This window comes from Ipomoea nil, unplaced genomic scaffold (assembly GCF_001879475.1).
Source record: "Ipomoea nil cultivar Tokyo-kokei standard unplaced genomic scaffold, Asagao_1.1 scaffold2403, whole genome shotgun sequence".
In the NCBI taxonomy this organism is placed as follows: Eukaryota; Viridiplantae; Streptophyta; class Magnoliopsida; order Solanales; family Convolvulaceae; genus Ipomoea; species Ipomoea nil.
The window spans coordinates 1,577,970-1,721,615 of NW_017618831.1; the positions used below are offsets into that span (position 1 = coordinate 1,577,970).

Below are 143,646 nucleotides of genomic sequence, written 5' to 3' on the forward strand. Positions count from 1 at the left end.
GCTGGCGCGGCGTTGCCGATCCGGGCCAGCATGGACGCAGAGTCCCTTTCTCGCCCGACCGAAGGGCTCGGGCTGCGCTGCTCACGGCGGCGCTTCAGGCTGCCCACCTCGGTCGCGCCCTGGTCGGCGACCTTCTCCTTGCCCCGGGCGACCTCTACCCGGGTGACCAAGACGTCAGGCTGCTCGACGATGAAGCCCTCGCCCGTCGTCACGGTCGAGGCGCTCAGGGGTCGGGCAGAGGGAATCTCCTTTTCCCCGGCCGCCTTCGTCTTTGTCTTCTTCTTCCCGCCGAGGGAGATCTTGGCGGGCGGGGGAAGGGCGGTGTCTTCATCACCGAATTCGGCCATAGCTGCAAAAAGGGAAACGGTCAGTTTGATCGAGATGTTAAGCTAGGTCGGGAGAATCAGCTCGAGCTAAACCTTTCTTCTTTCGTTTCGACGGCTTGGCGAGCGTCACGCCCATCGGCACGGGCAGATACTTCTCCCTTAGCTCGTACGTGGGGGGCGGGAGCTTGGCGGCTGCGAGACTCTCGGCTGTCCGGAAGATGGAATACTCGTGTATTTCACTCGAGATCCGAGTGACCGTCTCCTTGAGCGCCTGAGTCACGGCCGGCACCACTTGCTTTCTGAAGTGACTGCTCCAAGTGCGATCGACCGGGAGGATCCAGGGGTCGTATTTGATGGAGAAAATTCTGTTCTTCCACCCCTTGTTGTTCCCGGGCAGGCCTTTGATGGCGCACATATCTGCTCGGGATTGCAGCATCAGGAACCCGCCCCCGTAGCGGCCCGGGAGAACCTTGATCTGGTAGATGAAGTTGAACAACTCCATCGTGCACTCGGCCTCGTGCCGAGTGCTTATCTGCGGAAAGCAGGCGAGGATCCGGTGGGCGTTCGGGCAGATTTGAGCCGGAACGACCCGATAGTACGCTAGAAAGGCCGTCAAGAGGGCCGGGAAGGGAATGGCAATCGGGGCCATTAGGGAGTCGTAATGCATCCCGATCCACTTGCCCCGATGCCTGTCAATTACGTTCCCCAGCTGCCGGCTCGTGTCGAATTCTACCCGACCCCGGAGTACTTCAGCAATCCGAGCCGCTTCGCCTTTGGTCAGCAGGCTCATTTCTTGCTCGACACTCTCGCTGTTCAAGAATTCGAGCTCGACGGCTGGTGTGGCCGGCCCGGCCGGGTCTTCTTCGGTCTGCTCGGGGGTATTTTCCCGATCACCCCCTCGAGGAGCAGCTTCCGGGTAGTCCCCAACCACCCGGGTAGGCGTTTCCCTAACGCCCTCGGTCGGAGAACCCCGCCCGCTTGACGTGGTTCTCTCTTCCTCTTCTTCGCTGGAGCTCCCCGATCCGCTGGAGCTAGAGCTCGACGTCCCGGAGGAGCTTGATGCGTTGTTATGCTCGACGGCTCGCTCAGGGGCTGGCGTTGCTCGGGGGCTGGCTTCGGGAGTGCAGGACATAATGTCCACTTCCTCGTCGCTGATATGCTCGACCTCCTCATCATAATCCGCGATCGAGGCGTTTTGACTGTCAGAGTCCGTCATTTCGATCTACCTAACGGTCGGTCGGGGTTAGTAAAGGACTTGGGACGTCCGGGACAGTTAGTTTACCTAGCGTTCTACCTATAGTTGAAAGCCTAAAGTAAAGAAGAAGGATTAAGAGCTTACCGAGTGGAGGGAGATTGAAGCTTGAAGTTCGAAGTTTGCTTGCTCGACTGCCTTGCTAAGGTGCTCTGCTCGGGACTCTCCGAGGGTACCGATTGATGCGCAAGAGTTAGGAAAGTTCAAATGTGGGCCTCAAAGGCCTATTTATAGGAGAGCATTTAGGCGGGAAAATGAATCCACTTGCGTGACACGACTGGCGCTGAATCCGAGGCGACGGTTGCAGTCGCAGAGGCCGGCAGTGGCCGACACGTGGCGAGGAGGGGAATGACAGCTGGCCGGTCGGTCTAATGCCTGACGGTTGGGCTTCTTCATCCCGTCCCGTTTTTTCCCGACTGATCAAAAAGGCCCGGGCTGGGGGGCTTTTGGTAGGGAATATCCCGACCGACATAAGCTCCGCCACGACCGACTTGCCTTTGTCTTTCTCTTTTGATCCTTGCAGGTAGCAGGTCAGGCTTTTTTCATAGAGATCCCGGTCGGGAACGGCCGGAAGTTGCCCGAACGCTGGTGTCGACCACCGAGCGGTAGCCCTTCGACGAAAGAGCTGGCACAAGGACGCGAAAGGACGCGTGGCGGCTCTTCATGGCGACAGACAGGGCACCCGGGAGGATGACACGTGGTGGCTACGTGGAAGACATGCCGAGCAGCCGGAATCTTGTCCCCGGCACAGCGGCTATAAATGCCCACAGTAGCTACAGTGTAGAGGACTTTTGGACGATCGATAGGTTGTTGTTAGAGAATCCCGACCGCACTCAGTCGGTGCTCAGAGCAACCAAGTAGATTGTACTTAGGGCCTTTACCGTGATCAATAAAGATTTTACTTGCTTTAATTGGTCTCGTGTTATTTTATATTGCTTACATATAATTAGCAGTATCAAGCTTATTGCTCCAAAATATTAAAATTCAAAAAGTTACTCATAGTTTTTTATCAACTTTTTAAGAAAGTCACTTTTCATGTAATCAACTATCAACTAACATCTAATTTATCACACTTTTTTTACAAATAGCTAATAATATCAAGTAGTCTAATCCAATCAAATAACAACTAATAATTATCAGTTATTTACCAAAAATCTCATAGTTTACAAGATAACGGTGGTTTGGTAAAGCGTCGGTGCATATATGGTAGCGCGTTTTGGTTTGGATTTGGAACAACATAGATGACGGCAAAAGAGCTGTCAACATTTATTATGCCATCCAACTATACAATCTCTCTCTCTCTCTCTCTCTCTCTCTCTCTTTCTAATATAAATTATTCTCTATTGACTTCGATCAATTGCATACCATATTTTCCTGTTTTTTTTTTTAAGGTAGTAAATGTTGAGGATGCAACTTAACTAAATCAATCTATCTGCTAAACAGCTAGCTAGGCTTCTAGGCTACAAGTTACCTAACATAAATCCATCATTAAAAATTGTCCTACCTAAAAAAAGCACGACTATTTCAACTCATTAAGCTAAGAGCGCAGCAACAATAATGATAAGAATTTTACAAGTATTTATCAATCTATACAAAGTTATGAAAAAAGGAAAAAACTTTTAGTTGAGATGGCTATTAGCGAGGCGATCACGATAATCACCTCAATAGGCACGCGAATGTAATGCATGCATGCACTTAGCGGGCAAAGTTGGCGCACACAATGCACACCATCATTTCTTTTTTAAGTATTTCAAAACTTGAAGAAACATTCAAACTAACACTAAAATCCCTATCTTTAGAAAAAGAAAAAAAAAAAAAAACCAAAAACAAAAACAAAAACAAAAACAAAATGCCAATGGGAATGCTCTAGCATTGATTAGTTGAACTAGTAAAAGTTTTTTGTTATGGTCAAATAGTGTACTTCAAGTACTCCATTGTTAAGAAGCGTGAATTGTAATATCATATAGAATGAGCTATCTTTCTCTTTGATCAAGCTGAGGCATGTAGTTGAACTTGACCATGAAACAAGAATTGTAACTAATTTCGCCAACCTATTCGTCTGTAATTTACCTTAAAATATTACGGAGTACAAAATAATACCCAAAAAAAAAAAAACTTGCCAATTTGCCTATAGATTAAATATCTATAGATTTTATAGATTTGATTATAAAAATTAATTGATAAATTAAATTGTTACGGATTTTATTGATTTACTTACAATTTTTTCGTTAAGTAAATTTAATTTTCTAGTGAAATTCAAAACAAAAAATGAAAACCAATATAATTATATTCTAAATTAGTTATATTACATGCATTCCCTCTTACATAGCAAGAGAGACTAATATTTCTTCTTTTAAAAAAAATACTTAAGAATTTTTCATTTTGAATATGTACTGTGCCAGCAAGTGTTTGGGACAATCTCAAATTTTCATTGATCTATTTAATTTATATTTTAAAGAAGCATTAATTATATGTTCCAAAATATGGGTCTCACTTAATCATTTTAATGCGATTTATCTTTTATGTGCGGTTTATGAGTTACTTCGTATTACATAGGAGCAAATTTTACTCAGTATATACATTCGAATAGTTATTGGAATTTTTGTTGTCATTAAAAAGGAAAAGAAAAAAAAAATTAAACTAAATCTTGAACCGGTCATCGCTTTACAACTTAACGAACATATGTATCACATAATACTCCGTAATTTTTAGAATATAGTTATAGATTAAGATTCGATTTAAGCCAAGTTATTATTAAAATCTTCATATTAGTCTTCTAGTCTAGTCTAGTTAATAAGGATGAAACACGTGTTACATGGTGGTGTACTACCATAAATAAAAATTGAGATAATAAGGTAACCAACTGAGTTGGTCAGACAATTGACTTGGTAATATAATCATAAAATTTCAAGTTTAATTTCATGTGGAAGTTATCTATTGATTTGTTCAATTATATTTAAGCCCGTCAATTAAGATAGAAAAGGCGAGGTTTACTCATAATGAATATCCGAATATCGTCTATGAACTTTCCTATAAATAATTATAAAAAAAAATAGAGGCTTAATTAGAGTTAAGTAATGATATTGTTAATTGTTTTATTGTTCTAATTTTTTTCGTACACACAATGTAAAGTTCTACAATATAATACGTTATTATGTTGGCGGTGTATTATATGTTATATTATTGTGTTTACTCTATTTATTTATTATTCTATAATACATTTGACAAAACAAGAGATATAACTCGATCATTTACATAACTCTATAATTTCAAAAAAAAAATATATATATATCCTGGTCGTGAGTGCTCTTCATGTCCCATGCATAGGGTCTTATAAAGTTATATAGATAAGGTAAATTGTAAGATGTGCTTTAAAATTTTAATAATATGCATTTTACATCTAAATATCATAGCATATGTATTGATTATAACCATTTTATAATATATATAATGATTAATAAATTGTGATTAGTCTTGTGAGATGATGAATTGAAGTAGATACACAATATTCACCTAACCACATTTGTAGCATCATGTCAGCACCATACATATATATAATATATGTAGCAATTTATTTAATTTCCCTGTGTCCAACTTTAAAGGGAGAGATACATATATATACAGATGTGGCACTCTCTCAACCATGGCACATAACATTACTTCTTTCACATGCCAATCCAAACTATACTTCTTTATTCTCCATTATATTTACAGACCAAAAAACTGATTAAATTAAGGAAAAACGAGATTATGTGAGGAACCAACAACGTGAACATATATTATTATGGGATTGAGTTGTCCTGTGTGTGAACACATGGACATTTTTATGGTATCAGACGACACACCAACTACCACCACGTGGTTAAACCTGGTAACAACACGTGGAGTCTCATGATGTCAGAACCTGCCGCTTGTACGGTACAAGGTACCCATCATTGTACATGTATGTTCCATCGAGAAACTTCAATAATTATAAGCTGTAAGGTGAGAGTGATATTTGCTTAATTTACCTTCTTATGAACTTAATTTAAAATGAACATAATTATCAAAAATTACCAAAACTAATAACCCAATAGTGGAACCCACAAAATTTTATAATTTTCAATTGGTTATCAATTATTAGTTCTAAAAAAATTAATTGTTCGATGAATCAATTATTAACTTTAAAAATCATGTCAATTAGTAACATATAATATATAGGTTATTCAGAGGCTATCTAAATTATAAATTTGAATAATTGAAATGAAATATTTTAGATGAATTATGACATTCGATATTTTAGTAACCATGACCGATCGAAAATTAAACTCCAATTTTTTTAGTCATTTATGAAGATTAAAAAATCAATATCAATTATTTCAATCGATGTTCGCTCTTAGGTCTATGGATTCATATAATCTAACGAATTCGAGAATCTAAATTTTAAAATAAAATTATAAGCAGTAGATACATATAAACGCACACGTATATGTAATTATGTATATAATTGCAGAGATTAATTTTCTCAAAAAAAAAAAAAAAATGCAGAGATTAATTGGGAGTTAGGTTTGCATGGAGATCTGCAAAGTGACAGTTGTACATGACGATGCAACATACTTTTGAGATTTCTTTGGTTTCTGTCAGATCTTTGTGAAAGCCTATAAGTCTCAAATCTATGGAAACAAATAGACAAAATGTAGGCTAGGTTATTAGGAAAGAGTTTGACTTTAAAAATATAATGTATGACAAGTTAATGTTATTTATAACACATACCTATAAAAAGTTTTAGTAATTATTTACTTGTCTGACAAGTAAATGTATGTTATTTATAAAAACAATTCAATTAATTGTTTTTATAACAAAAATAAAAATTGTTAAGTACAAAATTGATTGTTTGTTATTGGCTGCGAGTGGCATTCTTTGTCTTGATAAGAATGGTAAAATTATTGTTGTGTGATTTCATTATGAAGTAGGATTATCATCCATTTAGTTTGACAACGAAGTTGGGAGTGATACTTTGTGGCTAATTTTGAGTTGAAATAAATGATGTAGGAGGTTGATTTGGAGACATATAAATCTATAAACGGAAAGGTTTTCACACACACATATTAAGCTCTAAATTATGTGATGTAAGTTAATTAGACTTATTAAGTAGTTTGATTGATATGAATGATTATAAGTTGTTGGTCAATTAAAATGCTTAATTTTGTCAAGCTATTAGGTGTCATGAGCAGATACTTTAAGACTTGTACCAATCGACCTGATTAAGGGACAAAGTGTTGATGACCATATTGATTTTTTAATACGAGATGGAGTTCAAACTCTCGATCTCTCTTAAGGAATTAGGGTGCATGGCTACTTACACCAACCAAATTGGTTAAAAATGCTTAATATAATGCTTGTATTGATGGAATATAACACATAAAGTAGATAGCACATTCAGTACCATATTGCACAGAATAATCTCAATACACCATCTAAATTTATGAATTTACTATGTGACAGAACGTCTAACCTTTTACCTGCAGTTCTACCATTCAAGAGACAACACGACTAAGTAGACGTCAACTACGACACGAGGTTAGGTTTCTTTTAATTCAGATTTTGTTAAATCAATGTTAGGCTATAATTATATCTAACAGAAACTAGATGACTACGGATTTTGGAGGTGCTTAGTTTGGCCTTCATGCGTTTAATCTTCTGATCTTTCTATTGCATGATTGTGTTAGGGTGATAAAGAGTTTTTTTGTATGACGAATTCACAGTCATTATTTGAACATGTGCACTATTTAAACTACAAATTGTGTAATAACATGCAAATCCTGTTATGTACAAGACTAGACTATGAGAATATAAACAATAATTAAAATTGTGAGCTTTCTTTCGAGACATAACATGAGCATTTTGTAGTTAGTGGTGGAACAGTGGATGAGATTTAGGTGGGCGGATCAGAGATATAATTGCGGCGGCGCGTAAGATAGATACATGGCCGGAAAACGCCGGATATACAAACAGGACACCGACAGCCTTGTATTCAAATGTCGTGAGCTAAAAATGTGCGTTTTGGGAAAGCTAATAATAGTATTTGAACATGCATAGTGCTACTCAAATAATTGTTAATATTATACTTTATACTTTATACAACATTTTCTAAGCTCCAACTCATAGCAAGTACATACAAGTGCAATGTCACACAAGTCAATGCATTTTTTCCCAAATTGACAAGTGTGCAATAAAAAATTACGATATTTATGTTTTTATCAATATCACTTAGACGAGATCTTGAGATTGACCAAAATATTTTCGAAGAATATAATTATAAGTGGCAAAAATTTGTTCGATGAAAGCAAGCCAAACACTAAACTGAGACATACAAATAACAATTAAAATTCGTTCTACTAATTTTAAGTGCTAAATAGCAATAAATTATTTTTTTTAAAAAAAAAAAAGCAATGATTAATTGGCCCAAAAGGGATAGACAGGTAGGTAATACTGCTCCCACAATTGGAGTTCGATCCTAAATAACAGAGATGTCATTACACTACATAGTAGTTGACAAATTTAGATATAAATTGATATTATAGTGAGCAAATATTGGATTTTTGTTATTATAGCTTTGACTTATATATATGGTAGGTGATATAAATGTTAACGTGTGTAATTTTTTTTAAAAAATATTTTGTATGCCAACTCAATAATGTTAGGCCATTCTCCCAAAATGCAAATGTTTGTTATTTTGTCGTGCAATCTCGTCCATTAAGAGAGGTCGTGAGTTCAAATCTCCTCTCGTACGGAAAAATCAATCTGGTCAACACTTTGCCTCTTAATTGGCCCTTAATTGGATCGACCCAGTGTGAATGATGATTAGTCTGAGTATGGTACAGGTTTAAATGCGCAAATTATGCCATGGAATCGTGTTCACCGAGAATGGTGAACACAAGGCAAAATGACGTCGTTTTTAGGAAAAAAAAAAAAAAATTCGCGGATGTGGAGTTAACAGCGCGCGTTTGATCAAATTATGAATTTTCTGTTATGAGATTATGAATTTTATGAAAATTCATAATCTCATAACAGAAAATTCATAATCGCATAACAGAAAATTCATAATCTCACAACTGAAAATTCATAATCTTATAACAGAAAATTCATAATCTTATAACAGAAAATTCATAATCTCATTGTTCCAAAGTGAATGTGTAGGCATGGTTCCAAAGTGAATGTGCAGGCATGGATTCATAATTTATGAATGTCCGTGATTTCGGACAGGAATATGTAGGCATGGTTCCAAAGTGAATGTGCAGGCATGAATTCATAATTTATGAATGTCCGAAATTATGAATGTAATGAAAATTCATAATCTCATAACAGAAAATTCATAATCGCATAACAGAAAATTCATAATCTCACAACTGAAAATTCATAATCTCATAACAGAAAATTCATAATCTTATAACAGAAAATTCATAATCTCATGGTTCCAAAGTGAATGTGCAGGCATGGATTCACAATTTATGAATGTCCGTGATTTCGGACGGGAATGTGTAGGCATGGTTCTAAAGTAAATGTGCAGGCATGAATTCATAATTTATGAATGTCCGAAATCTTTGTTCACCTCAAATTAAAGTGAAACCGCAAAATGTGAAAATAAAGAAGAAAAGTCACGCAATTAATTAAGGAAAAAAAATAACGGTGTACTAACACCGTTGGAACCGTGTTCACCATGAATGGTGAACACGGTTCCATGGCATAACGTCCCGGTTTAAATGTGCCCCTTAATTGGGCTAGTCCGGTGCAAATGAGAACTAGTCTGAGTATGATACGGGCTTAAAGGTGGTATCTTATACAGTCAAGGTTTGTTCATGACATCTCATGGTCTAATCAAAAAAAAATTAAAGATCTAAATATAAATGTTGAAAATTTTCTCTCCAATAATTTCATATATATTTTTTAAACTGAATCCTATAAGACGAAGATTACAGATTTTTTCCATAGTGACATGTCGAATTGAATTTCACTATGTGGACGATAGTATAGGTGCATTTTTAACATCAAGTCAATAAGATTGTAACAAAACTAAAGTTAAATTAATTTTTTATATAACTATATAATTAAATTAATAAAAATAGATATAAATCACCAGAAAATGACACATAACCTAAGTAGTGACGCATTTTATTTTATATAATAACCATGCATTTTAATATAAATATATTTATTTAATTCGAATTATCAATAACTAATTAATTACGTGTATTTCCATATTGATGACGATATCCAACAACAATTGCACGCCAGAATATTCTTGTTTTTTGACAATTAAGCTTAACCAGATGCACCTTATTGCCACCATAATTAGGTTGTTCTATCTACGGTTTCCCGCCGGCTAATTAACTTCTAAATATAATATTAAAATTAAAATATACCCACCGTATGTTTGTAGTTCGCAGGCTTTTATGTACACCACTTTCCGACACAAAACGTCAGTTTTTTAGGTTTAGAATTGAAAATCTGTGGCTTTGCTTTTTCTGAAAAATCGGTGTTTTTGTTTAAGGAATTGGGCACATAATGTTGGGGTGTGAAGTGTAAAGTGCGTTGAGACTGACTCGTTCACACTCTCCATAAGAATTTTGGTCGACAAATGTGGAAACTTTTTTCTTTGGAATAGCAAATTTCATTTTGTTCTTTGTTTTGGGTTTTTATCGAAATGAGAAAGAGACTGAAATAATCAGTCAATTATATATGGATCGTGATGAGATCAGTCAATTATACATGGATCATTATTGTAAATAGACAAAAAAAATTGTCATTTAACGTGAAAATATAAGTATATTCTTTCTTTTAACGCAAGATGAGTAAAGTTTTTTTTTTTGAAGGTAAATGATCAAAATATATTAAAGCCTTAAAAGCTTAGATCAAAGGTTCGTTACACCATACAGAGTGAGCCATCCACGCACCATCTGATTTCGCAAGGACGTAGGCTCGTAGTTTGGTTATTACACTTACGAACAAAGTGAACCACGGAGTCACTAATAGGATCTAAAAGCTGAATACAATCATAAATAACTAAGTTGGTAAAAGCTGAATCTAATGAGTATATTACTTCGTTTAACGCAAGATGAGTAAGTTAATTCATTATAATCAATGAATAAAAGAGTTCCATTACCACGTCTAATAGTACCAAATTTGGTGAAATTTTTTTTATGAGTATAGCTTGGTGCATTATGCATCGCCAATAAATATAATGAATTTTGCTACCACATTAAGAAGTAAAAATTGGATAATAAAATGAGAAAATAAAAATAACATTTTCAAAATTATTTGTATTTTGTTATCTTGAAATTGTTGGTCAATTCAAACACAATCTTTGAAAGAAGTAATAACCGAGTCCAAGCCTATCCGGGCAAGGCACCATTCAACACCATATTGGAAGAAGTAAAGCTTTCACTTTGAACAGGACCATTATACCCTTGCAATGCCCCCCCCCCACCCCCCACCCCCCCCCCCACCCTCCTCTTTCTCATTTACCTTTAAAAAAAAAAAAAAACATGCGAAAACCCCCACAAAATACAACCAATGGCGATGCTCTAAATAATTAATTATTTAAAAACTAGTAAAAATTAATTGATAATAGTATGCAATTAAAATATTTTGTTACCGTCAATTATTGAAATTACTGTATATAAATGTACATTGAGTAAACTTGCTCTTGTCGAACTCGTAATTTTATGATACGAAAAGTATACACCACTCACCCTAATTACACTTTTTCAAAGTGTCAAAATAACCATTTTAAATGATATTAAGGAGTACATTTATAACACCAACCAGTACTTTAGTCACTAAACTTACAAAACACTACTAATCTATGAATTAAAAATGCCTTTTAATTTGCCCCTTTATACTATAGGTATATATGCATGTATCTATATATAGACACCCCACAAAAAGGGGTTGGAATTTTGTTTAATTTGTAGAATGAAATAAAATATCTGTCTTTTTGGACACATATAAACATCCTTGTGTTGGCATTAACTCATCACTAATATTTTATGGGATTTTCCAGTCAACTGGTGGGTCACACTGAAAAATGCATGGAAGTTTCAAATAGCTTTAAGCTATCACTTTTCCATGAATATTCAAAGCATTACATAGAAGGAAACAAGAATTGATCACCAACCCTAATTTACCAACCTAAGCAAATACATCATCCGAACCAATCAACACTTTACATGACCTTATCTTCCTTATCTAGGTGTTATTAGAGATAATGTCTCTAGTAACCACATAATAGAATAATAATCAAAATTTTCTATGATACTTATTAATAATATAACCATATTGAACATTCCAGAATGTAGGCCAGTTGAGGCGCATATCATGATTTACCTCTTACACCAGTCTTCAGCACGAGCAGTGAATGATTCTTAAGTTCGGAGTTACATTCAAACTTATAGATGATAATATTTAGACTAGTACCTTATAATACTTAGTACATATATAACAAAAAATACAGATCTTGTGGGAGTTTGAACCCCACTGAAAATTTAGGGAGTCGTTGGAGGACTTTGACCGATTAGTTGTGGCAACGACCTTTGTGTGCAAAAATGTACAATAATGTGCGGGGAATCTAAAATTAATTTAGCAACTCGAAATTTACCATTTTCATGGGCTTTGGGTCAAGTTCATGAGGCTTCGGGATATAATTTGACGAAGTTAGAAAGTTTGAGTTATCAAAAAGTGCATATCTAGTACAGATATACTATTTAAAAATAAATTTAATTTACTAACAATTTAAGCTTACACTCTAAAATGCCTAAATCCTCTAATTAAACCGCATTATTTTTTTTAATTTTTTTTGGTAAGAATAACTTAATTCATTAGATCAACTAAAAGACAGTCCACAAGAAACTGGGGAGTATCATCGAACCACTCCCCGCTACCTGACAAAGAAACGACTCTCCTAGCAACTGTATGGGCAGTGCGATTCAATTCGCAGATCGTTCCACAAAACAGAAGTTAATATCATTTATTAATGATGCAACTTCTTTAGTCTTTACAATCACCAATAATAAAACCAGTAGATGAATTAAACGAGGCTAATAACAAAGCATTAATTGACACGAATATTAATAATACTTAATATAATCAAATATAATATATTTGATTATATTTGATACTATCAATATTCAATACCGATGTTGATTGACACCGCAAAAAAATAAGTAAATTATATATATTCAATATTGGTCAAAACATTAGAATTTTTAATAATGATAATGAAATATTGGGTTGCATACTAGTAAAAAGCTTGGAGGCTAAGCCAAGTTAGAGTTAGCCATGACAATTAAAGTGCAATAATTACATCAGCGGTGGCGATATCAAAGTTTAAGGTAGTCAAATGTCAATACTCACTACCTAGGGTTAATGTTTGTCTGCTTCAACACACTACATTTTGACTTCAACATAAAATACACTCAATTTGAATATTCTAAACACTACTCCTTTTTCCCTGTTTTTTCCAACACACACACACACATTTATAGAGTATATTTTTGTTCCAATTTAAAAGGAAAAATTGCAATTATTTTAAGATATATTTATGCCCAAATTTATTTTTATTTCATGTAATTAAAGCAACTTTATAACCTCTTTAGTATTTTATTAATATATATAGTTACGTTATTTGAATCAGTCGATTATGTTTCATTGTTAGTCAATATTAAGATCAAGTTGTCTTATTTAAAATAAGTTGCGGTCAAGATAAATAATATTATCTTAAGTCAATTGTATAATAATTTACTGATTTCATAATAAACAATTCATGACAAAGTGATTTTTTACTTTTGAGATCCTATTTGACACGAACATGATTATATATAGATTCAGTTCAATAGTCCGATGAGAACGTGTAGACTAATCTCATACGTCCACTTATGACGATTAAGAGCTAGAAATTAAGGACAATGTAAAAATATAGTGATATTTTTATAATTACAACAATGCATTTGAAAACGTGTGATAGTGCATATGCAGATAACTAATACTCGTAATATACATGAGTTCATCATAATAGATATTACTATTAAGCGTTTCAAAATATATAATTTTAATGTAATATCATATGATCTTGATTATATATAAATCTAGTTGCGTAACATTAAACTCATTTGGGTAATTTCATCCAAATTTAAAGGAAATGACAAAGAATGTAAAGTGTCACAAGAATTCCAATTTGTATATAATCGTCGCTAAAAGTCCAATCCACGTGCCACCCCACCCCCGCCCCCACCCACCCTGGCCTCCGCAGCCTCTCTGCCCTCGCACTAACATAACTTCTTCATCATTTGTGTATGTGTATATATAGGAGAGCATGTATCTCTCCACAAGACCACAACTCGTCGTAAAGGAAGCTAGGAAAGCAACGTGTATATTCGGGCTTCGGCTGTGAAAAGCGAGAAGAAGAACTCTCAGAAAAGGAAAAAAACCCAGAATAGGAAGTGAAAGAGAAAAGGCATATCAGATTGCTGTGGGATTTCTTTATCCAATCCCATTGTGTTTTTGTTGGTTCCCCCAAGCTTTTAGTGCGGAAAGGTAAAGCTTTTATCTTTGTTGCTATTTGGTCTCCTTTTTCATGTCTTGTTAGCTTTTCTTGCTCTCCTGGGCACACTTTGGTGATTAGTGAATTTGAATGAAATCATGAAATGATTTCTGGGTCTGTATTTTTTTTTTTTTTTCTGGAAATCTTGTTGTTTGTGGATAGTTCTCTGAGAAATGGGTTTCTGGGTGCTGAAAATGGGTGTTTTTGAATGGCTTTGATTTGATGGTTTGGGTTGTTTAGATTGGAGTTTTGGTGAGAACTCTGTCATATAGAGATTGTTTTGTTCACTGGAATAGTTATTTGATCCAATGGTTATTTCAGGATGTTGAAGCCTATTGTTTGTTTTCTACCATTGATTCTGCCTTGTATAGTGTATGCAATGCCCTGTTGTTCTTAGCTGTGAGACCTTCATCCAAAAGATTGTTTTTTTTTTTTTTTTTTTTTTTTTTTTTTTTTTTTTTTTTTTCCTTTTTTCTTGTTGGGTCTGACTGTTTTCTGGTAATTAGTTCATGGCCAAAGAATCAAGACATTGAGAATATTGGTTATTTGGTTTTAGGCTTTACCATATGATTGAATATTTGAATGTTCTTGACAGGGATATATGTTAGTGGTTCCTAGTTTGACACTTTCAATGGTTATGTTCAAGAAAAAGTCTAAAGCTTTGATCTTTGACAGGTTCCCAGGTATCAGAAACTGATTGAGATCTGTTCTGAAATCGTATGGGGTTATTGTTTTCGTGTCCATTCGCTGCTTACAATGACATAGAGAACGGCCTCCAATCTGTCATTGTGAAGTCCATAAACTTTGGAGGAGATGAGCAGAAGACCATATTGCGATCTGTTAGCTTTAAAGGCCAAAACCCGGAGCCAACGATATTGCAATCGGATGGTTCTGGCAAGATGTTGGTAGAGAAGACGGTTAGCTTTAAAGCTCGATTGGAAGATGAATGCAAGTCTGTGCCAATTGGCGTGGAGAAGAAGAACACTGAGATGGGGACTCCAAAATCGAACCCCAAGCACGAGGCTGCAATAAAGTTGCAGAAAGTGTATAAAAGTTTTCGAACGAGGAGAAAGCTAGCAGATTGTGCGGTGTTGATCGAGCAGAGCTGGTGGAAGCTATTGGACTTTGCAGAGCTGAAGCATAGCTCGATTTCGTTTTTTGATCTCGAGAAACATGAGTCTGCCATTTCTCGTTGGTCACGGGCAAGAACTCGAGCTGCCAAGGTATATTATAGCTTTATTTCGATGCTTTATTGCCTCGATTGTGATTGGTTTTACAATGTTTTGTAACGACCCTATTGCTTGTTTATACAGGTGGGTAAAGGCTTATCGAAGAATGGCAAAGCCCAGAAGCTCGCTTTACAACATTGGCTCGAAGCTGTAAGTCTTTTCTGCCTCTTAATTTCGTGCCTTCTTTCCTGTGTATAGTTGCTGACTTAAAGATTGTTTTTTTATGTGTTAAAACAGATTGACCCGAGACATCGTTATGGACACAACCTCCATTTCTATTATGTCCAGTGGTTGCATTCTCAGAGCAACGAGCCCTTCTTCTACTGGTAAATATCTCGATAGCATTACGATTTTCATTTCTTTGTGAGAAAAGAACATAAAAAACTGATTTTTTTCCCCCTTTTTCTCCACTGATGCAGGTTAGATATAGGCGAGGGGAAGGAAGTTAATCTCGTTGAGAAATGCCCGCGGTGGAAGCTTCAGCAACAGTGCATTAAGTACCTCGGGCCGGTATGTATCAGTTTCATTTTGGCTATAAGATGCATTTGTAGCTACGAAAAACGTTACTTATTGATAAGTTCTTTATTTAGATGGAGCGAAAGGCGTATGAAGTTGTAGTGGAAGACGGGAAGTTCTTCTACAAGCAAACGGGAGAGCTTCTTGACACGAGCGATTTAAAAGGCGCAAAGTGGATCTTTGTCCTTAGTACCTCGAGAACCATGTACGTAGGGAAGAAAAAGAAAGGCTCGTTTCAACACTCGAGCTTCTTGGCGGGTGGAGCTACACTGGCTGCTGGGAGGGTAGTCGTCGAAGATGGAACATTGAAGGTATTGTTATTATACAAATCAAGAATCAAGAATAGAGACCTCTTTTTTTTCAATTTGGACTATCATTTGTTTCGACTTATCTGACAAATATGTTTCTTTTGGTTAAATTCCAACAGGCTGTTTGGCCACATAGCGGGCATTATCGTCCCACGCCAGAAAATTTCCAGGACTTCATCTCGTTCCTCAAGGAAAACAATGTGGATCTCACTGATGTTAAGGTAGGAATCTAAATAGATTCGATTATATCCCTTTGTTGCTTCGATTCTAGCTGAATGGTTACTAATTTTCGCGTTTTTTATCAATTTAGCTCGACGGTACTGATGAGGAAGAATCTACTGGCATGAAGAGTCGAGTACACTCCAGAAACATCTCCTCCGGAGATGATCTTCCTGAAAACGTTTGTTTAGAAACCGAAGAGAATGATGTTGAGGACTCGAGTTTAGAGAAAATCGAGGCGAAAGAAAAGGAAAAAACTGCTGCAGTGGAGTTGCCTAAATCGAGTATTATGCCACCCGGTTTTAGTCACAAATTGACGAATCTTGAAATTCCCAGCAAAGACGAGTTCTTGGAGAAGCTAAAGAGCGAGAGTCTCACTAAGGCTAATTCGAACGCCTTCTTACTGGAATCGCCCTTGGATGGATACGAATCAACGGAAGAATTGTTTCCTTCCGAGCAAGACCACCACGGGGAGCAAAACGTCTTCTTTGAGGGAGAAAGCAAGGAAGAAACAATCCCGGAAGAGTCAATTCTGCAGAGGATTAACTCACACAAAGAAGCGAAATCGTATCAGCTAGGAAACCAACTCTCGTGCAAATGGAGCACTGGGGCAGGGCCGAGAATCGGTTGCGTGAGGGACTACCCGTCACAGCTGCAATCCCACGCTCTCGGGGAAGTTAGCTTGTCTCCTAGAAGCAAACACCGGTTAAGAAGGCTCGAATTCCCTTCGAGGGCATCTACTCCCACGAGCTTAAACCGAGAAATGCAGCTGCTGCCTTGTAGCCTATCGCCTCTCGGGACGAGGAATCGGTCTCAGAAATTCCAATGCCTCTCCAGAAGGCATTCCTCCCCGTTGCGTAAAGAGGCTCTAGTCGGTTCATGATCTATGAAACGCGTTTTTTTGATTAGTTCATTCTTTTTGTGTGAATAGAAAAAATGGCATTGAAATTCTGACATTCTTTTCTATAGGGGAATTCTTTGATTGTTTTTTCTATTCCTTCTGTACATAGCTTTTGTAACAGATGAAAGTTGTAAAATTTTGCTAGCTTTAGCTACCCATGAAATGGGGAAAGAAATGAAAATTTCCACATTTTTTAATTGAAATTATTTTTTTCCTTAGTTTCTGTTCTTGCAATGGTGTTGTGTACATGAAGTTTGGATCTGTTCTTCTGCAAAACTCTATTTGTTGTGTGTTTTCTCAAGTGTTGTTTGCAACCTAGTTTAAGATGACTTCTTAGGATTATTAGTTTATGATTTGGTCTTTTAACATTGGATTATTAATTACTACTCCACTAGCTTTTTCTTAATCTTTTTAAAGGGTAATGAAACCCGCAACTATTATCCAATAGTGTGCACTAGGTAAATCCACTTTCGTATAATAACTTACAAACTATACAAGAGAGGTAAATCACAATAAGAAGACCATGTACGACTGACTCAATCGAGAAAATAATAGCAAGAATCGAACTCGTGACAGATAAAATATTTTTATTAATCTACTTTTTATAATTTCAAATGTAATCATCTTCTGTACAAATAAAATAAAATATTTTTGGGATAACTCTAACCAAGTTGGTCGTGTTGTTGGCATAATAACCACAAGGTTCAAAGTTCGAATCCTAGTGGGAGCTGTCTATTGACCTTCTTGGTTTGAGCCGGCTAGCTATGCATAACTTAAAATGATTTACATCATTGTTGTCTTTTGCTAGCTTAGCTAGATGCGGGGTTTCCTTTGTCACCCAACATAAAATATGCTCCGAAAGGGGTGGTCGAGTAGGTAAACATGATTCATGTATCAGGAAGTCACTAGTTTGATACTTGTCAACACTCTCTCAATCGAACACGTCACATAAGGTCAAGTAGTTCCTTCTAGAGCAAGATTCTAAAAACGAGTAATGCACCCTGAATCGAAATGACCAGGTACAGAATTCTTACTCAAGTTCCTAATTTCATAACACAAGCACACAAAAAATCACAACAAAAGATACATACACATGTTATATACAGAGTATTTACTTATTTTTCAAATATGATTTAGGTAAATAATTTGTGTTTATATGCATGGAATTTCACAACACAAGACACGTAAATTCATAACATAAGATACAATTCATAATCTTAAATACAGAATTTCATAATACAAGACACAAATACTCACAAATAAGATACATACACATGCACCCGGGTCTACAGTGCACTGTCAACACTGTATAAGAATTGATCATATAATATCTCTATGAAATCATAGGAAAGTTGCCAATACAGATTGGATAAGCATAAACCATAAATTATACTGCAAAATTTACATATATGTTACAAATTCTTGGTTTCATGACTTTGACAGATCAAAAGTTTTGATGAATATTCATTATTCAATAAGATGAAACGAAGGTTCTTCCCATGTAGTATTTTCAGAAACCACCATCGATCTGTCAACATGTTTGAAACATGGTATGCACATGTGAAGCTGGATCAAGATTCACAACAACATATATACAGGTTAATAATAATTCCACAATGCTTTCTGTGGATGATTTCTGCTGTTTGAAGAAATCAGATGTTAAAAAGTCTGACATGAGGAAAAGTGGCGCGGCTACATGTTGGATTAAGGAATTGTACCATGTTGTATTTAACTTGTACTACTGGCTATCTACTTCAAACTTAATTAACGTTATAATAACAAATGTTTAATTAAAGCATGACAGTAAATTGTTTTAAACCTGAATTTAATAGTTTAAGACAGTTGGTAAACATGTTACTAAAGAAACACATAATATAATAAATTGTGTGCACTCATGCAGTTCTAACGTTCTCACTTAAAACATAATTCTCATATCATCCGTTATATATATATATATATATACATATATATATATATATATATATATATATATATATATATATATATATATATATATAATTGATCCAAACTCTTCTAAGTGGTTCCAATAATTCCTGTTTCATTGTAAGGGCAACAACATGTTCTGTTTCTTTGTTTTCACCATTTATTTATTGGATTCTGATTTGTTAAGTTTTTTCTATTTTGTTGCCTTGCTGGCCTGTAAAGTTCATGTTTTCTTGGAATTGCAAACCTATTAGCACCCATAATTGGTTGCATTTCTTGAATTTCTTTAACCTCAAATTGCATTATTATTTTTTTTTTAAAAATACCAATTAGAAAAAGATAAAGAAATTAAAACCCCATACTTTTGCAGAAAATTGGGCCCAAACAACTCCATTAATGTCAACCAACCAAAAAAAAAGGTGCAGTTTATCTGTCATGTATAGTTTGCAAATATAACATGTTGTTTATTATGTGTATACTCTTGAATAGTGATTGTGAATTTTCTTGTCATAAAAAATAAATAAATAAAAATGGATTCCATTAAGCAAAATAAAACAAAATGTGAAATCGTAGTTAACTAGTTTTAGGTTGCCAAAATGATTCACTATCCAATTTATGAAAAAAAAAAAAAAATTATCGATAATATCAAATACAATCACATATACTATTTCTTGTTGCACAGTTTACTATTGGAATCCAATCAATACTCGAATTAATAATATTTGAAATATTATATAATTGTACGTATCTAAGATTCTAAGTAGAAAGTTCATATTTTTAGTTTTTTTTTTTTTTAATTGCATCGTTAATGATTTGTGAGTGTCATTTACCCATTGGGTGAGTAAGATTCTTGTGGATACAACATTGGGCACATAAGATTGATTCATATAATTTTCAGTGAATCTTACAAAACATTAATGGCCTTGATCTGTCAAATATTGTAGATCCAATCTAATCAAAGAAGTGTATAAATATGACATTTGTACACTTATTAGGGTTGTGTTCCAGCTCAGTAGAGTTGCAATGTTCAAGAAATTGTCTTACTGTTCCTTTAAGAAAGAGCATAAAATCTTAAACTTTTGATATCTTATCTAGAAGTGGATATAATGATAGGTGAATCATCAATAAAGTATAGAATGCAGAATCTAGGAAGATTTTATTTCAATTTAAATTTTGATTAGTTTTACTATTGTTTTTGTTTGTTTGTGGTTTACGATAAAAATTTGCAATCACTATTTGATGGTATATATTCAGTAAATCATGTTTATGTGTAATAGTTTGTAAATGATACAGAAAGGTAAATTGCACTGGGACGATCTTGCATGACCAGCTCATCTGAGAGAGTATTAGAAAGCATTGTGTACGTGTTATTTATTTACTTTAATTTGAGTAAAAATGAAACACATTTATTAATCATGCAAAATAATGTCACTAATGTAGGAAGGCGGAATATCGTCCCAATCCGCTAAAACAACATAAGAACCGATAAGCGGTAGTGTGTGTTTGTTTTATATTTAGTTAAATTGTATTGTAATGTTTAACATGTTTAACAAAATATTGGATACAATTTCACCAAGTATGCATTAAGGTACGATATAAAATATCATAAAATCTTACACTTTAACTTTGGTAATATGTATATTCCAATAAATTGTAAATCTATAACTATTGTGGATATTGTCGACAGCTATTACTCGACCTAGAGCCATGTAACATGGCGCATTAACATTGCAATTTTTTTAACCGTCTGATTACCAATTGAACCAAATTACTAGATTTTACTAGACTAAAATCGTAAATAAAGCTAGGTATGAAATGCCTAGTCAAAATATGTGAAGTTGTAAAAAAGTTTTGCATAATAATGGGAGGAATATTAGAGTCTTGCTTCTCCTAAATTGTCAAAAATTCGTTAAAACTCATCCAGTCTGTCAAAGTAACAAACATATCAAATTATTTGAAGAAACTTAACCTTCTTACATGAAAATTTATCAGACAACATTATACACCACCTCAGAATTGGATGTTGTGAATATAGAATCTTTGAATGTAACAATTTCTTGTGCTGAATTTATTTTTTGACGTACCAATAATTTGGAGGACAACAAATGCAAAAAGGAAACAGCTGTTTGATTGTCATTCATCCACATCTTAATCCTATATTTTCTTTATGTTTAGGGGACTATGCATAACATCATCAACGACAACAACATTAAAATTTCAAAATTATTTGTTATGAACATAAAATAGTACTTGATCATGAATAAAAAAAAAATATGATGTTCCAGTGAAGGAAGAGCTGGCATTGATAGATCAATTAGTGTGCAACTTTTTGAATATAATCTGAATTGAAGTTCGCTCGTGTGCGGATTTGGCCACCAACTACTGGATTTTCTTGAAAGATCAGATTGGGCTTTCACAATCCAAATCCTATGAACTTAATCCAATTCAATTATTATTTTGAATGTGATGATTTTGACAGTTTAGTCCTAAACTTTCAAATTGATTATTTGTGGTTCTTCATCTTTTAAAATGTTACCATCTGCAGTCATGTCATTACTTTTCATCGTTAGAGCCGTGTAAATGAAGGGTAAAAATGTCTTTTACGGTTTTTTTTTTTTTTTTTTTTCATTTTAAGTCCAATTGAGAAGAATTTGTCTAACATTTGTTTTCTAACTTTTATCTTCATAATCCCATTACAGCATTTGCACCAAATACTTCCAGGAAAAGATCAAGGGTGAGCCCAACTTTCCAATACGTATGGATCATGGTTGATGGGGGTGATGGGCTAGTACAAGGCCCATTAAGGAAATGGGCTTGTTCTAAACCCAATATTTATGGATCATGGTTGATGGGGGTGATGGGCTAGTACAAGGCCCATTAAGGAAATGGGCTTGTTCTAAACCCAATTCCGATAGAAAATGCGGTCCAGTAAGAATCCTGTAGAAATCGTGGAAAATGCAAAAATTCCGTTGCCGGGAATCGAACCCGGGTCTTTCGGGTGAGAGCCGAATATCCTAACCAACTAGACTACAACGGAATGTTGAATTCTGATCAAATATATTTATAAGGAATACTAATGTGGTTAGTTTTATTCTTTCAGTTTTTGTTTTTGATTGAGTGTTTTTACAGAAAAGAGAACATTATGGGGACAGTGGTGGTTGAATATTAGCTCAACAAAGACATTTGTTTAGGTGTCTTGTGTTTTGTTTTGCTAACCACCCTCTCTCCACGAAGCTTACAACTTGATTACCAATTTGTATGTGATAAGTTTTTCCTCACAAATAAAACTTGATAGCTCAATTATCAAACTTAATTTTAGACAATAAAAAGTTTAGACAATAATCGACAAAGTAACACCTAAATAACAATACAAAAAAAATTAGTAAATACAAATAATTGAAGATCGACCATCTCAAATTGCTTATGTATTCAAAGAGGGATCAAAATATGAAAAAAGGTAGATCTTAGACTCCTTCTTTATTATTGTACTAGTTTTTTATGCGCATTGCGCGATTGAGATAATGTCCAATGCTTTTTTTAAAATAAGTACTTTAAAGTATATTAAGGCAAGATTATATTGAAATTGTTCATGAATAGACAATTGAAGGTTGAATTTGCGTATTTAAATAGGTAATTCTTCTCCCAAAGGTTGAGTCCCCAACCCGACAGAGCATTGTGGGAAGTTGTAAATCACGGTGACTCAATGGTTCAGCAGACAGGGCCAAATGCTGGTACGCACAAGGAATCTGCCCACTTTGGACATAATTCACGCATTGCCGCCGCCGAGGTTCAAACCTTGGTCTCTTCTCCCAAATACTACCCACTAAACCATTGAGCTAAGCTCGTGCAGGTTAAATAGGTAATTCTAAGTTTACAAATGCAAGATAATATAGTCAATATTGATTATAATTGTCAATAAAATAATTGTATAGGTATGGTTGAAACCAAATACGGGACATAAGGGATAACAAATAAAAATTAGGGCATAAAATATGAAATATATACTAATATTGTTTGAGGAGATTCCGACATTAGGATTTGTGGTTAAGTTCTATTAAGACTTTAATATTAGAATTAGATTAATGGTGTAGTTATAATTCTATATTAGACTTTAATATTAGAATTAGACTAACGGTGAATTAACGGAAAAGTTAAATGGATAATCATATAATTAAGGATAAATTAGAAAGTCTTAAAAGAAAAAAATTAAATCCTGAACAATATGAACCATTCATTTGATTTAATAATTTGGCGGTCATTTTTTCTACCCAATGTTAATAATTAAATAAATTCGCTGGTCAAATCCGCTTGTATAATCCGCTAACATTAACCGCTAACTGCTGATTGTCAAACAAGGACATTGCGAGGTAGTTCTCACTTCAATTTGTTGTGTGATTTGAATACTCTATTTGTCACAAAATCTCTCAAATAGTTAATATGGTTGGCTTTATTAATTATATTTTTTTAATTTTTTCATGGTATTAATAAAACTTGGTAAATAAATATATATAGCATTATTTTATGTTATAACTTTGATATTTAATTAGAAAAATAGTGCACAAAAAAGATAATAGATAATGTAGTGAATATAATCAATTGATGAATTTGAATATAAAAATTTTTACATTTGAAAAAAATAAAGACAATATAACTAATGAAAATATTTCTTTTAATTTTTTTTTGAATGCATATTTCTTTTAATTAATTTATTGATAATTAATAATTTGTTTTCCACTGAATAAAGACATTGTAACATGTAGCGAATATAATCAATTAATAAATTTGAATATAAAGAATTTTTATATTGAAGAAAAATAAAGACAATATAACTAATAAAATTATTTATCTTATTTAATTTATTGATAATGAATAATTTTTTTTTTGAATAAAGACATTGTGAACACATAATTCTAAATTAAAGAAATGCATATGTATTATTTTTTGTTGTAACTACTAAATTATTATTTATATAATTTAATAAGAGTAAAATAGAGTACTAATTATGTCAACTTTGATTGGGATGAGGTTCGAACCTAAGACCTTTTTTTTTTATTGAAATCAATGAGTAAGTTAACGGTGAACTAACGGCAATTCTTAAAATTTTAACGGAATTAGTAACGATGTGTAGGTATTTTAGGAAATTTTAGTGTAAAATTTAAATCTGATCAATCTTTTAATCAATCAGAGTCATTCATTTGATTAAAATCTGTGACCGCCATTTTTTCTACCCATTATAGGCCTAACTCTTTTGGGCTCTTATTAGTATAGTAGATTTTCAAAATCTAAATCCTATAAAAACTTTCAAATATTGTGTTCAAGTTTGAAGCTACGAGATATTTCAATGTGAATTTTAATTATATGTTTGGTTTACGGAATAAGTTGTAACGAAATAATCATTTTTAAGAATATACATATTTTAATTTTTTGCCAGTATTTAATAAGTCATTTTATTTTTTAGACTCAAGAATAAGTTATTTTCCTAGAAAGTGAACAAATTATTTCAAAGGACTTAGTATTATACAATTTTTGAGTTTCATTACTATATATTTTTTTGGTAATACTTAATTTATTTTATCATATAAAATAATAAAAAATTATTATTATTATTAAGCAAAAGGCGTCCTGGAGTGTATGCACAGAGTACAAAGGCCCAAAGAAGGCGGCGTCAGAACTCATAAGAAGCTGAGTGGAAAATGCAAAAAATTCCATTGCCGAGAATTGAACCCGGGTGAGAGCCGAATATCCTAACCAACTAAACTACAACGGATTTATATTAAATTTGCTGTTTTATAATAGTTAATCTATAAGCTACCCCTTTTCGAATGATCCTTCCACCATACTCATGTATACAGTTAGTAGCATTGTTATTTTTAGAACGTGTATTTAGTCAGAAAAGGCCAAAAAAAAAAATAGGACAAAGGTCACACCATTAAGTAGTTATGTAGCTAGCTAGGCAATATATTATTATATAAAATCATAAATTTTGATTACATAGCTACTTATTTAAGGCCATTTATTTAATTCCCAACTACCATACATTAGTATATAATCTAACACTACTGTTACATTAATTGTCCGGTTAATAACTACCCAAAATATTAGAAATTAATATAAAGTTGTGAATGCATTTCTATTTATTGTAATTCCTAAATTATTGGTTCAATTTTATATGATTATTTGATTTTACTAACTACATAAACGATACGGAGTAAATAGTAAGATAAATAACTTTAACCGTTGCACCTCTTTTGATCTATATCAATTTTAGTACGTAGTAAACTGTTTAATTGTCTTGAATGGACTAGCCAAATAGATGGAACATGATTCTAGTATTATAATGTCACAATTTTGATTATTGTCAATACTGTCTTAGTCGAACGCATCGCACATGGACTTCTTTGTATGATTTACATCGCCTCATGTGCGGTTTGTATACTATTACACGAAAATAGAATTTATTGCCCAAAATACATCCTAATTTACTAATTGTGGGTTTCATCATCACAGAAAAAACACATGGTGGCGTTCGATATTTCTTCATGTTTTTTTGAGTTAATTCAAAAATGATCAATTGACTATTATCATTTATCAATTTTGAATTTCCGACTTTCGATTTGACAATAAATGATTTATTGACTATTGAGTTTGTTTCATATTTGGTCGTATTAATAAATATCCATTTAGTAAGCATTGAAAAGCTAATGCTAATAATTTTAAAATTGACTTCTTAATGAGGTTGTAAATTGGGTCCAATAAGCTGCATACACTAGATTCATCATTGGTGGGAATGTGATGAATATGTTGATGTATAAGCTAATTTGAATAGACTACTTATAAGTTTCTGCCCTAAACTAGGAGCAAATACCAATCTTGGTCCCACAAGTATTAGCAAAACGATGGTTTTAGGCCACATGTTTAATTCCTACATATTTTCATCTACGATTATTATTTTAGTACCAATTTTAATCCACGACTATTATTTTAGTACCAAAATTCATCACGTCGGTCACCCATTTATTTAAGACATCCCGAAATCTACAAATTTTAAGGGCATTTTCGTCTTTTTCAACTTAATATTCTAATTTGAGCATAAATAAATGAATTTAAGCCCTAAGATCGATCCCGATTCGTAATTTTCATCCTCGTCCTACCATAATTTGACGAGAAAAACTGCGAATTGAGATAGATCTTAGGGCTTAAATCCCTTTATTCATGCTCAAATAGGGATCCTAATTTGAAAAGCACGAAACTACCCTTAATAATTTCATATTTCGGCATGTCTTAACGAATGGGTGACCGACGTGATGAATTTTGGCACTAAAACAATAGTTGTGGACGAAAATTGGTACTAAAACAATAATCGTGGATGAAAAATGGTAAGAATTAAACATGTGGACCCAAACTGTCATTTTGCTAATACTTGTGGGACCAAAATTGGTGTTTGCTCCTAAATTAGAGACGATTATATCATTTGTTTCAACATTTTTAAGTCTGTGAATTTGAAGAGACAATTTTGCTAGCTAATTTTTACATTAGACTACATTTAAATTTAGCGTCAACTAATCAAATATTTAACTGCAATGCTATATTTGAAACAACATCAATAGTCAATGGACCAATTATAATCAAATTGAAAATCAATTATTAAATTTTGATAAATATCAGTAATTAATTGACAAATCCTGTAAATAATATATAAATAAATAAATAAATAAATAAATATATATATATATATATATATATATATATATATATATATATATAATGTATGTTATTTATTTTTCGAGTTAATTCCAACAATGGTCCTCCGACTATGTTGATTTTCCAAATTTAGTCCTCGACTTTTAATTTGGACACTTTACATCCTTTGACTTTCAATTTCTTTCTAATTGAGGTCATTTCGTCAGATTACGGTAAATTAGACTTCAAATGAAAGGGTAAAGTAGTCATTTTATCTGACTAATATATAATTCTTCGTAATTTTCCCTTGTATGCGCGACTTCGTACATCATATTAACTTAATTGCTTAATCCCTAAATCCACTCGAAGAACAAAATTTCATTAGAGATTAACCAATTAAGTGAATCTGATGTCCGAAGTCGCGTATACAAGGAAGAAATACGAAGAATTATACATTAGACAGATGAAATGACTAATTTACCTTTTCATTTAAAGTCCACTTTACCGTAATCTGACAAAAGGACCTCAATTGGAAAGAAATTAAAAGTCAAGGGACTTAAAGTGTCCAATTTAGAAGTCAAGGACTAATTTTAGAAAATCAATATAGTCGGAGGACCATTGCTGGAATTAACTCTTTATTTTTCGTAGACCTGGCAATTATGGACACGACCCGTTAACACGACACGAAACCGGACTCGAAAATAACGGGTTAGTGTTTAGCCTTAACGTGTCCCGGGTCGTTAACGGGTTGACCCGTTAAGGACCCGTTATGTTTCGTGTATTAACGGGTCAACCCGCTAAACCTATTAAAAACCCGTTTAACCCGTTTACCAAACCTGTTTATAACCCGCTAAGAACCATTGTCATGAATGAGATTACAAAAGATATTATGAACATGACTAAGTATGAATTTACTACATTAGGCCAAGATCCTACACCATCAAATAATTTGAAAATTGAATTTTTATTGTGTTCAATTTGATTCTAAAAACTAATATGGACTCCTTTAATTATGATTTTTGGTTGTTATTTTATCATTTTATGAATGTTATGGATTAAATATTTTTTAGTTTGTTTGATGGATTGAACGGTAGGTTTTATTTCTTTTTATAGAACTTAATGTTTTTAAAATATATTAATAGAAATTGCGGGTTTAAACGGGTTTCGTGTCATATTGTGTCGATACGACTTGAAACTTGTTAATAAAATGTGTCTATCGTGTCAACCCGTTTAACCCGTTAACAAATCGTGTTCGTGTCCGTGTTAAAAAATTGAACCCGTTAACCATAACGTGTCGTGTCCTTGTTTAGTCTTATCGTGTTCGTGTCGTTATCGTGTTGACCCGTTAACGGACCTGTATACACGAATTGCCAGTATGAATTTTTCGTTGGGTAGTGAAATATAAAAAATAATGTCAGTAATTGTACTCTACTACTCTGCAAATAATATTCCACCGGCACCCCCCGTATATATCACAGCTAATCAAGTAATCATTCATTTCCTACATTTTCCTTAGTTTGCCCCACCATTACCAGTAACAACTTTACCATTATTACTCTTTTTTTTTTTTGGGACATATCCTTTTCATATTTGTATTCTCACAAATAAATAATAATAATAATAATAATAATAATAATAATTTGAATGACATGAGTTTTATTATTACGAATATTGTCTTAGTCAAATTCATAGCATATAGTGGTTCTATTGATGTTTACTTCTCTTGTGTTGTTTGTGAGTTTCCATTATCATTAAAAGAAAAAGAAATTATATGGTATCAATAATACATTATACATTAGATATATTATATTTGATTATATCAATAGTACCTATGAATCTATGATGATAATAATACTTTGTACAACTAGGCATAATATATTTAATTATACATGATACAATTGATAATATCAAAAAATATTAATAAATATTTACATCAACATGATGCTAAAATCTAATCTATTAGTTGTTAGGTTTTGATATATTGGTTATTAAAATTAAAATGTTACTATATCATACTAAAATAGATATGAAATCCTTTTTTTTTTGTTCAAATATAATGTATAAAATTTCAACAAATAAGGAAAATACAATTCAACATATAATTTAAAGGTAGTATTTTTTGTGCAAAATACAAAATTATTCATAAAAATGTCATTGTCAATTCATTCTAACAATTTATTTTTAATTATAATTAAGGCCAATATATAAATTCTAAAAATATGATTATCAATAATAAAAATAGTGACTTTATATATAAAATATACAAAAATTAGGCCCTCAAAAATTAGAGGACATGTGATGTCGTTGCCGCATATGCCCCGGGTCGACCCTACATAACATGACTATTGCAATTTACCTCTCACTTGTTATTTATAAACTATTACACGTGAAATATGTTTATTTAGTGTATATCATTAAGCCGTGACTGTTATTCGTAGCATACATCTAATTCGAATACATGGTGTTTAGCCTAGTTAAGTTAAAATGTGTGTAATTAACTTTTCTTAATTGTAGTTGGTGCAAAAAATGTATACTTAATTGTATTGAATTGTGTATAAATAAATATTAAGTAATTTTTGAGGGACGACGAAAATTTACAAATCATAACTTAATGGTGTGCACACTAAATAAATATCGTATTGTGATTTAAGCCGATAAACAACAACAAAGAGTATTTATATGATACATTATGACATGCTCATAATAATTGAAACAACTCACACCAAATAGAGTATTTAAAGTCCTTCCAAAAGGCTGGACCCCAACCATAAGGGCCCTCATACCCCGACCCGACAGAGTATTTGGGAGTATTTGAAGTTCTATTTATCTTTAATGTGTAATTTGCGAGCTATTATATAGGGATAATGTTTATCTAGTGCGTCAGTAAATACTATCAGATAGTGATTGTAACCTTTATCTAATAGTGATAGTGATGATGATTGTTCTCTAAATAACAGCATTGGGGTTGGACTCTTTAAGTTGGAATACATTGTGAGGAGTTAGGCTCTTTGTGTGTACAATAATGCATTGAACTGATTGAAAAGTTACTTGAAAAGTTATTTGTCCGACTCACGATTTACCATATTTAGTGACTATAGAGTACGAAATTATGAGAATTAGAATTAATCTGCCGTAAAGCATAAAAAAAAAAAAATATAGATAGTAATGAAGTATATGTGATTTCCTAAAAAAAAAAGAAACTGAGAAATTGATAAATAGTACCCCCAAAAAAATTGCAAAACCCTGCGATTTGTGTTCCCACTTTTATAGAGTGTGCGCCCGCCCTCCCGCCTGCGTGCAAACCGCTATAAATTCATAGCGAAACACACACAATACGGTGATTGTGTGTGTGAGAGAGAAAAACCGGAAGCCGACGCCATCACCATCCCCCTCTCTCTCTGTCTAGTCATCTTCTTCTTCTCCGTGAAACCCTAGTTCTAGTTCTTCTGTCGCCATGGATGCCGGGTCGGCTCAGTTCCAGCAAGCTCAACTCGCCGCAATCATGGGGCCGGACCCGGGGCCGTTCGAAACCCTAATCTCTCACCTCATGTCCTCCGCCAACGAGCAGAGATCCCAGGCTGAGTCTATCTTCAACCTCATCAAGCAGAACGATCCGAACTCGCTTGTGCTTAAGCTCGCCCATGTTCTCAGCTCGTGCGTCCACGTTGAAGCCCGCGCTATGGCGGCTATACTCCTCCGGAAGCTCCTCACCAGGGACGATTCCTACATCTGGCCCCGCCTCTCCTCGTCGACTCAGTCCGGCATCAAATCCATGCTTCTAACCTGCATCCAGAAGGAGGAGGTTAAAACCATAATTAAGAAGCTCTGCGATACCATATCGGAGCTTGCCTCGTCGATTCTCCCTGAGAACCAGTGGCCTGAAATTCTACCCTTTATGTTCCAATGCGTTACCTCCGATTCTCCAAAGCTACAGGAGTCCGCGTTCCTGATTTTTGCTCAATTGGCACAGTACATAGGCGAGACCCTGGTCCCATACATCAAGGATTTGCACTCGGTGTTTTTGCAGACACTGAATAATTCCCCCAGTTCGGATGTTAGGATTGCAGCTTTGAGTGCTGTCATCAATTTCATTCAGTGTTTAACGAGCTCCACTGAAAGGGACCGGTTTCAGGATCTGTTGCCATCCATGATGAGGACATTGACTGAGGCGCTGAATAGCAGCCAGGAGGCCACTGCACAGGAAGCTTTAGAACTGCTGATTGAATTGGCAGGGACTGAACCAAGGTTCTTGAGGAGGCAGCTGGTGGATGTTGTGGGTGCAATGCTCCAGATAGCTGAGGCTGATACTTTGGAGGAAGGGACTCGGCATCTGGCTATTGAGTTCGTAATTACTTTGGCAGAAGCAAGGGAGAGGGCCCCTGGGATGATGAGGAAGTTGCCTCAGTTCATTAGCAGACTGTTTGCAATTTTATTGAAGATGCTGCTTGATATTGATGATGAGCCTGCCTGGCATTCCGCAGAGGCTGAAGATGAGGATGCTGGTGAAACCAGTAATTACAGTGTTGGGCAGGAGTGTCTAGACCGTTTGTCCATAGCACTAGGCGGGAATACCATTGTTCCTGTGGCCTCAGAGCAACTCCCTGCCTACTTGGCTGCCCCAGAGTGGCAGAAGCACCATTCAGCCCTCATTGCACTTGCCCAGATTGCTGAAGGCTGCTCAAAGGTAATATCATATGCTAATAGTTTTTATTGAACTGATGAATTGTCAATTAGGTTTATTAACATGCAATTTCTTCCATCAATGCCTCCACAGTATACTAATATACACTACTCATGATCTGTTATTCTTGTTCTTAATGTAATTGCATATATATCTTCTAGCAAATTGTATTTACTTATTGAAGAAACTTGTTCTTTATTTCTGTTGGGCATCAAATTGTTATTTTTTAATTAGAACAGTAATCAATGTATTCTTTATTGCCCTTAAATTTGAATTTGATTTGAGCTAAGTATCAAACTGCAATGTTTTGATTAGAACCAGTTGGCCATTGGTCTATCCATGAATAGATTATTGGTCCTTTTTTTTTTTTTTTTTTTTTTTTTTTTTTGTAAAACTAATATGTTCATGTCATGAGTGTACCTGTTTAATTGCTTGCATTATTCATAGAGGACTATGTGATTATTCAAAAACTTCCAACTTGGATGGAATTTTCTATGTTTTTTTTTTTTTTTGGTATTTGGTTTGCTTCTAGATAATTAAACTGAACACCACCACCTCTGCTTTGCTGCTACAGGTGATGATTAAGAATTTGGAGCAAATAGTGACCATGGTTCTGAGTTCATTTCAAGATCCTCACCCACGAGTTAGATGGGCTGCTATCAATGCAATTGGTCAGTTGTCTACCGACTTGGGTCCAGATTTGCAAGTTCAGTACCATAGCCGAGTGTTGCCAGCACTAGCTGCAGCTATGGATGACTTTCAGAATCCACGAGTACAGGTTTGTCCTTGCTAACCTTGGCCTATAATAAGTATGTGGTTGTCTAAAGATTACTCACTCTATGTCTCTATCTATGCCCAATCAAAACCTTCTATTTTTTGCCCATTTAGTAAAGTCAAATTTTTTTAAAGCATCAATGCGTGCAGTCAATCACTTCATTCACTTGTACCTTTTGTTATTATCATTTCAAATCCTTATCACACAAGCATCATAGATGGATGACATTGGAACATAAAATATCTTACTTTTTCTTATGTTGCAGTGCAAAGTTTAGGGTCTTCATTTTAATGATTTAATTAATTTATTGTCAGTTTTTACTGTTTGTTACTTCTTTATATTAATATTACTGTTTTACTGTTAGATGGCTTTTGTGCTAAGGGTGTATTTGTGCTTATATTTAGAGTATTTTAGTGTTCATTGTGATCCTTGATCCTTCCAGGGTCTAATCGGATATTGAGTTTAGGGTTTTAGGTAGATTTTGAGAAGACACTTGGTAGCCACATTTTTGCATCTATTCATGCTATTTCTACTTTTATTTTTTTGGTGGTTGAGTTATCAATCCATTTTCTTCAATCTATGTTTCTTGCTGGCTGGTTGCTGATTTGCCATAATAGCTATTTCTGTGGAGCTACTCAGCTACTATAATGTAATATGATGCATATTGTTGCAGACTCCCCCTCCCTTTCCTCTTTTTTTCCTGGAATAAGATTCTCATTTAAAGGTAGAAAGGGGTAGTGGGGTACCACCTGTCAACCAATGAGGGAGCATAATTAGGGAACCCCCCTTGTAACCGAAGGTAAATGGTATGAGGTGTAGATTTGTAACTCTCTGAAATAGGCTTCCGCACCCCTTTGTATGAACATTGATTTCTCTCCTGTCTTTCCAAATCACCTCTAGGAGGTATATAGGAACCAAGCTCCATTCTTTGTTGTTATTTTGTATTGCTAAAACTTGTCCACCCAATAAGCCCATTTACAGACAATAACCAAATGGAGGATTCCCAAGGCCAGGATAAGACACACACATTGTATTGTCTAGTTGCAATGAATAAGCTGTGGTTAGTTGTTTCCTTTTTACTGAGACTTAAAGGACATTGCTAACATTTGTGGTTTCCTTTCCCCCAAATTGTTACCTGTTAACATTTCATTGCTTATGATGCTGCAGACTTTATTTACCTTTTTTTTTTTTTTTTTTTTTTTTTTTTTCGTCTTTTGTTGTTTTGCCTTTCTGATACTACATTCTACTGCCCGAAAAGTAGTTTGCTTTCATCTAAAAGTGGTGTAGAGTTGACTTAAACCCACAGGACCTGAAAATTTTTCATTTGCTTTTAATTTACCTGGTCATTTGTTCACTCTTACTGCACAGGCACATGCTGCATCAGCTGTCCTTAACTTCAGCGAGAACTGCACTCCTGAAATTTTGACACCTTACTTGGATGGAATTGTCAGCAAACTGCTTGTACTTCTGCAGGTATTAAACTAGAAAATTGATCCATTTAGCTTGTTATTAATGATAGAGAAAATAAACTGATTACTTCCTGACAATATAGAATGGCAAACAAATGGTGCAAGAAGGAGCGTTAACTGCATTGGCTTCTGTTGCTGATTCATCCCAGGTATCACAATGTTGGATTATATATTTATTCTTGATTATTATTGTTCAGAATTTTGGTTTGGATAATAATGTTAATAAACAACGTTCCAACAGGAGCAATTCCAAAAATATTATGATGCTGTAATGCCCTACTTGAAAACCATCCTTGTTAATGCAACTGACAAAGCCAATCGCATGCTTCGGGCCAAAGCCATGGAATGCATCAGCTTGGTTGGGATGGCTGTTGGAAAAGAGAAATTCAGGGATGATGCTAAGCAGGTATTGTGTGGATTCACTAATCACTATATTCCCTGTATTCTGTACGACACTGTACTCTGGAATTTGTTTATTAATTTATTTCAATCATGCATGCATGTTAATGCATCATTTCTATTTGAAAGGCTTTATCTGCACTCAGTAGATTAGTATGCATCCCTATGGACTACTTGCACATTCTATTTTCCTCCATTGACTTCTCACTTCCTGTTCAGCAGAAGTGGACATCCCTTTTATCTTGACTTTGTGTTGGTGCCAGAATGACATTTGACAAAATGTACTAACCATCTTTGTTTTTCTGTCTGTCTTTATTAAGGTCATGGAAGTGCTTATGTCATTACAAGGATCACAATTGGATAGCGACGACCCTACTACTAGCTACATGCTCCAAGTACTCTTTTATACCTTTACTAGGAATTTTCTGTTGTTTTGTAGGAGTTCTAACTTTATTGTATATTTTTTCAATTTGCAATGGCTATTAATTGTCTTAACCTTTATTAGGCATGGGCGAGGCTCTGCAAGTGCCTGGGACAAGATTTCCTTCCCTATATGAGTGTAGTCATGCCTCCTTTGCTTCAGTCTGCTCAGCTTAAACCTGATGTGACTATAACCTCAGCTGATTCAGACAATGAGATTGATGACTCAGATGATGACAGGTCTGCTTCTAGTCTTGATCATTGTTCTGTTAATTAAGTATTTCTACTATCCTTAGAACTTAAGTTGATATGTACTGGAGCAATGTGTGAAATTGATCTTTGTGTTGAACCCATGAGGTTTGGTCTGAATATATCAAAAGTCAAGCTAAACTTTAATGACTTTCAATGCTGATTCTGGTTGTGTATTTATGGCACCGTATCTTGCTTTAAATGTCAAACCATTTTCATTTCCAGTAGACGCTGTCTCATATGTTGTCTGGAATAGTACATTGTTTGGTTCTTTTGAAGTTATTGAACTCTTATCTTATAATACTTATATACATCCATTTGAATCTGAACATTTGTTAATGTTCTTGATCTCATTCTGTAATAAACTTTTATATAACGTAGTGGAAGTTCTTGTGATTGTACTAAGATTGTTAAATGCTACAGCATGGAGACAATCACTCTTGGGGATAAGAGAATAGGGATAAAAACAAGTGTTCTTGAGGAAAAAGCTACAGCCTGTAATATGCTGTGTTGTTATGCTGATGAGTTGAAGGAAGGCTTTTACCCATGGATTGATCAGGTCAGTATTAATCCATCAATTGCCAATTTCTGATTTGTATGTTTTTGTAGTTTAATAATAATTTCTGAAACATGGAACAGGTTGCTCCAACTTTAGTTCCACTTCTGAAATTCTACTTCCACGAGGAAGTTAGGAAAGCTGCCGTTTCAGGTGGGATCTGTAATCTATTTGAAAAATATTACTCCGCACCTTCTCTTTCCTCTCTAACGCACCCATTTGATACCATCATTGAATTGCTGTCTGTTTATAGCCATGCCACAGTTGTTACATTCTGCGAAGTTAGCAGTTGAGAAAGGGCTTGCTCAAGGCCGTAATGAGGCTTATGTCAAGCAGTTGTCAGACTATGTAGTACCAGCTCTTGTTGAAGCTTTGCATAAGGTGATGTTCTACTGTAGTTGCCTATAAGTTTAGAATTGCTTAAGCCTTAGATACTGATATTTTATTTGCAATTGCTCCCAGGAACCTGATACAGAAATATGTGCAAACATGTTGGACTCGTTGAATGAATGCCTGCAGGTTGGTCTACATCACAGGGATAATCTGGTTACTTCTTTTAAAAAAAGGCTTACCATAATATGATATTGGTTCTAGTATATAAATTTTGTCTAATGTTATAATTAAATGCCCCTGCTGAGTTTGATTGCCAGTAAATGACACCGTTACACATCCAAACTAGATTTTGTGTGTTATGTGTTAAAACTTGAAGCTTTTTAAACTTGTGCTTTATGAACATGCTAATAGGTGTATGTCCGTGCCTTCTTTTGCTCCTTAGAATAGTATATTTTGCTTTTAAAAAAATGCTACGTATGCTAGCACTCCAGTCTTTAGTTTCTGATATTTAAAAGTAGTTCGCAAATAGAGGATTATTCTTGCAAGCCTATGTTTACATTGCTTGTATTCTCTAAAGAAATTAGAGTTTAGCTTAGCCTAAAAGTATGCTCTAGTTAGATTATTGTTTTGCTTTTTGTGGGGTTTTATTTGGACGAAGTGGATTCTTGTAATTTCTTCTTCCCCAACCATTGTTCTTGTGAAAAAAGGGAAGAAGACCCTTCATTTAAGCTATTGATGCTAGTGTTCCTGTTTTTTCCTTGTAGGTAGACGTCAATTGTTGTAGGTCTGGCATTCGTCTGCATTTATTGGCTTTGATGACTTCATTTCAGTAATCCTCTTTTGGTTGTGTATTTCCAGATCTCTGGACCTCTCCTGGATGAAGCTCAGGTCCGAAGCATCGTGGATGAAATTAAGCAGGTTATAACTGCCAGTTCAAGTAGAAAAAGAGAGCGGGCAGAGAGAGAGAAAGCTGAAGATTTTGATGCAGAGGAGAGTGAATTGCTTAAAGAGGAAAATGAGCAAGAAGAAGAAGTTTTTGACCAAGTACGTTTAATGTGGTTTAACGTATAGTGGCACATTATTATCGATACTTGCTGAAAGCTCTAGTGTTTACTTTTCTTAAGTTTAATACATATTTTGGCACTAGGTTGGTGAAATCATGGGTACATTGATCAAGACATTCAAGGCTGCTTTCTTGCCATTCTTTGATGAACTGTCATCTTATCTAATGCCTATGTGGGTAAGTTGACCCAAAAATAATGCATGCTAACTTTTTATTGTACATTAGAATTATTGTCTCTGTCATATAAGATGCAATCAGATCTCAAAGGTAATGGGTCAATTTTCTCTATCTGCTTATTTGTTTGCTTGCTAATAATGTAGGGCAAAGATAAAACTGCTGAAGAGAGACGCATAGCAATTTGCATATTTGATGATGTTGCAGAGCAGTGTCGTGAAGCAGCTTTGAAGTATATATTCTATGCATATTTGTGTAATTTTGCTTGATCTAATGACAGTTACCCAAATGTAACAGCTTGTTTGTGTGTGATCCAGATATTATGATACATATCTTCCTTTTCTTTTGGAAGCTTGCAATGATCAGAGTCCAGATGTCAGACAGGTTCGCAGAAGGCAATTCTCTCAAATTTTTTAATGAGATTCTATATCATAGTTGGTTGTTAACAAAAAAAAATGCTATTTTCAGGCTGCGGTTTATGGGCTTGGTGTGTGTGCGGAATTTGGTGGTTCAGTTTTCAAACCTCTTGTTGGAGGTACAATATAAAGATATTCTCACACATGGTGATGGGAATCTATTTACCTTGTGTTGTGTTTCTTATATCTGTTTGGGGGTGGGAAAAATTGACATTTGCTTTCTTAACATTGGGTTTGTGTTGTGTGCTAATGCAGAAGCTCTGTCAAGGCTTAATGTTGTGATAAAACATCCAAACGCTCTTCAACCTGAGAATGTAATGGCATACGACAATGCGGTCTCTGCACTGGGGAAGATATGCCAATTCCATCGTGAAAGTATTGACTCAGCTCAGGTAAATCATTTTGTCTTAATTTCAATGAATCATAGATATGGTTATTGGCTGCACTTTCAGGAATTGATTTAGGTCTTCTGAAGTTAATGTACTGAAATTGTTGAATTGTTATTAAGCACAATACATGCTATAACAACCTGCTTTTGAATTTGACTGAACTTTCACGACAGGGCTTCACAGCTCATATTTCTCTATATGCTCTTATGCAAAACTCTTTAGATACTTTAAAATTTTAGAATAACATTATAATATGTGACTGCTGTGGAAGACATCCAGGTGTATATGTTCTAGTGTCAAAGTGAGGGAGATGGGACAGTTTAGCTTTACTGTTATCATTGTGATGATATATTACCTTATATTTATTGTTATCTTTTTGCTCTCTGTTTTTCCAGGTTGTTCCAGCTTGGTTGCATTGCTTACCTATAAAAGGTGACTTGATTGAAGCAAAAGTTGTACATGACCAGCTGTGTTCAATGGTTGAAAGGTAATATATTAGTCTCCAGATTGTATCTGGAATGTCCTCGACTCAACACATACCTAGTGTTTCATGTTACATTAAGTGACTACTATTCTAGTTTATATAAGTTGTCTTTCAGTTCCGTAAATTTAATTTTATTTTAAAACAGAATTTGTATTCCAATTGCCTGTCAGTTATAGTTGTGAACTTCATAGGTCTTGGTGAGCATTAGTCATAAATCTGTATCCAAAAAAAAGTCCTAAACTATATTAGGAGATTAGCCGTCCAATGGAATGCAGGAAAGAGCATGCCTCTATGTCAAATGAAATGTCTTAAATTGGTTTGATTGTAAGTGAAGATTTAGTCCATCAAATGGTGTTGTCTATAGTGTTAACCTGAAGCTTTTGGCCTGTAGTTTCTACTAGGTTCATTGTAGTAATAAATTGTAACGCAAATGTTACTAGTGCCTTCTCTTCTAAACAAAATCTCTCTTGCAGGTCTGATAGAGAGCTGTTGGGGCCCAACAATCAGTACCTTCCTAAGATTGTTTCAGTTTTTGCTGAGGTTTGTTCTCTTCCCGGTTACTAGCACATTTAGTTATTCTGAAGATGTAGAGAATTTAGTTCCAACCCATAATTTTGAATCATCATCAGCCTTACATTTATTGTTGGAAAATTGCTGCTTCTGTAGGTTTTATGTGCCGGTAAGGATCTTGCAACAGAGCAAACAACCGGTCGAATGGTTAATCTGTTGAGGCAGCTTCAACAGACACTACCACCGGCAACCCTGGCATCAACATGGTCGTCCTTGCAGCCCCAGCAACAGATGGCACTGCAATCCATTCTATCATCATAAGTTTGTTATTGGAAGTGGGAACGAAGACCGGCTCTTCTCCACAGTGATGAACCAACCTGCTGTGCCCCCGGTAGCTTGAGGTCAATCACTCAAATATTCGAAACAAATATTCTTTCTCATAAATGCCATTCGTTTGCACACGAGGTCTTCCACCATCAGCCTGGCGTCCGTTTTAAGCTTGAAAAAAAAATGCGAGCAAAAGATGTATACCTATTTTTGGTTGAATGTGTATATTTAAGAGTCAAGCCCTTGAGGAACAATTGTGGTCTTGTGAGATTTATTTATTTTGCCTTGTATTTTTGTTGAGGCTAAGGGTTGTCAGGGAGGCAATTCTTGTCGCAGTTTTGTCCTGTCGGTCTTGTTCTTTTACATTTTGATTGTGACAGAACAAGGATTATAATTTACTTATTTTCTTTGTCATATTGCTTGTGATCTTTCGGAACGTTACAAGTTGTTAGAGACTCCTATTTTTCTTCAAATATATTATTATATATGTTGTCAACGCTTTCCATTTCTTTTGTAAAAGTAAAGGCATGAATGGAAACTATATTATGTGATCTCTTTGTGATTTTTTGTCTGTAGAGTCACAATTTTGGTTTAATTCGAATTTTTACTCAGTGTGTTTTTGAATTATACAAAATAATTATTTATTTTGAATCATGTAAAGTTGATAAAACTATTAATTTCCATTTTTTAGAGCAGATTGGGTAGAATGAATTTTTTTAAAAAATTATGATGTTGGTCAAGTATAATCGTGCATAATATATCTAACAGTACATATTATTAGTACTAGTGATGAGTGTACTCTTAATCAACACTAGAAAATTTTCAAAATAAGATGCTTTAATTTAGTAGCTTAACGCCTAAATTTTATCATATTTATAGAAAAAATAAATAAATATTCCACCTTTTGAGGGCATCTTTCAGCTGGACTAGCTCATCAGTTGGCTTACTAATCCAACAACCTTAACTGAAAGCTACTTGTCTAGTGAATTATGTCATGTTTTGTCTTGGGTTGATTAATCAATGAGAAAGATTAGGTGGCCTATGTGAGTAGCTAGGGTTCTTATGAAAAGCAGCCTGCTTGTATAAGATTCTTTTCTTGAAAATTTTGTTTAATTTAGGTTTAGTGAGGTCTGATATGTCTCCAGGTGGCACAAGTATATATGGAGAAGAACCAACACACAAACAAAAGTGTTAATTATATTCTTGAATAAAAACAAAGAAAAAGATGCAGGCCTTCGTGATTACAACTTAGTTTTATTGATACTTTCTTGTTAGAGTTGTCTTTTGATTGTTTTGGTTTGAGCCTGGCAGTTATGGGTAACCTAATCTAGTTTATCTTCTTAAGAATTACGATATGATCATTTGTCAGTTAGGGTCTCGCATTGACCCAGAGTTGGCATAGTGCACATTCAAGTAGTGATTGCAAGTTTTTACGTAAATCGATGTTTCATTGATATTGATGACAAGAGAAATTCACAACCACTACCAAAGAATTTGTACTAGGTAAACTCTGTTTCTGTGTAACCTGCAAATCACACACGAGAGGTATACCATATTTGAAAGATCATGTTCAATGGATTCGACTAAGAATTGGATTTATAACATTTTTATAGGAGAATTATGTTTTTTCATAACTGCAACTTAGTTTTATGGTTGACCAAGTGGTGGAGCATTACAACTGTGATGCCTAGTAATCCCCACAAATAATTGACATGCTTTAATATGTAAAATAATAATAATGTTGAACTGGACTTCATTTGACTTTTGTTGGTCTCAATGCTAATAGAATTTGTGCTTTACCACCATTCTTTGTTTGTGTCATCATATATTGGCTTGCATGTTTGTCAATTATTTGGTTTACTTTGTTTTTTATTTTTATTTTTTGATTGGATGAGTATTATTATAATTCTCGATTCAGTGAATATATCAATGTATAGTAAAAATTTTTGTTATTTTTAATCTCACCATTCTCCCACGGATATTATATAATATCTATTATATATACTTACAAGTAGATATTCTTTTATAATTGTGCATCAATAATGAGAATGAGGTGATCGAGTGAATGTAGTATGACTCTCATATATAAATACTTTTTATGTGATTTGAAAATCATCTTATTAAAATAAATTTACTTAATCATCCTCTCGAATAGTGATTGTACGTTTCGGACGTTAATGCGATAATATAATGAAGATATTTTGCAGGCTGCAATAGTCTTAGAGGATCATTGGTAGATGACACGACACCTGCTTTTTGGCTGATTATAAGCATTTGTCAATTTGTCATCGTAAGTACAAGAATATTAAGCATCTAAACATAGTAATCTGCTAATTTATTATTCTAATTTAATGAACTTGATATAGTTGCTAAACTCTTAAACTGAATATTACTCAATTTTGTGTTAAGTCTTTAAATTATATTGACTCAATTTATATTCTTATAGTTTCATGAATCCAGGATATAATAAGGTGGAATCGAAAAACCTGAATTATCACACAAAAAAGAGAAAAAATAACATTTTTTTTGTCTCTAATTTATATGAAATAGTGATTTAAGTCTCTGATCTCAATTATTGACATGAACATTATTACCCTTTTAATTTATTTTACAATGTGGTAGTTTTGGTTCCTTTTTCATGAAATGACGATTTTGATTTCTTAACTTGTTAACAAAGACTTTAATGGTTTAGATCACAAATTGTAATTTTATCTTCGTATTCACTAACATCCTCTGCATGGGCAATATAAAAGTGATAGGCTTTAACGGTTTTTGTTGGCGAGAAATCAAAATTATCATCTTATAAAAACTTAAAAGGTCAATAATACTCACTTAAACAATTGAATGACTGAAATCACTAGTTCATATAAATATAAGGAGGAACAACATTATTTTTCTTATTTAAAAAAAATGAAAAAGAAAGAAGAAAAATGAGGGAGTCATTAAGTGATTAAGCATGCCTTGCAGATATGCAACATTTGACAACAAACACAAATAAACAATTATCCTTATATTGAGGTTGAATTGTTGATTACTTAATGATAACCAGTCATATGTCTCATGAAATGGTCCCATAAACCACTTTGATAATTCAGCCAACCAAAAACAAACCAACAAAAATTTCAATAATGCACTCTTAGTTGAGTCTGTCACATGGATCATCCTAATAGGTTTTACATCTCTTATGTAATTTGTGGACTATTATTTAAAAGTAAAAAAATTACCCGGTATACTATACACCTTCGAATAGTTGTTGCAGATTTTCTTCGTCAAAGAAAAACAAAACTCAAATGTTTAACATTACAACCCAACAACTAACTAAGCCATAAGACAAGCCTCCCATGAACCTCTTAGCTTTTTGGCTATAAATAATGCCCTAATTGGTCTCTCCATGGATTTATTTGAAGATCAATCCAACTCTCACATAGCTCAACTCACTCCTCCACACCCTTTAAATTACCTCTTTGCTCCATTATATTCATCTCGATCCCCTGCCATGGACATCCATCTCGAGACCACTGAGGCACATCCTCCGATTTACTCCCCAGCCAAGACTCTAAGGCAAGTCAAGGATCTCGGGTTCGGAGTGCAAGCCTTAAAGAAGAGGAAGTCTAGGGAATTCGATACCCTTGAAACACTACATCCAACAATTCACTCGTCCCCCAAGACGACGACTCTAGGGAAAGGACAGGTGGGAGCGCTCGGGCTTGGGGTCAAGAAGAGGAAGTTTGTAGGGGTAAGGCAGAGGCCGTCGGGGAAATGGGTGGCGGAGATCAAGAACACAACACAGAAGATCAGAATGTGGTTGGGGACTTTTGACACAGCTGAGGAAGCAGCACAGGCCTATGATGAAGCTGCTTGTCTCCTCCGAGGATCCAACACCAGAACCAACTTCCTCAACCATAATAATGTCCCTCCAAACCCAGCACTCTCCTTAAAGATCAAAAACCTCCTCACCCAAAAGCAACAAAACCTTAACAAAACCAAAACCCCCAACAATCTTCCCACCACTACCCCTACTAATCCACAAACTTTTCCCTCTCATCAGATCCTCCTTGGAGATGCATACAAGCCTAACTTCATCCTAGGAGATTTGGGATATGATCATCACCCACAGACACCATTTCTCGTGACCCAACACCAATCATCCTCGAGTACATATGAGACATACACAACTGAGCTTGAACAGATGAAGGTGGAGAGGCAGATATGTGGAGGATCAGTGTATGCCGCCATTAATGGAGTGAATGAGTATTGGGAGAATTCTTTAAGTGATGCTTTCTTGGATCTTCCAATGATATGTCAAATGTTTTGCCCAAGTTAATTCACAATTAAGTTTGTAGACTGTACTGCACTCTGATCTTATTTCAAGAAATGCAGATATGAGTGTAGTATGAAGGAAAAGTAGGGGCACATGCCCTTCAATTAGATTTTAAGCTCTTTGAAGATAATGCACCCATGTGATGGATTCACTACTTATGAATCATATCTTTACCCATATGTCTTTTTTTTTTTTTTTTTTTTTTTTTTGATGGTATAACATTATAAAATTTAATTGATCTGAGCTTGGTTTTGTCGGAATCGGGTCAACCATAAATCGAATAAAAGTACTACAAAGCTCGAGATACTGACCCAAAATGACAGCCTAAATAATAATACTAGAACCATAAATCGGATAAAAATACGTACAAAGCTCGAAATACTGACCCAAAATGACGGCCGAATCAAACCCTGGTGTATGGGTTAGAGGTTAATTAATTAGGACCATAAACCGATGGACAAGAAGATTGAGTGAACCGAGGATGATGTCTTAAGGAAGGAATAAGGGTATCTAGTTATAGTCTGGAAGTTGTGGGTTTGATGCTTCTCGTAGCACCTCTTATAATATTTTACTTCAAACTCTCTTCTTCACCAAACTTAGCTTATCCAATAAAATAGGTCCGCTGGGTCTCATGGCCCCATCAGAGCTAACATTGGGAGGTTGGGTTGGAAATAAAAATGGGGGATTTAGTTTCCCAAATATGATTCTGATATCATAAGATCATGAGTTTAATTCTTGCAAATACTCTTTCAATTGAACCCGTCACAAAAGATATTCTCAATGTGAGACTTTTACATTTTACCCGGTACGTGTCTACTTAATATTATGTCTCCCCCACTTTGTTTTCAAAAAAAAAAAATGTCTCCCCCACTTTTGATAAAAAGAAAATGAAAAAAAGAAGAAGAAAAAAAAGAGGTAATAATCTCAAGGCTGCATCCTTTGACAATTGACAACATGTCGATATGCTAATTATTGGGTTATGATTATAATGATAACAATAAGTATTATATACCTAATTCAAAATGTATTCATTCAATCTTAATCATAAATTATTGGTTTCAATGAACTAAAACAGTAAAACGTGTTGTATAAACATTTAACAAAATTATTATTTAATCTTATCTATAAATATGCAATTGAGTGGTATGTCTACTTTAAGATATGATGAAGTCGGTTATAACTTTACGGTCGAGTGGTATAAGCCTAATTTGAGTATGCGAGTGTTTTATTATTATTATTATTATTATTATTAAAAAATTCAATAATTATTATCTGAATTTGCATAATTTTGAGTGAAACTTTCCATATGATCTTAGTATATGATTACAAGGAGGTAAATCAATCTAGAAAGCAAAAGATCACAAGGAGTCAATAAGGTAAACCAACATAGATTACGGTTATATATAAAATAAAAAAAAAAATTAATAAACAATTCATACATAGAATTACATTTAAAATTTATGATTAACAAATTAATTATCCGACCAATTTAATTGAAATTGCCTCTGTGTATTAATTTTTTTTCAAACTTTATTTATAGTCAAAATTAATGCGTGGCAAACTTTGTTGACATTAGTCGTCACATAATAAATGAGTCCCAATATGAAAACTCTAACGTAGATAATGATACAGAAGTCTCATACCATGAAAGTTCTCGAGAGTTGTATAACACAAATTCTTACAGGACGTTTGGTTGGAGGGATTTTAAATTCTCTTCCCACTTAATTTCCACCTAATTCCAAAGACCATTAAATTCCATAGTTTGATTGGAGGGAATTGCAATTCCCCCATTTTCATGGAATTAAAATCCCATGTCCCCCTGGTATTTTAATTCATGGGAAAAAAAAAAGATAGTGATGAGTCAAAATTACCCCTACTTTTTTTTAACCTAAAATTAATGTCTAACAACAATAATAGACATTTTTGACTTTATACAACTTATTCCCTTTCAATTCCCATGTATACCAAACATTGGAATTGAAATTCCCAGTAATTCTATTCTTGTCAACCAAACACTGAAATTTAAATTCCCACTTTATTCCCAGTAATTTAACTCCCATGGAATTACAATTCTTTTCCCACATAATTCCCCCCTTCCAACCAAACGCCCTGTTATTTTATTCTATGTGTTTATTTTTAGAAAGCGACTCAGTAGTCAGTGGGTGTGTTTGGTTGGTGGGTTTTGCCCATAGGAATGAGTATGAAAGTGATTGTTGTTATTTGGTTGATAGGTTTTTAGAACACTACTATGGGTTTCGAATACCCCATCAATTGAAAAACTCATACCCAAATACAATAACAGGGCGTTTGGTTGGAGGGGGGGGGGGGGGGGGAATTATGTGGGAAAAGAATTGTAATTCCATGGGAGTTGAATTACTGGGAATAAAGTGGGAATTTAAATTCCAGTGTTTGGTTGACAGGAATTGAATTACTGAGAATTTCAATTCCAATGTTTGGTATACATGGGAATTGAAAGGGAATAAGTAGTATAAATTTCAAAAATGTTCATTATTGTTGTTAGACATTAATTTTAGGTTAAAAAAGGAAGGGGTAATTTTGACTCATCACTATCTTTTTTCCCCAGGAATTAAAATACCAGGGGGGGACATGGGATTTTAATTCCATGAAAATGGGGGAATTGCAATTCCCTCCAACCAAACTACGGAATTTAATGGCCTTTGGAATTAGGTGGGAATTAAGTGGGAAGGGAATTTAAAATCCCTCCAACCAAACGCCCTGTAAGGGTTTCATTCCCTTATTCATTCTCAAGCACTACTATTAGTAACCATTCCCATTCCACCATACTACTAAACATGTTAAATATTTTCACCAAAATCCATTACCATTACCAAGTATTTGATACCCATACCGATTCCGATTCCTATGTGTGAACCAAACACACCCAGTATGTTATCAAAATATACAATTAATATGTCTGAAATGGGTACTTGACTTAGTGAAACATAATTCTCGTATTAGAAAATGACAAGATCAATTTTTGTTAACTCTCTTTATGTCGAACCTGTCACATAGACTCCTATTATACACATGAGCAGAGTTCACTGAACTCACACCATCGGTTAGTTGTTACGAGTTTATTTTATCATTAAAAAAAAAAAGAAGAAGAAAGAATTCAAAAGGAGTGACCGAGTGAGATAGAACATGATTTTCGTACCATTGGTGGCCGAATGAGGTGCAACATATATGATTTTCATACATAAATATTATGATTTTAGTTCCACACTAGTATGATACCCGTGCGATGCACGGCCTATAAATTTGTAGTAGTTAATGTTTTTTTATTTTTTTTTATTTTTTTTTATTTTTTTTTTACATTGTTAAAGTATATTATGTATATTGTAAATAATGGAATTGACAGTTACATATATTTATATGGAAATAATTATTATATAAATAAATATCCTGCATTTTAATAGACTATTTTTATATATGATAATTGATTTCATAATTACAAATAAAAATTCTTAATTGTAGGGTGACTTTTGCGACATTACAATCTGTCAAATAATTTTAAAATAATTTATTACATCATTTCAAACCTTTTAATTAGTTACTTTTAAATTAATATATATAATTAAATTATTCTATCCAATTATATATACTATTTCTAAATACGATCCTAATAACTCTATATGATGTACGATATATATGTATAATAATATATAAATATAGTATTATCCTATTATACCTATATGTAATTATGAAATTGACAGTTACATACGTTCATATGGAAATAATTATTATATAAATAAATATCCTACCTTTTAATTGACTATTTTTATATATGGTAATTAATTTCATAATTACAAATAAAAATTTCTAATTGTAGGAATACTAGTGTGACATTCCAATTTGTCAAATAATTTTAAAATAAGTTATTATATCACTCCAGACCTTTTAATAGGTTATCTTTAAATTAATATATATATATATATATATATATATATATATATATATATATATATATATATATATAATTAAATTATTCTACCCACTTATATATATCATTCCTAAATATGATCATAATAACTATATATGATGTACGATATATATGTATATTTTTTGGAATAATATATATATATGTATATAATAATATATAAATATAATATTATCCTATTATACCTATATGTAATTCTGAAATTGTCAGTTACATACATTCATATGGAAATAATTATTATTTAAATAAATATCCTGTCTTTTAATACACTATTTTTTTATATATAGTAATTAATTTCATAATTACAAATAAAAATACAATATGAAAAAGTAATGTAAATCTTTAAAATACACAGAATTTCTCCATAAGAAATAACTTAGAAATGAAAAAAATAAAAAATAAAAAAATTACCATTGCATAGTTCCACATATTTATGTTGTTGCTATTTTGGTGTGAGATCATCTTTAAAAAGTACAATATTATACGCTTGACGTGAAATGGGTCCACAAAAATTTTCAACACATAACACGTTGAGAATTGAATTTATAACTTTACGATTATTAATTAATATTCAACAATTTGACCAATTTAAGAACAATTTGACCAATTTAACTGAGTTTTTCTCTCAAAGATTGAACTCTCAATTCTAAGAGCCCTCTATACCCTGACCCGATAGAGTATTCTTACCTCAAAGGCTGAATCCCAACCCTAAGGGCCCCACACTCCGACCCGATAGAGTATTCTACCCATACTTTTGGTATATATTTGTGATTGTTAGTCCACTAAAGAGGGGAACCGGAGAAAAAGGGGAGAAAAGGGGAGGAATACAAGTGGGATTACAGGAGTGAAAAGCATGAGACAGTTGAGAGGATGTGATGTATGTGGACAACGCAGGAACCTTAAACAAATGCCACGCCACCACCACAGTTTTAGCTTTCCCTTTCTTAAATAAAAAGAAGTTGATTTGAATCCAAACATCCCTTCTCTCTTCTCTTCTCTCCCCCAAAACCGAAACTGCAATTCTTGCTTTCAACCCAAATTCTCTCTCTCTCTCTCTCTCACTCCTCACTCCTCACTCCTCAGGACTCCTAAAAGCTCCAACCTTTTTCACTCCCAACCAACTTCTATGCTCCAAGACAACAATCAGGTGACCTTTATCCTTGCCCATTTTTTTACCCCAGTTTTTGTTGGGATTCTATGTGTAAGTAATGGGAATTTTGAGTTTGAATTTGAAAAGGGGTTCTGGGTTTTTGTTTTCTTCACATATTAGTTGATGATCATGGGTTTTCAGATTCTGTATGATCATGTTAGTCCTATACTCTCAGTGGAATTCCTTGCCCTTAGCTTTCTTCTATGCTGTGTCAATAGAGATGAGTGTTAACAAAAAAAAAAAAGTGTGCTTAAATGTATTTGTCACCTGGGATTCCTGGGAATAGCTGAATTTGATGTCTTTAATGTTAGTGGTGGCAGTTAAAATGATGTATTGAAGCATGCTATGTTTTTCATTTTCTGCATAGTTTGGTAAAATTAAGGTTTTTATCAACAAGAATTCCTATCATGGGAACCTTTGAATTGATGATTGAACTTAAGGAATTGCTTTGGCTTCCCATTTGTGGCTTTTGGTTATAGCAAAGATGAAATAGTGATCTTTTAAGATGGAATATTTGCTAATCTTGGTGAGATTTATGATAGTTATATAAGATGAATTAGGCTTTACTATGTTGTTTTCAAGAATCATTTTCTTTTAACACTTTAGGGTGTGCTAAGAGTAGGGGCAGTAATATAAGATTAGGTTGCTCGCTAGTTTGGACCAAATGTGGAATGTTTAAGGTTATTGCTGTCGGGATTAAGGTATAACGTTGGGAAGCTCGGTGTATATAAGCAGTACGGGTTGTCTGGGCTTTTTAATTGTGGTTAGCCTATAGGCCTCGGAGCTAGGAGGAATTGAGCTGAAAAATCATCAGAATCCCTGAAAAGAGATTTGTTTGATGATGTGTGTTTCCTATTTTTGTCCAAACATTTTCTAAACGACTAAAATCAGAGCTTTTTTCTTCACTGAGTAAATAATAGCATCGAGCTTTGAAGACTGATGTTGCTGTCTTCTTTCGAACTTTTTTGGTAAATCTCGTTGTAAGGTTTTTGTGTTTTGTGTTCTTATATTTGCATTTAACTAACAACCCCTTAGGACCACTATAATATGTTGCATTCATTTCATGTCATAATCATATTTAAGCTCGCACATTTCTCTGCTCCTTTCTTTCCCAAATGCCCATCCTTTTTGGTATCTAATATTCTAATAGCCGCTTTATTCATTTTCCTCTTTAATAAATTGATTTTCCTCTTTAATAAATTGATGTAAAGCGCTCTTCTAGTGATTTCAGAATCTATTAGCAGACGAACAGTTCAAACTCGAGACATTCTTAAATCATAGTTTGTATCATCGATAACTTGGGGCGGGCTCAGACATGTCAGGTGGAGAATCTCGAAAAATTTCGTGTGAAGATTTACAAATGGTAAGGTTTTTTTTTTTTTTTTGGCCGATCAAAAACTGCGTTTTCTTGAGTTTCGAGGTTCGGATTGGCATGTAGTGCTGTATATTCTCGTGATTATTCTCTAGACTTATGAATTTGTTTCTGCAGGTGCAAAATCGTATAGAGCGGTGTCTTCAGAATTACATGAGTCGGGAAGAAGTTGTTAATACTCTCCTCGTTAGGGACAATATCGAGCCGAGATTTACTCAACTTAGTATGTTGTCTATTTTTCAATGCAGTCCAGCTTCAGTTATCACGTTATATTTATGAGATTTTGTATCACTGGAGAATGAGATCTCTCCTTTAAGACTGTTTTAGCAGGTTATATTTACGAGATTTTTAGAACTTTTTCATGTCATCCATTAAAGCTAAAAATGAGAAACTAAGATAATTTTTCTGTATTTTTGTTTTTTTCGTGTCTCGTGTTTCCCCATATTGGTTTTATTGTTGATAATCCGTTCTAACTTCTAACTACCCGGTTCTTATCCAGTTTGGCAAAATCTTGTGGAACAAAACCAGGAATTTTTCGAGGCATATTTCCAGTATTTGATGCTCAAGGATCAGATTTTGAAGTTCAATGAGTTGCTTTCGAAACAAGCGACATTAATGCGTCAATCGGGACTGACCGCAATTGCGTCTTTACCTGTGTCTAATGGCTCTCATATTTCACCGAGTAAGTTTTATGGTTTTTTTTTTTCTCTCGATAAGTTCTATAGATTAACGGTAACTTTCTCACACTCATGTGTCCTCTTGTGGCAGTATATCGAAACTCGAGATGCCATATTGCAGACAACGTTGGAGCTTCGACGAATCCCGAGGAGATGCAGAGTTCTGTCCCGACCAATTTGCCTACGGCCTATGGTAGTTGCGGGCCTTGCGGCTCGACTCTTCACCCTTGCATACAACCGGTGGGTAATATGTCTGCTCAAAACGGGAATAAGGTTGAGGTTAATCCAAACATGTTGTTGGCTCAACCCTCGAGCATGGGAATGGCTCAAAACGGGAATAAGGTTGATGTTAATCCAAACATGTTATTAGCTCAAAGCGTGGGAATGACTCAAAACGGGAATAAGGTTGATGTTAATCCAAACATGTTGTTGGCTCAACCCTCGAACGTGGGGATGACATCAGCAATGAACGGGAATTTGATCAAGTTGGAGCCTAGCTATGACAACCGATCTCCTTTCGATTTCGGCACGCACGGAAATTTGTTCGAATCCTGTTCTGCCATGGGCGATACTCCTACGTCATTCAGTAGCGTCGAGTCTAATACGCAACACCATTGCGATGCTCTCTACGATGGTGACTCATCTTGGATACGTCAAACCTTCGGTTTTGACTTGGCAGCCGACTTCTCTAATAGTTCGGGTGTGTCAATCAAACGCGAAGTAAATTTACTAAGGCTAGAATTTGCGTGCTTGAAATTTCGGCTAATCGTAGTTGCCTTTCCTTACCGTTTCAGATCTACTAGAGAACTCCTATAATAGGCCTCCTTTTCTCGCCAACAATACCGGCAACTTGCTCGATTCCAACGGTAGGTGATCGATGCCTCCCTCGTTTGCTTCTCATTGTCCTTGCAGGATTACTCACATTTTCTTCTCTTGCATGTTAGGGAATATCGAGCAGTTCAACAATTCATCGGGCTTGAGATACGAAGGTTTCAGCAGTGATTGATCGTACGGTACCCTCTATGTCTCTATACCTTTATAAATTGTATGTACACATAAGCTCGTTTGTCTCTTCGGGCATCTGGTGCAGTTCCAGCAATATGCCAATATATGTCATTTAAAAGCACAAACGTATAGAATAGTAAGGAAATAAATCGGAGAGATGGTGGAGGGTAGGTAGGTAGGGGTATCAAAGCGGGCTGAAATCCACAGGCCAACTCTGAATCACCCTGTGGTGGAGCGGGTTAGGGCTGAAATTTTTCAGCCCGCGTTGGGGATTAACATTATGGCCTATTCCCCTCACCATATTGACCCGCTAGCCCACGAGGTGTCCTAAGCAAACCCTAACTGTAGGAGGCACTTTTAAGCCCGTACCATATTCAGACTAATCCCCACAAGAGGGATACCTTTAGGCACCTTTGCCAATTTAGGGGCAAAGTGCTCGCCAGATTAGTTTTTCCACACAAGAGGGGGTTCGAACTCCCGATCTCTCTTAAGGTACAAAAGTGCACGGCCGCTCACGCCAACCAATGTTTTGCTTTATGATTGTTTAGGCGGGAAAGTTTTGGTTATCACGACCTACTAGTATTCGATACCATCTCTCGAGTATACATTCCCGCAAAAACTTTACAACATAAACTGAAGCCTCCCGAGGCTATATAGTATGGGGGGGCATGCCATATTGCCATCGTCATATCTCCCCGTCACCATTTTCCCCCGTTTTTCTTGTTGCAGATTGGCAGCGTGCTCCTAGTTCGAGTTCCTGTCAATCCTAGAAGGATCGAGGATCAACGATAATTCGCTCTTAGGAATCGTGGGAAATTCGCGCAAAAAGCTGTAAATGACAGCATGAGATGCAGCTGTGTATCATAATCCTATGCCCATTGAAGGCTTTTTTTAGCTTAGAGATTGAGTTGACAGAGGCTGGTAGATAGGTGCAATAGATACAATGCAAGTTTATCGTCTGTAATAAAGTCTAAGGCTGCTTTCCATATTTTGATTTTGATGTTTTTAATGTTAGTGTTTGGGGATATGATGTTGCAGTTAACCTTACTTGTACTTCCCATACTTTCTCTTTCATTTCCTTCTTCATATCAATTATTATATTTTTATTTTTGGGTGATCCAGTTAGTAGCTGAGGGTGTGTATGAGATAGATCCAGTTCTGTATAATAGCGTGTCAACTATACATGATAGGTAAATTGTACTGGGAAGATTGTGTAATAAATGAATTCATGATTTTTTAGTATGAAAATTATGTTTCACCTACTTGACTATTTTTTTCGGGTCAATTATAATATTTTTGTCATGTTAGGTATGGGAATGTACAATGCTTGCCTTGTCACAATAGCTATGTCATATTGGCATGAATATAGTTTGTGTACAAGATACAAGTAGGTTGTTGGGAACATGCTTTGATGGTCCATTTGAGATGATTGTTTTTAATGTTTATATTTAGAGAATAAAATTTTTATAGGGTTTCGTTTTTATTAAAGGATAACTGATCTAATATGTTAAGATTATGTGTTGTGCGTAACAACTTAGTCTGCGATAATAGTAATGAAAGGAGAAAGGATAAAACGCTTCAACAACAAGGCGATTCTTCCAATTAGATTGTTTCGTTTAATTAATCATTTACAAGACAAACACTATTTAAAAGGCCTTGAAACTAATAAAGGAAAAGAGACTAGGTATGTCCTCCTCCATCATTTAAGAAAATTCTCAAAGAACTCGACCTTGTAACATTACAACTGGAAAAATTGATTTTTCTTTTATATTATTATTTTCTCAACTTACTGAAACACAAAGAGCAAATACCGCCTTTACTGAAGCTCAAACTCACAACCTTCCAAATAAAAATTCAATCCGAGTACCATTAGGCCACATAGTCCAAGTTATTATTATTGTTTGTTTAAATGTATAATTGTATAATTATTTTAAGAAACCCAGCACTATTCATTTAATCTTAGTACTTGTGGGTTCAAAACTTCACAAGTATGTAAATCAAATTTGTCAACACTTTCTGAATTTCTGTCACACGGGGTCTTTTTAGTGCAACTTACTTTTTATGTGTAATTTACAGACTATTATATAGAAATACAGTTTACTCAGTGCACACCATCAAATAATGAGTGCAAGTCTTTATAATGCCTCATCATCAAAAAAAATTCCAAATTTAATTTAAAAAAAAAATCAACGAATGATGTGACATTGTGATGGTAACAATTAAATAATATTTTTTTACATTCTTAGTTCATTACTAAGGATTAATTGTTCTGTGGAAAGTTTGTTGCATGTGGACCTCATAGTGTTTTACAAACCAAAATGAAATCACAACCATTAACAACTCTATTTATTTCATGATGTGACAACACGCTTTTTTTTTTTCTTTTTTTTTTTTAGGTGAAAGCCGCATCAATTTTTTTTAAAAAAAAAAATTTAATTACGAAAAAAGTCTGTAACAGCTACTTTTTTTTTTTTTTTTTTGAAAATCTGTAACAGCTACTTAAAAGTGCATAAATCATATATATCAATCCTTGATTAGAATAAGACTCGAACCTATAACTATTCGTTTAGAATGATAACAAATGATGACATCAAATTACAAGGTAATTGACTTTAAAACAGATGTTTATATATTTTTCATTTATATGTACTAAAAAACCATGTGTTTATATATTTTAATGTTAAAATTAAAACCATATTTTATAGCTTTGAAATCAAACAAATTCAGCTATTGGATTCTCCCCATGGACCATACTTTATTATTACATTTAATTGTGCCCCTACAATTAATTTAAAAATAAAAAATAAAAATAAAAATAAAGTTTAGTCATAGCCTCCACTAGACTTTGGAATTTGCCACTTTGGGCCTCCACTACCCCTCTTGACTCATCACAATCAACTTTAACCAGCCGCTATTTTTTATTTATTTAGAGTATCCACACTTGTGCATATTGTGGGGAGGTTTCAGCATTAATTTTTCCCTACATGAGATAATAGCTAGTGTGGAGGGGAGATAATTGAAAAATAATTGTCCTGCAAATGTGAGGATATTGTCAGAAAAAAAAAAAAAAAAAAAAAAAAAAAAAAAGAAGGAAGGCTGTGCGCGTTCGCGCACAGCCTTGGGCAAAAGCCGGGCGCGTGCAGCGCACGCGCCCGAAGGCGCGTCAGTCGGCGCGCCTGACGCGTCTGATTATTATTATTATTTTTTTTTTTAATTTTTTTTTTGTTTTGTTTTTTCTTTTTTTTTTTCTCTCTCCTCCCACACTCTCTTTCCTAATCACTCTTACATTATACCCTCATTCTCCCCAACCAATGTGGATGCTCTTAGTCTGTTTACATTTTATATCTCTTAGAGCATCCACATTTGTGGATAATAGGGAGATATTTCAGAATGAATTCTCTCTACCCAAGATAATAATTAATGTGGGGAAGAGATAATGTGAGAAATAATTGGTCTGCAAATGAAGAGATAATGCAGAAATGGTGGGACCCACCGTCACCAGTGCGCGCGCCCGTCAGGCGCGCCTGACAGTTTGAATGTTTTTTTTTTTTTTTAATTTAATTTTCTTTTTTTTTTCTCTCCCCTCCCATCTTCTCTTTCCTAATCACTCTTACATTATCCCCCTATTCTCCCCAACAAATGTGGATGCTCTTAAATTCATAAATCTATTTTTTAAATTTATAAATAATTCGGTGAACATAATCATGACGACAATAACAAAAAACGGTTATGGATGTTGATTGATAACAACTGTAAGGGTATTTCCGGAAATGAGCATGCCGTATTCGATTGTTTCATGGGTTAGTAAGCTGCGATTCTCGTAAGGCGCACGCATTGAACAATTTAACTATTTTAATGTTATAATTGCATGAACTACCTTTGATGCCCCTAAAAGTCGATTAATTTTACATCGAAAATGGGTGGATGAATCGATATGAGTACAAAGAGTCAATATCACCTCTACTGCTCGTATTTATGACCTCTCATTTAGGCATGGGTTGCAAAAATCGCACATAAGTGCTAGGCGACGCCCGATCGCGTCGAGAAACACCGAAATCGGCCTTCTCCCCGGCCGGGCGCCTAGGCGGTCAAGGCGGCCGAACTTTTTTTTTTTTTTTTTTTTTTTTTTTTTTGTAAATAACCCCTAAAAAAAATTTAAAAAAATCGGGCGCCTAAGAGGCGTCTAGCGTTTTTTTCAACACTACATTTAAGAGAATCACTTCATGCTAATAAAACACAAAGTGATTGATTATTAGTAGGACTGTTAACGAACCGAACATAAACGAACGGAGGTTGTTCGTGTTCGTTTGTTAAGGAATTTGGAGTGTTCGTGTTCGTTTGTTAAGGTTTTTGAAAATCCTGTTCGTGTTCGTTAACGTTCGCGAACGTGTTTGTTAATGTTTGTGAACACGTACGTTAACGTTAACAAACACGTTCACAAACATGTTCATTAACAATCACGTTCACGAACATATTCATTGACGTTCATGGACACTTAATAAACAAATACCTGCATATGTTCATGATCACAATTCGCTCGTGAATAATAAATAATATACGTTCACGAACAATAGTCAAACAAACAACACAACTACAAAACTAATATAATATAATATAATATAATATATATGTTTGTGAACATGTTCACGAACATTATTAAACAAACACAAACGAGTTTGTTCACGAATATTAGTAAACGAACACAATCGAGCTTGTTCACGATCTCTTAGCAAACGAGCTTACAACTGTTCAAGCTCTGTTCGTTTATTAACCGAGCTCTAAATTTTGTTTGTTAATGTTCGTTTACCTTAACAGACGAACATAAACGAACGCTTAACGAACACAAACACGTGTAGTTTGGCGAAAGCTCTGTTCGATAACACCTCTAATTATTAGCATCTTTTTAATCAAATTTATTGCATATAATTTGTTTAATATATATATATATATATATATATATATATATATATATATATATATATTTTTTTTTTTTTTTTTTTTTTTTTTTTTTTTTGTATAAGTTACGAATTATTACACATAAATATAATTTATTTAAAAATAATTATTACATATTTCTCTCGTGATTAAAAAATTCAATTAAATTTACAACGAAATATCTCGTGAATCAGCCGCCAAAGTTACAGCCTTGGAGGGATTAAAAATTATGGTGTCACGCCAAGATTGACTGTTGAATAAGGTGAAATTACCGGTTTGCCCCTTTGTGCTCAACCAATCCTCAAAGGAGTCATGACAAGCATGCTTGAGAAAATGATGGAATGCCGCTAGCAAATTCTTTGGTTCAAGATTTGAGAATGCATCTACACAAGTAATGGTGTAGGATTTTGGTCGGAAAATATATATAATTTAAATCAAACAAGACAATAAATGATAAGATTTAGTTATAATAAAGTTACGATGATAGAATCAATCAGTGATTTATTTCTTATACTGTTAATGATATGTTTATTTTGATGATTGAACTATGCTTAATAGATAATTGATCAGTATTTTTTTTTTTTTTTGCAACGTATTTAGCATGTACTCCTCACTAGGGCCATGCCCTTGGTGCTAGGCTAATAACATTTATCAAATTGATTCTTGTAAGTCGTAAGTCACTATTTGAGAACTAATCCAAAATACTTCATTTAGTATTCAATACTAACTTACAATGTCTTTAGATCATATTCAACATAAGTTACTAAGACTTGCGTTAGATCTAGATTTGAAATTTCATCTTTTCTTTTTTTTTTCTGATATAAATAAGGTGTAATGGTGTATGATGAAATTAAAACATTATAGCCATATTAAATCAAAATTCTCAAGAAGAAAAAGAAGGACAAATATTAAGCCAGCTATAATTTCAACTAATAAATTGTCTTGAATGATTTATATTATATGAAACGTTGCAAACTTGACAATTTCTGTTTGAGAGCAAAATGAGGATGAAATAGTTAGAATAACGACATTAAACCGATAAGATCGAAGCAGTTAAATTGCTCTCAACTGATATTTTACAATTTCTCTAATCACTTTTTCTTTCAAGTTATTCATCGTTCTAACTTCTAACCGCTCTAATCTCTCCGACCAAAAGTGGTAGGGTTGTAAATACGTGCAAATCAAGGGGCCAAAAGAGGATTTTAGTGCTGTCCGCACGCCTTAACACCTACCACCTTGGGACGCCATCACCGTCTCGGCCACCCTGTAACCACTGATCACTGCGTGTATATATAGATTCTCCCTTTTTGCTTTGTTTCCCTCGAGCTTTCTCTTTCTCTCTCTTCTCGCATTCTCAGCTGTTTCTTGGAATCTCAGGAAGAATGGGAGAGGAGAAGCCCAAGCCCGTCGCCGCCGTCTGGCCCACCGTGAAGCCCTTTGTTAATGGCGGTTGCTCCGGCATGCTCGCCACCTGCGTCATTCAACCCATCGACATGGTCAAGGTATTTATTGCACTTCACGGATCGCTTTGCTGTTACAGTTATGATCCCCCCAAAAAAAAAGTTATCTTGATTTGTTTGAGAAATGTTTCATTGGAAGACTCTTCAGATGATCAGATCTCAGATCATCCTTAAAAAAAAAAAAACATTTTGGAGTTTTGGGTTTTAGATATTTTTGGATCAAATCATGTAGAAATTTTAGGGCAGGCATCTTCTGGGCATTTCTAGCATTGGAAGTTCATAAAGCTTAGATCTTGTCATGGAACTGTTGGGTTTTACTTGTTAGTATTTTTGTGTTGATTGCATTAGCTACTGTGTAAAAATGATGCCTTTTTGAAAGACTGAATGTTCGTTTTTCTTTTTCTTGTTTTTGATTGGTAGGTGAGAATCCAATTGGGCCAGGGATCAGCTGGCGAGGTCACCAAGAATATGCTTAAAAATGAGGGCTTTGGTGCCTTTTACAAGGTTTGTATCTATGGTGCCTTTTACAAGAATATGCTCAGTGTTCCTTAGATCTAAGGATGTTCTAAGAATCATTAGTCAGAATTAAGGTAACATAAGCATGCTGGAGAATGGAGAATGTCATTAGATCATTAGATGTTTATACTAGATAACTTTTAGATTGATTATGCATGTTCAAGTGATTTGATTAGTATAATGCCACAGTTTATGTGTCTGATTGCCTCGTTTCTCACCGTGTTTGTGTCCGATATTTGTGTTGCTTATGTTTAACATCAATTGTCAATGTCCTGTTCAACAGGGTTTGTCTGCTGGGCTTCTTAGACAGGCTACTTATACAACTGCCCGTCTTGGATCATTCAGGTGAAATTTTTTGTTAATTAGAATTTGAATTTCATGATCAAGAATCGTAATAACAGGGAACCTATATTACTAAGATCTTCCAAAACTCCCGATAATTGAAGCATGTGCTCCATCTCAACTAAAAACCTAAGCTGATGGTTGGATTGCACATTAATGGCTATATGCCCACGACTTTTTGTCTGGCTCTGATACCAAATTGAAGCATGTGTTCCATCTCAACTAAAAGCCTAAGTCGATAGTTGGATTGCACATTAATAGCTATATGCCCAACAATGAGTCTTGCTTTGATTGTTTGCCTCTTTAGCTTTCTACCCCCTTCATCTGTCTTGTGTCTGTAAATATGAAAATCTGATTTTGTGATTATCAAATCATGGCAATAGATTTGCTGTTATTCTTCCAGTTTTCCATCTGATAGGAGATCGATTGATTGATTTTTTCCCCCTTTTTGTTTGCTTATTTGGTGGCTTTTTATGATAGAATTTTGACGACCAAGGCTATTGAAGCCAATGACGGGAAGCCATTGCCTCTATATCAGAAGGCGCTGTGTGGGCTGACTGCGGGGGCGATTGGAGCCTGTGTGGGCAGTCCCGCTGATTTGGCACTCATCCGTATGCAGGCGGATGCCACCTTACCCGCCGCCCAGCGACGTAACTACACAAATGCCTTCCATGCGCTGTCCCGCATTGTTGCTGATGAAGGAGTTTTAGCCCTTTGGAAGGGCGCTGGCCCGACTGTAGTGAGGGCAATGGCGCTTAACATGGGAATGCTCGCCTCTTATGACCAAAGTGTTGAGTTTTGTCGGGATTCTCTTGGCATGGGAGAGACTGCCACAGTTGTAGGTAAGATAGCTTCTCCCGTCTATAAGATATAATATACTCCCTCAATCCCATTTTGTTTGTCTGATTCGGTTAACGAGGCTTGACGGGAGTTATTTTTAATTCAATTTTTCATAATGTTAAGTTTAGTATTAGTATATAAAATTTATATATTTAGAAACTACATTAAAAGTACTATTAAGTACAAAAAATCAAATTTAAAAATAATTAAAAATTACTAAAGAAAATAAGCAATGAAGAAAGAGGTGGTTTGACCAATGAATAATAAACATGACAGAAAAAATGGGACAGAGGGACTACCATTTAGATGTCAAAGTTGTGATACTTGTATCGTTATAAAGTAAATGTCATGTATCAATGTTTGGTTTTTGTTTACCTATTTACCTTAGATATGCTTTACATGTTTAAATTTGTTAAGGAGTCCCACATTGAAAAAAAAGAGAAGAAACATATGAGTTTATAAGGACATGGGTTAGACTAGCGAATTGATTGGATTCCGTCTTTTACTGTGGTTTGGCTGTGTGCATTATAGTCCACTTGAGTGATCCTTTCATTTTAACATAACATGGTATCAGAGCAGCCAATAAGAACGTTTTGTTTTAGCTTCAGTAATAAGATTCCCGTTTTTCTTTCCAGGGGCTAGTGCAGTATCCGGATTCTTCGCTGCTGCTTGCAGCTTACCGTTTGACTACGTGAAGACACAAATCCAGAAGATGCAACCAGATGCCGCTGGGAAATATCCCTACACCGGTTCCGTTGACTGTGCTATGCAAACCCTCAAGGCGGGAGGGCCTTTTAAGTTTTACACTGGATTCCCCGTATACTGTGTTAGAATTGCTCCTCATGTCATGGTATTCTACTCTTCCCCTCGAACTAGCTATCCCGCTTTTCACATTCCCCTCTCTCTAAGCATCGCGTTTTTTTTGCTTTTGCAGTTGACATGGATATTCCTCAACCAAATCCAGAAGGCCCAGAAGAACCTCGGGTTGTAGATCCCCCGTGGCAAAGAAAGATCACCCGAGTCGAGCCATGCCGTGATAATAACATTGGCCGCGACATGTTAGTTTTTTTTTTTTTTTGGGTAATTTTACACTATTACAGCAAAGGGACTGCTTCAAGATTCTTGAACTGGATCATTTTTCTAGATTGATTTTATGAACTTTTAGGGGTAGGGAGGTGGAATTTTTTGCATTTTCCCAAGGATTACTTGCTGAAATTTTCCAGAGAATTTTTTTAGGAAAATAATTGATGTACTACTATTCTAAAGTGTGGTTGTAGGCTCACTGTTTTCTCTGCATCAATAAGCAACTTGTGCTTTTATTTGCTCTTTGTATCCTTTTTTATGTGTTTTTTTCAAGGTTGTGCAATACGCTAGATGCTAGTCGGGTGCCAAAACCGCCTAGCGCCTAGGCAGAAGACACAAAAAAAGTTGTGCCTGTGTATTTTATATATATATATATATATATATATATATATATATATGTGTGTGTGTGTGTGTGGATTTTCATGCAATAAAGTTTTCGACACGTATTGTTGGACCATATCTTTTTATATTCTCTTCTAATAGTTAAAAACTTAATGTGGAGGTTATCTGACATTTCCTTGAAAAAGTTACATAACTTGAATCAAATATGAGAATCTTATATTACCAAGCAAATATAACATTGGTTATCTTATATAACCTAAACTAAATGCCCCCAATGTTACTTGTTTGTTATCTTCTAAGTATACATATTATTTTCCTAAATGAAATATTGTGTAGGTAATTAGAGTATACTTGTCATACAAACTAGTTACAAGCATGCACGATGAAACATATCCAATTAACAAATGAGGGTATTGAAATTGAAATTATATAATAAAATTGAGACTATGAATATATTTTTAGTGAGTCCATTTTATGTGAGATGTGTAATATATTATAGTTAAAAATATAATATTTTTTATAAATTCATACAAAAATAGTGCAATTTAACTAAATACGGAGTATTTCATTGTCTCATGTGAAATGGTCATAAGTATTATGGTAAAAAAGTTGTAAAAGTATAAAGAGATAAAAAATAAATACATTATGCATAAAGGGGAAATGTAAGATAGAAAAGAACTTTTAAATATATATAAAAAATAAGCCCACTATACAAGCTATACTACATCTTTGAATGACGAGGAAAATTAAAATTGAGATAAATCACAATAGCAATGTTTGTATGACATTATCGATTGAGAGAATTTTGACAATAATTGAATTCGTGATATTTCATATACAAAATCATATTTTATTAACTTGGTCACTTATTTCGAGATAAAATTATATTTCGAACTATGGCTCTGTTTGGCAAACCTAGCTGAAAAACTATAAGCTAGGAGCTGATAGCTGAAAAGGAGCTGAAAGCTGAAAAGCTATAAGCTCGGAGCTGAAAATTGAAGAGCTGTTATGATTGAAAGTGTTTGGTAAAATTAGCTTTTTGATAAGCTGATAAATGTAAAAAGACTAAAAATGACATCTTCATAAAATTTAAATTAGTTTGTTTACATATTAAAATTTAACATTTCGTCTTCCAAAAAAATAAACATTTTTTAAAATAAAACTATTAGCATGATCATGATCTAGCATCCCATAATGAAGTAGCAATATTGTTGCGAATCTCCTTCATCTCCATAAAGGTCTGACTTAAATTTTCGTTGATGGGATAAGGGGAAGAGAAAGGTTTTTAATTCATAAGGTTAAAATATGTCATTACTTTAAAATAATAAGGGTAAAGATGGAAAAAAATTAGGAAGCTAGTAGCTTATTTTGAAACGCAACTTAAAGTAGCGTTCCAAAATAAACTCTTATTTTAAGCTAGGAGCTTATTTTGGGAACATTACCAAACAGAGCTTATAGCTTATTAATAGCTTAAAATAAGCTATAAGCTCCTATCTTAACGTTGCCAAACAGAGCCTATATTTAACAATGCATCTGGTTAGCATATAAAAGAAAAAAAGAATACAATATCTCCCTCCGTCCCATTTTATTTGTATAATTCGATTAACGAAACTTTACTAAAATTATTTTTAATTCAAATTTTCATAATATTAAGTTTGTATGATTATATACAATGTATATATTTAAAAACTAATTATTAAATAAACAAAATAAAATTTAGAAATAGTAAAGAAAATACGGAGTAATAAAAAGAAATAATTAATTTGACAAATGAATAATTTTTTTCAATAAGATAATGCCACATTAGAAAAAAACTTGTAAAAAAATAAAGGAGGGCTACAATGCTACATAACTGTAATAATAAAAAATTGAAAAAGCAAAAGATAGAGGGAAAAAAAAAAAAGAAAAACAAATACCCTAATTCTTTCACGCAGGTAGCACCGTACAACGTTGCTTGTTCTATAGCTCCGTCAGACATGCTCTAATTAAGGTGCCGTGGATGATGAACTGAATTGCCTGAAGATCCTAGACCTAGAGAAGAAACTCTGCACTGTATCTGTACGAGGTATCAAATCTCTTACTCGTACTTTCATGCATTTGTACATCAATTTTTTTTTTTTGGGTTTTTCATTTTTGACAGAGTTGACTAAATTCCTGTTGATTCTCAACTTGTTGGTATGATTTTGGAGTGTCTTCTGGAATTGATTTTGTTTTTCGTTTTCAAAAGTTCGTCATTACCTAGTGCCGGTTGAAATGGTTGATGGAGATTTGAAATTTTAGGGTTGGATTAGAGTAACTGAATGAGCAGAGAAAATTCTGGAGATTTGTGTGCATCATCATATCCCGAGTGCTTGAATTGTGTTGTGCATTCCAAACTCTAGCTGCATTCACTTCAATTACCCACTTGCACCCTAACAGGAACAAGTGCTATGTGTGTGTATATTTGCTACTTTGATGGATTCCATGCATTACGATTGGAGTATTATGTGTTTTTAAAGTATATGTGCTATTGAACATTTGTATTTTATGGGAGGAATACTTGCCCATCAAACGTCCGATGTTAGCGCCTAGTGATTTTTACAACGTTGGAGTTGACTTAGTTCTGTGCTGGTGAATTTTTGTGACGAGGCTTTTCTGGATATTAATTGAGAAATAAATGCGAAAGCATGGCACGTCAGCATGTGGAAAATCGTTATTTGATTTGGTGTCCTTGCACTCTAGATTATATCAATTCGGAGAGTCATTCTCCAGAACTTTTCCTGTAGGACTGTATAAGTTGAAATATAGGATGTCATTCCATCACCCCAGCCTCACCGGAACTATCAAATTGGGAGCTTTGCATTTTGTGACCCCACTTCATTCTCTAAGCTGTGTATATTCCCATTGTAAGAACCTCGTGATGACCGAAAAGGGTAAAGAAGGAGCCAATAAAAGTAGTTGCCTCAATAAATGTAGATAATTCTATATGCCAAATCTAGGACACATCAGAAATTTCTGCGGAAGAGTTCAAATCGTATGGATCTTGTTTTAATCTAATTTTCCTTCCTACTCAGCCCTTTTGCCCCCAACAATCCTAGGGCTTGGGGTAAGTGGTTTTTATTATGATTCTTGTTGATGTTAAAAGGGTAGGCATAGAATTCAACTCAGAAGCAGCAAACAGAGGGAGTGCCTCTGTTTTCTTTTTTCTTTGGTGATGTTAGAATATAAAATAAACAATTCTTCTGAGTGGTCAATAATAACCTGACTAAGAAATGAAGAATTGCTGTAATTTTCTTCAGCTTGAAATAGAAAACTGATTGTAATTTTGTTTTGCAGCATGGTGATCCTCATCAAATAAGAATAATAGATACACACACATGCACACCTATCATTTCTTAGTATAATTGTCCATACGATTTGGATTAATGGTACTTTGTTCAGGTCTTCTGTTTAATTTTAAATAAAACCATTTACCTATTATTCATAAACACTATTCATACTTTTTCATTTTATTGTCTTTTATATTTCTAGTAAAACCATTTAACTATGTTTTATAAATACAATTAATATTTTTTCTTTTGTATGCTTGCCATGTACTCAGTGAAGAAGCTCTTGCCTGTTGCCTGTGAAGACGTGCTCTGGGCTTTTGCTATAGGTCCTTTACTCTAAGATCCAAAGGTCTATGCATTTCTACATCAAGGGGATTCGACAGTTGTTCAGTGATGTGGACAAATGTGTTCAAGATTGTATGTTCCTTGCCTTATTAAATTTCTATGAATCTCCTCTCTCTTTTTCAAAATAATTGCTGAATTTTGTTTGAAGTTCACATGCAGAAGCACAAAAAATGGCATTGAAAGAAAAGTTGCAGCTTTTTTTGAATACTCATATCATTCGTCTTATGTTCTATTGATTATCTATAAAACAAGCATAACTCATTTAAAACATTTGCTAAAATTCTAACCTTTTTATTTTGTCAAAGTCCTATCTCTTTCTCTTAAACATATAATATGACATCTCCTGCTTATGGATCATTGCTGCTTTATTGCTACACCGTGTTTTACTGCATTAAATAGACAACTTGGATTTTAAACTCTTGAATAAAGAACATGTTTTAATTTTTGATGTTTAACCACACTTTGTTTATTTTTAACTTTTAAGAACTATTATCTTCAAGGGGCTTGATTTCTGAAGATATATTTTGAACGGTTTCCAATGACCTTTATCATTGAATCACATATTTTTTCTCATCGTACTAGTGCAGCTTAAAATATTCTTGCACTTCCATATCTTACTTAAAGAGTTGAAGAGTTTATTTTCTCTTGATATATCTTCTTTTAGTGTTATAAAAGTTAACATCATGATGCTATCTTTTATTATATTTGTGAACAGTTTGTAATATGCTCTAAGATGTATGGTCTATGCAGGGTGGTTTACATCACATATCGTGGTTTCAGTTTCTTCCTAATGAATCTGAGCTCAATTCTCTGCCTGATAAGAGGTTAATATTTTGAAAAGTTTGACATCAAAATCTCTTTGCTTTTGCCTCTGTGTGTGTGTTTTTTTTTTTATTTGGTGGCTCTCTAAATGGGTTGTTTGTTTTTAGTTATAGTTCTATGTACTTGATATTGCTCTCAAAATTGTTTGTGTAGTGTGAAAGTTGATCAAAAAGCTGCTGCATCATGGCTTGTGCTCTCATCGCATCTACAGTTGCAGAAAGAAGGATTTCTGAGCACTTGGACCAATTCTTTTGTGGGACCGTGGGATCCGTCTCAGGGCCTTCACAATCCAGGTAAATAATATCAGCATAGTTGTTGGATTGATGCATCTTGTTTTTGTCCTCTAATGTCTGTCTGTTTGCTAATTGGTAGATGAAAAGATCAAGCTTTGGCTTTTTCTGCCTGGGCATTTTTCGACCGTTGTTGAGAAGGCTCAGCCTGCCGTTTCCAGATTAAGAGGTATGTTTTTCACATTACTCATTACTAGCTGATAATGAAGTGAATGTGTTGAAATTGAGTTGTTCTCTATGAGATGGCATGCAACTTTGCTATTCCACATTTGCACTTTTGGTGTTCAATGCACTTAGGTTGTACATCAGCTAGAATTCCTTTTTTTTTTTCTTTTTTTTTTTTTTTTTTAAATATAAATCTGGAACTCATTTAAATTTTATTGTAGTTCTTGCATCTGGACTCTGGGTGGCTCCTGGGGACTCGGAAGAAGTTGCTGCAGCTCTATCTCATGCCTTAAGGAATTGTGTGGAAAGGTTTAGTCTTGTACTTCCTGTTCTTTTTAACTGTTTTGCCACTTATTTACTAAATGTGCTTTGAATTGGCAGAGCACTGAAAGCATTGTCCTACATGAGATATGGAGATGTATTTGCCAGATATTATCCATTTTCGCATAATGAAGATTCATTGCGGTATGTTGGGAAACTTCATGTTCAGTTTTAACTTTCAATAACATGGTAGACTCGATTTTCTGTATCTTGGATTTGTCTACAACTTCTCTTGAACTTACTGCTACAACTGGTTACTTTGTGATTGATGTCTTTTGTAGGAGAGGCCAGCCAGTGATTGAATTCTTCTTTACTTCTACAGAGGAGGCAGTGTTTGTGCATGCTGTAATATCTTCAAAGTTAGTTTAATCAGCTTCTTTCACATGATGAATTTGATAGATCAGCTTCACTGAACTAATTATTGTTGCCATTTTTCTTTTGTTCAGACATGTACGAGCACTTTCAAGTGGTGACATTGAGAAAATATCAAAACGTTCATCACACTCTTCCGGAAACAGACTTCCAGGTTTTCCCTTTGTGCTATTAGATACTGTTACAGTGTTGCAAGCTGATTTTTTTCCCCTCACATTTCCCCTTTCAATTGGTTACATTGAAGAGATTGGAAATGATTTTTGAGCTTTGTTAAGAGTCCCACATTGATAAAATAAGAGAGGAAATATGGGGTTTATAAGGCTATGGGTTAGACTAGCTAATTGGTTGGATTCAATCTTTTAGTGTGGTTTGGCCCATGTGCATTATAGCCCCATTGAGTAACCCGAGCCCAATCTTAGTTTATAACAAGCTTGTAAGTATTTTAAGTCATTTATTGGGACAAGCATGAAGACTCCTTGACTATATGCATTAAGGGAAAATAGAGGAGAAAGATGCAAGAGCAAACTAGGCTCCATTACTGAAGCACAATCTCATTTATTTTGGTCTTCCCCTTTCTCTAATATTCAAGGACAAAATATTAAAGATGCATTACCAATTTTTGTTGCAAAATATTCAGTTACCCAAAGAGAACCTTTAACAAATGCATGGTACATAACAGAAAAAAGAACAACCTTTCCTAATTTCATTTCAAACCTCGCTTTCAGAGTTACCCTAAAACCAGGAAAAATTGCTGATAAGTTTCTAACCCATTGTTTCTTTCAAATGAATTGTAATCTTGTCACAGTCAAGTCCATACTTTTGCAAACAAGATGCTCTTAGGTTTCAATCATTTTTTAATTTTTTTTTAAATTTTTTAAATAAAGATGGCACTAATTGGCACCAATGGGGGAGCACTGAGTCAAAGATAAAGAATACAAGGCTCTATACAGTTTTTTTTTTTTAAAAAAAGGAACTAAAGGTACACATAGTTGAGTCCAAAATAACAACTAAAGATAAAGCAGTGTTCTAAGTTACAATCATTTAAGCTTAATAACTGAGCTTTATTCCAATATTTGTTACTGGGAAAGACCTATTACAATTTCTCACTCATTAGTCATTACTCCAGATTCCAGACCATTATATTTATGATTAGGAAAGCTCAAATGCTTTTTGTTTTTTGTTTTTCCCTCACTTGCATTTGGATAAATTCCTTTCCATTCTTTGTTTTCACAGTTGTTGTATCACCTCATGGAATGCGTGGGAGGCTTACTGGATGTTGTCCAAGTGACCTTGTGAAGCAAGTATATCTCAGGTCTAATCTGAGACTTTAGCTATATGTTGATTTCTCTCTTCTATGCATGTTAATCCACATATCCTTTTGCATGTTGGAGCTTATGCTGATCATTCTTTTTACTATTGTTACCACCACCACTACAGAGTATTATTATTATTGTTATAATTGTTTATTTATTTTTAAACTTGCTTGAGCAGTTCTGGCAAGTGTACCTCTTCAAATGGGATTGTGGCTCTACCGTACCATGTATCTCAAGACTCTGGTTGTCAGCTGAGGGGACAGAACTGCTTTGTTGAAGTTACCATTGGGTGTCCTGCCACGGGAACTGGCAAGGCATTGAGACCACATTCAAATTCACAGAAAAGTCTCCCAAGTCATAATATGGCAGAATCCCAAGCAGTTGCCAAAGTTGGTCAGAGCAGGGCACCAGATATTTGTGAAAGAATGTTCATTTATCCTAGTGAGGCTGTTCTAGTTCCAGTCATGCAAACAGCCTATGCTAAATCATCTCTCAAAAGGTATTTGTATTATGCTACCACAGTCATAATTGCTAAAGCCTCACTTTGGAGAATGGAGATTGGACCTACACTATGGATGATGTGATACCGAATAAGCTTTCTGGCACTTATTTATCACTTAATGTTTTAAAATCATAGCTATGACAACTTTATGATTAGAGAAACAAAATTAAGAGATAGGGATTTGCAAAAATGAAGGACAAGAAGTCCAGAAAACCAAACTAAAAAGAAATTTCTTTTTTTCTTCTTCATGCTTCAAATTTTACACCTTTAATTAGATGGTAATCAAATTGCATATCATAATTAGTGGATGGTGGGATTAGAAGCCATTACCTTAGGTTCTGTTTCATACACAGGAATCAAGTCAGAATGGAATAACAAATCAGATGTCTAATTCCATTCATGTGTTTGATATGCTCATCATTTTCATCCTGTAAAAGTAGGGATCATCAATGTGTGTGTATGTGTGTGTGTGTGTGTGTATATATATATATATATATATATATATATATATATAAAGATCGAATAAATTTTGATTGATTAATGACAATTCCCTTAACATATTCTATTTAACATTGATTCTGTTCCAACAAAGGAGCCTTATGGCCTCACGGACATTATGGCTGTTTAATTACATAACTTTTCAAAATATCATTTCTGCAGTTCAAGTTTGCTTTGTATATGTGGGCAACTAAAAGTATCATTCTAAACTTTCAGATTCTGGCTACAAAACTGGATTGGGCCATCATTGTCCGTTTCTTCCTCCTTCATACATTGGTAGATCACTGAAGTCATATCTATTCTAAAGTTATAATATAAGATCTCTGTCCTTGCGATTTGTGCCTTATTTTCAGTTCTAACTTCAACAGTGACTCAAAGGGTAATTCAAGGGATGTATCTTGGATTGAATCAAATGGAGTTCGCACTCAGCACGGTTATCGTAGTAGCAGCAATAGCAACAATAGTAGTCTTAGTAGCATTAGCAGCTCTTCAAGTGACAGTGATTACAGGGCAGGTGATCTTGAAGCAGATGCTGATTCTTTAATGTGTAGGCAGTCTGGCTTATCTTCTTCAGATCAGTCACACAATGTTAGTCTTAAAACGGTATTACCTAAATCCATGAAGCAAAAATTATTGAATTTTCATTATCTCTACTATATATCAGTAAGTATATCAGTATATGCATGTTTTGTGTTTTTCATGTTACCTTGTGTCTTTGCCTTTTGGAGTTACACTAACTGATAAAGAGATAGCTTCTTTTTATTTGGGCATTGCTCAAGTGTTTCTCTATGATGCTGTTCTGTACAATTATTATGTCTAGAACTGTAATTTTACCATGAGTTTGATCAGCTTATTTGACTTGTTCAGTATCAGCCTAGTCCTAGTGGGTACCTTATAACTGCTGTAGTAAAGATTGTTTCAAATAGGTTACCCTAGATCTCATCTTCCCTATCATGCTTGTGGTGGTACAGCTCTTGAGGTCCCCCTTCACCCTTTACCTTCGGGTTACTGAATTATTGTATGACTCAGCTAAGGTTCTCCTTAGAGCAGTTCTGCTAGTTTTCCTCTATTGTTTTTCAACTTTCTAAGTTATTTGGTTAAATGTGGTTTCAGCAATGTGACTGACATCTGAATACTAAATCATCTCGTCATAAGAAACTTGTATATAACTCATCACTCATGTGGATGGTTGCTGGTGGCAAAGTTCTAATGAAGTCTAATCTTGTACTCTAATGTAGTGAACCTCAAAAAACAAAAGGCTGAAATTGTTTTTGGCCTCTATATTCCTTGTCACTGGATTTGTTTAGTAATTCTGATGTGAGTTTACTAATTTTTAAGTCATCAGGTTCGGACTCTGCATTTCAACCAGTTAGCCCAACTAAACCGCAACATGGTCATGCTTCCACTAGGGTATCTCATATAGGTTTACAAACAAAGGCCTGGAGTACTAATTTGTTGGTTTCTAGGTTTTTATTTATAGTTAGAAAAAAAAACAAATTGTTTTAGATTTTGTTGAACAGAAAATGAAGCCTCTACTGCTATTATTTCTTTTGGGACTAAAAAAAATCTTAATTGATAATTCCAATAGGGAGTGAAGTTCTACTGGACAAGAAATCCTTGAAAAGTTAAATGCTTAAGAAGATTGACATACAAATAAAAATATAAAATTCCTTGTCTTAGAAGATAATGCAGGTCATAATTTGTGATTATCAGTTGAAATTCCAGTGCTCTTGCACCAAAACTAGATAACTTTTATCATGAATAAAATCAACAACGGAGTATCTCCTTAGTTCAAACTCTTTTTTTTGGCCATTCTAGGCTTTTTCGTCTCTTGACAACAGTGATCTTAAGATCTTTGAAAAAAGTGATTACAATCAGCATACATCCTGATTGTATCTACTTAAATAATGCTAAATATGCAATTTATGATCTGTTATATAATTTTGTTAATTTTCCCCCTCTTTGATGTTCACTGTGCTGTAAATGTTAGAACTTGCAAAATTTATGTTATGTTATTTAGCAGGGCTTGAAGCGGCCAATAACAGGGGTTTCAGAGTCTTACTCTCAGGCAGGAGTTACAAATTCACTCAATAATGATTACACTTCCATGGAAGTTGGAAATTCAGCCATTACGGGAGGAAATGATCAGATTGGCCTTCAGTGGGGTTGGGATGATGATGACAGGTGTGGTGTGGATATTCAAGCACTTCTCTCAGAGTTTGGGGATTTTGGCGACTTCTTTGAGAGTGATGTTTTGTCTTTTGGGGAGGTAATTATTACCCTGTTTAAGATTCCGTTATTGATGGAATGTGATATTGCCTGCCTTCTACAAATTGTGTATATCAGTATGTTTTTGACCAATGTTATAGCTCTTGAGATTGGAGTTCTCTAAAAGATTGTCCAAACCATATCTGATCTGAATGCACTAAATTGGAAGAATGCAGATTTAATGGGCAATGGCTAATTTTAGCTTGTGGTGATCGTTAAGTCTTTTTTCAGGCGATGATGGAGGAAAACAATCTCAATAAAGTAGAGGGGCTTAGATATTAAAACACCATATACAACTTAATTTATCGAACACATACAAATGACAGCAACAATTTTTTTTTTTTTTAATTTTTTTTTTTTTTATTTTCATTTTATTTTTATTTTACAATGAATGGAATTTATACTAGTGTAAACATTGAATCTAACATCCTTACATGTCAAATTTTCTACTTTTATACCTATTCTTTTCATAATGATCACCCACTGGAGATGTTTTAGGTATGCACCCACTAGAGATGATTTAGGTATGCTGTTTCTATATGCATTCTATCATTCTTCTTTAATGCTCTATCTATATTCAATGCCATTCTTCTCTTTCGGGTTAAGGGATCTGTTCAGGATCAACTGATAACCATAGCAGTTCTACTTTTGTTATTTTTGGGTTAAGGGATCTTTATTTAACTATTTACTTATTTATTTATTTCAATGGTGAAGCCCCCAGGAACTGCAGAGTCCCAGGCTCTTGTGTTTACAGGGGCAGATTGCGGTGATATTGGTAACAGTCCCTGTACATCAGTAATGGATTTGCCAGAGCAGATGCTTGCACCTGTAGGTTTTCAATCATTTGATAGTTTTAATCAACCTCCTTCTTTGGCAACTATAGATGACTCTGTGAGCAAACCTCAAGAAGTTATAAAAGGCACTGAATCTTCATACCAAGTTAACAGCACTCCTGCATCTTCTACTGGGGAGTATGATCATTTGATAAAGGCTGAAGCTATGATGACATTTGCTCCAGAATACGGAGCAGTTGAAGCCCATGCCAGTGAGATCTCTCACTCAGTCTTTGCAAGCCCATATATCCCAAAATCCCGAAAAGTAGAGACTGCAAATTCAAGCACGAATAGCTATGTATATTCTGCAAATCCGCCTTCTTCTCCTTTGTTTGGTGGGTCTGATGAGAATTCTGGCATGGCTGCAAATTTTAAGACGTCTGCAGGAAAGCATGATGCAGCTTCTACTCTTCAATCAAAGAAATATTATACTCATGTTGACTGCAGAAAGGATAGAAATGATAAAAAGTTACCTAACTCTGAGAACTGTGCTACTCAGGAGGCTCAAGCAGCAGTATCTGCATTTTCTGGTTTAGATTCTACAAATACTGTTAAATCTGTCCAGAGCAAATCTGGTAAAACAGATGATGGCTCATTTAAAGCTGAGAATGTTGTCCCATCAATTAAAACTCTCCTCGCAACAGAAGTTGAATGCTTAATGTGCCAGGCATTTATGTGTAAGATACGACATACACTGCTATCATCCAACAATCCTCCTGTTGGTAGCAGGTTTTCTGCAAGTACCATTTTGAGCCAGCCACCTGCTGATTCTATTGTCACAATTGACAATATGTCAAGCAAATATGAGGTGAAGAAGAAAGAATCTATACCAGCTAGGATAGCTGGTGATATTGATGTAAGATTATTAGATGGCTCATTTAATTCACCAGTTGGTGTTTTGCGATCTGCTCCTAAAGGCTCAAAGCTGATGTCATCTGGTATAGAAGCCTGTCAATCTGGACCACATAATTCATATGTTGAAGAAAATATGCTTTCATATGGGCTGAGGCAACCACTTCAAGAGCTTCTTGATGGCATGGCATTACTTGTGCAGCAAGCCACATCATTTGTTGATGTGTCTCTGGATGCAGATTGTAACGATGGACCCTTTGGTTGGCTTGCTCTGCAGGAACAATGGAGGCGTGGATTTGCATGTGGGCCTTCTATGGCCCATGCAGGCTGTGGGGGACTTTTAGCTTCCTGTCATTCACTGGATATTGCTGGTGTTGAACTTGTTGATCCACTTTCAACTGATGTAAGCTACTCCGTACTTTACTTGAAGTATCAACTATCAGTGAATGTGTTATCTGACATGTGCTTTCCTGATTTCTATTGCATGAAATTACCATAGTTGATAATTTGAAATTTCTGTGTTATGGGCCTATGGTTGAGAAAATGATTCCTAAAATATAATTTAGAATACATTATTCTGTGTCACAAAAGTATTTTGTATTGCAACTGTTATTGAAATTGTATTCCAGCATCAATATATCTTTCTATTCAGACAGTTTTGATTATCCTATGCATTCTCATTTTTAGTGTTGCTATAACATGTTCTCTAGTCAATATAGCATAGACTTTATTTTTTATCTTCTTTTTGCAACCCATATAAATTTCCTTATGCAGGACCTTTTATTGTCTCTCATCTCTCTCAAAAGGAAGGCTTTATTTATTTTCCAGTGTTTATATGCACTCTCTCTCTCTATCTCTCATAGATATTCTCGGTTCTCCTAAAGATGTCTCCTAGTCCTTATTCCATTGTTTTCTGTTGAAGGCTAGTGATTGGTGACTGTTTATTTGGATGATTGTCAATGTGCTTTTCACTAAATTATACTCATCACTGGTTCATGGTATTGTTCCTTGTTACACATGAACTGATATACAGAGCTGTCCTTGTTCAGGTTCAAGCTTCATTTGCAATTAGTTTGCTGCAGTCTGATGTCAAAAGTGCTCTCAAATCTGCATTTGGCACTTTGGATGGACCGCTATCTGTGACTGATTGGTGCAAAGGTCGTGCGCAATCCAATGATTCTGCAATTTCAGGCGATGGATTTTTGGCAGAGTCCACTGCAACTGCAAGTGAGTGTCCAGATTCTTCAAATACTGTAACTTTGTCTGTTGGGGAACCAATAAGCCCATCTCCGCCATCTGCTGTGGGATCATCATCCCTCAAAGGTATGGTAGTGCTCATAATTCTCTGGTCCTAAGCGTCATCTAATAATGTTTGGGTAATTGTCACACTTTGTTGTACAGATGGATCAAGAGGGGATGAAGCAACAGAGCGAAGATTAAGTCAGGATGCTTTATCAGAGTCAGAGCAGCTATTAAATTCGCGGCTTAGACCAACTATTGCTGCAGTTCCATATCCTTCCATACTTGTTGGGTATGAATACTTATAATAGTTAAATGAGTCTATGCATATTGTTCTTCATTTTGTTAAATGTTGCGATAGAAACCCATAGATACATTTTTGTGTTTTGATGATGCCTATGGTGTGCAGTTCGGTGCATCCACTATGGGATAGTTACTTTTCATGATCTTATGTGGATGATTCTTCCAGATTTGCAAGGGATTGGACTATTCTTTTTATAACTTGCTTTTCTTCAAAATTTGAATGGATGACACCTTTTCCTTTCTAGGTTGATGATTCCTTGTTTGTATCATCTTTTAGAGCATTCTAAAAATCCTAGCTCAAATAGATTTAGCGTAGGAACTAATCAGATATAGATAATATTTTCAATGGATGACTTGGCAGCTTATCATAATTTCATTTTTCTTCTGGTACTTGTGTTTTGGAAATAACAACCCCTACTTTATTACTTGTAAAGATCTTAATCTTAATTATCTGCATTACAGAATATCTTGATAATAGCCAGTATTTTACTCATTCCAATCTGTTTTTAAAGAAAAGAAATTCTTTTGTTGCAAGCATAACCATGTTTTAGTATGCTTTTTCTATATATAACTAATGACATTCGTGTAATAGGTACCAAGATGATTGGCTTAAGACATCGCCTAGCTCTTTACAACTCTGGGAAAAGGCTCCTTTTGAACCTTATGCTATGCCAAAAAATGTAAGTCGAATGGAGAGCAATCCACATATTTGTGTTTTGAGATTCATCTACATATATACTTTTGTATTAGTTAAGATTGTGGATTTATGAACAGTACTTAAAATTGTCTTGATAATCAATAACTGAACTGAGCTTGCTCTTTTGCAAAATTTTGCAGATGTTGTACTATGTTGTATGTCCAGATATTGATCCCTTAACAAAAGCTGCTACTGATTTTTTTCAACAACTTGGAACTGGTTAGTACATTTCTTTTGGAATATTGTACCTTGCAGTTCTTGTACAATAGAGAAAACCTTAGGTACAAACTTTCTTATATTTCTGTAGTAGATGATAATAGAGGTCTAAAAGGAAAATGTTGACTTTAAAGTGTGATAGAGAACCACAAGAACCTCTACTTTATGCCTAGGTAAAGGGAGGTATCAATAAGCATAAAATATGCTTTGGTCTAGTTGGCAAAAGGATAATTGAGCTTTATTATTGAAACTTCTGAAAACAGAAACTTTGAACTTTAATGATATTTGAAGTGTCTTAAATGGAGGACCTAATGATATTTGAAGTGTCTTAAATGGTTCATATATATAGATAATAAAAAATTCTTATAAGAAGCTCATAAGGTCATAAAAATGTAAATGTTTACATCTTCATTAGGTGCATCAGTTACTGAAACTGCCAAACGTCTCCACAGATGAGAGTGAACTTTAATGTTCTTGATTTTCTCTTATGAGTTGCTTTATGTTTTCAGTTTATGACACTTGCAAACTGGGTACCCATTCACCTCATTCTCTGGGAAACGAGATGGAGATAGATTCTGGGAAGAACTCATCTTCTGGTTTCGTTCTAATAGATTGCCCTCAGTCAATGAAGATAGACAGCAGTAGTGCATCTATGTTGGGATCGATCAGTGATTATTTTCTCTCTCTCTCCAATGGTTGGGATTTGGAAAGCTTTTTAAAGTCTCTTTCGAAAGTCCTCAGAACTTTAAAACTGAGTTCATGCCTGAACCCAAAAGATGGAAAAAGTGGTCCATGCACGGTAAGCTGTGATTCTCAAGTTCTGCATTTTATATAGAGAACTACAATCCAATTAGTAAACAATCAGGCTTTGGATAACTCTAAGAAGATTCCCAAATCCCAAATACATTTCTTTTTATCTAATATGGTTTTGTACATATGCTGAAAATAAAATCAGGTCATCTATGTTGTATGCCCCTTTCCCGAGCCTCTTGCGGTCTTACAAACTGTGGTTGAGTCTTCTACGGCTATTGGATCGGTCATGTTTTCATCTGACAAAGAGAGGCGATCTACGTTGCACAATCAAGTTGGGAAGGCTTTAAGTTACTCAGCAGCGGTGGATGAAGCATTCTCGAATGTTTTGACTCTTTCGGGCTTTTGTATCCCTAAATTGGTTTTGCAGATAGTGCCAGTTGATGCCATTTTTAGGGTTACAAGCCCTCCACTTAGTGAGCTTGTCATCCTGAAAGACATTGCTTTCACTGTTTACAATAAAGCTCGTAAAATTTCTCGTGGATCCTCTAATGACATGGCTCCATCTTCCTTATCGAGTAGATCACATCCAGCCCTCATGCAAATGACTTCTACTGTTCCCGGGATGTGGAAGGATTATGGTGGCCGGAATGTAGGGTCTTCCTTCCAGAGGGAGGGTGACCTCGATGCTAGCTTGAGGCATGGTACTTGGGAAAATTCCTGGCAGGCATCAAGAGCTGGAGGAATTGGATGCGATCCAAACAGAATCGGGGACTTTGTTTTCCAAGATGAAATCCGTTATTTGTTTGAGCCGCTTTTCATTCTTGCTGAACCCGGTTCTTTAGATCGTGGACTTTCATTCCCGGTTTCTGGGAACCTTGCGTCTGATTCTTCAAAACTTTTGTTGGATGATGGTGTAAGTGGAAGCGGAGATGTTAGCTCTATGCCCGAAATGTCGGAATCAGATGGCTCTGGTTCTTGCCACCAAAAGCTGCACTGTTGCTATGGATGGACCGAGGATTGGCGATGGCTAGTATGCATATGGACCGATTCAAGGGGAGAGTTGCTCGACAGTTACATACATCCCTTTGGAGGAATAAGTAGCAGGCAGGATACAAAGGGTCTACAATCTCTTTTCGTCCAAATTTTGCAGCAAGGGTGTCAGATACTTCAGGCGTGTGCCCCCGACACTTCCATTGCAAATCCTCGAGACTTTGTGATTGCACGCATAGGATGCTTCTTCGAGCTCGAGTGCCAGGGTAAAAACTTTGATCTTTAATAATGGCTCATGTTGTAGCTGCTACCACTGTTGCAAAAATCGGTCTAGGCGCCTGCCTAGGCACTAAGCACCCCTAGGCAGTGGCGATTTCCCCCCTAGGCGCCTGCCTAGCGCCTAACTCGGCCGAGTTAACTCGTCCATTTTGGTCGAATTAGCAGAGTTAACCTGGCCGACTCGGCCTTGCTAATTTTTTTTCATTATATATATATATATATATATATATATATATATATATATATATATATATATATATATATATATATATATATATATATAGGCACGCCTAACTCGGCCGAGTTAACTCGTCCATTTTGGTCGAATTAGCAAAGTTAACCTGGCCGACTCGGCCTTGCTAATTTTTTTTCATTATATATATATATATATATATATATATATATATATATATATATATATACACACACCTATACACGTGCACTGTTTTTCTTTTTTCTTTTTAGTTAGCTGCCTAGGCTGTCTAGGCGCTACTCTACCGCCCGACTAGCGCCTATTGCAACCATGTCTGCTACTTGTTTGGACTACTATTTTGATATTTGCAATATTTTTATCGATCATCCCGTGCTGATAACAATGTGGCTATGTGCAGAATGGCAGAAAGCGCTATATGCTGTTGGGGGTGCCGAGGTGAAAAAGTGGTCTTTACAACTCCGACGATCTGTACCTGACGGGGTTACTCCGAGCAGCAATGGGACTTCCTTGCAACAGCAGGAAATGAATCTAATACAGGAGAGAGCGCTACCGTCTTCCCCTAGCCCGCTGTATAGTCCCCACTCGAAGGCTTCTGCGTTCATTAAAGGTGGTTTGGTACAGCCCAACGCAAGGCAGCAGCTAATTGGCGGGCACGCTATCGTGGATAATTCCCGAGGTTTACTTCAGTGGGTCCAAAGCATTAGTTTCGTCTCGGTTTCAATTGATCACTCGTTACAACTCGTGGTTCAAGCAGAATCGGCGTCTCAAGGTATCTCTCTATCTTTTGTAATGTTTATGGTCCTTCAAATCCCGACTACCTTCTAATGTAGCGTCTTTCGAATTTTCGAAGGGGCGAATCAAAGCAGTGGCGTTTTAGGGCAGCCGAGTTATCTCGAAGGATATACTCCCGTGAAGTCGCTCTCGTCTACTTCTTCGTCCTATGTATTCATTCCGTCGCCCAACATGCGCTTCCTGCCGCCCACGATTCTTCAGCTCCCGACATGTCTCACCGCCGAGTCCCCGCCATTGGCGCATCTTCTCCACAGTAAAGGCTCCGCAGTCCCTCTGTCCACGGGCTTTGTGGTTTCGAAAGCCGTACCTTCGATGAGGAGGGACGCCCGGAACATTTCGAAAGAAGAATGGCCTTCGGTTCTTTCGGTCAGCCTCGTCGACTACTACGGAGGCAACCGCGCCCCCCAAGAGAAAGCGTTGAAGGGCGGCAGCAAAGCCGGGGGAGGGAAGGGATTGAACTCAGAAACGCGGGACTTTGAAACCGAGACCCACCTGGTTCTCGAGAACATAGCGGCAGAGCTCCACGCTCTGTCGTGGATGACCGTAAGCCCCGCCTACCTGGAAAGGCGATCCGCCCTCCCTCTTCACTGCAACATGGTGTTGAGACTTCGGAGGCTGCTCCATTTTGCCGACAAGGAAGTTTCTCGGCTGCCGGAGAAGGCCCAAGTTTAGGATATACAGAAAAATGTAACATATGGGAAGTTATGGATGAACTCTTTTTTGACTTTTTTTGTACTCCACCCTTGTAGAATTAGCTGTAACTTGAAATATACACCATTGAAGCCTGCAGATTGGTGGTATCATCTGCAGGATAATATGTTTAGGAGGAGATGTTATAGATTAAGGGTTAGAGGGGAGTAGATCATGAAGATTCTGTAAATAACATTCAGAATATCTATATTCACCATAGCCAAATAGGGTTACATGTGAATTTTGCTGTAATTTTCTGGGTGGTTAATGTAAAAACAGTTTGTCCTTTGGACATCATGTGGATGGTGATGATGAACAGGGTATGAATAATTACATGATAATGATATAAGCTTTTGGAACATGTAGACTATTGTTTTGGCCATTCTTGCCCAGACATTGTCTCAGTTCACTCTGATATTATACTTCAAAATTTTATCACTTGCTCTGAAAGGGGTGGTCAAGTGGGTGAAATATGATTCTCATACCTAAAAATCACGAGTTTGATTCTTGTTAGCATCTTTTCGATTTATCTTTTTTGTGTAATTTACGGGATAACCCAGTGCACACTCTGTGCACAACATTGAATAATGGTTGCGGATTTTCACTTTTATTTTTATTTTTTGAGTAGAGTACTTCTGTGTTGAATCTTACCTAAAACCCAATTATCTCATAATAAATTACTATCTTCTCATAAAAGGTTGAATCTCTAACCCAAGGACCCTCCACATCTGACCCAACAAAGTATTTGAAAGGATATAAAGACAATCGTTATATTGTGCACTAGGGCGCATAATGTATTGTGCACTCTAAAAATTTCATGTTTCGTATGTATATAATTGTAGAGTAGAATATACACAAACTCTTGACATAATACACATAATCTTAATATATAATACATAATACACATAAACTCTTATAATATAATACACGTAAACTGTACTCTTAATATAATACACATAAACTCTTGATATAATACATATAAACTCTTAGGACGCACAATGCATTATGCACCATGATGCACGATATAATTTATCATATAAATCACGGTAACTTAATGGCTCAGCAGACAATTTGTCACTTCTCCTGGTTGCCCTTTGACACTCCCATAACATAAAATTAAGAGGAAGAAAAAACATGATAATATATGATGGTGGGGCGAATTATTAGTTAGGGACAAAGTTTCCGACCAACCGACCATGTACTCCTGCCACTGATGCAGATGATGTTACGTTGTATTCTCATTGCCCCTCCCATGTGCACTCCCACTTACCATCTTCCTCAATCTATCTGTCTTCCCATTAATCAATCCCTTAATTCTTTTTACAACACTATCATTAACTCATCCAAAAGTTCTTAATGCTCTTTTAAGTTGCAATGGCCCTAATGCCCCCACACCCTAGATTGCAAACAGAAAAGTGGAAGGATAAATCACAGTGATTTAGCGGTCCAAAGTGAGAGAACCAATACATAGTACTTATAAGGTGTCTGTCACATTGAGCGGAAGAGAGGGTGAAACTCTTTTACTGGGGTGTTTTTTAGGTTTGAATCCCAAACTTGATGGGATGGCGCTTCACCGTTAATATGCACTTGAAATTGGTGAAGGAATTAAATTGCAGGATGTGCTTCAAATAGCCTACAACTCTTAAATACTTGTACACTAATACTCGCAATAAGATCAATTTCATAGGTTTTTTTGTCATCATTAGTAAAATTCGAATCTTGTACTCTATTGTTGTTAGCAAAGCAAAACCTATTGTTAATCCTCTTTGTTCCAGCCATGTGGTCGTTGGGATTAATCTTTAATAATGATGTTTTCCCATTGCATTTAGGTTTGATTCTTTTATTGTTAAGATTAATTAATGAAGTTGTTGTGCAGGTAGAGAAGTATAGTTTTGATACATCATTGAAGAAGAGATGTGTGAATGTGTGATGGCATATAGAATCTTATCATCATGTCATACTCCAACTGTCTAATTTCATCTGATTCTTTAGTAATTTAAAGTCTTTCTAGAAAAAAAAAAAAAATTGTCACAAATTTTTAAAATTTTGAGAAATTATGATTGATTTGTAAAAATTACAAATTTTCAGGTTAGTAGCCTAGTCGTAAAATTAAAGTTGTAATTCTCTCTCTCTTTTATTTATTTTTTTATTTTTTTATCACTAATAATGTATATTAAATTCACTGACTTATTGAGACACATTTATAACTTATCTTTTTCATAAAATTTTAATAGTTAGACATAGTAAAGTCTCATGAATGGATCAGAGTTAAACTTTTTCTAAAGCAATGTAGTGGAAACTACTTTCTTGAAGAAAGTGGAAACTAAGGTAGTTGTTTGGTTTAGAATTTTAGGTGAGATACAAGTGAGAATTCACATCAAGAGAAGCAATTGATACAATGTCGCAACAAACAAAATAATATAGGATTCACCAAAATTGTCCCTCTCCAATGACTTCTCACCCTACAACACTATCTTATTTATTAAGTAGTCAAAATTTTAATAAATAATTTAGTTCTTCTAAAACTCAATCAAGAATCAAACTTAAAACATTAATTTTGTAAAACCTCACAAACCAATTCAAATATCGCTCTATTATATTCGTTGGGCATCTGTATATCTTCTTTCTTGATGATGTGCATTGGATAAATTCCGCTCTGGTGTAATAATTAACAAATCATACATTAAAAATATACTGTATTAGGAATATAATGTGATGGGCTCAATTGAGATGGTGTTAACAAGAATCAAACTCACTCATGACATTTTATCCTAGAATCATGCTCCACCCATTCACCCACCCCGTTCAGGGTCTCTGTACATGTTCTTGATTCTCCACCAAGTGGTCTTAAACATCTCTTGATAGCTAATTATATTATTGGTGTCATTTGGTCTCTCGACAAATGTAATTTTGTAGTACTTTTCATCAACATGAATATTAAAAAATAAGTCTCACTTTATTATAAACAGATATTGATTATGAGAATAGTGCATATACGAACACGCACTTTGATTTTTATACAATTTAATATAGACGATATGTCTTTATCTTCTCTAATGAATGGAAATATAAAAGTTAAACTCGGTCTATCATAAATTGATTAATTAACATTCAATTATGCCTTAAATCCCTATTAATTTGTTTTTTTTTTAATTATTTGTTGTCATGTTTTACTGAATTTTCTTTATATTTTCACTCAAAATATAGAAAAACAATTTAAAAAAATAGAACACACAAGTCAAACATCTCTTATAATAATCTAAATATAAAATTTAAATTATAAAAATACATTACAAAAAAATAAAAAGAAATATACATAAACTCCACCAAACACAATACATTAATAACCAAATTATTACATTAATAATAAAAATAAAAAATTAAAAGGAAAAAAGAAAACCCCATTAAAGCCACAACAATTTAGAATTTAAAAATAATAATGCAAATAAAACTCAGAGGAACTGAACTGTACGGCCATGGTGATGAGATGAGCTTCAGAGAAGAAGACCGAAAGCGAGTGCTGCTAAGGAGGCCAGGAAGGCGGGGAGGAAGACGGCGGCGTCGGAGGCCGGAGCCGGCGCAGGACCGTCGGCGGCGGTGGCGGAGAGTGCCATCACCATCATGACCAATGCGACTAGGAAGAGCTTCATGTTCATGGCGGCCTCCATTGTATCTCTCTGCTGTTTGAGATGAACAGGAAGAAGGAGAGAGATGAATATTTGGCAGAGAGTGTATGGATGGCCTGAAGAGTGATTGGTGCGGTGTTTGGGGCCGTTTGGGGTATATATATAGCGGAAACATACCACAAAAATGTTTTTTTTTTTTTTTTTTTTTTTCTCTCTCTCTTTTAATTTTAATATTTTTTAAAAATAAATGATGACAAAATGTTATTTAATTGGTAAAGAACATGCTTTGAGATATTATATGGAAACAAATCTCACTCAACTTAGAGCATTATTACAAAAAAAAACACATAAATACATACTCTCTCCGTCTCATTTTATGTGTCTGGTTCGATTAACGAGACTTGACTCCGTCTTATTTTATGTGTCTGGTTCGATTAACGAGGCTTAACTGGAGTTATTTTTGAACCAGTTTTTCATAAGGTAGGCAGCATAACATGTGGTTTACCAATCCCTTTCACCGGCAAGGGTTACATTTGTTTTAGTCTCGACTTTCCAAATTAACCAAATTCAATCTTGCATGGCCTTAACCAAAAAGTGTTGGTACAATTAGACGGGGTTTCAATTATTTTTTGGATCAAACTACAAGTTTCTTTAGTTTTTTTTTTTTTTTTGAATGCTACTGGCTCTATTACATTGTAGTATCTGTTCATATACTTTCTCAACCTACTGAAACACAAAGAACTAATAACGCCTCCACTGAGGCTCGAACTCATAATAATCTTCCAAATGGAAGTCCAACCCGGGTACCATTAGACCACGTAGTCCTGGTTTCTTTAGTTAGAATACACTAGAATTTCACACACCGAAACTATTCATATTTGTGTCGAGTAGAACTTTAAAAGAAATGACTCAAACTCGAAATCTCTTATTAAACAGGAAAAAATTTACGTCATCTCATTTACACTACCACATGAGAGCTGAGGGTTTGAATTATTTAAGCATGAATAATGGTGATAGTTTAAATCCTTATCATAAAAGGGTTTAATCAATAATACCAGCAGAGGTTAATTAATTTAAGAAAAGGTCGTCTGTCTGGATTAAGGGTGTAATTAACTATTTTAAGCATTATTATACTCTGTATATATACAACTGGCCTTGCGCAAATTATGCTGTGCAACCGAATGCACCTTGCAAGGTGCATACGGTTGCAAAACGGCGCCGTTTTGGTTAAAAAAAACGCGCGTCCCACTTAAAAGAAGAAATCAGGTTCGATTCCCGACAATAGCATTTTTATATATCCAGAAATTCATAACTATATAACCACAATTTCATAACTATATATCCACAATTTCATAACTATATATCCACAGTGAATGAATGAAGTAAAAATCCACAATGAATGAATGAATGAAGTAAAAATCCACAATGAATGAATGAATGAAGTAAAAAATTCACAATGAATGAACTAAATATCCACAATATATGATTGAACTAAATATCCACAATGAATGAACTAAATATCCATAAATTCATAACTATATAACCACAATTTCATAACTATATATCCACAATTTCATAACTATATATCCACAGTGAATTAATGAAGTAAAAATCCACAATGAATGAATGAATGAAGTCAAAATCCACAATGAATGAATGAATGAAGTCAAAATTCACAATGAATGAACTAAATATCCACAATATATTATTGAACTAAATATCCACAATGAATGAACTAAATATCCATAAAATCATAACTATATAACCACAATTTCATAACTATATATCCACAATTTCATAATTATATATCCACAATAATGCTATTGCTGAGAGTCGAACCTGATTTTTTTTTTTAAAGTGGGACGCGCGTTTTTAATCAAAACGACGTCGTTTTGAACCGTATGCACCATGCGCATAGTACATTCGGTTGCACAGCATAACTATTGCTGGCCTTGCAGGCCGGCCTTATGCCATTTGTACATCTCATAGTGGGTCACCACTACAACCTGTCTTCTTAACCTAACAACTTGACTAATGTGTCGTTTAAGAAATAATTTATATATGCTCAATTTCATCATATTAAAATTTAGTAAACTTCTAGGATGCTTTTCATTTGTCGTTTATTCTTTGTAAACATGTGTTAACTTTCAAGGTACAATAAAGACATGAAATTAATCAAATTATACTTCTCACTTTATTACTTTTATTTCTATTTTTTGTTCATATGTGTTTTAGTTTATTTGAGAAAATGATAAATTCTTCTTCAATTGTCACTGTCTAGGGATGGACATCCGAGATAATGATAATCTGTTATAATTCTTGTTCTGAAAAAAAAAAAGGTCACTAACTCAATTCCTGTCAACATCAGCCTTCTGGATCAAGCTCATCGCACCCTCTTAGTCAAGCTCGTTGCACAAGGTCTTCCTAATATTATTTACCTCTCCTACAAGAGATTATACAAGAGTTTCGAATTATTACACATTCTCAAGTATTGATTACAGATTTCTCTTGTGATCAAATATGTATTTACTTGGATAAAGTATAGATTTTAACATAGTGGATGTATCAAATTCAAAAGTTTGAAATGAAGGAAATGATGGTAGGTGGTGTGCATATATCACTCAATTATTAATTAAATATTTAAACTTGGAACATAATGATCGATCATATGGCTGAAATAAAGTGCATCACGAAAGTATAGTATATTAGTCTTCATTCAACAAAAGGTGCAATACTATATATACTACAATTTTTTTTAAAAAAAAAAAAAATCATAAATCACAATGCAATTCAATTAATTCATCGTATTATACATTTATACCTAATAAATATGAAAATAAAGTTAGAAATATCATTAAATGAACAAAATATACAAATAAATTATATATATTGACATGGTCTGTCTATTTGGTAAAATAGTTAGTTTATATGTCAATTTTGGCTGATTTGACCACTATTAACTGTTTGACTTGGATTAAAAATCAATATAAGTATTTAGTTAATTGACTTTTTGTAACTTCAAAATGCTGCTCAAAACAACTTTTTCAATTAGCATTTTTAGAAAAAAAAATTATATCAAACAACTATCAGCTAACAGTTAATTTACCAAACACTTTTCTACAATTAGTTAATGTTATCAACTAGTTATACCTTCTGATTAACTCAATCAGCTAACAGCTAACAATCATTTAGCTTATAATTGTATAAGAGCATCATTATCAGTTGAGAATATAAGAGTGATTAGGAAAGAGAATATGGGAGAGGAGAGAAAAAAAAAATAAAAAAAAAAACAAAATATATATAAAAAAAAACAAAAACAAAAACAAAACTGAATTTTAAAATATATGTGTGTGTGTGTGTGTGTGTGTGTGTAGGGTTAGGCGCGCCTGTGTGCGCACAACATGTGGTCTTTTTTTTTTCCTGACATTCTCCCAACCCCTTAAAGGTTAATTCTTTCCCATTTTAATTCTTCCCCACACTTGTTATTAATTCTACTTAAGTAAAAGTATATGACATTATTCCCAATTCTTTTTTTTTTTATGTGGATGCTCTAAGATATAATATGTCATTTATGTCGTTGAGTACCATAAAAATTCTCTCAAATTGAAATTTTATATTTAGGAAATATTTAGTGGATAGTATAATTTTTTCATTGAAATTGGGGCTTGAGAAAATTGAATGTAAAGTAAAGGTGTACGTGCACTTCACGCAGATCAAAATCTGGTCCGCTACTATTACCAGCCGTTGGGGAAAGTGAAATGTCACTTTTATACAACGGGTCGCCCGCCTGCGCGAGTGACGCAAAATTGACACCCCCAGCCCCGAACGGAATGACTAAACGTTGTTCGAACAGTTTAGTTCACTAGTTTAATAAGCAGTATTTAAAAAAAAAAATTAAAGTTTAAATTTAGCAATGATAATGTGGGATTATATTTAAAATAGGCAAATCTCTTGTATGCCGACATTTTGATCCTGTTTGTAAAGTCATTGTGTTATAATGATTTACATTCTCGCAAATGCTATATCGGGTCAAAATGTGGGAACCTTTGGCGTTAAGGATTCAATTTTTTGAGAGAAATAATAAACTAAACGGGTGTAGCATAATTTTCATATTAGAATATTATAAATTTAATTTTTATCAATTTTTTAAATTGAACTCATCTTATATGATCTTTATAGTGTGATTTAGATCTCAAATATAATTTACAAAGTATTATACAGAAATAAAGTTTATTTTATACAGCAATCGGATAGTGACTATAAATTTCTGTCGTCACTCCAAAAGTTTATGGCTTTGACACTTCTCAACCACATTTCTCCTTTAAAAAGAAAGTCCATGTTATATGAATTAATGGTCTCGACTCTCGAAAAGTAATTAAGACATTTCATCACCTTTTTTTTTTTTAATTGTTTGGCAAAAGAAGCATCTATGGCAATCTCCATTATTAGTTTTACCTAATGGGACCAGGTTGTCGCTTTCTCTTGGTCAACACTCAACGCTCCACCATTCCAATTTCAAATAATGAAAATTTTATAAATGAAAAAATATTTATATATCATACTTACTAGTATTAAATTTTATTAAACTTATTGAAGAAAAGGAGACGAGACAGAAAAGGTGAGGAAGATGAAAAAGAAAGAGATTTTGTTTTATTGCATATAGTATTCTACTGTAGAAATAAGTGAATGAAGGAATATAAATATACAGGAAAAGTAATCTGCAAGATATGTACATGCAAGATTTAAGGAATACAAATGGTAATATTACTGAGAAAATATTTTGTTTCCCAAAAATTAAAGAAGCTTCCATCTATTGTGATGAGAGCCGTTGGTGATATGCTGCACATGGAGTCCATCACGCCCTCCTCAAGTTGGCGCATGAATGTTAAGAGTGCCCAACTTGACAAGCAAAGAATGGAAGCGATCTTTTCCAAGAGCCTTAGTAAAAATGTCTGCTAGTTGAGCACGCGTGTGAATTTTTCGTGGTGCAATTTCACTGGATTGAACTCGTTCCCGAATAAAATAGCAATCCATCTCTACGTGCTTTGTGCGTTCATGATAAACTGGATTGTTTGTTATCTGTAGAGCAGCTTGGTTATCGCAAAATAGAGTAGTTGGACGAGACTGAGGGGCACACAGATCTCTTAGGAGCCAACGAAGCCATAAAATTTCACTCACAGTGACGGCCATAGCGCGATATTCAGCCTCAGCTGAGGAACGAGAAACAACAGATTGGCGTTTGGTACGCCATGAGATTGGTGAGCAACCCAAAGTGATATAATATCCAGTGCATGAGCGACGAGTAGTTAAACAACCACCCCAATCGGCATCGCAATAAGCTAAAAGATCCAATCCGGCTGAGTTGGATAGCAAGATTCCTTGACCCGGAGCATTTTTTAGATAACGTAGCAGATAAGCAGCATCCATGTGCTCTTGCCGTGGGGTACTAACAAACTGGCAACAGATAATAAATTGCACTTGAAATCAGGTATATTTAAAACTCCATTGATTTTAATTCCATTGGGCAAGGTAGCTTGTCCTATATTTTCAATAGGTACTTTGTCGCCGTTCGGAATGGTCACTGGGTAACTCACGCAACCTTCTTCAATTTTAGACAAAAGAGTAGGATTATTGACAATGTGATCTGTGGCCCCAGAATCAATAACCCATGTTTCATCATGCTCTTGCTTACCCGCCATATTGACGGTGGGGTTTGCAGAGCTTTCACCTGATTTTCCAACCTCCGAATTCAAAAGTTGCATTAATTTACTCATTTGGTCTTGTGTTAACCCGACAAAGGTTCCCTTTTCACTACCAACATGCGCAGCTTTCGAACCCATGTTTTGTCCATGGTGATTGTTTCTTTCTCGTGTTCCTTTGTGCCAATTAGCTGGGTAGCCAATTATCTCAAAACATTGTTCTTCTTTATGCCCAAATTTCCCACAATGACCACAAGTGGGCCTATCTTTTCGTTTATTCTTATTGTCTATGGGTTCCCCACGTGATTTTTCAACACGGCGATTTTGCACATGGAAGGCTGCCATCTCTGTTCCGTGTTTAGCCGTGGAGGAAATAAGACGCTGTTGTTCATCTTCAGAAACCATGTGATAAGCAACACCAAGGCTTGGTATGGGCCTCGTACCAAGAATTTGACTCTTCACTGTATTAAACTCTTCGTCAAGACCCATAAGAAAATCATAGAGTTGCTCCTTTTCACGCAATTCTGCATATTTCTTTGTTAAATTGCACTTGCAACCTTGACAGTTACACATGGGCAAAGGTGCTGTGCAATTCATCTCATCCCACAAGCTTTTAATCTTGGTATAATAGGATGAAACAATAGCTTTATCATGGCGGAGAAGTGTTACTGCCGGTCTAATTTCGAAGGCCCTCGGCGCACTTTATTTGCCAAACCTCTCTTCTAGATCACGCCATATATCTCTAGCATTGGTAGCAAATCTAACGCTACCACGAATATCCTTGTCCATGGCGCTTTTAAGCCAACCTTTGACCATTGCATTACACCGCATCCATTGCTGAAGATATGGTGAATCTGGCGTTGGCATAACAAGAGCTCCATCCACAAAACTCATTTTATTCTTTGCAAACAATGCATCACGCATATCATTCACCCATTCACCATAATTTCCATCTCGTAATAACTCTGCAACGTAAACTTGTCCAGGAGCATCCGATGCATGTAGGTAATAGGGTGACATTGGATCAATCATCATTCCAACCTCCTTTTGTTGTCGACTGTCCTTCTTTTCGTTTGTCTATCTGCCGATGTCTTTCCTAGATCAGACTTTGGCGATGGAGGCTCTGATGCCATGAAGAAAAGGAGACGAGACAGAAAAGGTGAGGAAGATGAAAAAGAAACAGATTTTGTTTTATTGCATATTGTATTCTACTGTAGAAATAAGTGAATGAAGGAATATAAATATACAGGAAAAGCAATCTGCAAGATATGTACATGCAAGATTTAAGGAATACAAATGGTAATATTACTGAGAAAATATTTTGTTTCCCAAAAATTAAAGAAGCTTCCATCTATTGTGATGAGAGCCGTTGGTGATATGCTACACATGGAGTCCATCACTTATCATTTTATTTATAAAATTATCACAATTCATCTCTATTTATTTATTACTAGTATTTACCTATGCAATGCATGGACAATAAGTTGAAAAATCTAATTATCTTCATGCAATTCTAATCATTTCTATTATTTGTCTTACACATATCTAAGAGTGTTTATATGTTTCATTTCAAATCGCATTTTTATTTTGATAAAATCGTTCTACGAATTCGAAACACAATCCACCGAATTAATCAAACTGGCCAGATTAACCAACATTTTATTTCTATAATATATTTAATATATTCCATAAAAATAAAAGATATTTATTTATTACAAATTCAATTATTTCGGTTAATTTCAATTCTTTTAGCAAAATTAATTAATAACCAAAATATTTAAAAGTAATTAACAATTAACCAAAAAAAAAAAAAGATTTCCGACTAAATTAAGGGTGTGTTTGGTTTGCACATAAAAATCGGAATCGAAATGGGAATAAAATACTTGATAATAATATGATTTTGGAGTGAAAGTATTTTGCATGTTTGGTAGTAGGGTAGAATTGGATTGATTATCAATATTGATGTTTGGTTACTTATGACCCTATAATAGGAATAAAGATTTTTAAAATAAAAATAAAATAAAAAATCAAAACAATTGATCCCCTAATATAATGACATCCAAAGCACTAATATTAAAAAAAAAAAATCAAAACAAAATCTAAAAGCACTAATCTAAACATAAAAATCATATTACCAATAAAATGGAATGAAACATTTTTTTATTAGGAAATTGAGTTTTTAATTTGAAGGAGTAATCAAATCCCATTGTCGTGTTTTAAAAAATTGTCAATCAAACACTAATTATGATTTTGATTCTCATTCCTAATGTGTTAACTCATGAACCAAACACACCCTAACAGAATTAATTCGGTTAATAGTTAAGTGGAATTATTTCAGTTAATTATATACTGTTATTGATTAGTTACATTTAAAGATGCCTCAAACCAACGAAGCACCAGTGGTCTAGTGGTAGAATAGTACCCTGCCACGGTACAGACCCGGGTTCGATTCCCGGCTGGTGCAATTTTCGTTTTTTTTGAAATGTTTGTTCACTTATCAAGCCAGCCCATTTCCATTTGTGGAGGCCCAATTCTAAACTAATATAATTATTAGCAATCACCATATGTCATATGTGGATCATTTAATTTGCGAATTACTACCAATCATGCTTTTCTCCAAGTTTTGATGACCCCTCAAAGCCCACTTGAATGTTGAAAGCCATCTATGGCTAATGTGCCCTTATATATCCCTTCACTCACAAGTCACAATCATTATTATTATAGTGAATCTTAGTCGTTGGCTTTCTCTTAAACAATATTACAAGTTTAAATCATTTGTCATGGAATACTGTAACTCTGTAAGTGTACAAAGTTAGTACACATTAAAATTTATGTTGGTAAATTTATTTTATTTTATTTTAAATAGATTTAAGTTAGGCTAAGCTCTTTGGATCATTTCTTATCATAAGGTATTTAATTGTTTGGGTCATAATGAGTGGTTATATGTGAAAGGAAAGTCAGCAGAACTTTATTTGGTGGATGCTTACTATGAGGACTTCTGAATTAAATGAGTGGCTATGGTTCTTCAAATCAAATGACAAGCTATTAACGTGGATCAAGCTGCTTGAAGTAAATATTGTTATAAAAGGAAGGCTTCTCATTATGGAAAGTGACGAATTGAGAAATGCCAATTTGAGAGAAAGGAAAGTCTAAACATTGATATATTCTTAATATTGTGGTATTACAATATTTTATGTGGGATTTCAACTAAGCTACAATGTTTGTATCTGGGTCAGCTAAAGCATCTTTTGAAGATTGTCACGGCATGCACGTACTAATCCTATGCGTGATGTTATGAAGGTTGTAGTGGTAGTAGTGGTTGATCGCCTTATGTACTACCCCTTGTAAAATACCTCGGTGAACATCTAGTGGATTGAGCAGACGGAGGAGAAGTGCTCCGAACTGCGTGATCAATTCCAATGTACTTGATTTATTTTTTATGCCTTTTATTTCGTTATTTATTTTCATTAAATAACTTAATTAATTGGTCCGGTAATATTTATTTTAAACTCAAGTAGAAGTTTAAGATATATCTTGCATTCAAGATTCACGACACATTTTTAAATACAATTTGATTGTTGTTTAATTTTAAATTAGTTATAATACAATGTTACTATTTGATATCTAGAGTCGAGATGCAGAAAGTAAAGAGTTAATACAACTTAGTATCTATTTTGCCTTCTTCCGAATCTAGAGAAGGCAACGAATGTTAGGGCCTGGGGGATGGAGATGAAAAGGCGACAACGAGAGCGATAAGGGTCAATGGGTGATATCAGTTATGTTATTCAACTATACAAATTTAGTTTAAAAATAAATAAATAAAAATTTTTTTTTTTGAATACCATGAGTTTGATTTATTGAATTTGAGTTTTAAAAAAAAAATTGATAATATCACCCTTAATATATGAGAAAACAATTTTTTTTACGGTTGATCGTCTTTTATGGGTTACGTTTTGCTTCTAAGGGTGGAGTTTTTTTTTTTTTTTTTTTTTTTTTTTTTTTTTTTTAATAACAAAGGAAGCTTGTAGTTACTACTTAAGGTTGTGCACGGAGTAAATCCATCTCATTTGTAATAGCTTAAAGTAACACATGAAAGGTAAATTGCTCTAAAAAGACCGTGTGAATAACGCAACAAAAATGATGTTAACAAGAATCAAACTCATGACATTCTAGTATGAGAATCTTGTTTCATTCATCTGATCATCTATTTGGTCATAAGAGTTTTGGGGCTTAAGTTTTTTTTAATGAAGGATTATTTTTTCAAAAAAAAAAAAAAAAAAAAAAGGAAGGAGTGGCGGAGAGAGAGAAGAGAGGTGGCAGCAATAAAGCAGGGAAGGAAAGAAAAATGGAACGGCAAAGAAGTTTTCACTTTTCAACGTTAAGGTTTCAAACGAGACGTATGTCTTAATCCCGTGGGCCAGCCCACTTTCAAAACAACTATTCAAACCCTTCAATAAAAATCAAAATAAATAAAATAACAATTATAATTATAAATAGATAAATAAATAACCAATCGCTATGCTGTGCATCTGTATGCACCATGTTTTAATTGAAAAAAAATTAAAAGTCAAGGGACTTAAAATGTCTAAATTAAAGTCGGGGACTAATTTTGAAAAATCACTATAGTCGGAAGACCATTAATGGAATTAACTCTATTATAAATTTTTAAAATGAGCGAGACCATTTTCATAAATATTTTAAAATTTTATTCATTTTTCAATTTTTAGATCTATTATATATATAAGGGAAAATTGCATTTTTTCCTCCCCGTGTTGTTTACTAATAGCACATTTTCCACCTGTGTTGTTTATGTAACCACTTTATCCCCCTCAAGGCCTAAATTGTTTTTGAAGTGACTATTTTCCCCCCTCTCCGTTAAGTAAGTGTTAGGGTTGTTAAATATGAGAGTAAAAATGACATTTTACTTATTATTATTATTATTATTATTATTAATGAACGGCCCCACCCAACGCCCTAATATACTGCAGTTTGCAAACCAAATTCATTGCTAATAATAATAATAATAATAATAATAATAATAATAATAATAAGTCCCACCCAACGCCCTAATATACTGCAGTATTCCACATCTAAAATGCACAGTTACAAATTCATTAATAATAATAATAATAATAATGAAATTCTATTTTTACCCTCATATTTAACATCCCTAACACTTATTTAATGGAAAGGGGAGAAAATAGCCACTTAAAAAACAATTGAGGAGATAAAGTGATTACATAAACAGCACAGAGGAAAAATGTACTATTAGTGAACAACACAAAGAAAAAAAGTGTCATTTTCCCTATAAATAATTTGGATTTATCCACAGATTTTCAGTTGGAGTTGATTCTTTAAATAATAAATAAACCAAATAAACGGAGAGCGTAGAGGAACAAGAAAAGAATAGAAGAGAGAAAAGAATAGAAGAGAGGGGTCTGAGGAGTGAGGAGAAAAGAAACATCAAACATGTTACTATGAATATATCATCATCATCATCTTCTTCTTCTTCTTAATTTCAAAGAAACTTCCAGCCTGCTTTCTGATTTCAAGAGAGAAAGAAAAAGTTCTTTGTTTTCTCTGTTTACATAAAAATCCAATCTTTTATTGGGATTTGCCTGCTTCAACACAAACCTCTCTCACTGCCCTTTTCTCTTATTGTAATGCCCACTTTTCCATGTTTTTTCTCTTCATTTCATCTCTCAATTTGAATTATAACAATGGGTCAGTGTTAATTTCGTTTACTTTTTTTAATGCAGCCCAGATTGGAAATCTTCTGAAGTATTCTCCACAGATCTCTTGGTATGTGTTAGTGCTGATTCTTTCATATTTTGTTCTTAATTGTATTGCCTAATCTCAAAAGTGACCTGTAAATTCTTGACCTTTCAGGTATATACATATATAGATAGATACATAGAAGGGGGGAGGGGGGGTTTTGAGGAGTGGGTATGGATAATTTACAGTGGGGGAATAGGAAAAGGCTAAGATGCATGAAGGTAAAGGAGTCTGGTTCTAATGGGAAATCAGATGGGGGTTTGGTGAAGAGGAAAATCACATCTGGAGTTGATAATAACAAAGAGACTCGTACCCCTCCAGCCATTGCTTCTCCTCTTCGTTCCCACAGGTAATTTTCCAGAAATTTAATGATTCAATTGCACCTTTAATTTGTATCCTTAATTTTGATGAGATTTATGTTTGGGTAGTTTCAGGTTTATGTTAACTGCAACTTTTTGTCAAAAAGATTCAGTCTTGAATGTTGATTTTGGATTTTGACCATTTGTGAGCTCTTGGATGGTGTAGTTTCAGTTTTAATTGAACTATTCGATAAACGCTTACTTGGATCTGTATTTCTTCTGCTCTTTTACCTGGCGGTTTCTTTGAGAAAGTGAAAACAATGGTTAAAAAAAAATTTCTGTAAATCTTTTCTCCGCGTTTTAATGAAGATACCAAAAGGATCAAATGCTAATGTGAAGTACATGTAACTCGTCTAAGCTATCTGAAGAATGGATTTGATACCCCTTTGCCTTTCGTGCAATTATTCAGACCGTTTCAAATGCCATTGTTTGATTCTGGAAACGAATAATATCTGTAGTTTCTTAGTTCTGATTAATCCCGAGAATTGTTTGTCGTTTTGGATTTGGTGTTTTATGTGCCTGTTTTGTTGTTGTTGTTCCTACTTTTCCCCGCAGATTAGGCTGTGGAAAGAAATTTTGTGTGATTCTAAATATGAAAATTTTGATTGAAATTGTAATTGGTACTGCACATTTTAGGGAATTGGCCACGACAACCAGATCTAGTGCACACGAGAGTAGAAAGGCGACAACTTCTTCTCCGGAGAAAGAGGATCGGTATTACACGACGAGAGGGTCGGTAGGATTGGACGATCACAGCAAGTTGCTCGCGAATTCGAAGGAGGAGAAGAAAAAGTTCGTTTGGCCTAAACTACTCGTCACGTTATCTAGTAAAGAAAAGGAGGAAGATTTTCTGGCCATGAAAGGCACCAAACTTCCTCAGAGGCCTAAGAAGAGGGCCAAGCTGATTCAGCGAACCATTCTCGTAAGTTTCCAAACTCATTTGGTCAAGAAAAAACACGCTTTCACTCGGTTTTGCACCACCTTAATTTCCGCAAACTATCTCTCTAAAACAAACACCCCGGCATTCCTTTCTCGTGCAGTTGGTCAGTCCAGGTACATGGTTGTCCGATCTGTGCCAGGAGAGGTACGAGGTCAGGGAAAAGAAGACTTCCAAGAAGGTACTAAACCATTACAACCTTTCACCTAACTCTGATACCAAATTAAATGACATGTCCCGTTTCAACTAAAACATTGCCAACAAAAGGCGAAATTCTCTCGCTCTTAGGGCCCCACGCCCTAGTCCAATAGGACAGTGGAGGGGTAAATCACGGTGCCCATTAGGTGGGAGGACTAGTGCCAGGTGCCCACAAGGAGCCCACCTTGTCAGGGCCCACATGGGCAGTTCCTGGATGGTAGATTATGAGCAAGAATTTGTTTAAATTGATAGTGATACTGCACATTTATATTTCGTTCAATATATGTTTAACGCTTATTGAACGCTTTGTGATTGTCCAGAAACCGAGAGGGTTGAAGGCCATGGGAAGCATGGAGAGTGATTCAGAATAGGATATGGAAGAAGGCTAGTGGGGATTGATTTTTGAGATGTAATTTTGCCATTTTGGTGGCTTGTAGAAGTGGCAAAGTAATAGAAGAAAGTTTTGAATGGGTCTTCGTATTGATGGGGTCTTGAGCATTTTTCTTTGTGAAATTTGATACATGTTCAATTGTATGACACCAGTCCAAGGATGTTTCTTCCCTACTTTAATGCCAATGTTTGGTTTCTGGTTTACCTTAATGGCGGCCGGACATTTATATTTATTATTAGGACAGCCGCCACCTAACCCACCACCACCTGTCCGCGGTGGTTGCAGTATAATATATACTGACCGGAGTGAATATTGTTCTCTTCCGTTAGGTATCTAAAATTAATGATTCCTCGCACGAGCTTAGTTCATTAGTTCAGTTGGCAGTATTTGGGAGAAGATATCAGAGGAGACCAAACGGCTGTGGGGATTATGAGCAAAGTGGTCAGATTCCTTATGTGCACCAGCATTTGACCCTATTCATGACTTACATTCTTTCAAAATGCTCGGTTGGACCGGAGTGGTGCACCAGCATTTGGCCCTGGCCCTGTCCGTGACTTACATCCTTCCAAATGTTCTGTTGGACCGGAGTGTCGGGGCTTCGGGAGATCTTTGGGGTTGGGGATTCAACCTTTTGGGTGAAGAAATTAATTATGCCTTTTATTTTATTTTGAAAAATACTTTTACATAGTTAATAAATTTTACTCTATTTTTATGCTTTTTATTTATGATTTGTTGGATTTTTTCTTTTTAAAAATATTTCATCAACCGGGACATTAAAAACACAAGAGAAAATGTAATAATAATCTAGTAAAAGACATTAAAAAAAAATCCAAACATTATAAATTATAATCATAATTCATTCACAAATTTTGCCAAATGGTCCAACCACTCCAGAATTCCAGATGAGTCCAAGGCATTATGTATTGAGAGATGGGACCCAATTATTTCACTAGGCCCATTAGCCCAACACACTCAATCCCGCAAATTATGGTGTGCAACCGAATGCACCATGCGCATGGTGCATACGATGCAAAATGACGTCGTTTTGGTTAAAAAAAACGGGCGTCCCACTTATAAAAAGAAATCAGGTTCGATTCCATGCAATAGCATTTTTATATATCCATAAATTCATAACTATGTATCCATAAATTCATAACTATATATTCACAAATTCATAACTATATATCCACAGTGAATGAATGAACTAAATATCCACAATGAATGAACTAAATATCCATAAATTCATAACTATATATCCACAAATTCATAACTATACATCCACAATAATGCTATTGCCCAGAATCGAACCTGATTTTTTTTAAGTGGGACGCGCGTTTTTAGTCAAAACGACGTCATTTTGCATCGTATGCACCATGCGCATGGTGCATTTGGTTGCACAGCATAACTATTGACTCAATCCCCAGCAATTATACTGTGGACCATGGTCTAAAATGGCAGACACTATAGTGTATCTAAATTGACACTGTCTCATTTTTATATTATCACATATTTGAGTGTATATTGTCTAACGAAACTGTAGTTATATCAAAATGATGCTGTAATTATATTGAAATGAAACTGCAATGTATATTTAATGTATGGACCACAATGCATTGTGGACCACAGTCCACAATATAATTTGCCCTCAATCCCTATGCTAAAACAAGAAATCTGGCCTAGAATGAGTAATCGAGTGAATGGAATATGATTCTTATATAAAAAGATTATGATTTCGATTCTTGTTAATACTCTCTTAATCGATACTGACCCATTAAACTTTATACAATTTACCTCTTATTATATATGAGTAAATTTATCTAGTGCACACCTTGAAATTATGATTATGAATTTCCTTCATCCAAAACAAAAAATCCTAATTTTGTGTATCTAATCAAAATTAGACCCACTGGCCTTCATGGGAGCCTTCAATTCATATGATGTAATCATGCGACATGCGAACAGTCCAACACTATCATTCCATATCTTTTTGAGAAATAAGATTGTAACATTTGTAAATATTACAATCTAATGGTGAAGCAAATTTTACCTTTAAAAATGTCGTTATAACAGTTGTGTCTCTCGATATCTCCTTCGTTTTTGGATATATATACACACTCACTCAACTTCAATAAAGACCCTTTAAGATGTGCAAAGTTTTTAATGGAACCAAAAACATATATAACTTGAGAGACATTAATAATGATATATATAACATTCACCAAAAAATAATAATAATAATAATGATATATATAACAGTATGTAAATAACTAGAGAATTTATAAAAACACTATTTATCTTAATTTCAAAAAATGCAAATTTCAAACTTAGAGCATTCTACTTTTATTCAAGATTTTTGAGAAGTTTATTTGAGTACGGAATAAATTGTTGTAACTGATTGTGTATCTTGAATAATTGACTCTTAATTCTTCTAACAAGCTTGGAAGAAAGTAAATTGGATTTAAAGAAAATATTATTGTCACAAGTCTTGGGTTAATCCTCTTACCTAATCAAATTTTTTAGGGGATTTTAATTTCAAATTTTATAAAAAAAAAAAAAAAAAAAAAAAAAAAAGTTCATATTGTAAAAAAAAAAAATTACAAATTTTAATTTTCTCAAATTTGCGGTATGGAGTTCTTTTGAAAAATGGTTAACCAAAGCGTGTGCAACACACACTTCAATTGACCTTGGTCAATTAGTAGATCAGATGTTTTAGTCAAATCAGTAGAGTTGGGTCAAATAGCATACCTTGCAGTTGAGAGATGTGATAATGCATATACGCCCGACCGGGTTTGCTAATTGGCCGATCAGTACCAACCGTACCGGTTCTTCATTGGTATAACTATGTAATCGTCGAGACTTTCTAATCACCTGGTTAGACTAATTGAGACGTTCAATCACCTACTAGACTAAGAAAGTCAATTGCTTTTCTACCAGTTTCTCCGATTATGAAGCCCTTGACACACTGCCTAATTACGTCATGTCTACCTTTTTTTTTTTCTTTAGATTAAACACTTGGCAATGCCTCCCTGACCGGTTAACCTACATCCACTACATGGGGGACATGACAGATCTTCAGCATGTATCTCCAGGCTCGCATATATAAGGTACATTTGTTGCTGAAGAGAGGGACTTCCGAAAACTTACCTACCCCACTTTGCCTCCATACTTCTCGGTCAGAGAAAATACGCTTTGATTGAGGCATACAGGAATTAAACACGTCGTTTATTGCTGAAGAGAGGGACTTCCAAAAATTTACCTACCCGACTTTGACTCCATACTTTTCGGTCAGACAAAATACGCTTTGAATGAGGCATACAAGAATTAAACACGTCAAAGGTGTATTTATATAAATGTAAACTCACTTACTTTTCTAATGTAGTACTTAACAGCCTTTCAAAAACTCTATTTTTCCAACTTCATGTGTACATTTTGATAATTAATTTTTTATTCATTTATTATCCATTTAAGTCTATAATATATCAAATTAATTATATCAATTAAGAGAATCTAAATATATATTAACTTGATTCAAATAAAAAATTGATCCACTCAAAATAAAACCTTAAAAGTCAAAATAACCACTTAAATACTCCGTATCATTTTATGATAATTTTTCAAGACACAAAATTCGACTCAAGAGATCCATAAATAACATCAATTAATTTTGTCTCACATAGGTTCTTATTACCTTAAAGAAGTGATTCGATGCTTCCAAGTATCGTTGATCCGAGACACAAGACATCGACACAATTGACTTGGTTTGTCGTTTCAAAAATGTTTACAGGAACTATAAATTTCTTCATCTTCCTCAAGACCTCAACATTAATTTACTGCATAAAATGGCACAACAATGAGAGACAAAATAAATGCTTATTATCAATTCATTCCCAAGTTTTTCTTTCCAACTTTTCTGCATTGGGCCTTGATGGTTTGGACCAAACTTGGGTCCGTTTGAAAACTCGGAAAATAACTTCTGGAAAATGTTTTCCGAGTTTTCAGTGTTTCGATGCAGTAGAAAAATTCAGTCAACGGAAAATGTTTTTCGTTGACTGGTGAAAGTGTAGGCATTTTTACAGAAAATGACTCATGCCAAATTTTGGCCTAAGTCAATTTCCGCCAACACTCAAAACATGGTAGTCTTTGTTGTCATCGTTATCTTCGGTTCCTCAGTTTCCATCCATTCTTATATTTTTCAGAACGCAACCAAACACCGGAAATAAAAATATTTTCTGAAAAATAATTATTTAAGTCATTTTTCTGCTTTCCAAACAAAATATTCACCACATTTATTCACACATAATATTAAAATGTTAATTCAATTACATGAATGTGCACGGTGGGGAGTATAAATGAAACTTTATCTCATTTTGTAAAAAAAAAAAAAAAAAAAAAAAAAAAAAAAAAAAAAAAATCACATAAAGGGGCACCTCCACATGCTCTTTTAAATAGAAAAATTCAATAACATTCAAATGGAATCCAAAAATCTTTAATTTTGGGACAGCATAACATGGTGGTGTATGTGGGGTTTGCCTTTTCCCCCCAAAATAGAATAAAATAAAATAAAATAAATGAAGGGATGGGCCAAATGTAATAAAAGCTTTGTGTCTTCCACTCACATGACACTGCTGGAGATCCCATCCCATTTCCCATTATCAATACATGCACAGTTCTTGAGCCAAGACCAAACACACCACTAGAAAGGGTAAAATTACTTAAAACCCAGCCTGGCACCACTAAGCTACCATCCAAAGTGTTAAAATTTTATGTAATAATTGGACAACTCGAGGGATTGGACTGTTGGCTTGGTAACCATAAAATTTTAAATTTGACTCTTAATAAAAGCAATCTATTAGCCTTTTTGCTTTGAGTTGGGAATTGATCAGCTATAAGTAATCTAGGTTGGTTTACTTCTTTGTGGCCCTTTGTTGGCTAAAATCACAAAATGAGATTTATCATGTGCACACCCTCAGATAATGGTTATGAGTTTTTCACGTCACCAAAAAAAAATGTGTAATAATGTACCAAAAGGGTAACCAAGTTGGAAGAATATGATTCTTATACTTAAAGGTTACAAATTCACAAGTTTGATTCTTGCTTGCATCTTCTTGGTCGATTATGTCATATGGGATTTATCTATCTTGTATAGTTTATGGACAATTACACGAGTATAATTTATCCAATACACATTCTCAAATAATTGACATTTCCATTGTCACATGCCAGAAAAAAAAAAGTGTATTAATACTCATAGTGGGGATTTGTCAAGTAGGCGGAGCACAAATATTCTCGTACATAAAAATCACAAGTTTAATTTTTACCAACATTCTCTCAATTGACAAGGAGCGAGTAAACATCTGAAACTTTCAATTAGATGAGAAATTAATTTACTATGTGGTCTAATGGTATCCGGGTTGGACTTCCATTTGGAAGGTTGTAAGTTCGAGCTTCAGTGGAGGCGTTATTAGCTCTTTGTGTTTCAGTAGGTTGAGAAAGTATATGAACAGATACTACAATGTAATAGAGCTAGTAGCATTCAAAAAAAAAAAAAAAAAAATTACTAGTTAATTAAAAATTAAAAGATCATACTTTTAAAAATTGAGAAAGAGTCCTAGATTTATAACTTGTAACAACAATATAATAATAATAATAATAAAACCATTGAATTATAATCATGTGATCTTGTGAATCTAAGATAATTATGTGATTTGAAAGGCAGCTACAATATGCACCACAACTTTACATACACCAAAGGGCATCTTCTTCCATCCATTATAGTAAACAAAATACTCCCAAGAATGGAGTACTTTTTACAACCCAAAAAAAAAAAAAAAAAAAAAAAAAAAAAAAAAAAAAAGACTTTTGCCACTTTCTTTGAGCTTTCAAGAAACATGGCAAATTAAACCTTTCAAAGCACAAAAGAAGCAGAAAGGTCAAAACTTCACACACACACACACTACAGAACATGTTCACTCTCTTCTCCCGAGTGACGAGGAAAACCCGCAATCACTACTCGAGGGAGAAGAACATGTTCACATTAACCACTAAATCTCAAGCCAAAAGAGAAAAGGGTATTAGCTAGACTAGAGTGAATGGTACAGATTGGTTGAGATGGGGATATTTCTGTACTTTTTGTGTCACCTTTTCATGGGCAATTAGAGTTCCTCCCAGGGCCTCCAAAGTAGAAGTAATGGCCCCAATCCCCATTGCTGCCTGTCTGGACATCATAGCAGTTAGACTCCTCTGTGAAGGTGCCAAGCCCTTTGGGGGATTTAAGGTTGTTTGAGCTGTCAACTACTTGGATGTTCCTAAAGTAACCCGCCTTCCCGAACCCTTCCTCGGGGAAATGCCCACTCCCCATTTGCGTGTTGGTGTGCCTCCCGTCTGGCTGCGAGTTCACCACCTCCCCGCCCCACTCTATCATCGAAGCACTGTCTCCCAAGTACGAGAACAAGAACGAGGGCCAGTACCCAAGAACGTAATCGTTCCCAAACTGCATCCACCAGTTCCCTTCTTTCGGATCCTACATGGTTAAACAAGTGTGATTTTCAACTCTTTTCACTATCTCGGGCTGTGGAAAAAGCAATGGCTTTCAAGGATTTCAGACACTAAAGACGCAAATAATGATTCAGCAGTGCAGTTAAAGTGTATAACCACTTTCTGCATTTCGGTTAAATAAACATTCTGCTAAGGTATTTCAATTGCACATTAATGGGACTGTAGTCGCTTATGGGGGCTCTGATACCAAATTGAAGCATGTGCTCCATATCAACTAAAAGCCTAAGCTGATAGTTGGATTGCACATTAATGGTTATATGCTCAACAATTTCAACTAATCTACAGACTTTTTAAGGGTTCCAGGGTGGTGGTTATGATTCACAGTGCAGTAAATCCAGTCACATTTGATTAAATAATAAACAGTCTGCCTATAAGGTAAATATAATCTTTGTTTTTACCTTCCAGATAAGAATACTGATATCGTACTGTGAATTTCTGTAGGCAGACACGGGAGAGATGCTTGCCCCCATCGCGATTTCACTGTTGACTTGAATGAAGCCCGAGCACAGCAAATTGTAGCAGCCCGTGGCCTGATATGCATCGCTCTGGCAAGAGGTTTCAAGGGCCATTAGTACAATTTTATCAATCGTTTTACGATTGAAGTAAACAAAAATTACTCGTCTTGAGAGGGGCTTACGGTCCAGTAAGTGAACAGCCGAGTGTTGTTGTCACCATACAGGTCCGGGCTGACCTGAGATTGGAACAATCGTGTCATTAGGCTCGATAAAGAAGCTAATAATTCAATGTTTTTGGTGCGGTTTATTTTAAAATTTAAGGTTGGTGGGCAATATTATACCTGCCATCCGGCTTCAATGCTGTTAAGATCTTGGCCAAAAGAACCACCTAGTATCCAGATTTGGGACAAGCTGAACTCATTTGTGCGCTGTATTTTGGGCTCCCAAACGTTGATCGTGGCCTTTGCTCCATAGTACCTCTCGCCCTCAACATAAGCTATTGCGTGCTGGCCATCCAGAAAACCAATCAAGATTAGAACAACCACCCAACAAGCTCAACAGAACATGTTCAGTACTATGAACAAATTAAACTACATTGTTGCAGCAAGTTCGTTGTCACAACACCACAAGTGAATCACAGAACATGTTCAGTACTATGAACATACTACATTGTTGCGGCAAGCTAGTTTGTCACAACCAAGTCCAGCACCATGTGGCTAGGAGATTGTTGTGCGAGGCCTGAAGTGCCAAATCCAACACCCTGTCTCTTGAAAATGTGGTTGTATAAGAAAATAAAGTTAGGCATTCGCTACTAGCTATAGCTCTGCCGTTAAGACTGGCAGGTGCTAGGAGAATTGTTGGACCGAGGCTTCACAACCAAGTCCAGCACCATATGGCTAGGACTTATGAGGCACCAACCAGCTAATAAAGTTACACCTTCGCTACTAAGTCAAACACGCTTAACCACTAAGTTCTTTAGCTATCTAGTTGTCATATCCTACTTAAAATAAGTAACAGCACCACGTCTCGAATCGAGCAAGGCTGAACTCAGCTAACCCAACCGACGCCCAACACTTTTAACATAATGATAAACGCTTGATACTAACACTAAGAATATAGACTACTAAGCAAAACTACCTGATGCCCACTTTCATTGACAAGGTCAGGATCTGTGCCCCGGGGCTTAGCAATGCTCCTATGCTTCTTCTTCCCATACTTCTTCACAGAGCTTGCCCTCAACACATCCTCTCTCTTTGTTCTCCTCACAGGAATGGTGTCCTCAGGGCACTTCCCATTCATATGCCACAACTGATTGATGGGGTTTGTTCTTTCTTTAGTCCCCACAGACTCTTTCTCCACATCAAACAGCCCTTCTGGGTGGTAGTTTGGCCTCATCTAACCATTTTCAGAGAACAAAACACCAGCACAAAAAAAAAAAAAAAAAAAAAAAAAAAAAAAAAAAAAAAAAAAAAAAAAAAACTGTCAGAATAATGGAATGAACAACCAAGAAATGCAAGAATGAAGCTAAAATGAAAGGCGAATGAACCTGGATTTTGTGGTCTTTAAGGAATGGATGATCAAAAGCTGGCTGTTTGGAGATGTGTACACAGTCAATGATGTCTCCATCTGGGCTCTGTCCAAAAAAAAAAAGCTTAAATTTTTACTAAGCTCTATCCATTTTCTTTAAGAAAACAGTAAAAATACTGCATGAATAAGGGACCAAAACAAAGAAACAAAGAAACAAAGCAACTTTTTCAACTAAAAATGAGATTAAAGCAAGAAAATAATACCTGAATGCTTTTGACAGGAGCTTTGTTTAGTCTCTTGAGGTGCTTATGAACCTGAAGCTCCTGCCGGGAGGCCGCCGGCGGCCGGCCGGCGCAAGATAGAGAGATCAAACCACCGCAGAAATACAGCAAGAACAAAGATATTCCCACTGCATTCCTCCTCCACCACTGCCCACCGCTAAAATGCGCAGCACCCACCATTAAACACTCCCTCAAGCTCTACTAAGAAACTAAGGCACTGAAGAAGCGGGCTTCAATGGCACTATGCAACTTCCCGGCGCAGTTTAAAGCTCAGCACCGCGCACTCTGTCGTCTCAGTCACCTCCACAAAGCTGCAGGGGTATTGTTATCCTGCGCACCCACTGCTTATCCTACGCACCCGACCACCTCAAATCAAGAAAGGTAGAACAAAGCACAAACGTTTCTCACTTTCTCATGGTAATGAGAGTGAAGAAGTGATAATATCAGACGTCTCTCTCTCTTTCTCTCTCTCCTCTATAGTTCAACTTTTCTGGTTCTTCGAAAAATCCAATAAAAATGCAGAGATGTGTCTCTCTTTCTCTTTCTATAATCAGACGTTTTTCTCTCTCTTTTTTTTTTTCATTATTTTTGTTAAATATTCTTTATGGATCAGAGCTTTTGAACACGAGGGAAGGGTAGAAAAGGAAGGAGGAAAAAGGTTAGGCTCCGAAGCGAAAGCGGAAGAGTGGAGAAAATGCAATCGGCTCCACTCGATCTCTTTGCATCTTTGTGTGGGCCCACATTGAGTGACGTGAATTTCCCTTTTTGCCCTTGGGTTTTCAAACTTTCCTACCGTTCCTCGTTTTTGGTAAGTCTTCTTTTCCGCACGTAAATAATTGGCGCTATTTTTTTATCGTGCAGACATAAGTTGTCATTTTTCAACAGAGTAAATTCCAAAAAGAGTTAATACCCAAAATCGTCCTCGACTATAGTGGTTTTTTTCAATTTCATCCTAAACGACTTTGGTGACCTAATATAGTGGTTTTTCTCAATTTCGTCCTAAACGACTTTGGTGACCTAATATCGTCCCAGACTTTTGTGTTTCGCTCAATTTAGTCCCAGACTTTTGTGTTTTTGCTCAATTTAGTCCCTCATTTGTTATTTTGTCCATTTTGTGTTAAATAAATAGACAATTTCGTAATTTTAATATTGACATCTCTTTACTCATAGACATGTGAACTGCGAAATCTTTTTTTTTTTTATGAATTACTCTCAGAATTACTCCTAAAATTGCGAATATAAAATTTGATTTGCAGGTCCGGGAGTAATTATGGGTGTAATTCGTACAAGAAAGATGAATTTCGCACTTCACAAGTTGAAAGTAAAGAGAGATCAATATTGACATTACTGAATTGTCTTTTTATTTAAGACCAATTTGACGGAATAACAAATGGAGGACTAAATTGAGCGAAACACAAAAGTCTGGGACGATATTAGGTCGCCAAAGTCGTTTAGGACGAAATTGAGAAAAATCACTATAGTCGAGGACGATTTTGGGTATTAACTCATTCCAAAAATATCCTCCAATTATGCCATTTTCTTAAGTTGATATATAAATAATAAAATTGTAGATATATTTCTTCAAATTAAATTTTTGCTCTAGAATTTGAACTTAAAATCTCTCATTTAATGGGTAACAACTATACCATTCGACCATAAAATTTTTGACTGTCTCCACTATTTGTATTCAGTAAAAAGGGGTGAATAACCTATAAGTTTAGAGTTTAAATTTATAATATAAATTGAAGTCATTATGAAAGTTCAAGTTTTTTATTCAATAAATAGGCGTTTACTGGGCAAGACAATGTGAATGAATGATTGAATAAAATTAAAAAAAAATGATGTGTAATAATTTGACCAGTAAAAGTATTCGACGCAATTATATTGTTGTTAGTTAAGACAAAGATTCCACATGTAATTATAGTTAGTTAACACCAAAGATTCAACATGTAATTATAGTTAGTTAAGACCAAGATTCAACATGTAATTATAGTTCATTAAGAACAAGATTCAACATTTTATTATTATCAGTTCAGAGTTCATCAAACCAGGCCAAGCAAGTTCAATGTTCTTAAGAGTTTTGAAAGGGGTGATCGAGTATGTAAAGCATGATTATCGTATTAAAAGATTATGTGTTTGATTTTTGTCAATAATATTATTTCAATTGAGTTTATTCGCACAAAATATTTTTAGTATAGTTTATCCATTTTATGTGATTTATGAACTATTATACTAAAGTATGGTTTCCTAATGCATGTATAAATGTAGATTTTTCTCATAACCAATATATGTTAGATCTAAATAGTCTAACTATAATAAATCATAGTATACAAGAAACCATAGTATATGTTAGATCTAAATAGTCTAACTATAATAAACCATAGTATACAAGAAACCTGACCTCGTATGATAGCGGAAGCGTAGTCGTGTTGATCTCCAGCCATAGTTGATGTTCCTGTTGTGTTGCCTATCAACGGTAGACCGTTAGCCATGTTTTGCCTCAGACCTGACTCAGAACCCTAGATGGTGTATTGGTATCTACCAGTCTGAGTACCGTAACTGAATGTAGGTGCTAACATCATCATCCTGTATCCCATCAATTCAGGATTATATTAGGCACAGAGTTTGGTTGACTAACAACTACTAGTTATTAAGTCCAACCATACCACTTAAAAATCTTACAATATATATATATATATATATATATATATATATATATATATATATATATATATATATATATATATATATATATACACACTAATTTAAGATTAAAGAATTGAAACTTGAGTTTTCTTTACTCGATCGACAAGACCACTTTGATTGCACCAGGATAAAAATATCGACAGCCAAAATAGCGCTTCCTTGCTTCCGCCAAAGTCTGGGACTGAGGGCAATGAATTGCTAATTTCCTCCAATACTTGAAACTCATGCCTTGTCAAGTAGAACGATATATAAGAATATAATGATGATGTGACAAAGATGTATATATAATACACGGCTAATGTCTAACATGACGTTTTTTTTTTTTTTTTTTTTTTTTTTTTTTTGTGTCAACCACACATTGTGGTCTGGGTCTTTTTCTGTCTGTTTAACGGTCCAGGTCCACCCGATTCGCTCCGAGAGATGCAGAAGCTGGCCCAAAGGGGATCGTCACTTGTGGAAATTGAATCCGGGTTATCCCGTTAAATGTATAGAAGCCTTATTTGAGTAATAAAATTTAAAAAATAAGCCTAGCTATTTGAACAAATCTTGCACAAATGGAGTAAAACAAAATTAACCATGACAATAGTTGTAGAGTATAGATGATTATCCCAACCAGATTGTAGTCAAATATACTGAGTATATATATTATTTTACTACAAAGTCTATGTCAAAATTAGTAAAGATTCAAGTTCCTAAAAAGAATATTTTGAAATAATAAGGTTGTTCATTTTATAGTCTGGACAGACTTGTAACATACTAAAACGACAATGTTTGCCAAACAATTTGACAAAAAAATAGGATTAGAAGAACAAGAGGGGCATAGAGCTCTGAACTGTACCCAAAATATTGTATTTTAATCATGTATGCTCGTGAACTGTGATTTTGTGAAGTCCTAAGTTGTTGGACTACCTCACTACCTTGGTCAAATTTTAAATGTTTAGCTCAAAAAAAAAGTTAGTAATTAGAACATAATTATCGTACTAAAAAATTGTGAGTTTAAATTTTGTTAATATTTTTATGATCAAATCTATCACATAAAATTGTTCAAGAATGATTTACTTTTTTATTAGTGGTTCGCAGAACTTAAAACATAGTAAGAGGATTGTTTTTTTTTTTCCATAATAAATGATAGTCTTTTCGACACCTACAGAATATTTATTACATTCACTGTAAAAGGTTGTCGGAAGGCATCACTATTTACTACGGAGCAGTCGTATTCAACGCAAAATCCTCCTGTATGGAAAAAATTATGGCTAACATTTACTTCCGTAATTACCCTTTGACCAGTAAAATCTGCCACCCGTGAGACTGCATGTCGTCATCATTAACGTCCGGGCTAACGGCGTCAGCGCCCGCACGTCCGTCGGCCGGACGGCAGTCACGAGGAATCTCTGGCGATGCAAAATCTTAGGGCAAATAAATGAAGCAAAGGAGAATCCTATGGGCTATGGATGAGTCAGCACGGGACATTATTTGGATTTTTGGGGGCCCACTCCTTGTACTTTCTACCGAGGTGGTTAACATCTATTTTCAAGCAAAATATGAAGTGTTTTGTTATTTTTGCGGTTTTATTCCATATGAAAAATATTAGCTTTAATACGGAGTATATGAATTTAGTGTGCCCTTATTAAAGAAACATATGCTTATATTCTCTTTAAAAATTTTGGAAAAACTCGTCAGTCACTATCTGAATGTGCACTTAAAGTGGAGTTTACCTTGTTAGCCGGTAAAGATCACAAAAAGTTAAACCAAGACAGCTCTCTCGGGATGTCAAACTTAAAATATTGTTATTATCTAGTCAACTGTCTGATCAACTTGGATAAGAGTTACGAACACGATCTTATATATGCTTGAATTGTAATAATGTTTTTAAGTCTAAACCTGAATCAAAACTAAATCATGAAAAGTAGAGATACCAATATATTGTACTCACACACAACGAGTTACTTGTATATGCACATCAACAGAAAGTAAAATCATACAAATTACAAAATGTAGATAATAAAGGATGATATTCTGACCTTTTTTTTTTTTATACCTATAGGGTATAGGGCGGGTGAGGGGAGATGCTAAGATGTATCATTCTCCTCCTCGCTCTACATTCCTCACATTGTCATCCCTAGTTGAAATGCGTATGTATGGCCGTATATATTAAGGTGTATACGGATGTGAATACATGTATATATGAAATATGTACACACTGCTACTGACTAGCAGAGAGAGAGGAAATGAGGAGTCTCTAGGTTGTCATCTTTTGGTCATGTCACACATGGAGCTGTGGGGCTGAATGCTATTTTGCCAGAGCTATATGGGCCATTTATTGTCTTCGATAACATTGATATGGGGACATGTTTCCATGCAGTAGTGTAAGTCCATGGTACATTTTCAACCCAGTGGTTTATGACAATTTTGACTATAACAGGGGTTAGAAATAAGGAACTAGGAAGGAAATAAATTATAATTTGATTGGAAGTAAGGAATAATATATGAGAGTCACAGTTATGTCGTTTGATCATAAAAGTTTTTGACACATTTTAGACTATATAATTATTATCAAAGTTGAAGAATCAACTTTTATAAAGGGTACATTATGTTAAAGAAGTCTAAATGAAGCTTGACTTTAATTTATTCTAAGTAGAAGTCCAACCTTGTTGGTGTGAGGTGTGACTCGTACTAATTACTAAATATAAATTAGCCTCATAGTGCTTGAGATATAAGATGTATGCAAAATTTTACAATGCCATGTGATTTAAAAATTACACATTATATTTTGTTAGAGGTATATAAAAAAAAAATAGTACAATTCGTAAAGTACAAAGTATAATTTTACAAATCACATGACATTTTCATCTATGCGGCTAGACTTTTGTTTAGTGCGCACAAAGAGGCCCTCTTACTGTCACTGGTGAGACTTGATCCATAGTCATTCTTCCAATTTTTCATTTCTATGACCAGTTGAGTTGTCTATACGAATATTTATCTATTGTACATTATATTACTGATAAAGTGTCATATAAACCATAAAAATAATGTATGGCATCACTTTCTGTAAAGATGTTAAATTATTTGGGGAAAAGGAATTTTAAAGAGGAAAGAAAAGCATATAATTTTAGCGAAAAGTCTTCTTTCATGCTTATAATAATTGAAATATTTGTAAAAAAGTGAATAATGATTTTTTTTTGGTGGGTGGGGGGGGTGGGGGGGGGGGGGGGAGTGTTTCAAGCTTTTTGCCCCACAAATGCATTATATGCTTGTAAAGCAAATAGAACAACCATATATTTAGCCGTTAGTTATTGCGTTGATGAGTAATATCATAGGATACAATGTAAAATATTATTTATACTTTTGGAAGGGATGACCGAATAATTGGAACATTATTTTCGTATCAGAAGATTATGATATCAATTGTTGTCAATATCATTTTTGTCGATTCCGTCCCATAAAGTTTTTATAATGCAATTTACCTTTTTAGTATGATTTGCGGGCTATTATGCTAGAATGAAGTTTACTCATCGCACACCTCTATGTAGTGGCCTGTTTGGGAGTTTCTTTTGGAAAAAATATTATTTATAGATTGTTTACATCTTGTTATCTGCTACAACTCATATTCTATTATATATGTCTTGTTCAATTAATGAGATTAGATTAAAGTTATTAATAATTTAATTTTGTAATATTTAACTTTATGCTAGTATATACAATTTATAAATATTTAGAAATTATATTAAAAATAGTATTAAACAAAAATATGAATTTCAAAATTATAAGAAAAAAAAAAAGAGTTAAAGTGACCCATAAATAGTATATGAAAATTATGTTCATCTCTCTTCAATAATGCAATCTTTTGATTTCTAGAACAAAATAAAGAAAGTGAACTAGGAAAGTTTGCAATAAAGTAATTCTACAAACGAAAATGACCAAGATTTATGGTCAAATTGTACCAATATGTAGTTTTCAAACTCTTATGAGTTTAATTTTTGACATTTTATATGTACAATTAAAATTAAATTAAATTAAAAATTCTCAATTACTACTTAATAGTGTTAAACCCCATTCTTATATGCATTAGTTAATGACTCTTTGTATAATGTAGGATAATATTGTTATGCCGCTTAATCATAAAGTTTTTAGCTATCAAATTTAATATCAAAATGTTAATACACATATAATTAATCATTGTAAAGTATCATTTGTGGATCAATGTGTCTTATTGAAAAGTTTAGCTAGGTTGTGAGAATTGGATTCTAAGAAGTCAAACAATTTCAACTACTTTATTCTTTCAACTACATACTATCAAGTATTGAATTGGTTATCGCCACTAAAAATGACACATTTTTAAAATTAAATATAAAATCAATCTAATTACTTTGAAGTTAACCTCATTTTCATAGTCTCATTCCTCCCTCCAAAAATAAATAAATAAATAAATAAATCAATCAATAACTAAGAAATTTCTTAGGCTATGCAAGTACAATAAATAAAAATTGTGCATTCGTTATTAATTATAATTTTTGAGTAATGGTAATTATTTGATTTTGACAATTAATATTGGAGCATGTCACATAGTTAAACTACTCATGTTCTCACTAGACCAATCTTGTAGTTAGTTTTGACAATTTTCGCCTATCAACTATTTAAATTGTTGTGTTACAACGATAAATTTGAATTTGAAAAAGATTGGAATTGAACAATATTGTAATTTAACCTTCACGTTTCATAACTTATGGAAATCATTACTATACATAGTAACAAAAAATGTTTATTGCACGTTATTTGTTTCCTATCACGTAGTAACAAAAAATGATTATTGTACCGTTTGCCATTTATTTCTTATCAAACACTAACAAACAAATAATAATTATTGCACCGTTTGTCATTTGTTTCTTATCGCATAGAGACAAAAATGTTTATTGCACTGCCATTTATTTATAGTCACATAGTAACATAAGTGTTTGTTGCACGTTGTTCGTTTCTTGTGTAGCTTCAAATGTATGACTTCTTATCTACATTAATTAATATCATTACTATTAAAAAGAAAAAAAAAAGAGAAAAAAAAAAAAAAAAGGTAAGGTTTTACTTGCTGGTAAAAAAAGAAAAGTTTTGAGGTTGTACTAGGTGCAAGAGGGACAATGTTTCTATTGCATCCGATACAAACCTATATACTTTAAAAATTTATTTTTATTTATTGATAACATGGATTTCTCGACTTCACCAGATTATATCACAAATTCCCCACCAAAGTTCATGAAGGAGATGAATATCAAGTTGCCAACAATGTCAAGTGATTCTAGGTTTTACTATTGCATGTACACTTCTGCGCACAAGAACTTTTACCACCACTTATTGGTCAAAATCACTCAATGACTCTCCAATTTTCCCAATGGGGTTCAAATATCCATTTTGCTGCTAAAAGCAATACTAAATGTCGATTGAACAAAAAATCACTTGAGCTCAACCTTGAGTAACGAATTGAGTCGAATTCGAATATTTTAATAGTTTATTTGAACAATTCACAAATTTAATTGAGTGTGTGTAATATAAATGGTCATACTTGAAATATAATATTCATTTTGTAATAATATTTGGTTATAAAATGTTTATTATTATAATTTTTGTGTTAAAAAAAAAAAAAAAGATTATATTCATGGCAAGTTCGAACAAAGTTGATTGAGTCAAGTTAAAGTCAATTTTTAAAAAAGCATATTAAAATTTCATCGAATTTCAACACTTAATTTTTAATTTTTTTAATCAATTCAAATTTCGACACTCAATTATACATTAATTAAGAAATATAAACCTCAAAAAGTATTACATTTATTTAAGAATGAAGAATAAATAAGGTTGGTATGGTGTACTATAAATCTATAATGCATAGTTTGAATTTTGAAATGGACAAAAGGTCAATCATTTAGGCATTGACATTGCATCCGTGCACAATATTTAATGTTAGGTGTTAATAAAAAGTCACCATAACTTTGAAAATTTTGTATATTGGTTAAGAGTTGAAATGATATTAGATTTTTTTGGATTTTTAGTGTGTTAACTAAGACGTTGATAGTATATATAGTAAAAAATGGTATCTGAAGATAATGGATAAGTGGATGTAGCATGATCTTTTCAATTGAAGGTTATAAGTTCAATTTTTTACGTGTCTTCGATCAAGTCCATCGCACATTATTTTCTAGCGTAGTTTACCTATCTTGTGTGATTTGCGGCCTACACGAGCAGGATTATGCAGATATGCTTGATCTCCACAACCCCCTCTCTCTCTACTCACCTTTTTACAATTCTCCAAAATACTTAATAAAGGCCAGACTCTCCTATACTACATTGTAACAGAGTCATAATACTTAAAAAAAAAAAAAAAAATCAATTCCCTTAATCCAATTTACCGCTTCGTCGGAGTCACTTTGACTTTTAATCCACTTAAACACACTTTTTTAGCACTAAATTTTAGTGCAAATTAGCAAATGTATTCTTCATTTTCAATAGATCCCACCAGCCCAAACATTTCATTTAGGTTTGGGCTCAACAAGTTCAAGGCCCAAAGTATGGGTCAAATATGAAATGAACTAAACAGTGTTATACGGGACGTTATGCCATGGAACCGTGTTCACCATTCATGGTGAACACGGTTCCAACGGTGTTAGTATACCGTTATCTTTTTTTTTTTTTTCTTAATTCATTGCGTGACTTTTCTTCTTTATTTTCACATTTTGCGGTTTCACTTTAATTTGAGGTGAACAAAGATTTCGGACATTTATAAATTATGAATTCATGCCTGCACATTCACTTTGGAACCATGCCTACACATTCCCGTCCGAAATCACGGACATTCATAAATTATGAATCCATGCCTGCACATTCACTTTGGAACCATGCCTACACATTCACTTTGGAACCAAGAGATTATGAATTTTCTGTTATAAGATTATAAATTTTCTGTTATGAGATTATGAATTTTCAGTTGTGAGATTATGAATTTTCTGTTATGCGATTATGAATTTTCTGTTATGCGATTATGAATTTTCTGTTATGAGATTATGAATTTTCATAAAATTCATAATCTCATAACAGAAAATTTATAATTTGATCAAACGCGCGCCGTTAACTCCACATCCGAGAATTTTTTTTTTTTTGCCTAAAAACGACGTCGTTTTGCCTTGTGTTCACCATTCTCGGTGAACACGATTCCATGGCATAATTTGCGGTGTTATACCAGTATACTTTCTCAAAGTATTTGGAGCCCAACGTGGCCCAGTCCATTCACATTTGGACCTGGCTAGGGTTATTTTTTGCCATTTGTTTATGCATATTTCGAAACTCATCACTTTCGCGTCCGGTCTCAATCCGTAAGACAGGTCCGACCTTTAACTTTATTGATCAAAGATCTGACCTGTTTCACAGATTGAGGCCTTTGAAATGGTCTCACATAAATTTTTGTCTGTATTTTTTATGTCATTCTGTGTGGTTTGCACACGATTATGTACACAATAATAGGATTTACTCGCTGTGCAATTTTAACTAGTGGTTGCAAGTTTTTGTTGTAAAAAAAAAAAAATGCCATTCAAAGATTGAAATATCAAAATTTGGATGCTTTGATGGAGAGGATAAAAGATAGGAGACAGGAATGAAGAACAGACAACCTTAACCTAGGACCCAAGTGCTTCTGCGTCACTCCTTTTTGTTCACCACCTTCTTGAGGAAACAAATGTTATAAAATGCAGATAACCGTGGAAGGTAAATCATACTAAGAATATTGTATGAGACTGATTATTCACAGAGGAAGTATTGACAATCATACTTCACTCACTCTTATTCTTCATTTGATTACACATTATCATAATTATCATATCATATATCTTAAAGTAAATAAAATTATATAAAATAACCATTGTTCCTATTAATTTGGTAATATTATATTATTTGAAGTAAACGCATATTTTAAAAAAATTCAAATTGAGATGTTTTAACTTTTTGAGTATACCAGGACTATGTGGTTCAATGGTATCCGGGTTGGACTTCCATTTGGAAGATTATAAGTTCGAGCCTCAGTGGAGGCGTTATTGGTTCTTTGTGTTTCAATAGGTTGAGAAAGTATATGAACAGATACTACAATGTAATAGAGCCAGTAACTTTCAAAAAAAAAAACTTTTTGAGTATGAATACATCAAGAACAAAGCAAATTTCACTTTTTAATAATTGACTATTGTAACATTCTCACTTTTAGTTCTATAATTCTTTTAATTTTGACACATTACAATATTGCATCATAACTTTCATTTAATTGCCGCAATCGATCATTTAATTAACATCAATTTAAATAAAGATTAGATTGTGATAAATAAATTAAAAAATAAATAAATTTGTTTACAAAAAAATTTAAATTTGTAATTAGACAAAAAAAAAAAGGATAAAATTTAAATATGATTATGTCACAATTGTCGATAATTAAAAATAAATGTTTCTCTACAAATACCAAATTTATTTCGTGCAGGGTAGATGAGAATAATAAATATGATAAAGACATTCATTCATTCCTTTCAAGTAAACACTCAAAAGCGTCAAAATCATAGCCCCAATGCTAACAATCAAAGAGGCAGCGGAATATTGTTACATTTATCATCATTGTACTTTTGACTTTAATATATCATGTATTCATTTTATGATATATATTACTTAAAAATAAGTTTATAATACATTTAAAATGAACATTTTGTATATTAAAAATAGACATTTATCAGTGGTTTACCTCCATCTCGCATATACCATCTACGGTCTAATTTGTACTAAATTTAACACCTGATCATACATTGTTGAAAGTTGAAATGTATATGAAAATATCTACATTTTTATGAATTACAAGTAAATATAAAATTGATAAGAAATATTCGACTTTTACCCCGTTTACTTCATAGAAAATTCGAAAAAGTCAATAAAGCATTTTTTTAAAAGAGTAATACTACACACTCCTCACATATTTCCCTTCCAATTTTTCCTCTTAACTTGACATTGGTCATGTTTGGTAAACTAGTTAGCCTATCAGTTAATTTTGTCTTATTTGATCATTATTAATTATTTGATTTGGTTAAAAGTGTTTGATTAATTAGTTTTTTGTAACAATTTATTGCTCCAAATACTAAAATTCAAAAAGTTACTCAAAATAGTTTTTTCAATTAATTTGTTGATAAAATCATTTTGTATGTAATCGCTAACAAGTTAACAACTAATTTACAAACACTTTTCTAGAACCAGTCAATACTATCACCAAGTTAAACCCACTAACCAAATTACTCCAAACACCATCATTATCTTATTGAACAATTAAATTACTCCTTAACTAGTGGTAGAGTCAACCAATACATACACACCCAATAAATGAAGCTACATTGAAAAATTCTAAAGGAGAAAAACACTTTCCTCCTTAAAATATAGAGTTAATCACTACTTTAGTCTCTCAATTGTTTTTCACATGTCAATGTAATCCCTAGTTTTCAATTTCAATCAATTTGATCATCGTATTGTTTAAAATTTCAACGCCGTCTAAAATATATTTTTAATATAAAAAGACATTAGTTTGGTAATAATAAGAGTACAAGTTCGACTTTCTAATAACAGGTCAGCTATGAGTAACTCAGACTGATTTATCTTATTGTGATCCTTTACCAACGACTAATAAAATCACAAGGCAAATTTATAACGCACACACTCTCATGTAATCACAGCGAATTTTCATAATCACTGCAAAAAAAAAAAAAAAAAAAAAAAAAAAGGAGTTGTAAATTTTCTAATCACCTAAAAAAAATAAAATAAAGCATTGTGTCTATTAGTTCCACCAACCAGTTTCACCAACTTTACAAAAAAAAAAAAAAAACAAAAAAAAAATTCTTCTTTGAGAATTTCACCTAAAACACATAATTTAACAACTAATTCCAGAAGGAAAATTACAACAACCAAAATGAAAAAGACAAAAAACAAGAAGATAATAATATATAATATACAGAGACCAATTCAAAAGGGTTTGCATATAATGATATAATAAACTTCACAAGAAAAACCATCACGATTGATCGGAGACTCAACCGGAGCTCGACGAGTCGGAGTCGGAGTCGTCGTAGTACTCTAGGCCGGCGTAAGGGCGCCCGTAGTCGCCATCGTCGTCGTCGGAAGAGGTGTAAGCGTAATAATAAGTATTACCGTAGTACGGCGTCGGCGAGAAGCAGAGGAAATCCCAGAGGTGCATAGCCATACGGCCCAGCTCTCGGGCGGGGAAACAGAGGACCAGATCCAATAGCTGCTCGCCGGGGATATGCTCCGGCAGGCACGCCACGCGTTGCCAAATCTCCGCGGAAACCGTCGCCACTGACACCAAAAATGCGCCGCTGAACGGCATTTCTCGCCGCCTCTCTTCTCCTTCCTGAAACTACTGCTCGTTTCTGCGAGTGTTGTAGATTTGGTTTGATTCTTCCGGCGCTTTCGCGGTCTGCGTTGAATTCTTTCTCTCAGACATTTCGTCGAACACGTCGGGTGCCGTGCGAGGTTCTGTCTTCCATGTTTGCCTGGTTGACCGAGAGAAGGGTAGGGTAGTAAAGTAGTTGAGCAAATCTTAAATTAAAAAGAAATTTCATTACGCAGACTTTTTCAGTTGATGGTAATTATGACTGACATGTGGAATTAATATATTTATATAAATTATGTAAATAAATGCAAATTAAATAATCAGTTTCAACAACTTTACCAAATCAAATTTTTATCATTAAAAGTAAAAAATGATTAATGTAATTTCTAATTTTTATTTTTTTTTTTGAAAGTAATTTCTAATTTTTATTACTTTTTCAATTTTTAAAAAAACAAAAAAGGAAGTAAACAAAATAAAAATCCGCAAAGGTTGTGCAAGTAAACATATATTTAACATGAGATGGATTAAAAATATCTTAAACTTGATGATGGCTATTCGGTCTATCAAACTTACGTGATAAAAGACGCTTGATAGTTGGCAAGAAGTTGTTAAAATTTATATGCAACTAAATACTTGGTTGCGTTATGAAAAAACCACATGTCACATTTATAATGTACAATATAAAATCATGTCACGTTTTTATAAATGTAACGTCTAACTTTTTTAGTATAAAAGTTTCATTTAATCATTTTTGCTTAAAAGAGCACGTCGATTAATTATTTGTCCAATTGGTGTGTTTATTAACAGGGTAAATCTTTTAGTTTTTAGAAAAATGAAATCTCTGAAAAATTATAACAGAAAAAAAGTGTCAATAAACGTATTTTTAAAATTATTAAATACTCTATATGTCTCTCTCTCTCTCTTTTTTTTTTATTGTTTATTATTCATATTATTTTAAATTTTGATTTTTTTGTGTGTTTAATATCAGTTTTAATGTAGTTTTAAAATATATATAAATTTTATATGTTAATATTAAACTTAACACTATAAAAAAAAAAATTGAATTGAAAATAACTTTAGTCAAGATCGAACTAGACACATAAAATGAAATCTATATCTATATATATATAAAAGTAAAATCCTCCAAACCAATTTTCCCCCCAAAACTTAAGGCCATTTATGTAAATTCATATATATTATGTTTAAGGAAATAATAATTATAGATATAAAAATTTATATATATAGTCATTTATATATACGTGTGCTATTATATATATATTAGAATATTAGATGTATATATTGATAGTAATAATATATAAATTAGGTAGTAAAAGAATAATTAAATAATTAAATATAGTAAATATTCTGTGTGATATATATATAGACATTATATACAATTAATATTTAATTTAATCTATATATACTAATCTATATATATATAAAAGTAAAATCCTCCAAATCAATTTTCCCCCCAAAACTTAGGGCCATTTATGTAAATTCATATATATTATGTTTAAGGAAATAATAATTATAGATATAAAAATTTATATATATAGTCATTTATATATACGTGTGCTATTATATATATATTAGAATATTAGATGTATATATTGATAGTAATAATATATAAATTAGGTAGTAAAAGAATAATTAAATAATTAAATATAGTAAATATTCTGTGTGATATATATATAGACATTATATACAATTAATATTTAATTTAATCTATATATACTACTAATAATAATAATAATTTTATTACCTTACTTTACTTTCTATATTTTTTAAATAAATTATTATACTTTCCTTTCGAATTACTATTTTTCACCTATAAATACAAATTTTTAGACTTTGGCATTCATTCATCTTCCCACACGCTACTGGTTCTTCATGATTTTCAATATATTCGTTTTCTTCAATCCTAGCAAAACTCATTCACTTAATCTCTACTTCAGGTAATTGTTTCTACTCTCCAAATTCTTTTGTTTAAATCTAAGTTTGTTGAGATTGATGATGATGATCAATGAATAATATGCTTCGCTTATTATTATTATTGGATTTATTTGATTCACATGCAGGTTTCTTATCAAGGTGGTTAGGATGCTATTAAGATTGATAGAAAGTTTGCTTTCGAGGGTAAGATTTTATATTCACCAAAATTATTATTTTCCCCGAGTACTGTATGTATTGATATTATATGTGATATTATATGATATATGTTATTCATGTGAACACGAGTACATTTATCGATAAATAGTAATATTGTGAGTGGTGATTCTCGAAATATCGAGAATGAGTTTCGATTTGTAGAACTCGTGCATTATGTAAATACTTGGCTTGAAATTGTTGGTGTTGTATACATAGTAGTATTGTGAAATTGTATTAATACTGGATTATGGACTATAATTATATTTTGGACAAATCATGTGGAGAAAATTGTATTTCTTTTTTTTTTTTTTGAAAAATGTATTTGGAGAAAAGTATATATTCTGGAGAAAATTGTATTTTTGTGGAGAAAGTATTTATTTGTGGAGAAATAATAAAATTTTGCGAAAATAATATTTTGTGTGGTGTCCAAGTAAGAGTGAGTACTGTTTACTACTCATTGGGCTTAGAATCACATGAGAGTGTATCACATAAGTTATGATTCAGTTTTCAAATTGGTTGAGTGGCAGTAGGTAGGAAAGCCTAACTACTTGGATCATATATTACCCAGTGGCTTGAAATCTTCTGGGGTGTGCACATAGGTTTTAGTCCAGTTTCAAAGTGGATTTCAAAAAGTTTGGTTACTTCTCCATAAATAACTATTTATTCTCCATACAAGAAAATGTATAACTCCACATGTATTTTGGAAAAGTATGAAATTATGAGATTTGAAAATATAAAAAATTCAAACCATTATTTTACGGGGTGAAGTGAAACTTACTTAGCTTATGCTAATTTTTGTCTACATTCTGTTTTTATGTAAAATTATTTATACAGGTGAACATGGATAGGAATTCGGGATGAACAAGTTGAGAAGGAATAAAGTTTAATTATTTGTTATTTTGAGGAAAATATTATTGTATAGTAATTTCAGTTTTAAGTACTAAGTTGATTTTGAGATATTATTTGATGTTGTAAATTTAGCATAATTACCATAAATAATGTTTAATAATTGACAAATTCTATTAGGCAATAAAAATTAGCATTATAAAATCTTTTGTACTATGGAAATATTATTTTTAATTATTTCGGTTTAATAATATTATATCTTATTTATAAAAAATTAAAGTAATACTTTTACTACTATTGAATATTGATTGACTAAAAATAATCTTAATTATTATTGTGGCAATTAATAGGTATTTAACTTTAAAAAGTCTACAAATATATGAATTATACAACCGTAGAATCAATTAGTAGGACAATTATATTAGGTAATCTAATTAATAATTTACTTTTTAAATTATATCCCCTTTTCTTCCGTGGTAAGCATATGTTTAATGTAAATTAATTAAAATGTATTAATTGGTAATATTGCATAATTATGGTATTGTAAATGTATTTATTGCTAATCAATTTATAGTAACGTGAATATTATGTATGGGAATAACAGATGAAACACGGATTTGGAAAACGAAATTGAAATTATGCAAATAGAAAAAGGAAATGTATATTATTAATGGACTTAAAATTATAAAAAATTTCTAATTGACTGAATAGAAACGGAAATGGAAAATGAAACTTATATTATTAATTTATAATTCTCACATTCTCTACCTATAAATACAATCCATTGGTGACAAAAAAAAAAAAAACAAAAAACAAAAAACAAAAAACAAAAAACAAAAAACAAAAACAAAAAAAAAAAAAGAAATGGAGAGATTTTTTGTTTTTTTTTTTTAACCAGAAGTAGGAATCAATTAGTAGGACAATTATATTAGGTAATCTAATTAATAATTTACTTTTCAAAATTATATCATCTTTTCAATAATTATATATATACTTAATGAATAATATTATTGGCATAAAATAAATTATACTTAACTTAATATATAATTAATTTTTAATATAATTTTCTAATTTTTATTAATGGTAATTATTCTAATAACTTTCTTTCCTTCTTTCGTGTAATTATTATGATAATTTTATGGTAATGTGTTTAAATATTGAAAGAGAACAAATATTAGAAGTAATATAATTAATGAAATTATTATGGTAATTGCCACAATATTTATTAATTATAATTAATATAATTATTGAAACTGAGAAATATAAGATTTCTTCCCTTAAAATATTTGTGACAATCTCATTAAATTATAATTAATAAAATATGAAATATAATTAAAGAAATGAAAGTATAAAATTAACAAAACATGAATATTCATAATTTTTTTTTAAAAATATACATACAATTATACACTATAATAATCATACAATATTTAAATGCTACTTTTTAAATTTCTAAATGTAATTTTTTAATTATAAATCTATCAATATAAATTATAATTAATTAAATTATAATATAAAATTTTTCTATATACATATTAATAAATATTATGTGTATATATAATGTATTATACAATCATATAAGGAAATGTGTCCGATTAGAGTTTAAATTTATTCATACAAAATTTAGAATTTATATTTTTTTTTATTGATTTCTAAATACAATTCTCTTAGTTAGTATTCATATTTTTAGAATTATAATATATATGAAATACAATTAGGAATAAATAAACTTAATTGTGTGATTTTTTTTAATAAATTTATCTAAATATACAACTTGATTAGAGATTATATTAACCATACAAAAAAAAAAATTCTCACACCTAACATTAACCATACAAAATTTAAATTTAAATTTTGTATATTATGAAAATAGATACTTGACCAAATATATAAAAGTCCAAATATATTATTATATTGTACATTACAATATATTTTCATTGTTTTCTATTTTTAATTTTAAATTCATAATATAAAAAAAGAATTCGTGCAACGCACGGGTAAAACATAATCGTTATACCCTGAACTACGGCGCGCTCAGCACTGTGCGCGTCTCTCACAATGACGTCGTTTTGGGAGGTACGGAAGGGGATTGACGTGATTATGTGTATTTGTTTATATCATTATGTGTATTTATTTATACAATTATGTGTATTTTTTTTTTTACAGTTATGTGTGTTTGTTTATACAATTATGTGTATTTATTTATATAATTATGTGTATATTTTTATACAGTTATGTATTGCATCAGGGCGCACAATGCAATGCGCGCCCTGGTGCATGATATAAATTGCCGGTAAAACACTATATTTTTAAAAATACAATTTGATAAATATCATAAATTAATTACTACAATATTATTTCTGTTTATAATAATTAAAAAAAAATAAATAATTCAAATATGTGAACCAATGATTTCAAAATGAAATTAATATACAGTTACAAATAAATATAACATTATTAGATTTAATTTAATTAGTTTTAATTTTCTTTATGAAATGACTTTTCTTTATCCATTTTTTGATGGGATACTAACGGAGTGTTTGGCCTGGATTGCTGGAAAATCTATAATCTATAATTCTATAATATAATTAAAAACAAAATTCTACTTACTTGATTTCCCGCTCAAACAATAGTAAATAGTAAAGGTAAATTAAAAAAGGAACATAAATATTTCACAATAATTCTCTACATCATCATCAATTAAAAATGGAACAAAAATTAGGTAAATTAGAAAATAAATGAATATTAATAATTGACTGAAAATTAAAAATGAAAAAAGAAACATAAATTAGGTTAATTGGAAAAGGAAATGAATATTAATAATTGACTAAAAATAAAAAATGATCCATAATTGACTAAAATGGAAAAGAAAATTGTCTAATTATTGCATTTTAATTTTTCACAATAATATTACAGAGTAGAATAAATCAAATCACAATTATATCATAAATATTTCACAATTTCAAGCAATGGAACATAAATTAAAAATGGAACGAAAATATTTCAATAATAATATCCTACATCATAAAGTAAAAGTAAATAAAAAATGAAAAGGAAAGATTTCAATAATAATATTCTACACCATCAATAGTAAAGACATATTTTAAACAATAGTAAAGGTAAACTAAAAATGGAACGGAAATATTTTAATAAAAATATTCTACATCATAAAAATATCACTGCATCTGATATTCTAATTAACTAATTGACTGAAAATAAAAAAGAATAATTGTCTGAAAATGAATCTGATATTACTAATTGACTGAAATTATAAAAGGAAATGAATATTAATAATTGACTACAAATAAAAAATGATCCATAATTGAAATGAAAAAATAAATTGACAGATCATTGCATTTTAATTAAAAAATGGAACGGAAATTAAAAATTGGACGAAAATATTTCAATAATAATATTCTACATCATCAATAGTAAATGCATATTTTAAACAATAGTAAAATTAAATTAAAACGAAAATATTTCAATAAAAATATTCTACATCATCAATTATAACTGGAACAGAAATTAGGTAAAAATATCAATGCATCTAATATTCTAATTGACTAATTGACTAAAAAAAAAAGTAAAAAAAAAAAAGAATAATTGGCTGAAAATGAATTTGATATTACTAATTGACTGAAAATATAAAAGGATCACTAATTGACTAAAATTATACCATTATATATTTTCGCCCGTGTCACCCATCATTTTGGACTAAAGGTGTTAGCTCTAGACGAAGATAGACAAGATTGTGTTGTTACTACCAATGTTGTCTACAACGAGGTTTCAATAGTATGTAAATACAATTTGTGATATTATATTTTTTTAAATGTCAAAATTGCTATATATCTAGACAAAAAATATATTTTTCATACAAATAAATTAGGATATCAATTCATTTTTATAACTGAGTTGCTAGAGAACGAGCACATTTGACTAATTTATAAAAGTACTGAACAATGATAAATAAAATCTCCAAAGTTACAGCACCGCATGCGTACATCTACATATTAGCTATTAATTTGAGCAATTAATAACATAAAAACACATAAATAATCTAAACCATACCTTCAATTGCACTATATAATATTTGATGTTTTAATTTAAATAATTATATATCGATCCAAATATTCTTAATATATTACAACAAATCCATTCCGTGCATCGCACGGGCTCAAATACTAGTAGATGAATAGAAAATGAAGCAAACCTAATCATGATAGCATTACTTTACTATAGAGTTAATTCCATTTTTGGTCCTAGATTTTTTCATCCTCCATAATAAAATTTGCCAATTTGTAGCCATGCTTATTGGTCGTTGGACACTTTTAATCCTCCATCAGTGAAAGCGTCTATTGACCGTGAAAATGAAGGGCAAAGATGTATTTTTAGGTGTTCTTCTTGTAATCTGCCTCATCCGCCGGCAGTGAGTGTTAATGTACACCATATTATGTGGAATCCCCCAAGACACTCTACTCTCCGGCGAGGAACAGCAACGGCCAGTTGTTCTGGGGAGGAGAGAAGCGATTGGGGTGTTAGGATTGTGTTTGGGGGCTGGTGGATTGCCGGAGAGAAGCGATTGGGGTGTTAGGATTGTGTTTGGGGGCTGTTGGATTGCCGGAGAGAAGCGATTAGGGTGTTAGGATTGTGTTTGGGGGCTGTTGGATTGCCGGAGAGAAGCGATTAGGGTGTTAGGATTGTGTTTGGGGGCTGTTGGATTGCGGCAATCCACGACGGCTGCTGAAGAAACAACGTCGGCGTGTGAGTTCACGGCTGCGCCTTCCGCGCTTGCCTATTGCGATAAGGTTTTAGGGTTTGGTCCTCAAGCTGAAAAAGGCTAGCTAATGCTCGATCATCGTTTGTAGAACAAGTCCTGCAAAATCCACACAAATCCATCACAGAAACAACAAGCCAGAGCTTCAACAAAAAAGCCCCAAATGCAGAACCCAATCCAGACCTGACCTTGCCGACATAAATTATCTTCAACCACAAATCCTTCCACACCTCACTCTCTCAAGAGCCCTTCTCGAATCGGGAAAAGTGAACAAAAAAAAAAAAGAAAAAATCAGATACTTTGATTTATAGACACAAAAACAATCTATCGGAATGGGCGAATTTGGTGGAGACAGAGGAGATGTTGACTCTGTTGGAAGATTCGCGAGGGAGATACCGTCGGTGGAGGGTTATAAGCTCTGGCTCGATAACTAAAAGCTGACCAGCTGGGGTGCTCTGGCTCTTGACAGTAACTGATCTTTTGGTGGCGGCGGAGGTGGTGAGACCGAGACTTTTTTTAGATCAGAGACTTCAACACGGCGGTGGCAGTCGATGGCAGCTGTGACGGTTGCAGCTGTGAACAAACATGTCTTCCGGCAGTAGCTTCCAATACGATGCCTTCATTTTCCGGCGCATCCCCTTAGTCTGCACCAATGACTGGAACGCCTTCATCCGCGGCCTCACCCAGAGCGACCAGCCAATTGAAGTCGTTGCGTGATACGTCCGAATGTTACTGACGCCTTCACGCTCGCAAGGTGTTTGTAGAAATGGAGATGAGAGATGTAGCTAGCTGACTCTCCTCGGTCAACAGATAAAGACAGTTGACTATCAGAAGAAGAAGACATAAAAAGACAGAAATACCCTTCATTTTCACGGTCAACAAACGGCACAAGTGACGGAGGACCAAAAGTGTCTATCGACCAATAAACGTGGCCACAAATTGGCAAATTTTATTATGGAGGATGAAAACTGTCCACGCTCCAATAAGTCTAGGACCAAAAGGTTGAATCCCCAACCCTAAGGGCCCTTCACACTCCGCCCAAACCATAAAGGCTAGACCTTTGTTTACTGCCCACAAAGAGCCCACTCACTTTGAGTGGTTACTCCTACACTGCCGCTGGTGAGATACCTGGTCATTCTTCCCAAACTTCACCCGTATGACCAGTTGAGCTGCCCATGCGGGCAAATAGACACATATTCTTATGATTATAGAAAATTGTAGTTGTTGATTATTGGCAATACCCTCACGGTTGAGCATATATAAGAATACAACAGAACAAATACCTTGTACCTAGTCATGATAGCATTACTATATATATACAATATCCTTTCACTAGCATTCAGATGCATTGTTCTTTTACTTATGGATCTATTTTTGGTAGTTTTGTTGGCTAAAGATGGATGGTTTTGCTTCTACAATGCACATTGCCTCCTCTCATCTGTCATCTTTTTTGAGTGACGAAAAAACCCACAGTCACTACTATCTAAAGATGTGAACTGGGTAAATCCCGTCTTGTGATCCTAGCTGACAAAGAACTGTTCTGAGTTGGTGTTCTTCGGAGGCGCCGGCTGGAATCTGTGGCTTTTTTGGGGATGAAAAAGCCAGTGAGGAACAGGATAAAGACTGATAAAAACAGACCAAATGGGAACCCAATCAGCATTCCTTCCCACACAAACCATACATTAATGGTCTCAGGTTGTTCTGCACTTGAAGGTGGCAAGTCCTGTGGACATGGCACCTGAATTTGGAACCCACAGAGTCCACTGTTGTTGGCATATGTTGGATTGGTGAAGGTGTCCATCTGTCCACCTGCTGGGATTTTACCGCTGAGGCGATTATTGCTGACATCCAGAGTGCTCAGTTCTTGCAGCTTCACGAAAGATTGCGGGATTGAGCCCGAGATGGCGTTGTGGGACAAGTCTAAGCTCTCGATGCTCTCGAGACCACCAAAGCTCGAGGGGATTGTCCCAGACAGGTTGTTGAAGGAGATGTTCAGCATCTTCAAGCCTTTAAGGTTGCCTAAAGATGGCGGGATTTCAACTGAGAATCCATTGCTTGACAAGTCCAACCAAGAATAGATATCACTGGCAGCGCCCGATGAAATCCCTTGGATCGTTCTCTTCCAGATCACGTTCAAGTCTGTGTACTCAATCTTGAAAGTGAACAAGTCCAGAAGCGATGAAAATGTGGTCGGTGTGTTGATCATTCCCATCAGATTCCCTACCTCCTTTGGGATTTTTCCGGTGAAGCTGTTGTCTGACAAATCCAAGATTTGTAGTTTTTCCATTCTGGACAGCCCGGTTGGTACTGAGCCCCGGAGGAGATTGTTTCTCAGATTTAGACTGCGAAGAGACGACATTTGGGTGATGAATTCGGGGAGTTCTCCACTGATCTTGTTGTCATGGAGATCAAGATGTTCAAGCATGCTCATATTACTCAGATTTCTGGGCAATGGTCCAGAAAATCTATTGTTTCCCAAGGCAAGAATCTTGGTTTCTTGAGGAAAGCTTAAAGGGATTTCTCCTGAAAGATCATTAGAGGATAAATCCACATATGCAAGTAAGCCACTGGGATCAAAAACTGGGAATGTATCACCAGAAAATCTGTTTTTCGATAAGTCCAACAACAGCAAACGATAAATGTTCGAGAGGGAAACAGGGATTGTTCCCGAAAACTGGTTGTTAGCCAAAATGAGAAACATAATGGCAGTAGCATTTCCAATATTCTCTGGGAGCTTTCCTGAGAATCTGTTTCTTGAAAGGTCAAGAATGGATAAACTTCTGGAATGGAATAGCTGAGGAGGAAGAGAACCTGTGAAATTGTTTTCTGACAGAATGATACTCCCAACCTCCATCTCTGCAAGCCATTGTGGGAATGTTCCACTGAGGTTGTTCCTGCTCAAATCCATGTAACCCAAAGTTTTCTGTGTCGAAATCCAATCCGGGATTTCTCCCTCGAGCCCACAGGATTGAAGAGAGAGCTGCAATAACTTGCACTCAGGCACTATCCTGGCATTGTTATTGTTATTCCATTTCAGTGAATTCCCACCGAGAGACAGATTCTGCAGAGACTTGATCCCGAATAACCAGGATGGAACTTCTCCTGTGAGATTGTTGTTTTCGAGCCGAAGAGTCTCCAGCCTGCTCAAGTTGTGTATTGATGATGGGATTACACCGGTAAACTTGTTCTTGCTCAAGGCTAGCGTTGTCAGATTGGACAAGCTTCCAATCTCGGCTGGAATCTGGTCTGCCATATGGTTTTCCCTCAAGTCTAATACTTGCAGCTCCTTTAAATTGAGTATTGACACTGGAATTGCACCAGAAACCTTATTGTTTCTGAGAGACAACATCTGCAACTTTTTAAGGTTTCCAATCTCCATGCTGATGTTCCCGCCAAGGAGATTATCATCGAGCTTCAGTGCCTGCAGGTTTTCAAGATTTCCAATCTCGGGACTCAACTCCCCGGTTAACTGATTACCGCTCAAGTCAAGATATTGCAGGTACCTCAAGTGAAAGATCCGTGGAGGAATCGAGCCACTAAAGTTGTTCTGCATCAGGTCAAGGTGAACCAAATTGGTCAGATTTCCCAATTCCTTGCCTGGAATTTCTCCCTGTATATGGTCGAGGACAAGTCTAGCAGCATCAAGGATCTTATACCACAAAGGGGTGTCATAACCGCCGCGTTTACCACCACCCCGGGCCCCTCCTCAGATGGCGTCGTGGCCACGAGAGAGTCGAGATGGAGACCCGTGACAGTTCTTGAATTTCTGCGGGGCTTGCATATGACCCTCTCCCAACTGCAGCAATCAGACGTGGAATTCCACGTCTCTAATCCATAAACAAAGATTCCGTTTGAAGAGGATGAGTTGACGCTTTTAAGGAAGGCGGATTTGAACTCGAGAAGGAACTGCTGTTGATCATCAGGACAGCATAAAGAAGCAAAGAAATTCAAGAAAACAGATAGCACTAGCAGGTGTGGTTTGGCCATTGCTTAGTGCTTGTTCGATATCAAACACATCATAGCCTGTGCAAGTAGCACATTCTTATTCGAATCATTCTTGATGTGAAATGTAGTAAAAAACTATTACCATTGTTATCAGAGCAGATATTATTATTGGAATCATTACAAAAAGAATATTATCATTGTGACCAAAACAGATGAAGCCAAGTCAATGAATTGTATCTCTTCTTATAAGAATTAAACAAGATTTTGGTTTTAGTGGTTGACTAGTGGGTTGTGGGTGAGTCTATGTCAATAAGTTATGATGGTCTGTCCTTTCTTCTTTGTTCTGAGAAAACAATGTCTGGGAAAATCATGGGAAAGTTAATGTCTTGTCAACAGCAAAGTTTGACTAAGTTTTTGTTGGTTCAAGCAATGTTTTTGAGATAATGTAACATTCTTGGGAATCTCTAATAAGAATTTTGACATTAAATGTTAGATATGAATTTCACATCATCATATGTATCAGATTATATAAGAGTGACAGAGAAGTAAAGAACATTGAGGGATCTGTAATGATAATTTTATTAGTTTCTTTCAACTCTTCATCTAAAATAGGTACACAAGATTCACTAAGAATACAGTAGAAACAAACAGTTAACATGCACAAAATAATCTCATTCTCTTTCAGAATTCATTTCTAGCTAGCTCTAAGCAGATTAGAAGAAGCCAATGTGTATATATAGTGGGTCCAGAAGCCTTAGCTGACAGATATCTTGATCTTGTTGTGAGCTCATGCTTGAATTCAAACGTGCACATTGAATTGCTGGCTCTACTTTTTGTTGAATCCGAACAACGATTTAAGGGCGTTGATCGCGTTTTCATTGATGAATGATTCATCGAATTTCTTGAGAAGAGGTTCGAAGTCCTCAGATGCTCTTAGACCAGCAAGATCAGGGTCTGTTCTGACTCTCTGGAAACATGAAGCAATTAAACTCGGAGTAGTCACCTTCAATTGAAGGATATGTACTGTCTCAACTAAAAGTTTAAGCTGATAGTAAAACTATACATTTTTTATATGTATATTATGCTCAATCCACAATAGATGTTGATATCACTAGTTACCTTGAAATCTTCAAATCCTGCTTGCAATGCATCCTCCAAAGCAGACAACCCAGCTTGTATCTATCATAAGACAGATAAAAGGTGTCAATGTTTACAATAAAAGCATAGGTACTTTAAGGTAGACAATTTAGAAGAAGATAAAATGATCTATTCTTAGAAATTCATATGAAGAAGCAGTACATTTCTTGTATGAGTCAAATAATACAGTACCTGATTAAGCTTAGAATAACAACATGCAACGTTGTAATTTGCTACAGAAGCTTCAGTTGGATCTGGTCGTGAACCTAAAACAGACTCGAATTTCTCCAATGCTTCTTCATATTTGGCACTCCTTCACCCATCAAGAGATGAAAAAGAAAGTAAAGACATCAGATATCCAATAGTTCAGAAAAACATTAGAAATGTCTGCATTCCTATTGCATCAGAGGAAACCAAACCCTTCAGTAATGAGTGTGCAAAGCCCGCAAAAATGAAAATGCTATAAAAATCTTTCGCAAAAATGCTGAGAATGAGGCCACGCAAGCTCTTACTTGTACAGCTGCAGTCCATCCCGGAGATCCTTTTCTCGTTGCTCTTTCTGTTCTCTTTTCTTCATTGCATTTGCCAACTGAGATCGAACATAACATTGCATATATATCAATACAGACTACAGAGTGAAGACTGAGATCGAAAAATAAATGAATAACTTGAGCATGGGTCTATGCTGTACATTTGAAAATATATAGTACTCACCTGAATCTCTCTCACCCTGTCACTAATGAAACCAGCATTCCTTTCTTGTCGAATAATTTCCTTTTCTGACAACTCACCTGTAATAGTCTCCATCTTTCCTGACAATATAATAAAAGGCAGTAGCAAAATTTTAAACACATGCAATAATTTTGAATATAATCCAGTACAGGTTTACGAGGAGAGAGGACACAACAGATTTGACATAATCACGAGTAACAATTTGGAGAGACAATTCAAGTGATGTCTCAGTGTATCATCTAGAAAAAAGAGAGCGAAGAGAGAATCCACTTTAGTCCTTATAAGAAGAGCTAACTTACCATATCTTTTCTCCATTCTCATCAGCAATGGACCAATTCTCTGCCGGATTGTATACATTGTTCTACCATATTCTGCAGCAGGCCATATTTCATCTCCAAATACTGCACTGCACTTCCCAATCATAATCACATCAAGATGAATGTGCAATTCTAAATTTCATCAGAAAGGGATAAAGCATGTGCTGGCATAACAAAACACTTTTATGAGCCTCACATGGGCAATAGGTCAGATACATATATCCCCATCTCAATGCTAGGCCTAATAGAACTAAACCACTTCATAGATGCTACAAATTTAGGTAATTCAACAACATTATCAATAAAAGCAATCGAGTTTCCCCAAACTCTAAGTTCTGTTTCCCTCTATGGGAATGGGAAAAGTTGCCTCGATTCTAAAATTCATTTTGTTTTGTTTCACTGATCAAAGGCAACCACAGAGAAAAAGTAGATGAAAAACAAAGAGAAAATTGAAGAAACACCTGGTGGAAATAACCCTATCCCCAACAGTGAAGGCTCCAGTCTTATCAGCTGATCCTCCAGGTGCAATGGCATCAATGTAAGTCCTACCATCTCTGCCCTTAGCGAATTTTAGCCCGTACGGCTTCACTATCTCCACCTCATACTCTTCGTACTTCTCCTCCTCCTCTTCATTGCCTTCACTTTCCGCCTTAGCTGCCTCCGTTTTCGAGGCCTTGAGCGCCGAAGCTGGGCGGGAATTGCAGAAACTGCTGCTCAGAAATGGGAGATTCACGGACGACTGGGTGAGCTTCAGCAAAGAACACAAAGATGAGGAGGTTTGCTTGCGGGAACTGATTCTTCGTACTGGGGAAGAAGAACACAGGGATGTGCAGCTTGTTGAAGCCATGGAGGATTAGTAGACTGACTGATTAGATTGCTCTGCTCACTATGTGTTTGTGTTTGTGCTCGAGAATGAAAGCAAGAGATTACTCTTTGGTCTTCTGTTTCAGGAAGCTGCTAAAGTGGTTATGGGAGTAGTAGTGACTAGTGGCTCCCAATGAGTGATCGAAATCTGTGGTGCCACGTGGAAGCCTAAGAGTGGCTTTGGCTTCGTGTATCAACCGTAGACATTCTTGGAATCAAAAAGAGATATCCAATGGTACAACTTCTAGGTTCTAATTTCTAATTTACGAGGACTGATTGTTTGATTGTTCTGACTTTAGACTGTTATGTCGTTACTTCAGAAATACGGTCCGTATTTTTTCTTTAACACAATATTAACACTAAAATACTTGGTAAATATATGCAGCAGTAACCGTTATAAGAGAAAGAGAGTATAAAAAAACATAAGGGGTAGAGAAAATGGAGTGTAAACATCCTATAATGCTGTCATCAAATCGTACAATGCGTTGCAAGTCTAGCAATTTTCTCTCACCGCACCCTGGAAGGCTAAAACCCTGCCAGGATTTTTACATTCTTCCATAAAGAATAACAACTAGATTTACAAAAACTGCTTCGGCAGCCAATTACACAGCTTTGTGGTTTTTATTATCCATCCCGGAGCCAGATCCTTATACGTCATTCATGCCATGTCTCCAACTCTGTTGATCTTACCTAGTAACCGTATCCTGAGAAAGGAAATCACAGAAGAATCTCAGTAATCAAATTAAGGAACTCTTTGCAACTAAATATAAGAATTTCAGATGGAGCAGATACCGGAGTTATCCATGGGGTTCCCAGCCATGACTGGTTCGGGCTCCTTTATCTCAACCACCACACAATCTGACATCAAGAATGTCTTTGCCACAGATGCAGCATGCTCTAAACAACATCTCACCACCTGAAACAGAACGGACAAAAGTTTGAATTTTCCCAATATCAAAAGTTAATTATCATCGGGCTTCAACAATCCATGAAGTTACTACATAGGCCAATCCTATGTATAAAAATGGAGCATTCATTACTTTGGGAGGAATATTGATGAATTAGAACTAGACATTCCTAGTTATTATTACTATTTATAGATGCCAGACTAACATTAACATTTCAGTTTATTTGGGGTTGGGGTGGGGGTGGAGGGGGGGGGGGGGGGGGAGAGAGACATCTTACTGCAAATTGAAGAGCCAAATCTTGTGCGAAGCGACCAAATAATAGAAAATATTACCTTGGTTGGATCAATAATTCCAGCAGCCATCAAGTCTTCATAGTTGCCTGTCGCAGCATTGTATCCATATTTTGGGTTGTCACTTGAAAGCACCTAAAAATCAAAATCCAATTATATAGATAATTATGCTAACAGCAAAATGAATAGAAACATAGCGGACAAAAAACAAGCTAGAGGATCAAGATAATAATGCTAATTAGTTCACACAAAATATGTGTACCTTCTCACTAACAACACTTCCATTAACACCAGCATTTTTTGCAATCAACTTCAAAGGGTAACTCAATGCTCTTTTGACAATATCGGCTCCAACCTGTTACCACATTTGATTCCATTAAAAATACTTCCAACTAAATGTGATGTCCAAACAATAGCTCAGCCTCAGACATTATACACAAAACTGAGAAAAATGAGAAACAGAGACTTACCTTCTCCTCATCATTCTCAAGGCTCTCCTTAAGGGCATCAACTTTTGAAGAAAGCCTCAAAAGAGTGCATCCACCCCCAACAACAATGCCTTCCTCAACAGCAGCCTGAAAGTCATGGTATGAAATATCATTTAGCACTCATCATACCACTATCCCAAGAATAAAAGCTATAACCAAAAGGGTAGACCAAGCGACACCACTCACCTTTGTTGCATTCAAGGCATCTTCCACTCGAAGTTTCTTTTCTTTTAGTTCTGTTTCAGTTTGTGCACCAACCTTCAATATGCAATTGAAACCAAACAATTTAGCACTAACTTGCTTATCAACACAAAAGTTAAGATGATATAAATACTTCAAAGTTCTATTAACCTGAATGACAGCAACACCTCCTGATAATTTTGCAATTCTTTCGTTTAGCTTTTCCTTCTCATAATCTTGATCTGCAACCTGCTTGAAGAATCATATAAAATTAGATTAAAGGAGGCTGGCTAATAGATTATAATTTATAAATAACTGTATCCACCAACTGCATAAGTGAAAAACATCACCTCAATAAGGTTTTTAATCTGTGCAACACGCTTACTGACTTCTTCCTGGGTGCTGCCATCGCCAACAATTGTCGCAGAGTCCTTAGTTAGGACTACCTTGGCAGCATGACCAAGGACATCACTGTCAGCCTTGTCTAAGCTAAGGCCAACCTCTTCCCTAATTACAGTTCCTGCAGCAAGTAACCAAAACCGAAAACTGAGATGCAGAACAGATTGAATCCACACAGTGCACAAGGATACATAAGAAAGATATGCCAGAAATACCTCCAGTAAGAATTGCTATATCATCAAGATACTGGGATTTCCGTTCACCAAAACCAGGAGCTTTGAGAGCAGCAACCTTCAATGCACCCCTAAGTTTATTCACCACCAAGGTTGCAAGAGCTTCTTGTTCAATATCTTCAGCAATTATCAGAATGGGAAAACCACTTCTGATGGCACTTTCCAATACATTAATAAGATCCCTTGCATTTGTTATTTTTTTGTCAACCAGTAGTAACTGCACCAACATAGTTATCATTACATATCAACAAACCATACTTCAGACATGCATTTAAACAATTAATGAACACTGAAATTCAAAGAAAACCACATACCTTACAGTTATCATATTCAACAGCCATTTTCTCACTATCAGTTACAAAGTATGGTGAAATGTAACCTCTATCAAATTGCATTCCTTCTACAACACGTAGACTGTTTTCAGCACTTTTCCCCTCTTCTAGAGTCACAACTCCCTTCCTACCAACTTTGCTCATGGCTTCAGCAATCATATTTCCCACTTCATAGTTGTTCCCAGCACTCACTGCAGCCACATCTGCTAGTTCACTGTCTTCCACCTATAAACCACCAAAAAGAAGAATAGTTAGGAATGTAACGTTCAGCAACACAAAGTTTTGGTTTGCCATTTGCCTTTTAACCCTTTCTACTACTACTACTACATCTCTGGTAAACAGATATAAGCTGGACAATATCAATCACTTGGCACAAGTGAAGTGATAGCTTATTTACCTCTTTTGACATGTTTTTCAGCTCAGACACTAAAGCTTTTGTGGTCTTCTCAATTCCTCTAGTGATCAAGACAGGGTTTGCACCAGCTGCAACAACCTGCAAACAGAATATCAATTTGTATAAAAAGAGTTCCATTAATTACAGCATGTCCATATAATTTGAAGCAACCTGTGAATTTTTCATATATACCTTGACACCTTCAGCAATTAGGCCTTGTGCAAGAACAACAGATGTTGTTGTCCCATCACCTGCCAAGTCATTGGTTTTGGCTGCAGCTTGTCTCACCAGCTTAGCACCTATGTTCTCCACAGGATCCTCCAGCTCAACCTATAAGAGATTATCATAGTCAGAGTTATTGCACTTAACTTACTTCAGAACCAAAAAAGGACAGAAATATCTAAGTCTACAGTATAGAAAATAATGGGACAGACCAAAAATATATCACCACTACCTATCAGTAAATGGAAAACAATAGGTATAATTTGTTACAGTGCCAACCCAAATCCATTTTTATTACTAGAAAATTTTTTAAAATGTATAATTCGTAACTGTGGAAAACACCTGAGTTTGATAACATAAAACTTAATTGCTAAACATAATAAAGCAGAATGCACCACTACTAAAAAAACAGAGTACTGGTTCAGATCATATATACCTCTCTGGCCACAGTAACTCCATCATTGACAATTTTTGGAGCACCATACTTGCTCTCAAGAACAACATTCCTTCCCTTGGGACCAAGTGTGACCCCAACTAGATCAGAAAGCTTATTAACACCGATCTGGAACAGCAAAAAAAATAACATTAACAACAGTCCAGCAAAAAAACAAAAAACCACAAGCATAGTCAAAAACAATACTTACTTGGAGCCTCTTAATAGCTGATCCATCCTTATTGAAATACAACTCCTTGGCTGCAGCTGTTATTTGGCAAGGGCGTGTTTTGCGTAGAACAACATTTTTCCTCCTCCCAAAGGAGCTTGAAGATATAGAAGCAAGAGATGACAACTTATTTGAAGAAATTGCAAGCCTGTTGTCCTTCATGCAGCTGCTAGGAGCAGCCAATGAACCAGCTGAAGACATGCCAGCAAAGGTAGAAGCCATTTGCACCTAAAAGGAAAACAAGCAAATTTATCAAATACTTGCTCCATGAATTAAGATTACTCTATGCCATCAGCCATTCCAACCACAAGAAGATTAACCTAAGTATCCAAACCCACAAATACTCAATTCTATAAAGATTGTCCGAACTCTGAAGTTTTAACAGTAATCATTTCCATAAAATCCCTTGGGAGGTGATAGAGCAACATTAATTTCTTCCATTGACTTCCTCATTTTACATTTCACAAAACTACATCAAACACAACGTCAACTTTCAGCTAAAATGAACCTATTTTTAAAAACTGCGCAGCGTATTATACTATCTCCTAAATAAGAGCTTAACTGGTTGAATACTGATATATTCCAAGCTTACGAGTACTAGATAAGGATCCATTTCATAGCTTAAACTACGCCTCCATTGACGAATACATATTTTTTCAGTCCAGAAATGAAAAATTACTAGGCTCCATTTTCTTCACCGATTAAACAAACACATCTAGGCAAACACCATGGCATAAAACATCATAATATCCAAGCAAACAGGACCTCAAATTAACCACATTAAACAATAAGAAATAAAACACTTTCGATAAAAAACAACGCAAAGTCTATCAACAACATTTCACATGAAGGCATGCATATCTACACGCACGACTTATAAGCGTATTTAGCGAGGTACCGGAGCTGAGACTCACCGGAAAGCGGAGGCTGAGTTAGGGTTTATCCGATGAGAAGGATGCTAGACAGTAGAGTCGTTGAGGCTCGGAGAGTGAGTAGAGGATACGATTAGGTTTATTATATAATCTGGAGTGCACGAGGCGAGTATGGGTGCAGGGTGCGGATAATAGACGGCCATCGTATACTCCTGAAGGTTCTAAACCCATCTCGACCGTTCATCCTTGTCAGTTCGGAGTTCCCCCTCCCCAATCGTTAACGGCCGTTTAGTTTTGTCGTTCCTTCAGAACACTCTAGAACTTTGGTAGATTGCTGCCCCCACTTGAGTAAATATTTTGACAATGAATTCTAGTTATCCACCCCTTTAATTAGCTTAAATATTAAAATGAACCCCAAACTCTTGGAAATCCTGTTTTCCTTGATGTTGTTTCCTGTTTTCGAAATTACCTCAAATTTAAAAATTTAAAGTGAATCGGTCTTGAATCAATCTAGTTTTAAAAAGTTTCACAGTATAAAATGATTAGATGTCAAGAATAATCAATAGATTTATTCAATACTAATTTTTCACATTAAGCTGCACAAAAACATATTAAACTATGCATAATTGATGAACTAACTGTTTTTTAAAAAAAAATACTTCAAAATCAATGTGAATTGGTCTTGGACCAATCTAGTCTCAAAAAGTTTCAGTAAAAAATAGTTGTTTGTCAAGAGTATCTAGTAGATGAAATGTATGGATAATGATGATGAGATTTGTTCATTGCTTTGTTTGAATTAGAAAATACAAGTTTGGAAGTTACAACCAACTAATAACTTCCTAACTATAAACACATTATGTTGTCATATATGCATGAAGGATGTTGACGTTTTGATATTTTGGGTTGTGCGATCATAACACTCTTGAATATTTAGACAACAATTTTAAGAATACTCAACTTTGTAAAGTAATCGAAGTTGATCATTCTTCTTTAATGGTTGATTTTGTTTTCAAAAAATATAATTAATTTATAGTATTTTATATTTTATTATGCATTTTCAATTTCAATGTATATGGTTTCTTTTTGAATTTTATTAATTGTTTAAAACTAATAATTAAGAAAATACATAGTGGGTATTTCCTAATTCCTACCTGCCACAAAGCAAATTTTTGAAAAGTTTCCTTGTTTTAGGTTGAGCTACCATACAAAGTAAATATACCATTTGTATCAAACACTCTCAATCAAGTTCGTCACACATAATTTTTATAGTGCAATTTATATTTTATATGTGATTTGTAGGTAATAATTATATAAGAGTGATATTTGCCAAAGATTTTATGATCAAGTAGCATGAAGTGACTTTCTCGAAGGCCGTATTAACTCTTTGTGTTTCGGTAGGTTGAGAAAGTAGTTATGAAACAGATACTACACTGTAACAGTGTAACAGAGTCACTAGTACTATAAAGAGAATACAAGTCCAAGAACTGGAACATATGGACCTTTAGCTTCTTTGTTTATATAAGTTTGAAAATTTGCACATGATACAAAGATATATGTTAACACATGAGAATGTTTCTTGAAAAAAACAACATCAGATTAACTGGGCAACTGTTCTTTGACAACAACTCCATTTGCACTCTCAGTAATCACAGTCATGACAGGTTTATCAGCAGGAGCTTCACAGGGGACCTGCAGTGGCTCCAGAGAGTCCACGATGTCTCGCATCAGGGGCCGCGCTTTCGGGTTGCGATTTAGGCAGTGATAGGCCAACATCGCCGCCTTGTGAACCGCCTTGACGGGATAATCTCCATCCAGCCTTGGATCGACGATGGCGAGCAGCTTTTTCTTCTCGCGGAGCAATGGCACAGCCCAGTCTGTGAGGTTCTGTTCCCTCGCAGGTCTCGATTTGTCTAAGGATTTTCTTCCTGTGAGGAGCTCGAGAAGCACAACGCCAAAGCTGTACACGTCGCTTCTTGGAGACAGATGGCCTACACGACGAAAATAGTATTGAAATGACTCATTTTTCGCTTTATGAAGTGAATGAAAGACGAGGAGAAATTGAACACGGATATGTTCCAACTTGACGGGGATTGCTGAATTCTAGTGGGAATAACGAGGTACCTGTCATGATATATTCGGGGGCAGCATAACCGTAAGTTCCCATGATTCGAGTAGAAACATGAGACTTATCCCCAACTGGTCCATCTTTTGCTAGGCCAAAATCAGAGAGCTTTGCATTGTAGTCCTGCTCATAAAGTTTGCAGTTCAATTCATATTAAATTTAAAGCCGAAGCCAGCGAGACAAGACAATGTAGAGTATGTGTTATACTCGTATAGACTAAAAAAACAAATCCCGTGATGAGATTAAAACAACTAAGCCCTGGTTGGGCCCCGCATCCCACGGGATGAGACTAAACCAGCCGAGCCTCAATTGGGCCCCACGTCCCAAGGGATGAGACTAAACCAGTCAAGCCTCAGTTGGGCCCCACATCCCACGGGCATAGGATGAGACTAAACCAGTCGAGCCTCAGTTGGGCCCCGCATCCCACGGGATGAGACTAAACCAGTCGAGCCTCAGTTGTGCCCCACATCCCCCGGGATGAGACTAAACCAACCGAGCCTCAGTAGGACCCCACATCCCACGGGATGAGACTAAACCAGTCGAACCTCAGTTGGGCCCCACATCCCACGGGATGAGACTAAACCACTCGAGCCTCAGTTGGGCCCTGTATCCCACGGGATGAGACTAAACCAACCGAGGCTCTATTGGGCGCCATTCAAGGGGCAACTCTCCCAAGGGCGTTGCTGCAACAACTCACTATAAAGGGAGACTAAACCAACCAAGGAACTCGCTATAAAGAATGCATATTCAAGGGGGCAAGAGATCTCCTAATACTATTAGCTTTTCACTAAAAGCTCTATTGTTCCATTCCAGCAAAAGCGGTACATATAATGTAGGGTTCTTGATAACTAACCAGGTCTAGTAGAATATTAGATGTCTTAAAATCACGGTAGATCACAGGTTTCTCAGCTTCATGGAGAAACGCGAGTCCTTTCGCTGCTCCAAACGCGATCTTCATTCTGTTAGACCATGGAAGTGGAGGCAATACTCCTGCAGCAAAAAAAAACATTACACAATTCAGATTAGTAAGCATCTAAGTTTCTCGTATTCTAAAGAACATAACTTTAACACGCAAAAGGGATTTCTGTAGAGGCTAAATACCGTAGAGTAATGCTCGAGTGTTAGTGACTGCAACAGGGTCACAAAATGTGAAAATGGTTCAAGGTTAGCAAAAGGAAACGTGATCCTATCCCTTAATATCCTATTCCCTCCCACCAAGCGGGCCAAGGTGTCATGGAAACACTTTTCCTTTTTCCTTTTTCACTTTCACTTAAGAGGAGGTTCCAGACGTATTATTTGAGCAGAGATGGACCCGAAAGGAACATTATACTGTTCCACTTCGTATCAAATAAATCTGTTCATGGGCCACTAAGAACAATGGATACATATTATAGTAGGGCTTAATGGAGAGTGATATCATAAAGGCAGTAGGAATGGGAGTCAGAGAGCACTTGTCGTTTTTTTAATGTTTTGATTGGCCAATCCTCACGTGTTTCTTGAACTCTTGAAGGATGGCAATTCTGCAGCCCTCATTGGTTCACATAAAAAATGTGAGTAAATATCAAAGCTATAGTCGTGTTCTAGAAGAAACCCGCAGATACTTACTTGAAAACAAATTGCTTTCAACGCTACCCCGCGCCATGTACTCGTATATAAGCACCCGGTGGTCATCTTCGCAGCAGTAGCCAATCAGTTTAACCAAGTTTGGGTGAGAAAGTTGCCCCAGAAATATCACTTCGGCCTGGTAAAAAAACACAAGGATGGTGTAAAAGATCGAGGGCTGTTAGGATCAAACGTTTATCATTACGCCAAAAGCTCTAGCTAGAACCACATTTTCGAAAGGCAGTGTGCTGGACTTGGCCCTTCAGCCACCTGGTGCTGGACTTAGCCCTTCAGGCCTCGGTCCAAAACGAGTAATCTACAAAAATCGAATCTTTGAAATTGGAATGTGTATAGACTTTACCAGCCATTCTCGGTGGCCTTGATAGCTGTTATCTCCATCGTGAACCTTAACAGCCACAGTAATAGGCTGAAGCCCCCCCTCCCTTAGATCCTCGGTAATGAATCCCTTGTAAACATTTCCAAACCCTCCTCCCCCGAGCATATAGTCTCTTCTAAAGTTTCTAGTAATGGTCACAAGTTCATCAAACGTAAACGCAATCAATGGATTCACACCAGAAGTGCGACGCAGGTGCTCTACTTCCTCGGGATTCGATGGTAGCTTCGTTTCCTCTTTCCTCTCTTTCTGCGATGGACTCTGATCCTTTGGAGACTCTGAAACCAAAGCAAAAGAATACAAATAAAACCGAAAAGAAATTAACTTTTCAAGACCATAATACTGCTAGGCCATTGTTACAACAGCAGGACAATGATTGGATTCAATCTTTTAGTGTGGTTTGGCCCATGTGCATTATCACTGATAACCCAATATAGTATCAAAGTTCAGATTAGCATCAGACCAACAAGGGCTGTATGACTCACATGTTGTGATTTGTGAAACCAAATAGCAGCTGAAAGCTGTTATGATATGATACAATCCCTTTTCTTACACAAACACAGAGAATAAAAAAATGTGAACTTTGGGTTTATGTCTGGACAAAAAATTACTACCAAACAGAAAATGTTTCCTAGTATTGCCAAACTCAGAAAAAGGTTGTAAACAGTAAAAAATTCCTTATTTTTATGGAGTTCCTCAGTTCCCAAAGTTACATAAGCCCAAACAAAAAGAACTACTTTCTGGGAAACCATGAAAGAACAAGAGAAAGTAAAAAGGAGGCACATAAGAAGAAAAAAAGGGAAAGATCACAGAGGAATAGTGGGCAAAGAACAAATCCACTTTTTTTTTTTTATTCTTAGAGGTAAATAATGAGTAGTCCCATGGTTCCCAGATTCCCACCACACTTTTAGCATATGCAGAAAAAAAAAAACCATCTTTCTCCAAAATTGAAGAGAAACAATCAAACAAATATATGTATATATAACAGAAACTGAAAACCAGTGATGAAAACTGAAAAGAACTCAGTGAAGATCAGATACTAATGAAGATTAGAATCCAAACATGCAAGATTTCTGAAACTGTGAAGCATCATAAATGGAAAGAAACAATTTTTTTTCTCACCAAACACCAAAACCAAATTGCAAGGGAGGAAGAAAAAGGGCACAGAGAAGAGGGGACTCACCAGACTTTGCATTGTATATGGAAGGTTCCCATCTACACCAACAATTCCCCATTATAGTCCACTGTGCACTCAATAGAAACACAACCCAGAAACCCCACTTGTTCAAAAACAAAAATAGATAGCCCCTCAGGCCCTCAGTGCCTCACCATTTACTCATAACCCAGAGAGAAACCAGAGACTAAACACCAAAATTAGCCCCAAATCACAGAGAAAAGGAAAGGGGGGATCTTTGGTGGATGAAAATGAAAAAGAGTGATCAAGGGGATGTACTGGATGTTTGTGTGGTGTGAAAGGGAGGGTTGTCTGGTTATTCTTGATGGCAATGATGACTTGGGTGGGAATAATGGTGGGTACTTGTCTTGGGTGAGATTGCAGTGTCCTTGAGACTTAAAGAGTGGGCATTTCTCTCACTGTTGTGGCTTGTTTTTGAAAAT

The 143,646-nt window shown here is 34.6% G+C and overlaps 11 protein-coding genes, 2 long non-coding RNA genes, 2 other non-coding genes and 1 pseudogene across 25 annotated transcripts in view; 8 read left to right on the top strand and 8 right to left on the bottom strand.

Moving 5' to 3' along the window:
* The first annotated feature begins 13,932 nt into the window (after positions 1–13,932).
* Positions 13,933–17,546, top strand: LOC109152191 (IQ domain-containing protein IQM2). Its single transcript, XM_019299765.1, has 8 exons — positions 13,933–14,148; positions 14,831–15,378; positions 15,469–15,534; positions 15,622–15,710; positions 15,804–15,894; positions 15,975–16,211; positions 16,328–16,429; positions 16,519–17,546. Exons 2-8 carry the CDS (start codon positions 14,875–14,877, stop codon positions 17,308–17,310), a joined length of 1,881 nt encoding a protein of 626 aa, XP_019155310.1. The 5' UTR covers positions 13,933–14,148; positions 14,831–14,874; the 3' UTR covers positions 17,311–17,546.
* A 4,690-nt stretch (positions 17,547–22,236) lies between these two features.
* TRNAE-CUC lies at positions 22,237–22,309 on the bottom strand. The gene has a single exon. It is a non-coding gene; the product is annotated as a tRNA-Glu (tRNA).
* Positions 22,310–30,215: 7,906 nt separating this feature from the next.
* Positions 30,216–39,693, top strand: LOC109152330 (importin-5-like). The gene is made up of 20 exons (XM_019299957.1): positions 30,216–31,636; positions 32,208–32,411; positions 33,777–33,881; positions 33,961–34,026; positions 34,119–34,283; positions 34,597–34,671; positions 34,782–34,936; positions 35,369–35,504; positions 35,585–35,654; positions 35,755–35,882; positions 35,964–36,020; positions 36,693–36,878; positions 36,982–37,074; positions 37,218–37,303; positions 37,389–37,455; positions 37,540–37,606; positions 37,743–37,879; positions 38,272–38,363; positions 38,834–38,900; positions 39,027–39,693. Exons 1-20 carry the CDS (start codon positions 30,407–30,409, stop codon positions 39,189–39,191), a joined length of 3,351 nt encoding a protein of 1,116 aa, XP_019155502.1. The 5' UTR covers positions 30,216–30,406; the 3' UTR covers positions 39,192–39,693.
* Positions 39,694–48,286: 8,593 nt separating this feature from the next.
* On the top strand, positions 48,287–52,792 carry LOC109152331. Of its 4 annotated transcripts, none has more exons than XM_019299960.1 (8): positions 48,287–48,623; positions 49,849–49,989; positions 50,116–50,221; positions 50,498–50,680; positions 50,767–51,375; positions 51,470–51,541; positions 51,620–51,683; positions 52,410–52,792. In XM_019299960.1, exons 2-7 carry the CDS (start codon positions 49,942–49,944, stop codon positions 51,679–51,681), a joined length of 1,080 nt encoding a protein of 359 aa, XP_019155505.1. In that variant the 5' UTR covers positions 48,287–48,623; positions 49,849–49,941; the 3' UTR covers positions 51,682–51,683; positions 52,410–52,792. The 4 variants fall into 4 exon arrangements, with proteins under 4 accessions (XP_019155505.1, XP_019155503.1, XP_019155504.1 ...); XM_019299958.1 differs by having other exon boundaries at positions 48,288–48,623; positions 51,620–51,688; XM_019299959.1 differs by having other exon boundaries at positions 48,288–48,623; positions 49,858–49,989; positions 51,620–51,688.
* Positions 52,793–57,881: 5,089 nt separating this feature from the next.
* Positions 57,882–61,102, top strand: LOC109152332 (mitochondrial dicarboxylate/tricarboxylate transporter DTC). Its single transcript, XM_019299962.1, has 6 exons — positions 57,882–58,117; positions 58,496–58,579; positions 58,875–58,936; positions 59,414–59,775; positions 60,409–60,623; positions 60,708–61,102. Exons 1-6 carry the CDS (start codon positions 57,998–58,000, stop codon positions 60,762–60,764), a joined length of 900 nt encoding a protein of 299 aa, XP_019155507.1. The 5' UTR covers positions 57,882–57,997; the 3' UTR covers positions 60,765–61,102.
* Positions 61,103–63,099: 1,997 nt separating this feature from the next.
* LOC109152361 (mediator of RNA polymerase II transcription subunit 13) lies at positions 63,100–79,604 on the top strand. Of its 5 annotated transcripts, none has more exons than XM_019300004.1 (23): positions 63,100–63,263; positions 64,779–64,923; positions 65,602–65,675; positions 65,827–65,966; positions 66,046–66,132; positions 66,350–66,437; positions 66,510–66,593; positions 66,731–66,808; positions 66,896–66,975; positions 68,055–68,133; positions 68,313–68,633; positions 69,351–69,410; positions 69,503–69,737; positions 71,155–71,403; positions 72,117–73,490; positions 74,137–74,410; positions 74,489–74,618; positions 75,222–75,309; positions 75,467–75,545; positions 76,052–76,341; positions 76,498–77,551; positions 78,176–78,547; positions 78,629–79,604. In XM_019300004.1, exons 2-23 carry the CDS (start codon positions 64,900–64,902, stop codon positions 79,240–79,242), a joined length of 5,874 nt encoding a protein of 1,957 aa, XP_019155549.1. In that variant the 5' UTR covers positions 63,100–63,263; positions 64,779–64,899; the 3' UTR covers positions 79,243–79,604. The 5 variants fall into 5 exon arrangements, with proteins under 5 accessions (XP_019155549.1, XP_019155553.1, XP_019155550.1 ...); XM_019300008.1 differs by having other exon boundaries at positions 74,137–74,314; XM_019300005.1 differs by having other exon boundaries at positions 71,158–71,403.
* On the bottom strand, positions 66,989–82,172 carry LOC109152364. The gene is made up of 3 exons (XR_002049380.1): positions 82,161–82,172; positions 68,851–68,854; positions 66,989–67,251 (listed from the first exon to the last, which is right to left on the bottom strand). It is a non-coding gene; the product is annotated as an uncharacterized LOC109152364 (long non-coding RNA).
* An 8,806-nt stretch (positions 82,173–90,978) lies between these two features.
* On the top strand, positions 90,979–91,049 carry TRNAG-GCC. Its single transcript has one exon. It is a non-coding gene; the product is annotated as a tRNA-Gly (tRNA).
* Positions 91,050–93,986: 2,937 nt separating this feature from the next.
* LOC109152362 lies at positions 93,987–96,454 on the top strand. The gene is made up of 6 exons (XM_019300009.1): positions 93,987–94,245; positions 94,345–94,387; positions 94,475–94,709; positions 95,356–95,641; positions 95,760–95,837; positions 96,175–96,454. The coding sequence occupies exons 3-6, from the start codon at positions 94,534–94,536 to the stop codon at positions 96,223–96,225; spliced, it is 591 nt and encodes a 196-aa protein (XP_019155554.1). The 5' UTR covers positions 93,987–94,245; positions 94,345–94,387; positions 94,475–94,533; the 3' UTR covers positions 96,226–96,454.
* A 5,492-nt stretch (positions 96,455–101,946) lies between these two features.
* Positions 101,947–105,647, bottom strand: LOC109152447. Its single transcript, XM_019300149.1, has 7 exons — positions 105,046–105,647; positions 104,802–104,888; positions 104,393–104,650; positions 103,597–103,761; positions 103,438–103,491; positions 103,199–103,345; positions 101,947–102,765 (listed from the first exon to the last, which is right to left on the bottom strand). The coding sequence occupies exons 1-7, from the start codon at positions 105,241–105,243 to the stop codon at positions 102,388–102,390; spliced, it is 1,287 nt and encodes a 428-aa protein (XP_019155694.1). The 5' UTR covers positions 105,244–105,647; the 3' UTR covers positions 101,947–102,387.
* Positions 105,648–117,847: 12,200 nt separating this feature from the next.
* LOC109152242 lies at positions 117,848–118,162 on the bottom strand. Its single transcript, XM_019299830.1, has one exon. It carries the CDS (start codon positions 118,160–118,162, stop codon positions 117,848–117,850), a length of 315 nt encoding a protein of 104 aa, XP_019155375.1.
* A 7,179-nt stretch (positions 118,163–125,341) lies between these two features.
* LOC109152438 lies at positions 125,342–130,352 on the bottom strand (annotated as a pseudogene).
* Positions 130,353–130,444: 92 nt separating this feature from the next.
* Positions 130,445–133,048, bottom strand: LOC109152439. The gene is made up of 7 exons (XM_019300134.1): positions 132,529–133,048; positions 132,050–132,156; positions 131,733–131,830; positions 131,531–131,607; positions 131,211–131,331; positions 131,001–131,060; positions 130,445–130,848 (listed from the first exon to the last, which is right to left on the bottom strand). Exons 1-7 carry the CDS (start codon positions 132,912–132,914, stop codon positions 130,708–130,710), a joined length of 990 nt encoding a protein of 329 aa, XP_019155679.1. The 5' UTR covers positions 132,915–133,048; the 3' UTR covers positions 130,445–130,707.
* Positions 133,049–133,361: 313 nt separating this feature from the next.
* LOC109152391 (ruBisCO large subunit-binding protein subunit beta, chloroplastic) lies at positions 133,362–138,081 on the bottom strand. 4 transcript variants are annotated; one of them, XM_019300050.1, is made up of 16 exons: positions 137,954–138,081; positions 137,022–137,267; positions 136,814–136,939; positions 136,348–136,485; positions 136,159–136,254; positions 135,744–135,986; positions 135,412–135,646; positions 135,148–135,317; positions 134,969–135,046; positions 134,804–134,875; positions 134,600–134,704; positions 134,392–134,484; positions 134,172–134,264; positions 133,724–133,847; positions 133,607–133,635; positions 133,362–133,574 (listed from the first exon to the last, which is right to left on the bottom strand). In XM_019300050.1, the coding sequence occupies exons 2-15, from the start codon at positions 137,259–137,261 to the stop codon at positions 133,622–133,624; spliced, it is 1,827 nt and encodes a 608-aa protein (XP_019155595.1). In that variant the 5' UTR covers positions 137,262–137,267; positions 137,954–138,081; the 3' UTR covers positions 133,362–133,574; positions 133,607–133,621. The 4 variants fall into 4 exon arrangements, with proteins under 4 accessions (XP_019155595.1, XP_019155592.1, XP_019155593.1 ...); XM_019300047.1 differs by having other exon boundaries at positions 133,362–133,635; XM_019300048.1 differs by having other exon boundaries at positions 133,362–133,635; positions 137,938–138,075.
* Positions 133,854–143,646, top strand: part of LOC109152393 — a 20,848-nt gene continuing 11,055 nt past the window's right edge. The window contains exon 1 of the long non-coding RNA XR_002049382.1: positions 133,854–133,947. This is a non-coding gene — a long non-coding RNA (uncharacterized LOC109152393). The remainder of the gene's footprint in view (positions 133,948–143,646) is intronic.
* Positions 139,382–143,646, bottom strand: part of LOC109152392 (probable receptor-like protein kinase At5g56460) — a 4,435-nt gene continuing 170 nt past the window's right edge. Inside the window, exons 1-6 of the mRNA XM_019300051.1 lie at positions 143,213–143,646; positions 141,997–142,307; positions 141,639–141,774; positions 140,887–141,023; positions 140,033–140,156; positions 139,382–139,899 (exon numbers count right to left, since the gene is read on the bottom strand). The exon at positions 143,213–143,646 is cut by the window's right edge and continues 170 nt beyond it. Coding sequence (XP_019155596.1) covers positions 139,508–139,899; positions 140,033–140,156; positions 140,887–141,023; positions 141,639–141,774; positions 141,997–142,307; positions 143,213–143,264 — 1,152 coding nt within the window. The 5' untranslated portion in view covers positions 143,265–143,646 and the 3' untranslated portion in view covers positions 139,382–139,507. The remainder of the gene's footprint in view (positions 139,900–140,032; positions 140,157–140,886; positions 141,024–141,638; positions 141,775–141,996; positions 142,308–143,212) is intronic.

Bases quoted from the DNA above. Each gene is read 5' to 3' on its own strand.
- LOC109152361 (XM_019300004.1), top strand. From the start codon at position 64,900: ATGTGGACAAATGTGTTCAAGATT. The intron at 66,438-66,509 runs GTTTAGTCTTGT...TTGAATTGGCAG, and splicing joins TTAAGGAATTGTGTGGAAAG to AGCACTGAAAGCATTGTCCT. The intron at 66,809-66,895 runs GTTAGTTTAATC...TCTTTTGTTCAG, and splicing joins CATGCTGTAATATCTTCAAA to ACATGTACGAGCACTTTCAA.
- LOC109152330 (XM_019299957.1), top strand. From the start codon at position 30,407: ATGGATGCCGGGTCGGCTCAGTTCCAGCAAGCTCAACTCGCCGCAATC. The intron at 37,456-37,539 runs GTTCGCAGAAGG...TGCTATTTTCAG, and splicing joins AGAGTCCAGATGTCAGACAG to GCTGCGGTTTATGGGCTTGG. The intron at 37,607-37,742 runs GTACAATATAAA...GTGCTAATGCAG, and splicing joins TTTCAAACCTCTTGTTGGAG to AAGCTCTGTCAAGGCTTAAT.
- LOC109152191 (XM_019299765.1), top strand. From the start codon at position 14,875: ATGGGGTTATTGTTTTCGTGTCCATTCGCTGCTTACAATGACATAGAG. The intron at 15,379-15,468 runs GTATATTATAGC...TTGTTTATACAG, and splicing joins CAAGAACTCGAGCTGCCAAG to GTGGGTAAAGGCTTATCGAA. The intron at 15,711-15,803 runs GTAAATATCTCG...CCACTGATGCAG, and splicing joins AACGAGCCCTTCTTCTACTG to GTTAGATATAGGCGAGGGGA.
- LOC109152362 (XM_019300009.1), top strand. From the start codon at position 94,534: ATGGATAATTTACAGTGGGGGAATAGGAAAAGGCTAAGATGCATGAAG. The intron at 94,710-95,355 runs GTAATTTTCCAG...TGCACATTTTAG, and splicing joins TCTCCTCTTCGTTCCCACAG to GGAATTGGCCACGACAACCA. The intron at 95,642-95,759 runs GTAAGTTTCCAA...TTTCTCGTGCAG, and splicing joins TGATTCAGCGAACCATTCTC to TTGGTCAGTCCAGGTACATG.
- LOC109152447 (XM_019300149.1), bottom strand. From the start codon at position 105,243: ATGGTGGGTGCTGCGCATTTTAGCGGTGGGCAGTGGTGGAGGAGGAAT. The intron at 103,492-103,596 runs GTATAATATTGC...TTCCAATCTCAG, and splicing joins GCATTGAAGCCGGATGGCAG to GTCAGCCCGGACCTGTATGG. The intron at 103,346-103,437 runs GTAAGCCCCTCT...ACCTCTTGCCAG, and splicing joins GGCTGTTCACTTACTGGACC to AGCGATGCATATCAGGCCAC.
- LOC109152439 (XM_019300134.1), bottom strand. From the start codon at position 132,914: ATGGCTTCAACAAGCTGCACATCCCTGTGTTCTTCTTCCCCAGTACGA. The intron at 131,831-132,049 runs GTAAGTTAGCTC...TTATATTGTCAG, and splicing joins GAGAATGGAGAAAAGATATG to GAAAGATGGAGACTATTACA. The intron at 131,608-131,732 runs GTGAGTACTATA...GTTCGATCTCAG, and splicing joins ACAGGGTGAGAGAGATTCAG to TTGGCAAATGCAATGAAGAA.
- LOC109152331 (XM_019299960.1), top strand. From the start codon at position 49,942: ATGTCAGGTGGAGAATCTCGAAAAATTTCGTGTGAAGATTTACAAATG. The intron at 50,681-50,766 runs GTAAGTTTTATG...CTCTTGTGGCAG, and splicing joins TGGCTCTCATATTTCACCGA to TATATCGAAACTCGAGATGC. The intron at 51,542-51,619 runs GTAGGTGATCGA...CTTGCATGTTAG, and splicing joins CAACTTGCTCGATTCCAACG to GGAATATCGAGCAGTTCAAC.
- LOC109152242 (XM_019299830.1), bottom strand. From the start codon at position 118,162: ATGCCGTTCAGCGGCGCATTTTTGGTGTCAGTGGCGACGGTTTCCGCG.
- LOC109152332 (XM_019299962.1), top strand. From the start codon at position 57,998: ATGGGAGAGGAGAAGCCCAAGCCCGTCGCCGCCGTCTGGCCCACCGTG. The intron at 58,580-58,874 runs GTTTGTATCTAT...CCTGTTCAACAG, and splicing joins GCTTTGGTGCCTTTTACAAG to GGTTTGTCTGCTGGGCTTCT. The intron at 59,776-60,408 runs GTAAGATAGCTT...TTTTCTTTCCAG, and splicing joins AGAGACTGCCACAGTTGTAG to GGGCTAGTGCAGTATCCGGA.
- LOC109152391 (XM_019300050.1), bottom strand. From the start codon at position 137,261: ATGGCTTCTACCTTTGCTGGCATGTCTTCAGCTGGTTCATTGGCTGCT. The intron at 135,647-135,743 runs GTATGTGGTTTT...ATGTTGGTGCAG, and splicing joins TTGAATATGATAACTGTAAG to TTACTACTGGTTGACAAAAA. The intron at 134,265-134,391 runs GTACACATATTT...TTTGATTTTTAG, and splicing joins GAAGTGTTGTTAGTGAGAAG to GTGCTTTCAAGTGACAACCC.